At 32.6% G+C, this 144,179-nt stretch overlaps 5 protein-coding genes and 1 pseudogene across 12 annotated transcripts in view; all 6 read right to left on the reverse strand.

The window, feature by feature from the left end:
• Window positions 1–37,936: 37,936 nt before the first annotated feature.
• On the reverse strand, window positions 37,937–39,761 carry LOC114757173 (7-deoxyloganetin glucosyltransferase-like). The gene is made up of 2 exons (XM_028946179.1): window positions 39,194–39,761; window positions 37,937–39,072 (listed from the first exon to the last, which is right to left on the reverse strand). The coding sequence occupies exons 1-2, from the start codon at window positions 39,714–39,716 to the stop codon at window positions 38,123–38,125; spliced, it is 1,473 nt and encodes a 490-aa protein (XP_028802012.1). The 5' UTR covers window positions 39,717–39,761; the 3' UTR covers window positions 37,937–38,122.
• Window positions 39,762–53,721: 13,960 nt separating this feature from the next.
• Window positions 53,722–56,792, reverse strand: LOC114757169 (SKP1-like protein 1B). The gene is made up of 2 exons (XM_028946176.1): window positions 56,419–56,792; window positions 53,722–54,094 (listed from the first exon to the last, which is right to left on the reverse strand). Exons 1-2 carry the CDS (start codon window positions 56,701–56,703, stop codon window positions 53,921–53,923), a joined length of 459 nt encoding a protein of 152 aa, XP_028802009.1. The 5' UTR covers window positions 56,704–56,792; the 3' UTR covers window positions 53,722–53,920.
• A 7,213-nt stretch (window positions 56,793–64,005) lies between these two features.
• LOC114757171 (7-deoxyloganetin glucosyltransferase-like) lies at window positions 64,006–65,598 on the reverse strand (annotated as a pseudogene).
• A 19,325-nt stretch (window positions 65,599–84,923) lies between these two features.
• LOC114757168 (SKP1-like protein 1A) lies at window positions 84,924–95,360 on the reverse strand. 2 transcript variants are annotated; one of them, XM_028946175.1, is made up of 3 exons: window positions 95,357–95,360; window positions 87,680–87,988; window positions 84,924–85,345 (listed from the first exon to the last, which is right to left on the reverse strand). In XM_028946175.1, the coding sequence occupies exons 2-3, from the start codon at window positions 87,962–87,964 to the stop codon at window positions 85,172–85,174; spliced, it is 459 nt and encodes a 152-aa protein (XP_028802008.1). In that variant the 5' UTR covers window positions 87,965–87,988; window positions 95,357–95,360; the 3' UTR covers window positions 84,924–85,171. The 2 variants fall into 2 exon arrangements, with proteins under 2 accessions (XP_028802008.1, XP_028802007.1); XM_028946174.1 differs by lacking the exon at window positions 95,357–95,360 and having other exon boundaries at window positions 87,680–88,042.
• A 2,440-nt stretch (window positions 95,361–97,800) lies between these two features.
• LOC114757166 (protein MID1-COMPLEMENTING ACTIVITY 1) lies at window positions 97,801–102,989 on the reverse strand. Of its 5 annotated transcripts, none has more exons than XM_028946170.1 (9): window positions 102,757–102,987; window positions 102,294–102,429; window positions 101,713–102,160; window positions 100,809–101,224; window positions 100,543–100,619; window positions 100,115–100,192; window positions 99,277–99,383; window positions 98,568–98,661; window positions 97,801–98,077 (listed from the first exon to the last, which is right to left on the reverse strand). In XM_028946170.1, the coding sequence occupies exons 3-9, from the start codon at window positions 102,121–102,123 to the stop codon at window positions 98,034–98,036; spliced, it is 1,227 nt and encodes a 408-aa protein (XP_028802003.1). In that variant the 5' UTR covers window positions 102,124–102,160; window positions 102,294–102,429; window positions 102,757–102,987; the 3' UTR covers window positions 97,801–98,033. The 5 variants fall into 5 exon arrangements, with proteins under 5 accessions (XP_028802003.1, XP_028802005.1, XP_028802002.1 ...); XM_028946172.1 differs by having other exon boundaries at window positions 100,115–100,186; window positions 100,606–100,619; window positions 101,713–102,176; XM_028946169.1 differs by having other exon boundaries at window positions 101,713–102,176.
• Window positions 102,990–132,835: 29,846 nt separating this feature from the next.
• LOC114757175 (methionine--tRNA ligase, chloroplastic/mitochondrial) overlaps window positions 132,836–144,179 on the reverse strand; it is an 11,466-nt gene continuing 122 nt past the window's right edge. Inside the window, exons 1-13 of one of the 3 annotated variants that reach the window (XM_028946180.1) lie at window position 144,179; window positions 143,157–143,531; window positions 142,040–142,183; window positions 141,772–141,921; window positions 141,350–141,517; window positions 139,331–139,455; window positions 138,949–139,042; window positions 135,434–135,532; window positions 134,941–135,121; window positions 134,737–134,852; window positions 133,635–133,790; window positions 133,333–133,461; window positions 132,836–133,238 (exon numbers count right to left, since the gene is read on the reverse strand). The exon at window position 144,179 is cut by the window's right edge and continues 122 nt beyond it. In XM_028946180.1, the coding sequence (XP_028802013.1) occupies window positions 133,065–133,238; window positions 133,333–133,461; window positions 133,635–133,790; window positions 134,737–134,852; window positions 134,941–135,121; window positions 135,434–135,532; window positions 138,949–139,042; window positions 139,331–139,455; window positions 141,350–141,517; window positions 141,772–141,921; window positions 142,040–142,183; window positions 143,157–143,447 (1,827 nt within the window). In that variant the 5' untranslated portion in view covers window positions 143,448–143,531; window position 144,179 and the 3' untranslated portion in view covers window positions 132,836–133,064. Of the gene's footprint in view, window positions 133,239–133,332; window positions 133,462–133,634; window positions 133,791–134,736; window positions 134,853–134,940; window positions 135,122–135,433; window positions 135,533–138,948; window positions 139,043–139,330; window positions 139,456–141,349; window positions 141,518–141,771; window positions 141,922–142,039; window positions 142,184–143,156; window positions 143,532–143,766; window positions 143,947–144,178 lie in introns of those variants that run through there. The other 2 variants (XM_028946182.1, XM_028946181.1) reach the window with 2 other exon arrangements.

Raw genomic sequence — 144,179 nt, forward strand, 5'->3', positions numbered from 1 at the left:
GCTCTGATACCAAATGTTAGAAACAATCTCACCCAAGAGGGGGGTGAATTGGGTGAGTTTCAAAAAAAAATTTAAAATTAAAAGCGTGCAAGTATTGAACAAAAACAGAGAGTCAGAGTAAGGAGAATTTTAACCGCAGAGAGGAGACACAAGATTTATACTGGTTCGGTCTAAACCACGTGACCTACTTCCAGTCCCCAGAACACCTCTGAGTGTTTCACTATCTTCCAAGATCGACAGGGCTCTTGGTGCCTCGGTACAGTAATTGAATCGCTCAATCACTCCCCCTTACTCCCGTAAGGATACAACCCCTCTCAAGAGTCCACACTCTTGAGTGTCTCTCAAGTTTTAATAAAAGTAGTGAATGGCTCTCTTACAGAGTGAATTCAATGATAAACACTGATGCTCAGTAGTAACGTGAAAAACAGAGTATTGAATGCGTAACTAAATATTCGCAGGTGGTAGTTCAGGTATTCAATCTCTTCATTAATGCTTCTTCGCGCCTTTTATAGTTGATACCGTTAAGTAGCCGTTAGACGGAAGAGCTTCTAGCCGTTGTGACTTCGTTTGCGTGTTTCGCTGGTTTCAACGGCTCCGCCATTAATGCGTCTGAGTTTCTGACACTGTAGGTCGCAGTCTACGTAATCCCGTTGAAGAGCCGTTGCACTCGTTTTCATTAATCTGCATATTTTAAGCTTCGAACAAATGAAAGTTTTGAGGTGAGTGCTTTAATCTTGAATACAGAATGAAAGCTAATTTATCATTCAAGGATTTGTGACGAAATCATTTATCAGCAAGAAGAACAGAATGTCATTCTGGTTTAGTTTGATCGAAAAAATGATCGATTACTTGATGATAGATCAAGTTATCGATAAACAGAATGAAGACTTTTCGAAGTAGATCACCAAAATTATCGATCAAGTGTTGGATCATTGACTCTAAGACTTATCATAGAAAGAGGAAATCGTTCCATGATCGAACAAGTGATCGAACACATATTTGATCGAACAGATTATCGATAATTCAAATGTTATTGAAATGAAGCTTCAGTCATTGATGATCGAACATCTTATCGATAAATGTATGATGGATAATATTATCGATAAAACATGGTTATGTAAATAATCAATGAAAGACACAGGCTATCTGAAATGATCGAACAGTTGATCGATCATTGATTATTCGAACAAGTGATCGATAATAGTGAAGAAAGAAGTTTAATCCTGTAAGGCAAAGGAAATGATTATCGATCACGTTTTGTGAAAACATGAAATCCGAGGAATTGAATGATCGATCATATTATCGAAAAACCAGTGATCGATAACTTGATCGAAAAATAGTTCACCATAACTTAATGCGAATATGTCAATTCTTAGACTCTTTATCGATCACGTTATGTGAAAACTTATTTAAGCAAACAAGTTAAGCTTATCGATAATGTTATCGATAATTTAGTTGTAACAAAACTGAGTAAGAGTAGATAAGGACATTGATTATCGATCATGTGATCGATAATTTTATGATCAATAAGGTTATCGATCTATCAGTGAATTTGATCACCTGCATTCAGAGAGTTAGAGCATAACGTTCGAACACGTAATCGATAAAAAATGGTCGGAAATATGATCGATAAATTTGTGGCAGAACTAATGTGCAGAACAAGTAGATTGTGTTACCTTTTATCGAAGTCGTTATTGATGACTGATTTATCGATAACTTGATCGATAAATACACTTCAGATTTGGGTCTCTTATCAGTAACTCGATTGTTTACCTGATATTATCGATCAGCTTATCGATAATTTACCATACTCTTATGTGATTTTTACGTTAGTGATTATCGATCACTTTATTGATAAAATTACTCATCGAGTAGTTCTTCGATCAAAAAGCCTACTATAGACCTGATTTACACTTGATCATTTATCTGAAACCTTAGCGATAAACGATTGCTCGATCAGGTGATCGATCAAAATACTTAACCTTGATATTCTGACTTTGTTATCATCAAAACTATAATCCTAACAGATACCATAGTAGCTCATCATGCCCCTCTCTAATATTAAGTAAGTAGAAGGTTAGTGACCTACTGGTTGCAATCTAAATTGGCTAGACATGGACCCCACAATTAAGCTGAATCATGACTGCCAAAGTAGCTAAAGCATCAGCGAAGCGATTTTTGTCTCTACATATGATGGAAGATGATTGTCTCAAATTGTTTGATTAACTCCACCAAATACCCTTGATAAGGGATTAATTTTGGGTCTTTAGTTTTCCATTCTCTGGTCACTTGACAAATTATAAGAGCGGAGTCACCAAAAACTTCTAGGCTTTTAATGTTCATGTCAATGATAGCTTGAAGGCCAGTAATGCAAGCTTCGTATTCAGCCATGTTATTGGTGTCGTTGAATTCTAGCTTAATGGCAACAGGAAATTGTTTTTCACTCGGGGAGATAATTACTGGCCTTACACCATTCCCATGCATGTTGCTAGCGCCATCAAAGTACATTTCTCATCTTTTTAGCTTATTTGTCTCATCTTGATCCCCTCCCATGGCACATATGTCTTCATTTGGGAAGTAAAAATCTAGAGGCTAGTATTCATCTGTGGGGTTCTCTGCCAGGTGATCAGCTATTGTACCCCTTTTGATGGATTTTCAAGAAACGTACTTTATGTCATACTCAGACCATATTACTTGCCACTTAGAGACCCTACCTGCAAAGTGTGGACTTTTAAAGTGTACTTGAGTGGGTCCATTTTAGAGATTAGACAAGTGGTGTAATAGAGCATATATTGCCTCAGCCTCTTTGTAGCCCATACTAGGCCACAACAAGTTCGCTCAATCACTTGATAACAAGATTCACAATCATTAAACTTCTTACTCAAATAGTAGATCGCTTGCTCTTTATGCCTTAATTTGATATGCTACCCCAACATGTCACCCATGGAGTAAGGATGTATTGTTAAATAAAACATTATTGGCCGTCCCGATATGGGAGGAACTAGAATTGGTGGATTCAAAAGATAATCCTTGATCTTATCAAAGGCTTGCTGGCAGCTATTGTCCCACCTTTCTATAGAGTTCTTCTTCAACAATTTGAAGATTGGTTCACAAGTTGAGGTCAAATTGGCAATGAACCACGCAATGTAATTTAGCCATATCACACCTCTTTTATTACCCCATTACATAATAATTGGTACCATTCAAAACCATTATATAAGCCTTAAGAATGAGAAAATTTCAAATTTTCAACTAAGGTTCTGAGTTACTATTCACTATTCACTACATTTTTTGCCAACTTTAAAAATTCATAACTAATTGTAAAAAAATCAAAACGAAGTGGTTCTAAGTTCTATGGAAAGCTCTTGACATGCTCTTTAAATAAAAATACTCATTGGTATTCAGATCTCATACATCAATCCCAGATTTTGTTCAAATTGGTACTATTTATTTGGTCATTCTTCAATTTTCTAGAATTTATGCTCAACTTTGGAAGGGCATAACTTTTTGTACAAAACTTGAAATTTAGTGAATTACCACTTGTTTAAAGATAAAAATGAGATCTGTAAGCATGTCAAATTTCATTTCCAGATTCGTCCAATTGCTCAAGATCGTATTGGTCAAACTTTACTCCCATAAAGTCAACTTTTATCCCTTTATCATACCATTCTTGCTTTTTCTTTTTCTTTTCCTTTTATCTAACTTTTCCTATCATACAACACATACTCAACCATAATTCCTTGAGCAATTGGTCAAATATAAAGTATCCATATCATTGATACACATTTCAATATAATCCATACATATGCATAATATTATATAACAAATGTCATACATATACAAAGATAGTAAATCGCTTCCATATACTTTTGTAACATAATTCCTTCTGTCGATTATACCATCTCCGTGTTCCTAAACATATCCATGAGGTTCCTATTAATTATTTATACATTGAGGGGAATGAGATTTCATTGAAATCTCAGTAGCAATGAATTAGAATCATCATGTAAATCAAGCAAGTACAATAGGACATGTTATAAAACTTCAAAACATCCTCAAGTCACATAAACATATTTTGCATCATACCAAAAAAGGAACACCAACACTTCACATTGACATCTTTTTATGCATTTGGCCAAAGCACAATCAAATTTCATCAAATCAACAATTAACATCACATAAATTCCTCAATTCAAGCAATCAACATAATTACATTAAACAAGCAAGATAAACAATCAAATTATAATTCAATGCTACCTCTTAATCCTTGGTATAATTCAGCCTCCTTAAGGGAATTATGCTCCCTTTGAATTTGCTCCAGAAAACCTATCAATTCAAGTGTAAACACATTCCAATTCACCAATAATTCAAGCATAAACACTAATGCTTGACATTAAGTTTAGTTAAACCCCCATTTTTCCTTGATTTTTGACATAATTATTCCCTCTTCGTTTTCATCAATCTCTTGGTCTATTCCTATACAATTTTTTATGTAAAATCCAAATATCTAATCAAATTTATAAAAATCATACTCTTTCCTTTTCATTTAAGCTTGGCTGAATAGGGGTCCATATTTTCTAAAAATTTCATTTTTGATTCCAATGATTTCAAACACTTCCCTTTAGTGTATTCTTACACAATAACATCTTTTGAACTCATTGGAATCATCAAAACAAACTCCTACCCCAAGATAGCATAGTGGCGGAATTGATGTGTCTTGAAGCCTAGGTTGATTTTCTTTCAAAAATCAATCTATACACCACTTAAACAGGCTTATTCCACTTGATATTTAAGGTTTCTATCCCCCCTTAAAGGTCACACGTGCAAACTGAATTGGACAGCAATTTTTCTTAATTTTTCAAGCCAATAAGCGTAACTAAACTAACTTAAAACTTAGGGATGGGAAGACTTAAACATACCTTGATGCTTCCTTAGTAAAAACTAAATGATTCCTTGCTCAAATACTTCTCAAATTTTGATCTCCTTGGTTTGGACACAAAGTGGCAGCACCTCCCCCTCTTTTTCTAATTTTCTAACATTTTTCATGTATTTTAGGGAGGGGTATTTATAGACAAACCAACCTGCCATTTTCCCCTGATTTAGGATGCCTAAAATGCCAGAAAATAAGGTGAGTTGGTAGCAATCAAATGCAAGACAGCTTTAGATTTAACCAAGTGTCCAAATACTAGAATTTTTCAACATTTATCCACTAATTTTGGATTTTTCTTAAATTAATTTGAAGCCTCCAGAATTCTCATGAAATTGGGCTTCATTCCAGGTCCAATATGGGGACCACACATAGTTTAGGATATCCCAAAAAGATGGCTCACAAGTCAAATCAAAATCCCAAACCATTTCGAAACTTTATTAGTTACTATTCACTAGTAACATTTCATAATTTTTCTAGACCTTAAAATATTTATTTCTCTTCATGATAATTCACCTTTTAATATAAGAACATGATCTAAAAATTTTCATAGTCTTTTGCCACCTCTAGATATTTATTTTGAATTTTTCCCGTTTAGGCTTCTATCGATGTAACAGCGAAAAAATTAATTCCCTAAAATTAATTCCAGGCCTTCTAAGGCCTAAAACCAATTTTATAAATTCAAAAAAATATTTAGATAATTTTTTCATATTTTTTCCAAAATTATTGAGGGCTCTAGCTATTTAAAATAATTATTTTTCCTCAATTTTTCATTGTTTTCCTGAAAAACTTCCATATTCAGGAAATTCCATAAAAATTCTTTTTTCCATAATTTTTCACCTTAAGAGCCTCCATCGAGGCTCCAAAATCTCTAATTCACTAATTTTTTATTTTTAAGAAATTTTCTACAATTTTTCTCAAAATTTCCCGTTTTGCCCTTCCTAGGTCGATAATTACGAAAATACTAGCCTACACCTTATCAGGGTTTTCCATCTAAAGTTGTTTCATCTCCCCATCTAGTTTCCATATTGGACCTCAACTAAATTTTCATCCCTCCTGTTAATGTCAAATTCGGTGAGATGTGACATTTTCTCCTCCCTTAAATAAATTTTGTCCTCGAAATTTCCGAATCAAACCTCTGTTCTTATCTTTGATGAGAGATCGACTGGGGAGGGTCTCCTTACTTACACTTAAATTTCCCTTTTCAGCTTTCCACTATACCTTATTGGCAGGTTTCAATCCTGGTGTTTGCACTCACATAACTTCTTCTTTCTTACTTTTCTGTTATGTATACTAGTATAGCCTTTACTTTTACGTATTTTATCATTATTGCTCACATTCTTCTTGTAGTTTAGGCCCATTCTCTCATAATAATGCCAACACAATGTACTTGTTTTCATGGTATTTTACTATACCATAGCATTCCAAGTTGCTTTAACACTGCCTTTATTATATCTTTTTAGCATACTCTGCCTTTCTCTTCTTTACCTTAAGGGCCTACCTTCTTTTTTTACATTCTCATTTCACATATAGCTTGCCTGGATGCATAACCTTCATGACTTACAGTATATGGTTCCCTTAATTCTTACTGTTCACTTTCTTTTGTTGACTAGAACATAATTGAGCTCGGCCTATTCAACAATGATAATGTCTATGAAAAAGTCAAGGGTACTCTCTCTGTATGAAGCAACCAACCTGAAGAGGTTTTCTTATCTTAGACTCATCCATAGTCATCTCATTCTCCCGCTCCAAAAGAGATATTGCCCTCATGGCTCAATAACCTTCCCTTAGTCTTGTTCTATTGTGACCTTAAGAGCTACCCTGCTCTCCTAAAAGCCTCTTCAGGATCCACTGTGACCTTGGATTCTTTCCCATTCTGCCTGAGCCATATTCCACTCTTTAGGAGCCTTTAGACTAGTGGACTGAGTTAGAGAATAAGTCGCCTATCCTTAGTTGGTGACTTAACCGATCATTCCCCAAGACTGATCACAGATGCTAGTATTGCCTTCTTTGGCCTTACTCAAATCTTTCTATCAACTCTGGGGTCATTCATCTTTACGGTCTTTCCTTTCCTCTTCTCTCAACTTTTAGCCATCTCAGGCCATTTTTCCTTTCATTACACCTTGGTAATTTTCCACGCTGTTGGCTTATGTCCATAGCCTTTTGGGCTCGTAATCATATCCATGCCAGTCTGTTGTGTCTTATGATTTCCTTTCTCATCTTACAGGGAGAGGTCTTGTAAAATCATTTCTATCATCTTCTAAGGTATTTCATCCTTTCATTACTCTTGGCCAACTTCATTTTTATTAGGTAAGATTAACCCCATGAGCCTCTCCTTTTCTATAGAGAATAGCTCGCCCTCAGTAGAGCGGCATCAACTCTGCATCGGAGAACCACCTCTCAATTTGAGAAACATCTTATAGCCAAGACTTGCCAGTTACTTAATCTCCATCCGGCACATCCTTACATGTCAAATCCCTATCATTTGATCATCATATGAATTTGATCATCACGGTAGTGGCGTCCGTTCATATGAATCTCATCTCTTACATTTCTTACTAGCCTCAGTGTTATGGTTACACTTCTTATTGATGCCTTAAGGACATAAAGGTCTAACTAGTCCCAAATGTTATCGTACGTCTAAGCACTATGGGGAACTTACTCATTTCTCTCTATAAACTAGTTCCCAGTGCAACCATCGATTATCACATTCTCAACTCTCAATAACATCGAGACAGGGCTTCCACTATTACGTTCTCTTTACTCATTACCATACTACAGTGCCCTGTTAAGTTTAAGGAATTACACGTATTCTTCTTGTGATGCCTTTCCCATTACTCTTGACCAGTTCCACTTTCCTCAAGGTAAGACCTACTTCGCTCCCTACCTTAGCTGTGTCACACTATCATCATTGCCCAAAACTACCAATGGAGGATATATTACTATTAATGCCATTCAGCTATTCATTATAATTCCTGCCAAGAATGGCTTACTCTTGCGAGAGCAATATGATTTCTTTGATGAAGGATCATATTCACTTTCAGAGAGGTACTTCGTGGCCTGGACCTTTCTTGCACTCAATCTTTGCTAGGGTACACTCCTCAATTCCATATCTCTTACTATAAGGGAGCCTCTTCATTATATAGTTCCATAGACAGTGGCATTACTCATTGGGAACTTCGTCTCTTGGTTTTCACACTATTTTGGGTGCCATCGTTACATACTCATAATTGTTTAGGGACACTAAGGAACATCATATAGTCCCTAACATTATTGATGTCTGAGCACCCTCAGGCTTTAGGCACCATTAAAGCCGTATTCATTCTTCATTACCTATTAGTTCCCAATGCACCTATTAACCATTATATACTTATCTGTTCCCCTTTAACTTTATCTTCAAGAGGGATCTTGCCCGACTCTACTCTTCCTAACCTTCTTTACCTTTTGAGGTTCCTATTGATTATTTATACATTGAGGGGAATGAGATTTCATTGAAATCTCAGTAGCAATGAATTACAATCATCATGTAAATCAAGCAAGTATAATGGGACATGTTATAAAACTTCAAAACATCCTCAAGTCACATAAAACTATATTTTGCATCATACCAAAAAAGGAACACCAACACTTTCACATTGACATCTTTTTATGCATTTGGCCAAAGCACAATCAAATTTCATCAAATCAACAATTAACATCATAGAAATTCCTTAATTCAAGCAATCAACATAATTACATTAAACAAGCATGATAAACAATCAAATTATAATTCAATGCTACCTCTTAATCCTTGGTGAAATTCTACCTCCTTAAGGGAATTATGCTCTCTTTGAATTTCCTCCACAAAATCTATCAATTCAAGTGTAAACACATTCTAATTCATCAATAATTCAAGCATAAACACTAATATTTGACATTAAGCTTAATTAAACCCCCCTTTTTCCTTGATTTTTGATATAATTATTCCCTCTTTGTTTCCATCAATGTCTTGGTCCATTCCTACACAATTTTTTGTGTAGAATCTAAATATATAATCAAATTTATAAAAATCATACTCCTTCCCTTTCATTTAAGCTTAGCTGAATAAAGGTCCATATTTTCCAAAAATTCTATTTTTGATTCCAATGATTTCAAACACTTACTTTTAGTATATCCCTATACAAAAACATCTTTTGAACTCATTGGAATCATCAAAATATATCAAAACAAACTCCTACCCCAAGATAGCATATATAGTGGCCGAATTGATGTGTCTTGAAGCCTAGGTTGATTTTCTTCCAAAAATCAATCCACACACCACTTAAACAAGCTTATTTCACTTGATATTTAAGGTTTCTATCCTCCCTTAAAGGTCACACGTGCAAACTGAATTGGACAGCAATTTCCCTTAATTTTTTAAGCCAAAAAGTCTAACTAAACTAATTTAAAACTTAGGGATAGGAAGGCTTGAACATACCTTGATGCTTCCTTAGTAAAAACTAAATGATTCCTTGCCCAAATACTTCTCAAATTTTGGTCTCCTTGGTTTGGACACAATGGCATCATCTCCCCCTCTTTTTCTAATTTTCTAATATTTTTCTTGTATTTTAGGGAGGGGTATTTATAGACAAACCAACCTGCCATTTCCCCCTAATTTAGGATGCCTAAAATGCCAAAAAATAAGGTGAGTTGGCAGCCATCAAATGCAAGATAGCTTCAGATTTAACCAGGTGTCCATATACTAGAATTTTCCAACATTTATCCACTAATTTTGGATTTTTCTTTAATTAATTTGAAGCCTCCAAAATTCTCACAAAATTGGAATTCATTCCAGGCCCAATGTGGGGCCCACACATGGTTTAGAATGGCCTAGAAAATTGGCCTACAAACCAAATCAAAATCCCAAATCACTCTGAAATTTTATCAGTTATTATTCACTAGTAACATTTCATAATTTTTCTAGACCTTCAAAAATTTATCTCTCTCCATGATAATTCAAATTTTAATATAAGAATATGATCTAGAAATTTTCAAAATTTTTTGCTACCTATAGGTATTTATTTTGAATTTTTTTCCCGATTGGGCCTCTATCGGTGTAACGGTGAGAAAATAAATTCTCTAAAATTAATTCCAGGCCTTCGAAGGCCTGAAACCAATTTTATAAATTCAAAAAAATATTTAAATAATTTTTCCATATTTTTTCCAAAGTTATTGAGGCATCTAGTTATTTAAAATTATTTTCTTTCAATTTTTCATTGTTTTCCCGAAAAACTTTCGTGTTCGGAAAATTTCATAAAAATTCCTTTTTCCATAATTTTCACCTTTAGGGTTTCCATCGAGGTTCCAAAACCTCTAATTCACCAATATTTTATTTTTAGAGAATTTTCTAGAATTTTTCTCAAAATTTTCCGTTTTCCCCTTCCTAGGTCGATAATTATGAAAATATTAGCTTGGATCTTATCAGGGTTTCCCTTCAAAAGTTATTTCATCTTCCTGCCTAGTTTCTACATTGGTCCTCAACTAAATTTTTATCCCTCCTCTCAATGCCAAATTGGGCGGGATGTGACAAGTTGCCCTAAAAAGCTTTGAACTTCTTTCTTTGTTTGGGGTGACAATATTTCTTGAATTGCTTTTATCTTTTTAGGATCTATTGTAATCCCTTTATAACTCATAATGAATCCTAGCAGCTTCCCAGATAAAGCCCCAAAGACACATTTGTTAGGATTACATCGAAGCTTGTATTTGCGTAGCCTCTCAAACAACTTCCTAAGTGTTGTAACATGACTTTCACCTTTTGCAGACTTGGCTACCATGACATCCACATATACTTTGAGCTCTTTATGCATCATATCATGGAAAAGTGCTACCATAGCATGTTGGTAGGTTGCCCCTGCGTTCTTTAACCCAAAGGGCTTCACGTAATAGCAATAAGTCCCTCACTGCGTAATAAAGGTGGTTTTTTCTTTATCTTCTTCATCCATAGGGATTTGGTTATACCCTGAGTACCCATCCATAAATGAGTACCTATAACTGTGAGCTATATTGTCAAGTAGGACATCAATGTAGGGTAACGGGAAATCATCTATTAGGCTAGCTTTATTTAAGTCCTTGTAGTCAACACACATTCGAACCCTGCCATCTTTTGTTGGAACAAGAACAACATTGGCTATCCATTGTGGATACTTGGCCACTTCTATAAATCCTGCCTCCAACTGTTTCATCACTTCGTCTCAAACCCCTAATGACATGGTAGAAGCCAACCTTCTTGCTTTTTGGGCTTGATATCAGGGAACAAGGGGATCATATGAGAGGCGATATTCGGGTCAAGACCTGGCATATCCTGGTAAGAGTATGCAAACACATCCATGTATTTCTTAAAGAGCTCTATCATCTGTTTCCTCTCTGGGTTATCCACTAACTTCAATTCTTTCTTTTCATCATCGGTGCCCATATTTACTACTTCAATTAAATCTTCACGCGGGAATAATCGTCTTTCATTAGATTCAAGAAGTTTTGTGTATATTTGGATTAACTCTTCATCATCACTCTCAAAATTATGCATATCAATAGTGACAAGCAAACCATTGTTCAAGGACTCAGGAACCTCTGCATTGGACAGGATTTCCAAAGAAATCAATTTCTTGGAGGGTAAAAAGAGAGAACGAGAATGAATAGAGAGAAAGAAGACAAGAAGTAGATGAAGGAAAATATGAATTTTATTCGCATAGTATTTTTTTTTTCATACTTCATATAAGAGTTTTGCCTAAAGGCATTTAAAGGAAAAAAATGACAACTTTCATCTAAACAAGTTATTCTAAGGTTACTCTAAGGTAAGAAAGTCAGAGTTGTCCTCAAACTCCCAATTTTCTAGTGCTTTTCTAGAATCATCAGCTGAGATCCATGTGTCTCTGCCTTCATTAATTGAGGAAACCATTGCAATGATTGGCTTGTTTAGGACTTTCATAGGCTTTGGGAATGTCAGCTTTAATTGAGGAATCTCATAGGATGCCTTATCCTTTAAACTTGCTTGCTCTTTCAATTGCCTTTCTAAAGAGGGCTTATAGCCTAACCCTTGATGTTTGTGATTTTTGAGCAAAGTTGGGGATATGATGCCCTAAAAGTTACACCTAATCCTCCGCCAAGCTTAAACCCATTCTTTTCCTTCATCTTGGTAACTATTGAATTGACATTTTTGCTACCCTTGGACCTTTCAACTTTAAAGCTTGAGAACATCGTACCTTCATCATATTCAGCAGCTTCAATTAATGGAAGAGAAGTTTGCCCACTCAGCATGATTTCTTCTTCCCCCTTAACTATTATAACCTTTCCCTTGTCAACAAATTTTACCTTTTGATGTAAGGTTGAAGGCACAGCCCAAGCCAAGTATATCCATGGTCACCCCAACAACATCAAATATGATGTGTCAATGTCCATTAGCTGTAAGTTTGCTATGAACTCAGTCGGTCCAATTTGTAAAGGCAATCGGACTACTCCTAGAGCATCCCATCGAGTACCATCAAATCCTCTGACCACCATGTTACTCCCTTTGATATCTAAAGCTTCTATTGCGAGATGCTCAAATGTGCACAATGGCAATGCATTTAATGCTGACCCTCTATCTATTAGTACCTTGGTCCCAATAAACCCTCTACACTTTAAAGTAATGTGTAAAGCTTTGTACTGATCAGCAGCAAATCGAACAACTTCTTATTCCGTAAATAAGAGAGTAGATATTGCTTTTGCAATATTCATGATGCTTGCCACCTTTTTTAGGGTTGTATTGGATTGCACATATGATTATTCTAATGCTTTTTGTTGTGCCTGAAGGTGTGGTTCATAGCTCAAAATTAAGGAAAGCATCGAGATCTTTACTGGGGTTTTCTGCAACTAATCTATGATACTATAGTCACTTTGCTTAAAAATTCTTTATCACTTCTCTTCAGGTCAGCACCCAATAGGGTTTCAGCCTTAGCATGCTTCTTCTTCCCAGTATCAACTGGGAGGTAAGCTTTCCCCCTGTTGGACAAGTCACAATTCCTTATTGATCTCATTATCCATTACTTGTCCTGAAGGTTTTTCTATAGTGACATTATATCTCCATGAAACAACATGATTATTACAATATGGGAATGGAGCCAGCATATTGATGGTCACAGAAGGTTGGTACCATGGTGCCGTAATAGTGAAAGAGACAATATTAGAGTCCTCTTTTAGAATTGGTTCCTTAACAACAAACTCAACAGGCTTCCTATCCAACATGGCTACTTCTTCATCCTCGCGAGATATGTAGCTTGCTATTTTGAGGCGAGTACATGTGCTGTCAACGTTAGTCATGGGACTTTTGGGGCAATCAATCCTCTTAATAATGTTTACTTGCTTCTCATGGTTAGGAAAAGTATTGGCATTGATAGTGGAACTATCATTTTTCTTTAGTTGGATATGATTGGAGTCAACTAGGTCCAACACTTTCCTTTTTAATGTGGTGCAATCCTCTATTGACTGTCTCAGGGCACCCATGTGATATTCACAATGGGCATTCGGATCGTACTAAGATGGATAAGGGGGTTGTGGTTGCTTATAAGTATGTGGCCCCATTAATCAAGCTTCTAAAAGTTGATGATACAGTTTAACATTTGTCATGCCAAAGTTTGGCCATTGACGGTTATCCCTTTGCTGCCAATTACCTATTTGACATTGGGTTGTTTCTTGCTTGCCTAAACCCTTCTCCCCTATTTTAGGGTTGTCTAGTAGTTTGGATGAAACTCATGTCACCATCCTTTTTCTTCATGCTTTGCCCCCTTTCAGGTTGTTCTCTCCTTGCGGAGTGGTGATCCTACCATCACGCATGTTGGCATTGATTCTCTCCCCGATTTTAATTAAGTTGGAAAAGTCTGTGACATTGGTTCCTACCATATATTTGTAATATGGATCCTGTAGGTTGTGGATAAAGTAGGAGCAAAGTTCAGATGGTATAAGGGGATGCTGAACTTGCACAGCGACTAGTCTCTATCTTTGAGTGTAGTCTTTAAAGGTCTCAGTAGCTTTCTTGCTCATGCTTTTTAACTGCTCTCTGGTAGGAGCAGTATCAATATTAAACTTGTATTGCTTCATAAATGCATCAACCAAGTCTCTCCATTTCTTGATCTTAGACTGAACAAGTTGCATGTACCATTCTAATGCCGATCGCTTCAGGCTTTCATGGAAGAATAACAACAAAAAATTCTCATCTTGAGACCACACAAACATCTTGGTGCAATAAGCTTTGAGGTGATATATTGGGTTTCCAGTGCCATTGTACTTATCAAACTCTGGCACCTTAAATTTTTTGGGGATCATAACAGATGGTGTCGAGCATAGCTCTTTTAAGTCAAGTGAACTCCAAGTGGTTGAGCCTTAGAGGGCCTTTAGCTGGTCCTTCATTTCATCTAGCTCTTCCTTCCATTTATCTTTCTTTCCACTCTGGTGAGGAATATGGAAAGAGTAAGTCTCGTTATCACCTGGCTCCTCCTTAGTACTAGCTTCTGGTGGATTTGGGGTCTTATTTAGTTCTTCCTATTTTTCTTTTCCCACACCTCTAACTGCACTTGCTTCAACATCTTCCTTAGATGTTTCGGGCTCTTTTGATTCCTTTTAAGTCTGGAGGGCCACGGTTAAAGCAGCCACTATTTCTTTCAGGTAAGCTATTTGACATTCCATGTGTGACGTGTTCATTTAGAGCCTCATTCTCATTTGCATTACCTGCCTTTTGTCAACTACGAGAGCACGTATTATAAGGAAGCGTAAGGAATTTTTGGTTAGGACGCAGAGCAATGTTGAATCACCTGATAAGAAAAAAATACCAAATTTTATATTAGATTAACTAAGTTTATGCCTTATTGGGTTGCAGTGAGTCATCCAGCGTTACATTGGCATATGGATTTTCTAGTACCCCCAGACTCCTTCGAGAATATATTATTCCACAGGGATGTCTAGGGTTTATCGTTAGATGAGAAGGACCTTGAATCCTATCACACCTAAGACTTTAATCATTGTTTTTAGCCCCCCTTGAAGAGTGCATTACTTTAGAGTTGATCATTAAGAAAGGCCTTGAGTCCTATAATCTCACAGTAGACTACCAGTTCATAGAATACCTCTAATCTCCCCTGAGAATGTGTTACTCTACAGGGAGACTTAGAGTTGATCATTAGATAGAAAGGATCTTGAATCCTATTCAACCTAAGATCTTATTGATGATCATAAAAACAGGTATAGAAATGAATATCAAAGTGTATGCCAAAATATTCTTTTATTTAGTAATAAGTTCTTGACAATATCAAAATTTCACTACATTCTTTAATTCTCCCATGACTCGGTTACATAAATTAAAAAATTAAGATATTTCTTTAGGAAAATTTAGCAAGTTAATCATGCCTTCTGCGCGCTTGAATGCTCTGATGAGTTCTGGGATATTGGCAGTGGCAAAATTAATAAGCTCCCCATACCTCTTTATCATATTCATCTGCTCATGATAAAGGGTCTCCCACCTTATTGACACCTCTCTTTCTTCATTCAACTTACTCGAGAGATTTTGAATTGTTTCAGCTATGCTTCCCCATATGGCAATTAATTCATTCATCGTGCTCTCTAAGAGTTGAGTGAGGCTATCAACTTCTTCTTGTAACTCCTTAAATGAGCCATTATCTTGTAGTTCTCTTTTGAGTGACTCTTTTTCTTTAGCCATCCTTATTAGTCAGGCTCGATTATTCTTTATTTTTTTCTCATTTTCCCACATAGCCTTACTTAAGTTCTCATTTTCCTTCTCTAGCTACATAATTCTTGAGCTCTCATCTAAGTCTCTTCTCTTTCTCTTTTCTGCCAGTTTTCCTGAAGAGCGGTGTACTCATTCTCCAATTGGCTCAGATTTTGTTTGTTTCTTAAGTCCATCTCAGCAAGCTCTTCTAATTCTCACTCCCTTGTTTCTAAATGCTTTGTCAACTCTTTGTTCACTACTTGGGCATCATTTGCTAATAAGGGGTCTTAAGGGGCATAAATAGGATTAGCCCCTTCAATTCTTTCCTTCAACCAAAACTTTAGAGTCTTGTGTTACACCTATTTCTCGCTTCCAAGCTCAGCCTTTCCCTTATACATCACCTTAGCTCAAGCTACTTTGATTCTTTGGCACATCCCCTTTGTGTCATCTTTCTCATGGAGAAGGTATATGGTTTGCACTTCTTTCTCAGAAGGAACCCTTTATCGAAATGCTAGCTGTCTTAGTGCTATTGAGGGATTATAATTAATATACCCTCTGGGTCCTACGAGAGGCATATTTGGAAAGTCCCCATAACAATAGATGATGTCATTGCCTTCCCACCAATCTATCTTCCACAAAAGGAGTCTTTTGTCAACTGTGAAAAGGTCATCTTCCACTCACTCTGATTCATTTCATTGAGTCTTGGTAAGTTCCTGAATGAAGTGAGTGGATTGCTATGTTTGTCATCCCTCTTTCTAAAGAGCAATTGCTTGCCGTATAACTGGCTCAACATCTATATATCAAGCATTGCGAGGTAGCATCTCATCTGACCGCCTCTCTTCATATGACACTGTGATAACGACATATAAGTCTCTGCCAAGATCGCAGGTATCAAATTGGCTTGATGATACTCTACTAATTGGAAGACACTAATGGCCCCAAGGTCAATCAACCCCACTGAGGAAGGAAAAATGATGGTACCGTAAATGGCCAATGCAAAGATTCTGCAAAAACTTTCCCAATCTTGTTGTACCACAAGGTGTGTCAAGTGAGCTTCCACGTCAGTTTTGGCAATTCCAATGATTTGGCTAGGGCAAATGATTCGTATCTTGTGTGAACTCCTAATAACTTTGCTATCCCTCTTCGGGAAGGCAAATGTCCTTGGTATTGATAGACTTGATTGTTTTTCTAAATAGGCATCCTAAGGATCTCTCCATACTCGTCAATAGTCAGGGTTATTTAGAAATTGGAGAATGTGAAGCATCTTAACAAGGCATCCCAATACCGGCCCAATTCTACTAAAGCCTCCTTATGCACCGGTACTTGTAACAAATCGAGGATGTTGCCATATTTGTTCTTAAAGCCCAGCTTGATTGAACCCTTAATGAAGCGACTTAGGTGCACTAAACTCTCAAGCTGCTCAACTTCTGCAACTAGCCTAATACCCTTTCCTTTATATATCTTTCTCATGGGAGCTTGATTTGAACTCAATTCTTGTGCTGTCAGAGCCTATGCCAATTTTCACAATTACTGGACGACTTACCAACCCTCTTGGAAAAGGAAAGAAAGGAGAGAAAATAGAACGTCAAGATATGCTTTGAATGCGATTAATAATATGTATGTAGTATGAATGATGACATGTATTTCAACTCTTAATATGGTTTATGGACATTGGGAAAAAGAACTTCATCTCCTTCGAAGGCCTAATACCTCACAAGGAGACTGAAGTGCACATTAACCTGCGAATGGTCTAGACCAATAGACGGCTAAAGGTTTTTTTAAATAGTTATTATGTCCAAGTCACATATTAAATGACTATTCATGCTGTAATGATATGCCATGGACCTTAAAAGGTGAAAAATGATGAATGTGATGATCTCATGATCTGTTAGGGTTAGAGACCCTTAGACTAGGGTTAAATATCCAATGCATGCATCGTTATCGTGATGTATCCATATGCGGAGTGATGTGAGATACCTACTCAGATGAAGCAACAGTTAGCCGGTTAATCCTAGGACAATGTTAATTATGTATAGATGATGATGATGATGATGATGCATTAAAAAGAAAGCAAATATGCTCTCTATTGTCCTATTTTAGGAAGGATCTTAGGCTAGGGATTTATCCTAGGAAAGGAATGTACTAACCAATTGGGTAGGTCATTAAGTTTTCTCTAAAACGTGCACTGATTTTAGGGTTGTTCTAATCCTCACAAGCAAAGGTCTCCTAGCTGCCATCATCATAAAAATGAAGACCCTATTTAATGAGGTTGACCCTCTGAGAACTGAAAAGTTCCACAGGGATCAACTCCATTAAATAGGTAACAGTTAAGATGAAGTCTTCATAGTAACCTCCAAGGGTTCTAAAAACCTCACAAGGAAACTGTTAGAAACTTCCGCTCATTAAGTTACTCACAGACCTAAGTATAGGGCCCAATGCGTGTGTGAGGTAGATAGTATAGGTGCTCAGTGTGTCTGGAGAGCATACAAACCTATTGACCTAGATTCTACCTAACCCTCATCTGTTAATCAGATCATAGAATAAATAAACAAAGAAACAAGGAGACAAATAACCAAAAAGAAACACATTAATAGAAGACAAGTAATATATAAATCTAAGAAATAAATAAAGAATAAATAAAGAAATAAAGAAACGGTAATAAAAACACAATTCAGGCCATATCATTTTAAATAATCAACTTAAATAGGCTTGACTCTCAAATGTCCCTAGTGGAGTCGCCAAATTGTCACCCCCGAATCTTGGTCATCTCGTAAAAAGAAAGAAAGAGGAGTTGCCACCAAAATTTTTAAAGGTTAATTTTAGGAACCTAAAAAAATGTGATTTACGAAAATCAAATAGGGTTTAAAGTTAATTATCTATGGGGAAGGTGTTAGGTACCCCACAACACCCGTTTAAGAGAACGGTTACCCTAAGTCAACTACTCAAAATTAATATAGCCTTTTTAATTATACTTCAGTTACCCTAAAAAAAAGAAATAAGGAAAATATTTTATTTACAAAAACAAAAAAAAATAAATTATTTATAAAGTTGGACATGACATAAGATGAGAACCTAGACCCTACGTATCCTTTAAAGGGATCAAAGCCCACGTAGTTCAAGGATAAAAATGCGTGTCACTTAGTTGGTATTTTTTAGAAAATATTTATTCAATTAAATAAAGTGTTTTTGGTGGGTTTGTATTTTTTAAATATATGAAAACAAGTTTTTTTTAATTTTTATTTTAAAAGTATCTTTTGAATGAAATTTTGGATTATTCTCCTTGCAGAGGTTCTCATAACTTCACATGGGAGAATAATCATTCAAGCTTGCGGAGGTTCTAAAAAAACTCAGCTAAAAAAAAACACTTTTGAGGTTACATGTACATATTTTAAAAAGATTTTCTATTCTACTTGTATTATTTATTCATAAATATGATGCCAAAGTTATTTTCTCTCTTTTTATTTCAAAAGAGAAATTTACACAATCACATTGGTATTCCTGTAGAGACTCCTATAATCTCACATGGTTTACCAATGAATCTACATACCTGTAGAGGTTCTGAAAACCTCACATGGTAAAGATTTTAAAAAGAGAAGCACTTTTGAAAACAAAAAGAAAGAGCACTAAAAAATAAGTCAACATGAAACTCAAGTTAAACATAATAGATAGGAATGAAAATTCATACTTGATGCTCGACTTATCAATTGGCTAAAAGAAAAATACATTGTACAATAGGCCAAAAAATCAACACTATATACACATATTAGCAAAAAGACATAAATCAAAAATAGAATAAATGAAATAAAATCAAAATTAAAAAAGAAGAACATGTGGGGGATAAATAGATAAAGGCATGTTTTGAATAAATCAAAAAGAAAGAGGAGTAGTGAGAATTAACTAAAATTATGTAGGATTTAACCCTCTAGCCATCAGTGTTCTAACTTACAAATGTGATAACAATCACAAGAGTGTAGGCTTTCCTTGGGTAGAAGAAAGAAGAAGATGAACAAAGGATTTTTCTCTAGTTAGACCTCCTCTCTCTTTCCCTAACCCAACTTATTGCCATGAAACAAGATGATAGAAAAATTCTCTACCTTGCCTCCTTTCTTTACTGGGAAATCTAAGTGTCTTCCTCTAACACTTACTCTCTTATTTATAAGCTCCACCTAGGGTTTTCTAATTTTCCTCTAATTTTTTTTATTTTCTTTAATTATGACTCATAATGTAACTTCCTATTTGAGCACTAAATCATCATCAAATTGTGATTTTTTATTTTTATTTTTGTTTTTTATTTTTTCTACTATTATGACTCCAAAATATGTTTCTAAATTAAGGAGCCAATCAACTTAGGTGAGGAATTTTTATTTTTTTTGATTTTTCTCTTTAATGTGTTCACATCACATTTTCTAAATTAGAGACCAATCAACATCTAATTTTATCTTTTGTTTTATTACCATTTATTGTGAGAAAAATATTCTTATTTAATTTTTCTTTTTTAATTTTCCACATGATGGACTTCTCAAACTTAGCCTCCAAGAAAGAATCAAGAAGGATATTAATATTTTATTTTTCTTTTTTCTTTTTAATTTCATTTACATTTAATAATTTTGTGGGGTCCAAACAAAATTGGGTGTTCACAAGCCTAGATATAGGTGATAGTTGGAAAGAGTTAAGAATAAGCTAAACAATTTTTACACATAACTGAGACAGTCTTGGTAAAATGCTTTTTATGAGTTTGTAAACCATTAGATTGGGTTGAAATTTGGCCATCCAGTTTAGGACTTCAAACTCATCTATTTCAATGGTTGGATCGTCAATTTCATCTATGAGGTATGAGTTACTAAGTACGCTTTGAACTTATTTTTCTAGATTTTATAGATAGAACCTTGAATAGTAAATTGATGTTTATAAATTTGTTCACTATTGGGTTGAGCCAAAATTTGTAGAATACACTCATGACAGATAAGACATTAAATTCAATAGTCAGATCAATAATTAAACTTTTATAGTGAGAACAACCTAACTCATATTAAATTAGTTTGTCTAAATTCTTTGAAGATAGAACATAAGCCATAAATTGATATTTTTTATCTAGGTTATGAATTTGATGATTCTAATAATAGAATCTAATAATTAAAGTATAATTTAAGTTAAAGGAACTTAGAAATTGAATCTAAATCATCATATATAAGGTCTTACTCCAAACCTTACACAAAGCCTTGTGAACTATAGTTCTGAGTAACAGTTGAAGGTCTTCGAGAGGGAATTAGAGGTTAGAACTTTGTGAGTAGCTTACTCTAATACTGTAAAGATAACGTTTTAATTTTCTTTATAAATATAAACTCTATTGTGACATTTTTGAGTTCGAGTTTTCGTTGTATTTGATTGTTAGCTAGTAGACTAGATAACTAAATTTCTATATGTTACATGTTTTGGTTTGAGGTTGGTGAGTGATTTTATAACTAATATATATATATTATGTTTTGTATGAACCATCTTGTGGGATGCTATTTTGAAGAGGATTTAAATTGTATAATTTTGTTATTGAAAATTAATGATTATGATTAGGAGGTATTATTCTAGAATTTGTATGATTTTACATATGAATGAGTTATTGTGAACCTTTTGCATCTGGTTTAGTTTAGGGGAGGAGATTATTAGAATATACAGTTATACACATGCCATGTGGTATTGGCCTCCATACGGAGGTTTATGGTTGACCTTTATTATTGTCCGCTTAGTTCTTCAAGAGACTGTGACAGCCAGTAGTTCTTTAAGGGGGGTCTCTGTTAGGATTATAGTTTTGATGATAACAAAGTCAGAAAATTTGGGTTAAGTATTTTGATCGATCAACTGATCGATCAATCGTTTATCGCTAAGGTTTCAGATAATTGTTCAAATGTAAATCAGGTTTATAGTAGGTATTTGGATCGAAGAGCTATTCGATAAGTAATTAATCGATAAAGTGATCGATTATCGCTAACGTGAAAATCTCTCAAGAGTATGGTTAATTATCGATCAACTGATCGATAATATCAGATAAACAATCGAGTTACTGATAAGAGAACCAAATCTGAAGTGTATTTATCGATCAAGTGATCGATAAATCAGTCATCAATAACGACTTCGATAAAAGGTAACACAATCTACTTGTTCTGCACATTAATTCTGTTACCAATTTATCGATCATATTCTCGATCATTTGTTTATCGATCACATGTTCGAACATTATGTTCTAACTCTCTGAATGCAGGTAATCAACTTCACTGATGGATCGATAACCTTATTGATCATAAAATTATCGATCACATGATCGATAATCATTGCCTTTATCTACTCTTATTTAGTTTTCCTGCAACCAAATTATCGATAACATTATCGATAAATTTAACTTGTTTGCATAAATAACTCTTCACATAACATGATCGATAAAGAGTCTAAGGATTGCTATATTCGCATTAATTTATGTTGAACTATTTTTCGATCACCTAATCGATCACTGGTTTTTCGATAATATGATCGATCATTCAATTCCCTGAAACTCATGTTTTCACAAAACGTGATCGATAATCAGTTTCCTTGTCTTACAGGATTAAATTTCTCTTCTTACTTTATTCGATCATTTGTTCGAATATTCATTAATCGATCAACTGTTCGATCACTTCAGATAGTCTATGTCTTTCATTGAATATATACATACCCATGGTTTATCGATAACATTATTCATCATACATTTATCGATAAATTGTTCGATCATCAATGACTGAAGTTTCATTTCAATAACATTTGAATTATCGATAATCTGTTCGATCAAACAAGTGTTCGATCACTTGTTCGATCATGGAACGAATTCCTCTTTCTATGATAATTCTTAGAGTCAATGGTCCAACACTTGATCGATAATATTGGTGAACTAATTCGAAAATTCTTCATTCTGTTTATCGATAACCTGATCTATCATCGAGTAATCGATCATCTTTTCGATCAAACTAAACCAGAATGACTTTCTGTTCTTCTTACTGATAAATGATTTCGTCACAAAATCTTTGAATGATAAATTTGTTTTTTCTTCCTTGTTCAAGATTAAAGTATTCACCGCAAAACTCTCATTTGTTCAAAGCTTAAAATATGCAGATTAATGAAAACGAGTGCAACGGCTCTTCAACGGGATTACGTAGACTGCAACCTACAGTGTCAGAAGCTCAGACGCATTAATGGCGGAGCCGTTGAAACCAGCGAAACACGCAAACGGAGTCACAACGGCTAGAAGCTCTTCCGTCTAACGGCTACTTAACGATATCAACTATAAAAGGCGTGAAGAAGCATTAATGAAGAGATTGAATACTGGAACTACCACCTGCGATTATCTAGTCTAGCATTCAATACTCTGTTTTTCACGTTACTACCGAGCATCAGTGTTTATCATTAAATTCACTCTGTAAGAGAGTCAATTACTACTCTTATTAAAAACTTGAGTGTTACTCAAGAGTGTGGACTCTTGAGAGGGCTTGTATCCTTACGGGAGTAAGGGGGAGTGATTGAGCGATTCAATTACTGTACCGAGGCACCAAGAGCCCTGTCGATCTTGGAAGATAGTGAAATACTCAGAGGTGTTCTGGGGACTGGAAGTAGGTCACGTGGTTTAGACCGAACCAGTATAAATCTTGTGTCTTCTCTCTACGATTAAATTTTCTCCTTACTCTGACTCTCTATTTTTATTCAATACTGTCACGGTTTAGATTTAAAATTTTTGTAACTCACCCAATTCACCCCCCTCTTGGGTGAGATTGTTTCTAACAGTCTCATGGTTAACTGAGTGTTTTGTGGTCTTTGGTTAGTTCACATCACTCATGTGGTGAGTTTGTGAAAGTAGCTAGTCAAATGAAAAAAACTTAACCTATAGGTTCAATTGGCAAAAATAAGGAGGATATATGGGTAGATTTGGGTTTACTGATTGCATATGACATGAAATCATTATTGATATTTATATCTTATAAATAAATAAAAAGAATGTTATTCTTATGATATTATCAATTGTATGACATTGGCAGAAATATTTGACTTATATGGTCATTATGGGTTCAGTTGTTAAATAAATGTCTAACGACTGTTATTAGTTTTATGTATCCTACCTAAAAGCTTGCTAGCCCAGCTAGTATGTGTGATAGGTAAAGATTTAGTTACTGAGATGTTATCTCACCCTTGTTGTTTAATGTTTTCCAGGTGAAAACTTTAGAGGAGGAATGTTAGGGAAGGCTCTGGAGGAATAAAACTATGTTACCAACCTGTAGCGCCTCCTTGATCTCTGAATTATGTTATTCCCTATATATTGTCACCCTAGAACAATAAGTGTTTAGTTGATTCATGCATTATCATGTTTTTGTGTTCTTTTATTTGTTTTGCTATGGTATGCATGCTGGTAGTTAGCCAGAGACCTAGGATCACATGTGATATGTTTATTATGAATTTATTATAAAATATGAATAAGACTTAATTGTTACTATTTTGGTTTATGAGCTATATAATGCATTGTTTTATAATCACATTAGATGAGATTGATGATTTCTAGCATGGTTTGCATGTGAATAAGTTAAAGAAAGTTCTTTTATCTGTGATTGTGTGTATGATTGGGTCCTGCTTTTTTTTAATCACTGATAACATTATTATATAGTAAGTTAGTTTATATAATCATGATAGATTTGAGTTTGTTGTTCTAAAAAGTTATTTCTTGAAATTACTCTAAAAACATTAAGTTTATTGGTTTATTTAAGAATATTGTTTCATTTCAATGGCCAATCAGTAAGAAACATTAGGCATAAAGTAAAATTAACATAATCATATAATTAACCACAAATATAAAGGGAAAATGAATACTTAATCCATACAAGGATTCAAAATAATCCTAGAATAGAAGCTTAGCTACTCATGTTTGGAAAAAAACCATAACTACAAGCAAAAGCTACAACTATAGTAGAAAAATGAAGAGGAAAGAGAAAGGAGACAACAAAACCAAAGGAAATGAGCTTAAATCTCTTCAAGTCTTCTTTTCTTGGCTTTGATAGCTCTAAATCCCTCGTACCCTAGTAGAGAAACCTTCCAAAATGAGCCTCCAAAGGTGAAAATAGTGCATCCCTTTGAGTTTTATAGCATATAAAGCCATAGGATCAAACATATCATCAAAATGCATAGCTTTATTAAGTCTCTATTGGTTATAGCGAAGACTTTCCTTAGTCATGGCCAATTTCTCTCTATCATGATCTTGCGACAGCCAAGATTTTCCTTGACTACAGCTAATCACTCTCTAGAATGCTATTGGCTGAGGCCAAAGATGCTTTACTTTGCATCTCTTCTTTTCTTAGTTTTTTCATTGTGTTATGGCTTCCTAAGCATCTTTCCAATTTCATGGGGATCAATATTTGCTTCAAATGGCACCATTGACAAATTTCAACCACCTAACAAAGCAAGACAAATTATGAAAGCCAAAGTTCATGAACTAGGGGTAAAATGTTCACAATTAATCAAAATTCCACCACTTGAGCCCAAATATCAACTATGCACATTTTCCTTCTATGAGTATATCCAAATATGCTTTAGTTTACTAAAAAGTATGATAAATAAAGGAAAATGTGCTAAAATAATATGAATTTCACAATATTAACACTTACTTTAGGAAATTTAAAATCACAGTAATATTATCTTCTACCATTAATATCACTACATTCATGTATCATAGGTGATTAAGCAAGATTGAATATCAACCAAAAAAGAGAAAATTGACAATAACCTCAATGTTAGAAACATGGAATGCAACTATTCATTTGAAGCTTTTCTTAGATAGAGTAGAGCATTCAATCTATATATAGAGGAGAGCATTTAACGCCATGAAAAAAGGAGTGATTAAAATGAATTGAGTGCACCAATGCTCTACTAAATTTATTTCTCCAATAAGAACAAATCTCTATGTTGTGTTGTTTATTTAATATCGTTAAGAGAAAAATCGATTGTATAAATATCTTTTGTTGAGATAAAATTATTACCTTATGAGAAATCAAGGGAGTGTTTCTCAAGTATCATTAAACTTGAGTTTGTAATTTGTGGTTCTCAAGTACTGTGAAACTTGCGGAATTGTACCAAGACACCAAGAGCCCACCTAATCTTGGGGATATAATAAAACTCTTAGGGTATGCCTAAGGACTAGACATAGTTTACATTGGATCAAACTGATACAACTTGCTATGTGTTCATCTTGTTCATATCTCAATAACATTAAGTGATATCTCTCTAACTCTATCTTTGTGATTTAAATTTGATTTCTATTAAAAGTTAAGATTTCTATTATCTCCAAACTCAGCCCTTTTTGGGTGAGTTCTTGTCCAACAATGTGATACCTAGTAATTGTTAAGATGAAATTGCAACATGAGGTTGAGTGCTAATGGACTCAAATTAACATAGAATAATTCCAAGGATAAGCTTGTAACTCAAGGTGACAAAGTAACTTGACTTGAGTTACCAAGCTTATCTTTGAAAGTATTCTAAGTTAACTCTAGTTATATTGTGATCAACCCCAAGTTACTATTTCATTTTGACTATTGGGTACTACTTGATTTGAGTTTGTCATATGCCAACTTGAGTTCTAAGCTCTATTATGAAAATATCCTTAGTCAACTCAAGTTAGGTTTGTTCTAACCTAAGGTTACTATCTTCGAGTGTAACTCAAAGCTTGTCCAAATCAGGCACCTTGACTATGAAAATCTTCATAGACAACTTGAGTTAGTTTATCCTTACATGAAGTTGCTCAAAAGGTAATCTAAACTATGTACTTATGGCTATTACTCTCAAATATCTATTAGACTTTTTATTGATGTTGTTACTTGATTGTATCATTTGGAAAGCAAATATCAAGATTTAGTGTCATTGGTCTTGAAAGTGAGGGTTTATTAATTATAAATACTTATTTCAATGAGATATTGCATTATAAGTAGTAAGGGGAAGATTTGCAAACTCAAGGAGTCTTGTGTGTTGTAAAAATTTATAAGTGTTCAGAGTAAACTTATGTGTTATAAAGATTTTCAAAAACCATGTTAAACTTGAGTGAAATAGTGAATTGAAATCTCAAGAGTTACTTGGGAACTATATGTAGGTAAGTAGATGGACTAAGCGAGGCTTAGCTTTTTGTTTATTGTCTTTCTCTCGATACTGTTTGGATGGGCTTTCAAATTGGTGGTACTTGCCCTAATTCTACCTCTTTTGTTAAAATGTTAAATGTTAAGGTAATTAATTAAATTTCATATTATAATATTGATTTCTTTGTGTTGATGATAGGGCAATTCGAACAACCTCGGTGCTTATCAAAAGTGAAAAACAATAGAAGAATCAAGAAGAAGAGAAAATGAAAGATGACAATATTGGAAAAAGGCAAATGGGTTTTTCCCAAAGAAAGTTTCTTGAATTAAATATTTTCTGATTTAATTATCCTTTTAGTAATACTTTTTCTCATATTGATAACTTTTTGTGTATTGTTTAGTATTGTTATCAACCGGGGAGTATAGAGTGCAAATACTACGTAACCTGCTATGTGTATGAAATAATCATGATTGAGACGAGACAGGTAATAATTTTTACTAGATAATTATATATGCAATAAATGATTATCAATGTAATTGTAAATGTTGGTGACTAATGGTATGTTTTGATTCCATTTTAATTTCAGGTCCTTGAATAATTAATCACCTTACACAAATGAAGAGATAGATTCAATGAGAAATAACTTGTCCAACTTCTTACTTAAGCAAATTAATTGGTGAATTGGACTTGCATTTTAAGTCACTATTTTATAATTTTAGCTGTAATATTTTCCTTTAGAATTTTGCTTTTAAGATTTAGCATTTGACTTTGTTTTGTATAGAACTTGCTTTTAGAATTTAGCATCTGAATTGGTGAATTGGTTCTGGACTGCTGGATACATAATTATTGATACTCTGGTACATAATTGCTACCTGTAAAAATTTGCAATTGTAAGGAGGCTGGTAAACAAAATGAATGGTATATAAAATACACTTTTTGTACGTCAATTATAGACTAAATCATCATGGAAAACATTATCAACCACATTTAGCACCGATAAACGTCATTGTTAATATAGAAACCATGATGGTTATTTTATATAACCAACATAGAATGTCGCAATTTCTATGATAATTAGTTTATTAACCATTGTAGAATATCTTGTTCCACATCATTTGTTAACTATCATAGAAATTAATTGAAACTACTTCATTGCTATCCATCTCCCTCATTTAAGGAGGTATTTAGATAAAACTAAAATATGATTTGGAGAATAGTTTTTAGGAAAAAAGTTATTTTTGAGAATAGATTTTAGAAGAATAGATTTTGTAAACAAGTGATTCTAGTGAAGCAATAGTGTTTAGATAGTTGTTATCAAAAGTATTCTTTATATGTGTAAATTATTAAAAATGATATAAATTAATATGATAATTACATAAAAGATAAATTTTTATAATATATTTTTATTCAAAGTAATAAATTTGTTAATAATATATTTTTTTGCCAACATAATAAATAATATATAAAAAATATAATTAATTAATAATTAATATGTGTATATGTGTATAAATATTAGATTAAATATGTTTTTAGAAAAATGATTATTTTTTATCAACAAAAAAATATTATTTAACCTTAATGATTTTAGGGAAAAAGACAGAAAAATGACACATAAACTTCATAATGCCAAAAAAGTCTGCTGAATTTGAGAAATCCTAATTTAGTCTCAAGAGACTAATGTGGCATTTTTAAGTTTGCTGAAATGATCATAATGCCCTTCATTTTATTTATTGTTTTTAAAATACCAAAGCCTCCACTGGCCGGGCGGTCACCAGAGCTTCGATGGAGGCAATCACCGGAGCTCTAGTGATAGGCTACAAATTGGTCACCGAAGCTCTAGCAATCAGAAACAATTTTTTTAAAATTTTTTACAATTTCAATATAACGGTTAACAATTTTTTTAACGTTATTAACAACTTCAATATAGCAGTTAACAACAGGTTTTCTGGGAAATTCAACAAATTCCATTGGCCAAAAACAATTTTTTTGAAAATTTTTACAACTTCAGTATCACAGTTAACAACTTTTGTAACGCTATTAACAACTTCAGCATAACAGTTAACAACAGGTTTTTCGGGAAATTCAACAATTGGTCGTTGAAGCTCCGGCGGCCGAAAACAATTTTTTTGAAAATTTTTACAACTTCAATATAATGGTTAACAATTTTTGTAATGCTATTAACAACTTTAATATAGCAGTTAACAACAGGTTTTTGAGTTTGTTAACGATATTACTAAAGCTGTAAAAATGCTACTTCTTGAATTTCCTGAAAAATCTGTTGGTACCTGCTATATCAAAGCTGTTAATAGCGTTATAAAAGTTGTTAACCGTTATACTGAAGTTGTAAAAATTTTCAAAAAAAAGTAGTTGTCGAAGTTATAAAAATGCCATTTTTTTTATTTTTAAGAAAACTTATTGTTAAATGCTATATCGAAGTTGTTAATAGAGTTATGGAACTTGTTAACAAAATTACTGAAGTTGAAAAAATGCTACTTTTTGAATTTTTCAAAAAATTTCTCATTAACTACTATACTGAAGTTGTTAATAATAGTACAAAAGTTGTTAACCGTTATACTGAAGTTGTAAAAAAAAAATTTTAAAAAAAAAAGTAGTTGCTAAAGTTGTAAAAATGCCATTTTTTTGAATTTTTACTAAAACATGTTGTTAAATGCTATACCTAAGTTCTTAATAGAGTTACGGAACTTGTTAACGATATTATTGAAGTTGTAAAAATGCTACTTTTTGAATTTCTCAAAAAACCTGTTGTTAATAGCGTTACAAAAGTTGTTAACCGTTATACTGAAATTGTAAAAGTTTTCAAAAAAATTGTTTCCGGCAGTTGGAGCTTCGACGACCAATGACAATATTTTCATATCTAAAAGTGAAAAATTTGAGAATATGGTTTAGGAGGCCAAAACCATAGTTTTGGGCTAAACTAAGATTTTGTTAAAAATTAGGGCATTTGGATAATTTTTGGGCTAAATCATTGTTTGAGGCTCGAAAGCACTTTTTATCAGTTTGCCAAATACCCCCTGAACGTCATTAAAAGTCATATATAACTGATGTTAATAATGCTTTTTCCAATGGTAGAAATAAGAATATTTTGGTAATTTCACATCAAAAATATAATTTTATTATTAGTCTTAAATACTTTACTGAAATTTCGGAATCTTTTGACATATTAGAAATTGTGCATATATTATGTGCGGCTTTATTGAAAACTTCCCTTCAATTCTTTACTTTAACGATTTTTTGTCTGAAAATTTACTTAAACGATTTGATGCATGTATGAATAGGATGATGCCTACAAATGAAATATTAGCCGCCTTTAAATTGGAGCGTTCCGATTTGATGACTTCCATGTAATTCAACGCTCAAAAGCACGCCCTTTAAGCGGCTTGTTGGCTGATAGAAGACCTTGATTTATTATTAATGTATACTTCCATTTATCCCACTTTTTAAAATATTTCTGGTCCATATTAATTTATAGACATTTTATTCTATGTTATTGTACTATTTATAAATACAACTATTTTTTCATTGTTTATGCAAAATTAGAGTCAATTGTTTAAGTCTAAAAAACTAATTTTAAGACCAAACTGTGTGTGTATAAAAGAAATAGTTTAACGGGAAAAAATTTAATCTAAACAGCCGGTGAAAGGGAAAAAAAAATACTTTAATCCTAACAGCTTTCTTGTGTAGCTTAATTAATATCAGCATCACTCTTTTGTGTTCTTGTAAAGTTTAAATTTAAACAAGCGGATCCGTTATAGTGTCTTGGCCTATTAAAGTAAGCCATCTACAATTTGGAGGAAGCAGCATTTGGACAAATGCTACTTCCGTCCTAGCTTGACTCTCGATCAATAGGGTTAGATAAGCATAGAATGTTGGCCTCTTTGTAGTGAACTAATATTCAAAATCTCATGAGATACTTGTCCACATTTACTATTCGCCAATGTCTTGAATAGATTTATCTTTAATAAAAAGATATCCATGAGTAGCAAAAAATGAGTTCTAGTAATTTTTAATGGAAAACCACGTACTAAATAATCCAAAAATTGATGTACAGGAGTTGGATCTAAAAGAAAATGTTACTATCTCATAATATAGTGAACTAAGATTCAAAACCTCACTAGAAGATATGTTCATACCTAATAACAGATAATATCTTAGACAGGATTAATTTTAGTCAAAAGATAGCCATAGGTCACAAGAAAATGTGCTTCTAGTAATTTTCAGTGGAAAACCAGACAACCCAAAAATTGATGTATCGTCCAGCCGCCTAAAGCTTGAAAGAAAGTGAATTATCATTATCAGACAGCTATAATGTTTTTATCGATTATAATAATGAAAATCACTATATTAACTCTTGAAACCGTCATCATTCTTGACATTACTGTGATAACAGCATAATTGTTAATAGTAAAATATTAGTAGTTATTGTCCTACAGGACTACTCTAGATTCAGTTTTACACAGTGAACGTAACCATGTCTCATTCTATTTGCATCAAGGTATAAATATAAAATTAGTGTAGAAATATTAAAAAAAAATCCCGCATATATGTTCCAGAGTTACGTATGGGATGACCCCCCCATGCAAGATTAGCCGCCTCAAGCTTGAAAGGTTGTGAATTGATGATTTCTCTGGATATTTTTTACATTTTTTTTATATTTTTATATTAAAAATCCCACCAGTCATTGAGACAATGAGTCATAAATTAGTCAGTAAGATCGAAATCAATTCATAATCAGACGAGTGAGAATGAAAAAAAAAAAAAAAAGGTAATTTAAGTTGTTGCCACACTCTAGATTATTTAATTTGAACCAATATATACATATAAAAATTTATAAGCCAGACTAATTTCTAATTTTATATATATAAACGCATAAAGTCCATACTAATTATTTTTTAAATCAAATCTTAGCTGGGCGCAATTTAAAAAAAAAAATGCATGACTTTGTTTCAAAGGGAAAAATTTGACTCTTTTTCGTGAAAATATCAAAAAACAAAAACCAAATCAAACACTAAATCAATTGAGGTAGTAATTTAAGGGTTAGTGGATAATATTAGGTCAACTCAAAGTCAAACCAGTCATATTAAAATAATATAATTTGATTATAACAATAATAAAGTATAACAACATTGAGAATTTTAATCTTTACCATTTTTCAATAAGTAAAATTAACAATCATTTATACCAAAATTATCATTAAAATTTATTTAACTCTATAGTGACTAAGATATTAGAAGCTAAATGAAAAAAATAGAACAAATAGTAACATATAATCATCCAAACCGGTTTATCCCAGTTTGATGCCAGTTCAATTTTTGGTTAGCTTAGCGTTTAAACCAAACCTGACTACTAATTATTTCAGGTTAAATCAGCCGGTTTTTTTTTTTTTTGGGAAAATATTAATCTTGGACTTCACCTCTACCATTGTCATTATTATTCTTGAAAAATTGACCACCGAAGAACTGAAACCTTTGATAGCAACGAAAATTAACTCGATATCTTCGTTTTACAAAAAAAAAAAATTGAAATAATTGCATTCTTTCAAATAAAACTAATCCCAAAAAATTAAAATACAAATAAAACAAGAAAGAAAGAAAGAAGATACAAATACTCGGCCTCCGACCAAGGGAGATGGCTATGCACTGCCATATATTTTTGCATGTTATATATAAAATCTCAATTTGAGACGTACACTTAATTTCATTTCTATAATAAACTTAACAAGTTGCAACTTGAGGTTGGTCTGTGATTTGAAATAGTATGTGACATCAATTAATGATGTCAAATGCAGATGAATATGCTAAACGCACACACATATCATCATCAATTACTTTTAATTTCTTTCGAATTGTTTTAAAAGAGGAACTATATGGATCTTCTATTATAGGATTTCTATTTTCCTTTCTAAATATCATCCGTGAAGAGGTCTTAGATTTTAGGATGTTTAAATACGAAAAAAAAAAAAGGGAAGTCAAATTGTGGAAGAGATGTTTTATTACTTTAATTTTTCTAAAAATTGTATATTATTAAACAGTATTATTTGTTGTGATAAAGCTAATCTTTTTTTTTTTCCCGGCCAACGGTGATGAAATCAATCGATTAAATAATGAAGAATTTAAGTCAACGTGATCCGAAAGTGATATAGAAAAAAAGAAAAATTCTGTTTGATATGGTGGGTGCATCTGGCTTTTGTCCGGGTGTGTGCGAAGTCCAAAAAGTGATTGGTCAGCCCATCAGAAATGGCGGAGACAGCTCGCATTAAGTTCCTGAAACGCTATCAGCGGGGAAATTTTTGACCAGCTATCAGCGGGGGAATTGGCGGTGATGAAAATGACTGGTCTTTATAAATGAAGAACTAAAGTTTTAATTTTTATTAAAAAAAAATTCACACTTTATTATCATATTATTTCAAGTAGAATTGTTTTTAATAGAAAAATATTTATAATTAGTTGAAAAATAAAAAGAGAAAAGTTCCTGAACCTTCCACAGCATGATTCATGCTCAACTGAATTTGTAATGTGTAGATTCATATATCTTTACTCTTTTCATTCTAGTTAGTGTAAAAACTATATAATTAATTTTTAAATATTAAAAATTTTGTTAAACTAATTATTTGTAAAAAAATATGTGTTATTTTCTTAAAATATTATCTTTAATCAGTTGCATTGGAATTACCTATTGATATACCAAAATTCCTTTGATACCTTTAACCAATAGAGATGATTTAAAAAATTAAAAATTTAATAGAGAAAATGAATTGAGATTTTATATTTAGGATTGAAATAGATCATTTAGTTAGCTCCTACATCTAAAATTAAAAAAAAAACTTTAAAGTGCTACCAAAATATTACGCGTATTAAATAAAGGACAACCCTGTTTTGAGCTAGCAAAAATAAAATTGGAATTAGCAAACAAAAGTTGCCAGAAAAGAAAAATGCCCCTTTCATTTAATTTCCCCCCTAATTTCATCACAATAAAAAAAATCGTGATGTGATATTCGGTGACTCTATCGGATATGGTGACGGCATGGCGTGGGCCTCTTTTTGTTTTGCGTGCACCCGAATCCCTACAGGTCCATAACTCCTTGGCCAGCACATAAGAAGCAAGGTATCATACTATGATGTCAATTATAATAATAATAATGAAGATGGCTTCCCTTAAGCTTCTGAGCCAACAGCATGAGTGATGTTAGAGTGCCTTAGTAATCTCATCTATTTTAATTCAAATTTTATACTTTATAGTTCTCATCGAAAATTTTTATATAGATAGAGAGAATTTCACTCGATGCCTAAGAACCAAAAATGCCTAAGAACCAAAAAAAAAAAAATTATATGTGAGAAAAAGACATTTGTGCCTTTACCTTCCCCCCCCCCCCACACCCACCAAATTTCAACCATCACCAGCTGCTATATCTCTAGTCACGCTCTGAGTGTTGGCGACCAATCAAGGACTATGAAAAGATAAATTATCAAAAGCCTGTAGTACCTATTTGAAGCCGGTGAAATTATGCTAAGACCGGTCCTAAAAAAGCAGCCCAAACAATAAATGGGCATTTTCAGGCAGGATCACATTTCAGGTTGGGCTGGGCATCGGGCAAGGTATACTGCACTGTCTATTTAGCCTTGCCAAAGTTTATATATATAATATACATATGTTCATTATATATAATTATAATTATTGCCCAGAGTTTATATATATATATAACTATTTTTAATATATATAATATACATATATTCATTATATATAATTATATTTAATATATATACACACATGTAATATTCGTATATGACAGAATTATATATTTTAAGATTTAAATTGTTGATATATTTGATTATGGATATTGTTTGAAACCCTATCATGTTATGTTTGATTATATAATAATTATATGGAATGATAAATAGATATATGAATTTGTAATGTATTGTTTATATTTCTTCTCTTGAAATATTCTAAATTGTGAAACTACAAAACATATTTAAAAATAAAAATATTACTTATTAGATTTGGTGAAAATCTTCAAATAATATGAACAACACATCAATGCATCATCAGTTTAGGATGGGCAAGAAAGGCCACCCCTATCTAGCCTTGTCTTGCCCAGTCCTAAATAACTCAGGCTTTTACTGAGTAAGGCTGGATAGCGAGTTCCAAAATGCAATCTGTTGATCATTCAGGCTGGGCATCAGGCAAAGGTCATGCCTTGGCCAACCCTACCTATATACAGTCCTAACAATCACAATTAACAAATTTACAACAACACATAAAGAAATTTGTAACTTCTATTTCTTGTATTCTTATCCTAATTTACAAATATAATTAGCGAATTAACAGTAACATATAAGAAAATTTTTAACTTCCATTTCTCATATTCTCATCCTAATCTACAATTACAATTAACACATTTACAACAACATATAACAAAATTTTATGGGAAAATGGTTGAAAAAGACCACCAAAGTAAAAAAATTGCACACAAGGACCGATTTGTAAAAATTATTGTCAAAACTCATACTATTGTTGTCAAAACTCATACTAATATTGTTATGGGTCCTTATTTGCAATTTTTCCATTTTGACAATTTTTTTTGGCCAGTTTCTCAAAGTCTGTTGCATTATACGCTTAAATGGTTTAATGGCTTGGTGTTTATCAACTTTGGGAGGTGCCAAAGGACATAGATTCAGATATTCCTTATGTATTGTTGTAAGCCGTAGTTCTAAATTAAGATGAGAATATGAGAAATGAGAACTGTGGATGGCCACCAGGGTTATACTTGTTGATTGGAACTTTAGCGGGCAGCAATGGTTGAAGTTTTTAAATAAAAAAAAAAACAAGAGTATTGATGTCTTTTTGTCCTAAAAGTTTAATTTCATTTTCGTCTTTGAAGTTACAATAAAATTTCAGGACTTTTCAAGAGTAAATAGAAGTTTTTTTTTTTAAAAAAAATCACAACAAGTTAGGGTGTGTTTGGATTAACGGTGACAGAAGTAACATTTTTCAATCTGACTTTTAGAGAAGTCAGATTAGATAAAAATCAGATAGTGTAATGTGATTTATGTTTGGATTGGATTTTGTTAAATAGTCAGTTCGAGAAGTTGAAACTTGTTTGGATGATAAAGGGAAAAATAAATTTGAATGCAAAATGATTTAAAAGGACATGCATTTTATCAAGTAGTATATATCTAATATTATATATATAATGTAATTAAAAGAAGTAAGGAAAATAATATTATTAAAAATAAATAAATTTAATTTATTATTAGAAAGAAATTACACATATAATGTGACCATTTTAAAAGAAGCAAGAAAAATAAAATTACTAAAAATAAAGAAATTGAATTTATTATTAGAAAAAAATTATATATATAATGTGAACATTTTAAAAAAAAGTAAGGAAAATAAAATTACTAGGAAAACTCAAAATACTGTAACCTTCCTTCCCATTTCACCGCACCGATATTCTTCCCACCGTGAAAGCAAGATCCATCAGTTTCATCCCAAAAGTCTATGTGGAACCAAAAGCTAGATTGCAAAAATAGTATGCCAAACATCACTTTTAACCAAAAGAAAAATTTTGCTGGTGGAAATGCATGTTTGGGATCTCGTAGGGGTATTCAAGACCGGCCCGTCCTGGTCGGCCCGTTCCGGTCTCGGCCTTACCGTCCCATCCTGAAATTTTTCAAGATGGGACAAAAAAGGGACTAGGATGGGATGGAGTCATCCCGTCACGGTCCCGTCTTGGTTCCTTTTTTTTATAAATTTTTAATCCTATATATATAATATCATTCTTTTTATATTTCTTAAAGATTTGAGACTATTGTATGAAACTATAGATATATTTATTTAGAGCTTTTATATTTGTTGATGATTTGAGATTATTGATTATTAGAATTTTTAGCAAGTTTTTATTGTGTTAAAAGCTTTTGTTTAGAGTTTTTAATGACTATTATATTATATGTAATATTTTGAGCTTTCGTTTAAGAGTGCCTAAACAAATAAAAAAAGAAACTAAAAAGATGTTTTTGTAAGGCCTAAGCCCAAAAAATTATAATTAAAAAAATCAGATTTTATTAAAAAATTAAAAAAATTTAAAAAAATAAAAAGATATATCAGGACATCCCAGTCCCGTCCCGACTGGGATCAGGACAACACCGAAACGGATCGGGATACTGGACAAATTTTTTATCCCGTTACTATTTATCAGGACAGAACCAGAATGGGTCTGTCTCAATCCTGATCTGTCCTGTGAACTGGGATCACATTTCCTTCATCGGTTATAGTGGAAATGGAGCGAAATTTCACGTGCGTGCACAGAGAGACGAGGGACCAAAAAGCTGATCCCAGTCCGTTTCCAGAAAGAAAAAGAAGGTTAGCCCGGGGACCGCCAAATTTAAATAATTAGAATGGCCCCTCTCCATGTGTTGACATTAATTTGAAATAAATTATATTTATGATTAATTACTAGCATAACTTTTATAAATATATTAATTAGAACATGAAAAGTCTTGTGACAGTAACATAAAAATTCAAAATTAACGATGATATCAAACGCTTAAATTAATCTGTGGTATAGAATAAAACGAAATAAAAAAAATGACTTTTTTAAGAAAATAATAAAAATATCATATATACATATACACACATTATCTCCGGTTCTTAATATAAGAACGAGTTGACTAATTTATAAAAATTAAAGAAACCAAAAATAAAATTACTTTAAAGTATGTATATTTATCGTTTTTCTATAAATTAATTTGCCTGACTTATAAATTAATATATAAATATGATATAGGATAATGATGTACTAAGTACTACATCCCGTTGTTAATATATATAAAAACTAAATAACTAATTTAAGAATGTTAATAAAATTAGTTAAGTTGGTTATTTGTTATAAATACGTATTGGTTTTTCTAAACCATCCCCTCCAATCATATGTATCAGATGATTGTAATTATCTTCTGCTAGGAACTCTTTATAATCAATAGGGATATTTTAAAAATGAATGAAGGTCCTAGTTTTTATATTAAAAACTAGAGGTAGCATTTTAGAAAGATCAAGTAACATGTACCATAATTAATTAATTTCTTAAATTTATTAATATCCACCAATTAGTCAACTTAGTCTTAATATTAAGGATGGGAAGGCGTATATCATACCTCTGCTTAACACTAGAACTCGTTGCCATCATTAGACGAAATTATTTCTAATCAAAGTGATCACAAAGATGATTACTATGATAATGATATATATCCCCGACTGATGACAGATACAATACAAAGACAATCAAACTGGCATTAAATGCGAATGGAAATTATGGAAACCCAACCACTATGGTAAACTATATCTGGCTAGTTGGTAACAGTTTTTGGCAGAAGAACTTGTCGAACCATGATCTCAAAATTCTGAAACGAAGATCCATCTGGTCTGCAAGTGGCTTCCTCGGCCATTTTCTTCCATTCAAGTGCCTTCTTCTTCATCTCTGTGCCTTTTTCTCCCTCCATCAACTCTCTCACAAGCTTCTCAACTCCTTCCCTCTTCACATCACCCTCTATCTCCAACCCAATTCCCCATTCTTCACACGCAAATCTGCAATTCGTTTGCTGCTCTGCGAAGAACGGCCAACAGATCATAGCCACTCCGCCACATATACTTTCAATCGTTGAGTTCCACCCGCAGTGTGTTAAGAATCCCCCTACTGAACGATGAGCTAGAACTTGCTCTTGTGGACACCAACTTGATAACAGCCCTCTGTTTCTCGTCTCTTTAATAAATTCTGCAGGAAGAACTGCGTTTTCGCCATTAACAAGATCGGGTCGGATTACCCATAAGAAGGTTTTGTTACTGTTAGCCAGTCCCCAAGCAAACTCTATCATTTGCTCTTTCGTCATCACTGTGACGCTCCCGAAGTTTACGTAAATCACAGAGTTTGGCTCTTTTGTATCTAACCATTCCAAACATTCTGGGTCTTCCTTCCACAGGTTCGACCCGATTTGTTTGAGGTCCTTGTCGGTGATAATCTCATTTGTGAGCAGATTTATAGGACCGATGGGGTAAACAGGAGCAAAAATGGAGGATAGTCCTTCTAAAGCATCATGTTCTAGATCATCAAATGTGTTCAAAATGATGGCGCTAGCTTTCTTAGCTCTCTCACACTCGCCAAGTATGAAATCTAACATGAATTCATCTGGGTTTGTTGTTCTCCAGAAGCTTGGCATGTCCCTTAAACGCAGTTCCTTGATTCCTGGAATCCAATCTATCACAGAATTCTCCAAATACCCATTTGTTAAATCGCTCGGATCTGCATGCCAAACACTTCTGACTTAACATAATGTATCTAAGTGCATACCAAACAAGTTGTAATAAATGCATGAAGCTAGCTAGCACGTACCATGGAAGTTAGCCTATATATTTATATATACCTTTGATAGGTGTTAAGCCTTTCTCGATGAGTCGGTGAAAATGAACATAGCAGAGAAAGCCGCAGGCACTGGTAGTCCAGAAAAGGACATCTGGGATTCCGAGTTCTTTGGCAGCGTCGACGGTGAAGCTCATGACACCATCAGAAACCATGCAAGTGACGGGAGGGATATGTGGGGAATTATTGAGTTTGTTGAGGAGATTTCTGAAGGGAACCAGGCAGGTTCTACGTGTGGATTCGCAGAGGGAAGGGATGTCTTGTGTGGCGTCCACAACGTCGTCGGAGTTGGAGCCGGGAAGTCCGTCGGGGATGGTTTCGAAACGGAAGGAAGAGAGGCCGTTGAGGGAATCTGGACCTCGGGATTTGAGGAGGCGTTTATGGTTGAACTCTGTGTTAACGAAAGTGATGTGGAAGCCATGAAAGTGAAGAAGCTTTGCAAGTTTGAGCATGGGATTGACGTGGCCTTGTGCTGGGTAGGGGATACACACCGCGTGAGGCTTCTCTGAAGCAGCCAATGGACCCATTTTCCCACTCTGTTTTTTTCTCAGATTCTCAAGGAAGAAGAAGATGAATGCGAGCCTGGCTTTGCTTATGCTCGTATATTTATTGTGGCCAAACACGAGAGGCAGTGTTTGGTTTTCGGGAAAATTACTCTCATGTCCCAATTCAGAGATTTTATTATTCCAAGGTTCCTAAAAATATTCAAACTAATCTTAAATCCTAAGGAACCTGTGACTGAGATATTGTAACAGTGAATCAATTATCTTTCCCTCACCATCCTCTGTTGTTAATTCCAACCTTTTTATTTATCAATTGTGCCTATATAGATTGACACCCCGCTCTGTATCTTTATTTGTCAATTGGATCACAATGAAATATCATTCAGGGTACTCTAACTTGTCAATTAAGTTTCAATATGAACTGTCCATGCATATCTTTTCACTTGACAATTCTACAAGACAAAGTGATCATTTATATAGGTACAATTAACAAGTAAAGGAATTAGGATAATCAACAAAAGAGGATGATGAAAGTGACAATCTATCTATAATAATAAGGGTAGGATTTGAAGATTTTGAGGGATTTTATCGTAAGAAAATTTCTCACTTGGAACCTGAATGTAATTTTCTCTTTTTTCTCTTCTAGAAATGAATCCCATTCTGTATGGGGATCCCTTAGCTACTGCAGAAGGCCAGCAAAATAAGTTGGTGAGGTTGTCATATATGGTGGCCCGTCACCCATAACTATTTTAATGGAGGATTGCAAAATCAAACCCCGAGAACGTATAAGAATGGGTGTGTATCAGTGTATGTGGGTCACTCTTTTCTGTGTGGGTCACTTTTTTCTGTGTGGGAATTAAGGGTTAAAATATTGGGAGGGAAAAGTCGGTTTAGCAAAAACGCCACTTGGATAAGGGAAAATGATTTGTTGATGATCTTATTAGAGAAATTACACTTACTTTATAATATGATTATAATTAATCAATTTAAAATTTGTATTAAAAATTTAAAATTATGTTTTTGGCAAAATAAATAGTTAAATGATTGGTAAGTAATATTATTTACTAGGTACAGATATCTGTCTATTAGAAGCGATCTTGTTTGAGACATTGTCAAGTATTAAATGTAAGCTCCTCTCCGAATAAAAATTTAAACTTTGATTCAAATCAATATAATAAATTAGCTTTTTCTGCTAGACCTAACTCCTATTGGTAAATGGTAAGTAGTATTTATCTTAAAGAAGAATATTTTTGTCAAAACAAATAATCATATTGTGACTTAATTATCAATTAAGGACTATGCAAATGTAACTAAAATCTTGAAATTTGAAGGAAGAGGTTTGCAAAATATACGTATATATTTGCTAAATATAAAAATTTTTTATTGGAAATAATTCTATTTAAAATAGTGGGGTCAGAGATTCAAACCTCACTTCTCTTTCAGTTTTTTAAAATGAAAGAGAAGTTTTTATAATTTAGATTAAATAATGGGTATAATTTACTAAAGCAAAAGTCAGAATTTGATTCATTGATCAGAATAGGATCTCTTGGGCATTGAAGAAGGCCATCGATATTATTAATGTGAAATTAATTTGAACAGATAGTTGCTGTAATACTCCTCCGGTCCTTATTATAAGACCCAATTTGACTTTTTATTTGGTCCTAATTATAAGACCCAATCCATTTTGTCTCTTATATTTATGCATTTTTTTCCAAGATAATCCTTCTAATATTGATAGTTTTAGCCAATATACTTAATTAGCAAGGATATTTTAGGAATGATAACACTTATTTATTATAAATAACCAATTTAACTTACTTCCTTAATCTCCTCAAATAAGTCAATTGGGTCTTATAATTAGGACCGGAGGAGTACCATTTTTCATTTGACTTCTTTCTCTCCGTGCTAACACTCTCTTACTTATTATTAGTTACTTGTAGGAGTTTTTCGCATACTAAAAAAAGTATTAAATAAATGAAATCTGTTACTTTTGTTCTTATTAAAGAAGGTTAATACAAACTTTGACCCCTGAAGTTTGCCTTCATTTTGATTTTAATCCTTACAAGACAAATTATATTTTACATCAATATATCAAGTACAAAATGACTTTCCTAATTCTTTTTTACTAACAAAATTTCATACTATGCACAAAACCAACAAGTCCTGCTATAACTGGAGGGACTACTACTATAAGTTTACAGCTAAAACCTCATATCCATCAATTCTGTTTTGTAACCCTCTCAAGATTAACTCCACCACAACCACTGCTGCCGTTACCCAGTACTAAACAATCCATCTCTAATTTGATAAAACCTTCATCCACCTGGGATGAATCAGTACATGGAAGATGTTCTTGTCGATAAAAGGAGTAGTTCTATAATAATTCCATCTTGGTCTGAATGTTGTAAATTTATCCCTAAAGTTTTTGTTTGTAAGCAATGTTGCCAGGGGAGTTATTTTTTTGATTTATTATTGTTCTAGAAGTTTCAAAACCCATATATCAGAAAGGTTTCATTCATGTAAGTTTTTAAATATGTGTGTGGACAATACTTACATTAAATTTCTTATATTCATTATGTCAAGTTTTCTAATTACACATATCATGTGTCCTATTTTTTAAATATTAGCATTTAATAGTATTTAATTATAAATCCACATAAAATTAAAAAAAAAAAAAGATGGCCATGCTTTATTGAATAATTTGACATAATAGATATAAGGAATTTGACCTAGGTTTTTGCCAATATGTGTGTGTATAAAGAAGGATTTTTTTTTTTTTTGGGACCTGAAATAAAGGAGGAGAGATTTTGATTGCTTTTAGAGGCAAGAGGTCTGGAAAAAGCCATTAGCCCTTTTATTTATTTATTTTTTTTCAGTTGCTTAAAATTTATTAGCGCCTTTAAGATATGATATGAGTGACATCACATGGATTAGGTTTTTATTTTGGGCTGGGTTGGGTTGGGTTGGGTTGGGTGGGGGAGAAGAGGGCGGAGAATAATTCTAATCCTATTTTGATAAAACCAGCATTAAATGAGTGGATGGGATTTCACGTGAAACCTAACGCATATTAACAGGTTGGCCGAAAAAACGCTATGAACAAGTTTTGAGATGACTAACAAAGTTCGGGATTTTTTTTTCGTTGACCAAAAAAAGGGAAAAATCGGTCAGAAATACCGATTTGAAATTTAATTTAGAATTTGTTTACTTTCCATCGACAACCTATTTTTATGAGGTGCAATTCTTTTTCTTAACTACATCTAACTTATCTTTAATTATATTCAAAATAAAACACCTTTGTACGTAGTTGAAGATATGATAGACATGTGTGTGTGTGTGTGACAAAAAAGAGTGGTGCTATCTGAAAATGAATTGCAACGGCTTAATAATATGAGTCATTAGATATTTTGCACAATTAATTTTTTAATGAGAGATTTTTTTAATCAGTTTTTCCTAAATGTAATGGAGGGGTATGATCATCCCTAAATGTAATCGATTTGTGCTTTATTGTAAAACAAGAGTGATGTCAAAGAGCCTTAGGTCTAGTGGCATAAGATATGCTCTTTGTGATAACCAAGATTAGCCTTTGATCTCCACCTCAGGCTATGCTTACCATCAAAATTTAAATAAAAAAAAAAAAAAAGAACAAAGAAAGAAAACTTGAGCAAGTAGTAAATTAGTATTTGATTGTCTCCACTTTCTGAAAAAGAATCGTATTATCATGTATTTTTCTTGTCATCGATTTTTCAAGTAGAATGTAAATTACTTATCCCCCTCAAATTTTAGCATAGGAATATAATTTTATGAAAATAATTACCCGTTATCGTTATTAATTTCTCGTTATTTCTTTAAAATAATATATATTTGTGGAATAACATGCATAAATTTGTGACTAGCTTGAAGTTTATGAAAGTTATTGCATATAACTTAAATCAGGAGGGGTTTTTTGCATTAAAAAAATAAAATTTGAGAAGACATTTGGTTAATAATATGTTGTTCTTTGTTAATTAAAACAGAATAGTTGTAACAATAAATAAAACAATAAAAACCGAACAAGTAATTACATAGAAATTGTTAATAATACACTACTACGAGCAAGGAGAGGCCTTACGAATTCTACTACTTGCCTTTTTGAAGGTACCTAAGATGAGGATTCAATGCACATGATTAGGGATTGAACAACTAATGGAAGGCTGTGGTATCTTTCCACTTTTCGGAGACCTTCTCTTCCCCATAAAGAGCCGACTAGGTTAGGTGGAATCTAAACTGGATACAGGTTGGCAATATATTACTCCCTCCGTTCCTTATTATAAGAGACAAATAACCGAAGTACGTTGATCAAAAAAACAGTTAAAATTAGTTAATAACAATTAATGTGTAAAAAGTATAATTTTTTTCCAAAAATGCCCTCATTAATAAGGAGAGAGAGCATGAGAGAGAATAATTAAATTATTAAAAGAAAGAGAAGTGGGAGGGAGAGAGAGTGTGAGTTGGAAATAATAAATATGGGTAAAATAGTAAATTAACACAAAAAAGTATAGACAACTTGTAAGTGTCTCTTATATATAGGAACATGCCATAAGCATCAAATGTCTCTTATAATAAGGAACGGAGGGAGTACCTCCAGACTTAACCGGTTGATTACTTTGGGACTATTCAAAAAGTTAATAAATTACATTAAAACATTTATATTTATTTTTTTTCCAAACTAATTTAATTTACTTCACTTATAAATCAATATATAATCTAATTGTATACATAAATATTTTAGAGAGATTATGAAATATATGTTATAATTAAGTAATTTAATAATTTTCTTAATCTCTTCTAATTAGTCAATTGGGTTTTAAACAAAGGATCAGGGTAGTACTAAAAAGATTAATTAACTGGTCAACTCTTTTTGAATAGATAGATGATGTTGCAGGCTTCTTGACTTCATGAATGAATAAGTTAAATTGAACACACAATTAACACAAGATAGCTCGTTTAAAGCTGGTTTGGACAAGGATCTCGTGGAAAGATGAGTCTTCTATGCAAATAAATCTATATTGAGGCAGGCTCCTTCCCATGTTTAGGGAGACTAACATATTGATCTTGAAGGGGATGAATCCTTCTCATCAGGATGGAAGAAGCGAATGTGTCATTCGAGATAATTCACCTAATGGCTATTTCTCCAACTATTGTTGAGTACTTGTTGAGATCTTGAATGGCCTTAATCTATGTTGGATCAAAGGTTTTAGGAAAATTATGTTGCATTGTGATTGTAATAAAGCTATTAATTAATATTAACAGGCTATTGGTTGAGATGATAAGCGGTTTCACCCCGTAAGGACGAGAACATAAGTTCGAATCATGAGAAACATACTTGTTGGAAGGCCTTTAACCTTAACCTTTTTGCCTAACAGAGATTAATCTCAAACCCAAAATGATTTGAGAATACTCTGTGTTATACCTGAAAACGAGGCATTAATTAATTTAGTTTGGAGGAGATATGATATCATTCAACCATTTGAAGACATTATAAGTGATATTCAACTTTTGTTGCCTAGAGTTTGGCAAGTTGAACTCAATGACATTATTAGGGATGAAAATATATAGGTTGGCAGATCAGCTAGCCAAGCTCTCTCATAAAATAGAAAGAAATTGGTGTATTCTTGATTAGTTGCCATCTTTTAGACAGGAGGTGGAGCTTAGTGAAGGCAATTAGATATATGGTTGCATTTGCTTTGCTGTTTTTTTTTTTTTGGGTTCTTTGTGAATTAAAAAGCATGTAGGTAAAAAAAAAAAAGCATAATTGTTTTGTGTAATTTAATTAGCAAATAGATTATTCTTATTAAAATAAAAAAAACTATTGGTTAAGATGGTAAGTGATCCCATCCCGTAAGGAGGAGAACATAAGTTTAAATCCTAAGAAATGCTGACTTTTGGATACTCTAATTTATGTAAGGGGAAAAAAAAGAATATTCCAACTAAAAAAAAAATAACATAACTGTTGTTGCTTTATGATTCTATGCCACTCACTTTGCGATATTTTACTCCATGAAATTATCTCTTATAATATATATAGTATAATCATTTTTAAAATTTAGTTTTTCTCTTATGGATAAATTTTCAAATAACCTTATTGACGGGGTCTGATGACTAAAGGTGGAAATAGACTAAGCAGCCTGTCAGGGGTCTATTTAGCTTAATAGGTTAGGCTTAGGGTTTTTAGAAAACAAATTAAGCTTGTCAGCCCTAACCTGACCTATTTATTTTGTCTTAATTTTAATTTTAATTTTAATTTTGTATTTATATCTAGTTTTATTTCAAATTTTATGATAAAAAGTCTTATTTCAAATTTTAATATATAATTACAATTTTTTTTCAATAATACTAACCGTAATTAAGATTTAAAATATTACTTATGATATTAAATTTTAAATAAATAACAAAAAATAATTATTATGTAGTATGTATATTTTATATTTTTTATCACTCTATGTTTTTTTAACTATGCATTTTGAAAATTGTAAAATTACAAGCTTTTCTAATAGGCTCAAACTAGGCCAGGTCTTTATACAGGTTAGGCTCAGGCTGAAAAAAAAAAAAAAAAAGAAGCCTATAATGGGCCACAGGCTTGTTAAGGACAAAGTCTGGCCTAATTTGGCATGTTTATATCCCTATTGATGATCAATAATCTCTTATATTACCTCAAGACCTTAATATAAGAGTTAAATAACTAATTTATGAATAATAAAAAAAATTAATTAAATTAGTTATTTGTCATAAATGTGTGTTGGTCTCCTTAAACTAATTCTCTTTAATCATGTGCATTAAAACTACCTCTTGTTGAAACCTCTTACAATTAATATATTTTAGGAAAAAATGAAAAACAAAATGAATTGATGCCTTATAGCTATGACCAAATTCAATCTCTAAACTAATTTTTAGATTAAATATAGGAGGTGGTATAAAGGTTCTCTACATAATAATTGATTAATTGTATTTGTTTAAACTCATAGAGAACTTATAAAGTCAGCCCCAAAAAAAAAATCATAAAGAGATGTTTTTATTTGTGAGTAGTTGAATTGATTTGATGTAATAGATTGATTGAATTTTGATTTTGATTCTTGACTTCGTATAATTTTAAGTCATCCGTTCTTACAGTCATTTCTTTTCTGTTCAGAATGTTAGTGCTTATAATTCTATAAATATTAATATTAACGTCATTAAGTATAGAAATTAAAATTAGGTTAAAAGTACTAGAACTAAAAATATAAATAAGAATCTTTTACCAAAAAAAAAAATATATATATAAATAAGAAAACCCAGCTCAAATGCTAGTGTTATTTTTTGATGACGTGGCATACAATAAAAGATATACAAATTTTGTACCGGAAAAAAATATAAAAATTTTGATATGACAAATATGATTAACTTTAATGATAATCTTAATAGAAGAGAAGTTGATAGTCAAAATATAAAATATTAAAATCTTTAATTTAAACTTTTAAAAATTAGGAAAGTTATATGTAATTTCAGAAAAGAAAAAAGAAAAAAAAAGTGATACCTTTGTTTGTTTATTTTAGCCTATATATACATGTAAAAATTAATAAAAAAAATAGCTATCAAATTTATAGCCATAAAATATTATTAGAAATTGTGAAGAACGAAATTTATTTGTCAGACCTATATAGCTCATATCGAATTTCAGTGCCAACAAACACTTAAATCAAAATTTATTACTACCTCCAGTTTTATTTATAAGACCTCATTTGTAGATTATAAATAAGATTTTATAATTAGGACCAGAGGTAGTACTTTTTTATTTTTCAGTTCAACAGAATGCAATTTTAAACTCGACACTCTATAGATGAAACTCAAATACTGTAACCATAAAGCCAAAACTTTGGGTAGTTTATAATAAATTTAATATTATTATTTTGGTCAAATGACATGGAGGCTTTAATTTCCAGGAGAATTGAGGATAAATCCCTATTTGGAAGTTTATTTGCTGAATGGTACCTGAAATCTTGTAAGTTGTTAAAGTCCTGCAATGTAAATAAGTTTCATAATGAAAAGACAAAAATGCTCTTTAAAGTTTAATAAATGAGAAATAGGCAAGAACAGAGGGAAAATGGAAAATCAATTGCACATTTAGAGATTTTAGTTGCACATTCAGAAAATCAATTGCACATAATGGAAGTTCAATTGCACTCAGTTTTGAACAAAATGAAATATCAATTGCACATATAGGGATTTTAGCTGCAAACATGGAAAGTCAATTGTATGTGACGGAAGTTTGAGTGCACACACCATCTTTTGAACTAAATGGAAGATCAATTGTACATTTAGGGATTTGAGTTGCACATACAGAAGAATAATTGCATATGACAGAAGTTCGATTGCACACACCATGTTTTGAACGAAATGGAAGATCAATTTCATGTATAGGGATTTTAGTTGCACATATGAAAGGTCAATTGCACGTGGTAGAAATTTGATTGCACACACCATGTTTTGACTAAAATGGATGATTAATTGCACATGATGTGTAACTAAATATGTGATTGATCTTAAATGTGTAATTGACCTTCCATATGTGCAACTAAAATCTCTAACTATGCAATTGATCTTCTATTTTGGTCCAAACATGGTGTGTGTAATCAAACTTCTATCACATGTAATTGATCTTCCTTATATGCAACTAAAATCACTTTGTGTTGGGGTATGAAGAATTTATTGTTAAACATGAAAAGGTCGCAAATTATATCGACAAACATGGATGTTGGGATACTGTGACATTATTTTTTTGGTTCCCTCAATCCATGATTGATTGGATTACTAGTCTACACCCACCATGAGATAAGAAAAGAGAGGATAGGCACCTTTGGCACCCTTCCTCGGATGGTTGCTTTTCTATTAAATTTGCTTACCATTTTTGACTGCAGGCACACAAAAACTGATGGATAAGTTTTGGAGTAACCTATGGAGATGGCAGGTTCCGAAGAAGATCAAGACCTTCATGTGGTTGTTCTCCCACGGGCAAGTACACACTTCAGAGCTTAGAGCAAGATAGGGTATAATAGGTTCCAATGTTTGTCTGTTTGGCTATGCACGGGTAGAAGACTTAAATCATATGATTAGGGATTGTCGAAATGCAAAAAATTGATGGAAATCTATTGTCTGTTCAGAGATGTGGCCAAGTTTTACTATGCTTCAAGGAATGGAGTAGGTGAAATGGAACTTGAAGAATAATGCAGGAAAAAATATACCAAAAAAATTCAATGGGCAAGACTCTTTGGATCAATGATTTAAAATTCAAACCGAACCAGACGGTCAGACCAACCCAACCATTAGCCGGGCACTTTTTCAGCTCGCTTTGAAGCGTTCAATCGTCTAAGGAGCTTTGCATCTTTGACCCGCTTAGATGCGGTTTTGAGCTGGAAGCCAGATTTAAATTGAAAACTGAAGTGATTACAAAGAGACTGGATGATTGGAAAGGAAGAAGAACGTGGAGAGAAAAGAGAGGGATAAACAGCATGGAAGAAAACAGGAAAAATGGAAATCAAAGAACTATGAAGAAAAACATAAACTCATCATAAAAAATGCAGTTGTTTCTTTTGGCCACCTTAAGATGGACAAAGAAAACACCAGTACAAGGGAACATGTTCTGGAAACTGAGGTCCCAAAACATAGAGGGAGCTTAGGAGGCTACGATGAAAGAAAGCCAAAAAGATAAAGAGAAGATAAATCCATATACGAAAGAGACAGAGAAGATAAATTCAAACTATACCCCATGCTTGTGAAATTTTTTCGGTTTTATTTTTAATTAAAATAATTAATGAAGATTTGTTCATTGGCACGTCCCATCACTCATTAATCTAAATTATCAATTATCAATATTAATTTTATATATATTACTTTCACTACTTTAGTTTCTCTTATGCATAAAATATTGATTAAATAATTTACAAGCTAAGCTAATTTTCATAATAATGCATTATATTGGTATAAATAATAAATTAATTTAATTATGATAAGTTGAATTGCTTCTAAAATTATGAAATTAAATATTTAATTATTTTTTCAATTATCTGCCAATTTGATGTTCAATTTTTTTTAACATATATATTATCATATATGTGTAGAATATCATTTTTTATTTAATTATCATATTACTGCAATAGAACGGTTTAACCAATCCAACCATTTGAATCGTGACTCATTGATCTTTCCTGTTTGATGTCTGGTTCAGCTTTTAAAATATTGTTTTGAAAACATTTGTCAGGATATTTGGGTAGATTGATGCAAGAAGCTTTTTAACTCAACCACTATAGGAAGGAATATGAATGCTCACAATGGCCTCTTTAGAGCCAGGTGGGATTAGGATTTATTAGGACAATGTAAATTCTATATATGTAGGGAAATCCAGGATGGTGGAACAGCCTAAAAGAGTACAAGAGGACCATATAGTTCTAGAAGTTGATAGATTGGTGCTCAAAGATAGTAGAAGTGGGTGTGGTGGTGTAATAGATGCTACAAAATGATGGATTTGTGGCTTTAACTGCAAGCTAATAGCCGTTCCTCTAATGATTGCTAAACTACTGGGTATCCTAAACAGTAACAACCTTTGTTGGGTTAGGGGATACAAGAATATTGATTTTCACAGTGACTATATCAAAACTGTTAGTATTATTTTAAAGGGTTGTGATTATAATCACCCTTTTAGAGACATTATTGATGACATTATACTTTTGTTGTAGAGAGATTAGCAGGTTAATTTGTATCATGTGAGTAGAGAGGAAAATGATATGACTGATAGGATAGTAAGATTGGCCCATAAACTAGAAAACACTTGGTATATCCTTGATTAACCACCACCTCTAAACCAAGAGGTGGAGATTGATGAAGGAAGATAGGCTTTATTCTTCTTGTTTTTTTTTTTTTTGGGGGTAAGTGTTGACACCCAAGTTTATTCAAAATATATATATAATTAAATATTGACAAAATATCCACAAAAAATAAGGTGTTTTCATTTTTTTTAATTTATACAACTTAAAATATAATAATATTACATTAAAATAAAATAAAATGTAAGTATGCTTTGTCAACTTTTTCAAACAATTTTTCATATAGGCTACTTCATGTGTCCAGCGTCTCTTTATCATGAAAACTATAAATATAATTCTTGCTAAATTATTACTACCTCTTATATTTAATATAAGAACTAGTTGAAGATTCGATTTGGTTCCAGATATAAGACATCAATCCGCCTCATCTTTAATATTTATTTATTTTGCCCCCAAGTAATCTTATGGTAATTGCACATATTAAGGAGTTTTTATTAATGAGAAGTTTCAGTGCATGTTATTAACAAGAATATTTTAAGGAAGACAACATCTATTATTACAAACAATTAACTTAACTAATATTTTTAATATTTGTAAATTAGTTATCTAGCTCTTATATTAAGAAGTAGAAGTTGTATAAAAAGTCTCACTAATTTGTCATGGAAAAATGACATAACAAGAACTTTAAATATACAATATGACAAATTGGTGTTCCAAATTACCATAATCCCATTTAGCACCTAAATGTGAGATTGAAATTTAGTAACAAAGATATAAATGCCTCCAAATTTAAAAGGAAAAAAAGGGTCACAACTCACTTTGCTATTTACAACTTACGTTTAGTTATTCATTATATATCATTAGCTATTTACCATAATAGTTTAGCAATTAACAAGACCCTTTCTTTACATTATTTACAATTTTTTTTAGAAATTCACTACACCTCATTTGCTATTTACTTAATTAGTTTAGTAGTTAGCAGCTACTTTTTCACATTTTAAATTTGCTAAAATATATGAATGAGGCCCCTTCTTCATGTGATTTTCAGTTTTTTCTTTGTTAATCACTATCATAGCAAATAACTAACAGGGTGTCTTTAATTGCTGAATGAAAATTGCAAGAGAAAATATTGCAAAAGGTTCCTAAAAATATGATAATTGTTTTCGAGTTCCAAAAGGACTTGATGTCCCTAGCAATTTAGATAGAAAAAGAATTGAAAAGAGAGAGTTATCAATGCATGCCATGCCATGATAATTGTTAATATAAGCCATGATGTCCATTTAATGGGTGGGTTGGGCTGCCCATTTAAGATAGCCCATAGCTGCAAATGTCCCGTTTGAGCTTGTTGTTAAATAGGCTTATTTAAATGGGCGGGTTTTTGCAAGTTATGGAAACCCATTTAAGATAAGAAAATCTAAATCCTGTTTAAATTTGAAGTCTCATTTCTACTAAACCTTTTCAGATTAAAGGTTAGAAATAACTCAAGCAAACAGTAAATAAATAATTAATTAAACCTTAAATCCATCATAACATAATATGATAATAGCATCATAACCATTAAACAATCAAGTTTCAAACCAAGTCTTGAAATCAAAAGTTCAAACTTCAAACTTCAAACTTCAAATAATCAAACCATAAAATAGGATAACCATCATTAATTTGAATATGAAAAATGAAATGAAAGATTTGAAGCTTACAAGAGTGTAGACGAGACTAAGAGATGAGAGAGGGTTAAGAGGCGAGAGATGTCTTCGATGACGTTGTGACAAGGGAGAACTCAAACGTGAGATGCCGACGTTGCGATGAGGGAGGAGACCTGCCATGGGACGTTGGGATCAGGATTGAGCGAGCACTGTGAGAGACAGAGCGAGAAGGCAAGACGAGCAGAAAGTTACGAGCTAAGTGAGACAGTGTGACAATGTGTGTGTTGTAACTTTCTGCCCTAGGTCTCCCACTTTTTTTTTTTTTTTTACTTTTCTTAATGAAAAAAAATGCTAAACAGGAGTGTATGGGCAACTTATGCCTATGCCCGCAGTTCACCTGTTTAGCATTGAAACCGGTCCATTTAAGGCCTCTTGTTTATTTCTTTTTTTTGGCGGGCTCAAACAAGCCCAATCTCTGTGGGTTGCAGGTGGAGTAGCCTGGTTGCGGGTTGTTTGCTCGGCCTTAAATATTACTACTTCACTTATTAATGACAATTTTGTCATGTGGGTTTACATTAAAGATGGTGAACACATCCAAAAAGCATCTATTTTGGTTTTTTTTTTTCAATACAAGGGAGAAGTTTATAAATGATAGATAAGATGACATGTAATATGTTGAAGGTAGTGTAAGAACAACAAGTATAAAAAAAAACACAAGCTATAAGGAGTTAGGGAAATTATGTCATTAATAAGATTTTTAAGAACCTTTTTGCATTATTTTCTCTTCTATAGGATTTTGATGCAATTTTTCCAAATTGTAACTAACTTGAAAGAATGAGTTTAAAATGTGAAAAACATAGTTGTTAATTGCTAAACTAATACTACCTCTTATCCTAAATATAAAAGCTAGGTAAAAAATTAATTTGATCATATATATAAGATTTTAATTCACTTTGTCTCTCATATTTATTTATTTTTTTTAAAGTAGTCCCCATCATAATTATACATTTTAAAAGTTTTCATTAGAATGTATATGATTAACAAAGATATTTTAAAAATTTTGTATCATTCTCCCCGTTCATCATTCACATAAAGCAAATTTATAAATCAAGCTACGAGTACTTACCATCCCACTTAATGCAAATTTATAATAAAAAATATTTAAGTTTATTTACCTATCAAACAACACAAGTTTACAAGTGAAACAGTGAATAATACATACCCATTAGTAGTTTTTAAAACCAAAAAAAATTGTGAATTCAATCTTCATACATGATTTCCCCCCTCCGTGAAGGAAAAAAAAAATGATAATAATAAACCTCGCTTGAAATCAAGTTTTACCGATTTAAAATATCTGAGAATGGGTGTTGTATTCACATAGGACGTGCACCCCCACAATCACAAGCAATCCAGCGAAATTCACAAGATTTAAGACTTCTCTGCTGTTGCAACTCATCCAAGAGTTATTCGATCTATTTCACAAAAACAGGGAATGATAGAGCAAGATACCCCTTAATACTGCGAGATGATTTAGACTTAAGGCTAATGGCATTCAATAAACAATACGCCTCATAGCGAATGAACACGAGAACTAATATATTCAAATTCAGCTAATCATTTACAAATACGCATGTTTAACAAGAGATTCAAGTCTCACAAGTGAATAAAGGCAACAGAAATACAGACTCGGCGAGATAAACTATGAGCATATAGTAGCATGCATCCACATTGGTAAGTCCAGAAGACAAATAACTTATTCAAATGCCCATTGGTTTTCCCGACGGACTTCCTCCTCTTCCTCTGGGGTAAAATCATTCTTGATATTAAAGGTCTTCCGAATCTCCTCGGGTGTCTTCCCCTTGATCATGTCTGCCACAGTCTGGCATGTAAGGTCCAGCAAGCTCTTAATGTTCAAGTAGTTAGCTGCCTGAGAAACCAAAAGCCACATCACAAATTATTACTATCCTCATTGCATAAAGAAATATAATGGAGATACAGCTATAATAGAGGGCAAACAAGAAGTAATTTGATGGAAAAAAATATTGCCTCAACATTAATAAGAATGCTAATGATAGATACTGGTAGAAAGAGAATTAGGGAGAGGGCAGGGAAGAAGAGAGGAGAAATAGGGCAGAGAAGTCTTCTACAACCAGAATCTAAATTCTTGGAGAGGATCCTCAGAGTTAGACTGAATAGTAACTCATTCATGATAAGGCAAGGCAGGTACAGAACATAAATATATAGTCTTTTACAATTTCTGAAAATAACCCACATGAGAGGCGCTAGAGCTGTTTGGTAACTCACCTCAGCACCTTAGGCTCAACGGCACTCAACTTTGACAACATTGAACCCACCATAACGGAATACAACTTCCCCCAGATTGAAACTGAATAAAAATAATGCTTAAAAGATAACAACATAATATATAATTACTACTACATATAGAAACTACGCGTGCCCCTCTATCTTTGACTTACTTCTACTGAAGGGCTTCCATGCCTCTTCCTCGAGCAAACCAGGAGGCGACGTTGAACTCTCAGTTATATGAAGTACATACAATCGGCAGAACAACAAACCAAGATATATGGTCACACTGCAAAGCTAATTTCCTAAGGAAATACCATATCACTGAATTCAAAACGGAATGAACATGAACAAAAACAGACTGCAGATAACAAGTTTCAGATGTAAATGAAAAGTCAAGTAGCGCCTTCCAAGTATGACCATCCAAATTAATATTAAGAACGACCATAAGCTGTAACAGATAATCAATCATCAATGATAAAGGTATAAAAAAACCCAACGTCCATTGCAAATTTGGTTAGCCTAGAACTTATCTTAAAATTCAAGCCGTCTGCAATCCAGAGTAAATTAAGCATGTCACAGTCATGAGAGGACTATGTTTAGCAATTTAGTGGAGAATGGAATAAAGAATTGAGAAGTGGAACGGAATGCTATCCGCCAATCTATTTTTCGAGTTTAATGGGATAGAGAAAGTCATTTCATCATTGACCAGATGTTGTGAAAACTATTGATTTGGGAGCAGAGATAGGCGAATAAAAAATGAAAATACGCAAAACTTTCTTCTGTTATACCTAGGTTCAATTTTACAATCAAACAAGAGCTTGAGCCTCAAATTTTTGAGACAAAGGAGCAGAAACACTATTCTATTGTTCGTGAATTCACATTATTCAAGGATCAGAAGGAAAATTACAAGGGCAACATTTGTCACTTTTTCTTTCTTTAATATCATATAACTACGGCATTACACAAAGAGCAGTGACACCAATAACATTAAAAAAACTTTGACCAACAAGGCTGGCTTTAGTCTCTAATGAAGAAATGAAATGATTTGAGCACCCCAAAGAGACGTGAAGCAGTCTAGGGATCACCAAACTCTACCCATGAACAGCCCATTCCTCAAAGCATAAGCCAATGGAAACAAGAAATTGAAAAGCATAGATAATTAAAGAAGAAGCAACAATTTCGATGAAAAATCAATATTAAGTTGTTTGCAGAAGAAAACCAGCAATCATGGTGACCTTTTCTGAGGGAAACATATGAAGATAGCTCAAGAAACAATGAGAGAGAGAGAGAGAGAGAGAGAGTGAGCAGGAAAATGAGAACAACTAAACCTGAAAGACCATGTAGGTATAATTGTAGTGGCATTATAGTTTTGAATGAGAAATAGGAGCATTAAAAAGAGGAGCATTAAACCCCTCCTTCACACTTCCATTCTACCCAACATTCCAATAATCATCCTCTTCATGACATCCCTTACTAAACAAAACCCTTTGTTCATGTCTCAGCAAGGGGAATCCAGGGACCATATTCTTCTCTAGTGAGTTTTGGTCACGTCTCAAATGAATTCAAAGACATTCTGACCGTCGGCAACAAATGTTTGCGAATTTAGAACAGTAATAGCTGAAATTAATAAAATAGCAATTATAACCCAAGAAGTAATAAGCACTTGGGCCTGGACATGAAAAACCCCTATTCAGCAATATAAATGTTGACCTACTTCCACCCGGTTATACCATAACCATTCAAGATTCTCCCTTCTTTCACCCAAGATTACCACAAAGCGTATCGATTGAATGAGAATTTTATAAAAACTGGTCAATTTTGCAAGCTTATCCCTAACCGTCAATAACTTCATCGAAAAATAACTATGCCAACAACAGACAGGTCTGGAACCGATAAAACAATAAAAATACAAAATTTGAAAGAAGCAGAGAAATCATAACTCACCAAAATGAGATCAAACAGCACAGAATGGTCAACCCTTACGAATTCAGCATCCCAAGCTTTGAGATCTTCGGAGATCTTCTCGGAATTGGCTGCCTCGACGTGCTTCTTGCAGTACTCGATTACCTTGGACAAGATCTTACTTGTAACGATGGGCAGAGGGATGCCGCTGTCAGCACAATCGTCCTCAATCATGTGTTTGATCGTTTGCGACTCGAGCGCCACGGCCTCATCGACTTCAAAAGGTTCACCATCGGAGCTCTTCAAAACAATTTTCCTCGAAGACATGATCACACGAAACGATTTTCGCAACTCTTCGATGCGAAGACGAAAACTCAATCCCCGAACCCTAGCTTTTTCAGATTGAAATATATCCAATGGGCGAATGTAACGTCTATTTATAGAGCCATGAAGGGGATTTTCTTTCCTTTTCTTAATCTATTCCGCAATATAAATGTGGCGGCTTTTTATCGGTTTCGGAGGTTTAATCTCCAAATAAAATAATCTAATTTGAGAAATTATTTCTTGGCAAAACTTTTATTGGTTTGGGAGGTTTAATGTTTAGATCGTGCATTTAATTTTTCTGATTTTAGTCTAAATAAATTCATCTATCCCTTAATTTATTTTTTAGAATCTACTAGTACTAATCTATCTAGAGTAAACTCTTTCTATCGCATGTGTTACGGACGAAATAGTCTAGTTAAACCATCAGCTCTTAGAGCCTTTTTTGTGCCTATTGCTCAATGAACTCTCTATCGGAAAGCAGGCGCCTAAGAAAGGAGAAGAAAGTCTGACCTTCAAGGTCCTCTTCTCTTTCTAAACCCTCTTTTATGAAAATAAAGACTAAGGGTGTGTTTGGATGAAACCAAACCGTGTTTGGAAAAGTGATTCTAGAAAATAGATTATGGGAAGAATAGATTCTGAAAGAATAGATCTTATGAAAAAGTGATTTTGAGAAGTGAGAGTGTTTAGATAGTTGTTATCAAAGCACTTTTTATATATTACTAAAAAAAGAAATAAGTTAATATGATAATTATAGAAAAATAGATTTTATGATATAATTTAGAGGAATAAAATTGTTAATAATATATTTTTTTATTAACATAATTAATAATACATAAGATAATATAATTAATAATAATTAATATGTATATATATTTATAAAATATAAGATTAAATATGTTTATAAAAAAATATGTTTATAAAAAAAATAACAAGATACATATCCTATAGGCTCTCACACTCTCCCTTTTTTCTCCAAAAGCAAAAAATTTTTGCTTTTTCCAAAACTATGGTTTTGGAGCCAAAACCATGGTTTGGCCCAAAACCATGGTTTTGGTTTTTGAGGGGGGTGTTTGGATAGCATTTTGTGCAAACCATGGTTTGCAAGTGCATCCAAAGGGTACCTTAGTAGGAGTGGAGCGCTAGTCCTCATATTGACCTCCTATCAATATATCAATCTATGTGCAGAATTATTAATGCATTATCTCTTAATTGATCAATATATCGATCTATGGGGAGAATTATTTTCTTTTTGCCAGTGAAAAATATATAATCATTCAAACCGGTTTATCCTAGTTTGATGCCAGTTCAATTCTGGTTAGCTTAGCATTCAAACCAAACCTGAGTATGAGCTGGTTCACAGTTTTCAGGTTAAACCGGTTTGATTCATTTTTTTTTTTTTGGAAAATATTAATCTTGCACTTCACCTCTACCGTTATCATTATTATTCTTGAAAAATTGACCACCCGAGAACTGAAACCTTTGATAGCAACGAAAATTAACTTGATATATTTGTATTACAAAAAAACTGAAATAATTGCATTCTTTCAAATAAAACTAATCCCAAACTGATTGGTCAGCCCATCAGAAATGGCGGAGACAGCTCGAATTAAGTTCCTGAAACTTTATCAGCGGGGGAATTTTTGACCGGCTATCAGTGGGGCAATTGGCGGTGATGAAAATGACTGGTCTTTATAAAATAAAGAACTAAAGTTTTAATTGTTATTAAGAAAGAAGTTCACATTTTATTACAGCATTATTTCAACTGGAATTGTTTTGAATAGAAAAATACTTATAATTAGTTGAAAAAAGAAAAGAGAAAAGTTCCTGAATCTTCCACGGCATGATTCATGCTCAACTGAATTTGTAATATGTGTAGATTCATATATTTTTGCTCTTCTCATTCTAGTTAGTGTAAAAACTATATAATTAATTTTTAAATATTAAAAATTTTGTTAAATTAATTATTTGTAAGAAAATATTTGTTATTTTCTTGAAATATTTTCTTTAATCAGTTGCATTGGAATTACCTATTGATATACCAAAATTCCTTTGATACATTTAATCAATAGAGATGATTTAAAAAATTACAAATTTAATAGATAAGGTGAATTGAGATTTTATATTTAAGATTGAAATATATCACTCAATTAGCTCCTACATTTAAAATTAAAAAAAAAACCTTAAAGTGCTACCAAAATATTACGCGTATTAAGTAAAGGACAACCCTGTTTTGAGTTGGCAAAAATAAAATTGGAATTAGCAAACAAAAGTTGCTAGAAAAGAAAAATGCCTCTTTCATTTAATTTCCCCCCTAATTTCATACTCTCTCTTTTTTTTTTTTTAATTTTCTTTTATCCAAATTAATTAAAACAAAGAAGCCTACAAGAAAAAAAATCGTGACGTGATATTTGGTGACTCTATCGGATATGGTGACGGTATGGTGCGGGCCTCTTTTTGTGCCTTTACATTTTTTTTTTTTGTTTTTTCCAAATTTCAACCATCACCAGCTGCTATATCTCTAGTCACGCTCTGAGTGTTGGTGACCAATCGGAGCCCTGACTATCAAAAGATAATTTATGATCACTAAGAGTATTTATGAGATCTGAAAGCCTGTAATACCCATTCGGGCCCGGTGAAATTATGCTGAGACCTGCCCTAAAAAAGCAGCTGAAACAATAAATGAGCATTTTCAGGCAGGGCCAAATGTCGGGTTAGAATGGGCATCGGGCAAGGTGTGCGGCCCTGCCTATTTAGCCTTGCCCAAAGTTTATATATATAATATACATATATTCATTATATATAATTATAATTATTGCCTAGAGTTATATATATAACTATTTTCAATATATATAATATACATATATTTATATATATAATTATATTTAATATATATACACACATGTAATATTCATATATAACAGAATTATATATTTCAAGATTTAAATTGTTGATGTAACGTACTATTAAAATATATATATAAAAAAAATCAAAACCAAAATCAATTAATTAAATAATATTATATTATTATATTATAAAAAAAAATATAATAATACCCACCTTTCCACCGAATTCGGTGGAAAGGCTGGGCACCATTTAATGAAACAAGGAAAATAGGAGGGGGAGGTATTAATGGTCGAAGGAAAAGAATGGGGAAGGAGCAGATGGATGTAGAAAAATGGGCAGGGCGGTGGAAAAAATTTGAACATGGTGTTGTTAAATACCTTCACCCCATATCTTTTTCAAGTCGAGGGAGAGGAGACGGAGGAGGAAGAGAGATCAAAGGAAGAGAGAAGAGAGTGAGAAGCAAAGAGGAAAAGAGAGAGAAAGCTAAGTTACAGAGCACCTGGCAAGTTTTGGGGATCATTTAGGTACATAAATATGCTTCTTTTTATCATATTTTCTTTATGAGTATTTCCTATATATTTAGAAATTTATATTATTAGTATCATTATAATGTTTAGAGAAAATTTTACCGTTTGGGTATAGAATAAATATGGAGTTTTGACAATATATGACCGTAGAAATTTAAAAATCCATTATTAAGGAATTTTAATCGGTTTATTTTTGTTGAATGATTATTTTGAGAATTTTAAACTAAGATTTTAGTTGAAAAGTTTGTTATTTAGACTTGTAATATGTTTTTACCGATTAAATTTGAGTTAAATAATTTATATGAGTTATTTAATATATTATTGAGATTTTAATCGGTTTAAATATTGAATAGTTAAAGATATATTTTTAAAATAATTTTTGAAGGCTTGAAAAATTATAAATTGAGAATTTTGTAAAATTAAATAAAGCTACAGTCTGTTTATAATTAAAAATATATATATATATACTTTTGTTAGATTTAAATAGCCTTATATGTAAATTATTTTTCAAAATAATATCTATTATAAATGCCTAGATTTGGGAGAGTTAATATATTTATGTAATTTTGGTTTAGAGGGTAGTCTTAGAATTTTAGAGTAGCTTTGGAGTAGTTCTGAGTTTATATTAATAAATATTTATGTGCAATTTTGTAGACTTGAGAATTTTGGAGTAATCTTTGTGTGAATATTTGTAAGCTAAAGAGTACCAGGTAACTCTGAAAATTCTTTCTTGTACATGTGAATTGTGTATGATTATATTGTGGATTTACTGATTTTTATATCATACTGAAAAGTAGTATTATGATTTCAAATAAATGTTTTGATATGTTATTTGATTTTGTCAAGATTTATTGCTATTAATTATGATCAATGTTTAAATATATTGATGGCTAAGGAATTGTCATGAGTTGCTATTAAATGGTATATAAGTTTTATTGCTATCTTATCTTTGAAATATTCAAGGACGTATTTATGATGTAACATTTATTGGCATCTGACATGCATTGTTGGGCTAAGGATAGAAGGAGATTGCATGGATATGAAATTACCACGTGGTATGCCATCACTCGGTGCACAGTGGATGGCACTTGTCAGGGCCCCTTCTTCCATGTTTTCCTTTGGCCGGGAATTCATTGGAGTGTGGGACATGTGACACCTCCCTATTCACAAAGGAGGGGAGCCATAGTCCGAGCTTGAGCTCTATATCTTTGGCCGGATATATCTCTTGTATCGGTGAGCTTGGAATAATTCAGTAAAATGGATTAGTTCCTATCGGACTATGTGTTAGCCTATGGCTCCAGTCAGCGGTATAAGGGTGGACGGTGATATAAGGGAAGCATCATATTGCATTATTTTTGGATATATTAGAAAAATGATATTGGTATATTGTTGGAAAAAAAAATGAAATTGAATTGGGTGTCTCAAATCCGTGATTTTTAATATATTTATACACACATATAAACGGATTTTTGGTTTATCATATATGATTTGCTTGTATAGGTTAGAATTTCAGTAGTTACTGAGACGTTAGATCTCACCCCCTATATTAACAATTTTTTCAGGCGAAGGATCTAGTAGGAATCAAGGGAAGGCACCAATGGAGTGAGCCGTGAAGGCTTTTGTGCTCCTCAAGCACATGCTATGCTATATTTTTATTTGCCATGACTATAAGACTTTAATAGTTTATGTTGTTAAGTTATGTTAGAAATGTTTTGAAATTTTAACTTAATTGCAGTATTAAAAATATGTATGGACTTTTAAATTAAATATTTTATTGCGTATATTGATATAATTATGTGAGGTGTTACAGTTGATATATTTGATTATGGATATTGTTTGAAGACCTATCATGTTATGTTTGACTATATAATAATTATAAAGAGATATGGAATGATAAATAGATATATGAATTTGTAATGTATTGTTTATATTTCTTCTCTTGAAATATTCTAAATTGTGAAATTATGAAATATATTTAAAAATGAAAATATTACTTATTAGGTTTGGTGAAAATCTTCACATAATATGAACAACACATCAGTGCATCATCAGTTTAGGGTGGGCTTTCACTGAGCAGGACTGGGCAGCAAGTTCCAAAATGCAATCCGTTGATCATTCAGGTTGAGCATCAGGCAAAGGTCATGCCCTATCCAACCCTATCTATATACAGTCCTAACAATTACAATTAACAAATTTACAACGACACATAAAGAAATTTGCAACTTCTATTTCTTGTATTGTTATCCTAATTTACAAATGTAATTAGCGAATTAACAGTAACATATAAGAAAAATTTTAACTCCCATTTCTCATATTCTCATCCTAATCTACAATTACAATTAACAAATTTACAACATATAACAAAATTTTATGGGAAAATGGCAAAAAAAGGCCACCAAAATAAAAAATATTGCACACAGGAACCGGTTTGTAAAAATTATTGTAAAAACTCATACTAATGTTTTATAGGTCTTTATTTGTAATTTTTCTATTTCTACAGTTTTTTTTGGTAGTTTCTCAAATTTTATTGCATTATACGCTTAAATGGTTTAATGGCTTGGTGTCTATCAACTTTGTGGGGTGCCAAAGGACATAGGTTCAAATTTTCCTTATCTATTGTTGTAAGCAGTAGTTCTAGAATGAGAATATGGGAAATGAGAATTGTGGTTGGCTGTCAGGGTTATACCAAGCCGTCGTTGATTGGAACTTTAGCGGGCAGCAATGGCTGAAGTTTTTAAATGAAAAAACAAGAGTACTGATGTCTTTTTGCCCTAAAAGTTTAATTTCATTTTAGTCTTTGAAGTTACAATAAAATTTCAGAACTTTTCAAGAGTAAATAGAAGTTTTTTTAAAAAAAAAAAACCAAAACAAGTTAATTGGTTATAGTGGAAATGGAGCAAAATTTTGCACGCGCGCACAGGGAGACAAGGGACCAGAAAGCTGATCCCGGTCTGTTTCTGGAAAGAAAAAGGAGGTTAGCCTGGGGACCACCAAATTTAAATAATTAGAATGGCCCCTCTCCATGTGTTGACATTAATTTGAAATAAATTATATTTATGATTAAAGTCTTGTGACAGTAACATAAAAATTCAAAATTAACGATGATATCAAACGCTTAAATTAATATGGGGCATAGAATAAAACCAAATAAAAAATAATGACCTTTTTTAAGAAAATAATAAAAATATCATATATATACATGTACACACATTTTTTCCGGTTTTTAATATAGGACTCAGTTGACTAATTTATAAAAATTAAGAAAAAAATAAAATTACCTTAAAGTATGTATATTTATTGTTGTTCTCTAAAATAATTTGCCTAACTTATAAATTAGTATATAAATATGATATAGGATAATGATATACTAAGTACTACATCCCGTTCTTAATATAAAAACTAGATAATTAATTTTAAAATGTTAATAAAATTAGTTAAATTAGTTATTTATCATAAATACGTGTTGGTTTTTCTAAACCATCCCCTCCAATCATATGTATCAGGTGATTGTAATTATCTTGTGATAGGAACTCTTTATAATCAATAGGGATATTTTAAAAATGGATCAAAGTCCTATGTTTGAGACCAAATTCAACCTTCTAACTAATTTTTATATTAAAAACTAGAAGTAACATTCTAGAAAGATCAAGTAACATGTACCATAATTAATTAATTTTTTAAATTTATTAATATCCATCAATTAGTCAACTTAGTCTAAATATTAAGGATGGGAAGTGTATCATACCTCCGCTTAACACTAAAACTCGTTGCCATCATTAGACGAAATTATCTCTAATCAAAGTGATCACAAAGATGATTACTATGATGATATATATCCCCGACTGATGAGAGAAACAATACAAAGACAATCAAACTGGCATTAAATACTAATGGAAATTATGGAAACCCCACCACTATGGTGAACTAAATCTGGCTAGTTGGTAACAGTTTTTGGCCGAAGAACTTGTCGAACATTGATCTCAAAATTCTGAAACGAAGATCCATCTAGTCTGCAAGTGGCTTCCTCTGCCATTTTCTTCCTTTCAAGTGCCTCCTTCTTCATCTCTGTGCCTTTTTCTCCCTCCATCAACTCTCTCACAAACTTCTCAACTCCTTCCCTCTTCACATCACTCTCTATCTCCAACCCAATTCCCCATTCTTCACACGCAAATCTGCAATTCGTTTGCTGCTCTGCGAAGAACGGCCAACAGATCATAGCCACTCCGCCACAAATACTTTCAATCATTGAGTTCCACCCACAGTGTGTTAAGAATCCTCCTACTGAATGATGAGCCAGAACTTGCTCTTGTGGACACCAACTTGATAACAGCCCTCTGTTTCTCGTCTCTTTAAATAAATTATGCAGGAAGAACTGCGTCTTTGCCACTGACAAGATCGGGTCGGATTACCCATAAGAAGGTTTTGTTACTGTTAGCCAGTCCCCAAGCAAACTCTATCATTTGCTCTTTCGTCATCACTGTGACGCTCCCGAATTTTACGTTAGCCACAGAGTTTGGTTCTTTTGTATCTAACCATTCCAAATATTCTGGTTCTTCCTTCCACAGGTTCGGCCCGATTTGTTTGAGGTCCTTGTCAGTGATAATCTCATCTGTGAGTAGATTTATGGGACCAATGGGGTAAACAGGAGGAAAAATAGAGGATAGTCCTTCTAAAGCATCATGTTCTAGATCATCAAATGTGTTCAAAATGATTGCGCTAGCTTTCTTAGCTCTCTCACACTCGCCAAGTATGAAATCTAACATGAATTCATTTGGGTTTGCTGTTCTCCAGAAGCTTGGCATGTCTTTTAAACGCAGTTCCTTGATTCCTGGAATCCAATCTATCACAGTATTCTCCAAATACCCATTTGTTGAATCGCTCGGATCTGCATGCTAAACACTTCTGACTTAACATAATGCATCTAAGTGCATAACAAACAAGTTGTGATAAATGCATGAAGCTAGGTAGCATGTACCATGGAAGTTATCCTATATATTTATATATACCTTTAAGAGGTGTCAAGCCTTTCTCGATGAGTCGGTGAAAATGAACGTAGCACAGAAAGCCGCAGGCACTGGTAGTCCAGAAAAGGACATCTGGGATTCTGAGTTCTTTGGCGGCATCGACGGTGAAGCTCATGACACCATCAGAGACTATGCAAGTGACGGGAGGGATATGAGGGGAATTATTGAGTTTGTTGAGGACGCTTCTAAAGGGAACCGAGCAAGTTCTACGTGTGAATTCAGAGGGAAGGGATGTCTTGTGTGGCGTCGACGACGTCATCGGAGTCGGAGCCGGGAAGTCCGTCGGGGATGGTTTCGAAACGGAAGGAAGAGAGGCCTTTGAGGGAATCTGGACCTCGGGATTTGAGGAGGCGTTTATGGTTGAACTCGGTGTTAACAAAAGTGATGTGGAAGCCATGAAAGTGAAGAAGCTTTGCAAGTTTGAGCATGGGATTGACATGGCCTTGTGCTGGGTAGGGGATACACACAGAGTGACGCTTCTCTGAAGCAGCCAATGGACCCATTTTCCCATTCTGTTTTTTCTCAGATCCTCAAGGAAGAAGAAGATGAATGCAAGCCTGCCTTTGCCCATCCTACTGTATTTATAGCGGCTAAACCCGAGAGGCAGTGTTTGCTTTTCAGAGAAATTACACTCAAGTCCCGATTCAGAGATTTTATTATTCCAAGGTCCCTAAAAATATTCAAACTAATCTTAAATCCTAAGGAACTTGTGACTGAGATATTGTAACAGTGAATCGACCATCTTTCCTCACCATCCTCTGTTGTTAATTCCAATTTTTTTATTTATCAATTATGTCTATACAGATTGACACTCCGTGCTATAATTTTATTTTTTAATTGGATCATAATAAGACATCATTTAGGGTATTCTAATTTGTCAATTAAGTTTCAATATGAATTGTCCATACATATCTTTTCACTTGACAATTCTCCAAGACAAAGTGATCATTTATATAGGCACAGTTAACAAGTAAAGGAATTAGGATAATAAACAAGGAGGTTGATGAAAGTGACAATCTATCTATAATAATAAGGGTAAGATTTGAATATTTTGAGGAATTTTATAGTAAGAAAATTTCTCACTTGGAACCTGAAATCTTTTTTCTCTTCCAGAAATGAATCCCTTTCTGTATGGGGATCCCTCAGCTATTGAAGAAGGCCAACAAAATAAGTTATTGAGGCTGTCATATATGGTGGCCCGTCACCCATAACTATTTTAATGGAGGATTGCAAAATCAAACCCCGAGAACGTATAAGAATGGGTGTGTATCTGTGATATGGGTCACTCTTTTCTATGTGGGAAGGGTTAAAATATTGGGAGGGAAAAGTCGGTTTAGCAAAAACGCCACTCGGATAAGGGAAAATGATTTGTTGATGATCTTATTAGAGAAATTACACTTACTTTATAATATGATTATAATTAATCAATTTAAAATTTGTATTAGAAATTTAAAATTATGCTTTTGGCAAAATAAATAGTTAAATGATTAGTAAGTAATATTATTTACGAGGTATAGATATCTGTCTGTTGGAAACAATTTTGTTTGAGACATTACCGAGTACTAAACGTAAGCTCCTCTCCCAGTAAAAATTTAAACTTTGGTTCAAACCATTATAAGAAATTATCTTTTTCTGCTAGACCTAACTCCTATTGGTAAATGGTAAGAAATATTTATCTTAAAGAAGAATATTTTTATCAAAATAAATAATCATATTGTGACTTAATTATCAATTAAGGACTATGCAAATGTAACTAAAATCTTGAAATTTGAATGAAGAGGCTTGCAAATATACACGTATATTTGCTAAATATAAAATTTTTTTATTGGAAATAATTCTATTTAAAGTAGTAGGGTCAGATATTCAAACCTCACTTGTCTTTCAGTTTTTAAAATAAAAGAGAAGTTTTTATAATTTCGATTCAATAATGGGTATAATTTACTGAAGAAAAAGTCAGAATTTGATTCATTGATCAGAATGGGATCTCTTGGGCATTGACGAAGGCCATCGATGTTAGTAATGTGAAATTAATGTGAACAGATAGTAGCTGTAATACCGTTTTTCATTTGACTTCTTTCTCTCCATACTAACACTCTCTTACTTATTATTAGTTACTTGTAGGAAGTTTTCACATTCTTAAAAAAAGTATTAAATAAATGAAATCTGTTACTTTTGTTCTTATTAAAGAAGGTTAATATAAACTTTGGCCCCTGAAATTTGTTTTCATTTTGATTTTAATCCTTATAAGACAAATTATATTTTACATCAGTATATCAAGTACAAAATGACTTTCCTAATTCTTTTTTACTAACATAATTTCATACTATGCACAAAACCAACAAGTCCTGTTATAACTGGCGGGACTACTACTAGAAGTTTACAGCTAAAACCTCATATCCATCAATTCTCTTTTGTGACCCTCTCAAGATTAACTCCGCCACAACCACTGCTGCCGTTACCCAGTACTAAACAATCCATCTCTAATTTGATAAAACCTTCATCCATCTGGGATGATTCAGTACATGGAAGATGTTCTTGTCGACAAAAGGTGTAGTTCTATAATAATTCTATCTTGGTTTGAATGTTGTAAATTTATCCCTAAAGCTTTTGTTTGTAAGCAATGTTGCCAGGGAAGTTATTTTTTGATTTATTATTGTTCTGGAAGTTTCAAAACCCATATATCATAAAAGTTTCATTCATGTAAGTTTTTAAATATGTGTGTATAGACAATACTTACATCAAATTTCTTATATTCATTATGTCAAGTTTTCTAATTACACATATCATGTGTTCTGTTTTTTAAATATTAGCATTTAATAGTATTTAAGTATAAATCCACATGAAATGGAAAAAAGATAGATGGCCATGCTTTATTGAATAACTTGACATAATCGATATAAAGAATTTGATCTAGGTTTTTACCAATATATGTGTGTGTATATAGAACGAAGGAGATTTTTATTTTACCTGAAATAAAGAAGGAGAGATTTTGATTGCTTTTAGAGGTAAGAGGTCTGGGAAAAGCCATTAGCCCTTTTATTTTTTATTTTTATTTTTTTCCAGTTGCTTAAAATTTATTAGCGCCTTTAAGATATGATGTGAGTGACATCACATAGATTAGGTTTTTATTTTGGGTTGGGTTGGGTTGGGTTGGGTTGGGTGGGGGAGAAGAGGGCGGAGAGCCCATTTTGATAAAACCAGTATTAAATGAGTGGATAGGATTTCACGTGAAACCCAACGCATATTAACAGGTTGGCCGAAAAAAAGCTATGAACAAGTTTTAGATAACGAACAAAGTTCGGGATTTTTTTTTCCATTGACAAAAGAAAAAAAGAAAAATCGGTCGGAAATACTGATTTGAAATTTAATTTAGAATTTGTTTACTTTCCATCGACAACCTATTTTTATGAGGTGCAATTCTTTTTCTTAACTACATGTAACTTATCTTTAATTATATTCAAAATAAAACACCTTTGTACGTAGTTAAAGATATGATAGATATTGTTGTAATATTTTTTGGGTGTGTCAAAGAAAGGATCTTACATTAATTAGGAATATGGGAAGATAAAAACAAATTGAGTATTAATTGTGAACAGATTTTCTTATTATTATTAAGAATAGGAAAATCAATTGTTAAAAGGGTTTTCATGTCATAAAAGGATTTTCAACGCATTAAGGAATTTAAAATTGGTCCACTAAAATCTTAAACCGAAAAATCTTTTAATGCATTGAACCATTTAAATTGCTGACAGGAAATTCTCTATAGAACGGTTTGAAATCCTGGTGCTTTAACCATGTTTTAATGTATTAAATGATGGCCATGAATTTCAAAACGGAGCAACGCCTGAAATGTTTGAAGTGTTGGTGCGTTTTGATATATTAAACCATGATTATGAAATAAAAAACGGAAGCTTTATCTCTTTGCCTCCAACGTTTCAGATCATACAATTAAATCATTTAATGTGCAACGTTTAAAACTGAAATATGATTAGCTTTAAGAGGCAAGCAATATTCAGATCATGGAGGCCTATAAAAGGGTGCTTTAGTCTAAGGTTCAGAATACACAGCTCTAGAGTTTTTGAACTCTTCTCTTCCCCCTCTTGTGTGTTCTCTTACCAGCTGAGTTTACTACTATCTTCTGCTGTTCTGCTCACCCTGTTATACAAGAAGGATCCGTTTAATCCTGGGGAGTGCCGCATCTTTATCTACCGGTGGTTGTGGAATAACTCTTAAGGATAGCGTCCTTATGACGTGACTCGGATTAACTATTTATTTTGCAGGTGCTGCCTCCAACAGATATGTGTGTGTGTAACAAAAAAGAGTTGTGCTATCTGAAAATGAATTGCAACGGCTTAATAATATGAGTCATTGGATATTTTGCACAATTAATTTTTTAACGAGAGATTTTTTTAATCAGTTTTTCCTAAATGTAATGGAGGGGTATGATCATCCCTAAATGTAATCGATTTGTGCTTTATTGTAAAACAAGAGTGACGTCAAAGAGCCTTAGGTCTAGTGGCATAAGATGTGGTCTTTGTGATACCAAGTTTAGCCTTTGATCTCCACCTCAGGCTATGCTTACCATCAAAACTTAAAAAAAAAAAAAAAAGAACAAAGAAAGACAAACTTGAGCAAGTAGTGAATTAGTATTGATTGTCTCCACTTTTTGAAAAAGAATCGTATTATCATGTGTTTTTCTTGTCATCGATTTTTCAAGTAGAATGTAAATTACATATCCCCCTCAAATTTTAGCATAGGAATATAATTATATGAAAATAATTACCAGTTATCGTTATTAATTTCTCGTTATTTCTTTAAAATAATATATATTTGTGGAATAACATGCATAAATTTTTGACTAGCTTGAAGTGTATGAAAGTTATTGCATATAACTTAAATCAGGAGGGGTTTTTTGCATTAAAAAAATAAAATTTGAGAAGACATTTGGTTAATAATATGTTGTTCTTTGTTAATTAAAACAGAATAGTTGTAACAATAAATAAAACAATAAAAACCGAACAAGTAATTACATAGAAATTATTAATAATACACTACTACGAGCAAGGAGAGGCCTTACGGATTCTACTACTTGCCCTTTTGAAGGTACCTAAGATGAGGATTCAATGCACATGATTAGGGATTGAACAACTAATGGAAGTCTGTGGTATCTTTTGACTTTTGGGAGACCTTCTCTTCCCTATAAAGAGCCAACTAGGTTAGGTGGAATCTAAAACTGGACACAGGTTAGCCATATATCACCTCTGGTCTTAACCAGTTGATTAATTTGGAGCTATTAAAAAAGTTAATAAATTACATTAAAACATTTATATTTATCATTTTTCTCTAAACTAATTTAATTTGTCTCATTTATAAACCAATATATAATCTAATAATACACATAAGTATTTTAGAAACATCATATAATATATGTTATAATTAATTTAGTAACTTTCTTACTGTCTTTTAATTAGTCAGTTGGTCTTAAATTAAGGATCGGGGAAGTACTAAAAAGGTTAATTAACTTGTCAACTCTTTTTGAACAGATAGACCATGTTGCAGGCTCTTTAAGTTCATGAATGAATAAGTTAAATTGAACACACAATTAACACAAGATAGCTTGTTTAAAGTCGGTTTGGGCAAGGATCTCCTACAAACATGTGTCTTCTATGCAAATAAATCTATATTGAGGCAGGCTCCTTCCCATATTCAGGGAGACTAAAATATTGATCTTGAAGTGGATGAATCCTTCTCATCAGGATGGAAGAAGCGAATGTGTCATTCGAATAATTCACAATGATGATAAGCTAATGGCTATTTCTCCAACTATTGTTGAGTGCTTCTTGAGATCTTGAATGGTCTTAATCTATATTGGATCAAAGGTTTTAGGAAAATTATGTTGCATTTTGATTGTAATAAAGCTATTAATTAATATTAACAAGCTATTGGTTGAGATGGTAAGTGATCTCACCCCGTAAGAAGAAGAACATAAATTTGAATATTAAGAAACATACGTGTTGGAAGGCCTTTCACCTTAACCTTTTTACCTGGTAGAGATTAATCTCAAACCCAAAATGATTTAAGAATACTTTAAGTTATACATGAAAACGAGCTATTAATTAATTTAGTTTTGAGGAGATATGACATCACTCAACCATTTGAAGACATTATAGGTGATATTCAACTTTTGTTGCCTAGAGTTTGGCAAGTTGAACTCTATGACATTATTAGGGATAAAAATATATAGCTTGGCAGATCAGCTAGCTAATCTCTCTCATAAAATAGAAAGAAATTGGTGTATTCTTGATTAGTTGTCATCTTTTAGACAGTAGGTGGAGCTTGGTGAAGGCAATTAGATATATGGTTGCATTTGCTTTGCCTTTTTTTTTTTTTGGTTCTTTGTGAATTAATTGTATGCAGTTATTTACTCAAAAATATAGTTATTTGCATGTAGGTAAGAAAAAAAAAGCATAATTGTTTTGTGTAATTTAATTAGCAAATAGAATATTCTTATTAAAATAAAAAAATGTTAATTAAGATGGTAAATGGTCTCACCCTGTAAGGAGAAGAACACAAGTTTAAATCCAAAAAACGCTCACTTTTGGATTTTCTGATTTACATGGGGAAAAAAAAGAATATTCCTATTAAAAAAATAAATAACATAACTGTTGTTGCTTTATGATTCTATGCCACTCACTTTGCGATCTTTTACTCCATGAAATTATCTGTTATAATATATATAGTATAATCATTTTTAAATTTTAGTTTTTCTCTTACGAGTAAATTTTCAACTAACCATATCGACGAGGTTTGATGATTAAGGATGAAAACAGACTGAGTGATATGTCAGGGGTCTATTTAGCTTAATAGGCTAGACCAAGGTTTTTAGAAAGCTTATTAAGCTTGTTAGGCCTGACTTGGCCTATTTGTTTATTTTTATTTTTATTTTTATTTTATATTTATATCTAGTCTTATTTCAAATTTTATGGTAAAAAGTCTTATTTTAAATTTTAATATATTATTATAGCTTGTTTTTAATAATATTAACCGTAATTAAGATTTAAAATATTACTTATGACATTAAAATTTACATAAATAATAATAATAAATAATTATTATGTAGTATGTATATTTTACAATTTTTTATCACTCTATGTTTTTTTTACTATGCATTTTGAAAATTTTAAAATTACAAGCTTTTCTAATAGGCTCAGACCAGGCAGGCCTTTATACAGGTTAGGCTTAGGTTGGGAAAAAAAAGGTCTATAACAGGTCACAGGCTAGGTTCAGGCCAACTTGTTACTAATCAAGCCTAGCCTATTAAGGATAAAGTTTGGCATGACCTGGCATGTTTCCACCTCTATTGATGATCAATAATCCCTTATATTACCTCAAGACCTTAATATAAAGGTTAAATAACTAATTTAGGAATAATTAAAAAAATTAATTAAGTTAGTTATTTGTTATAAATGTGTGTTGGTCTCTTTAGACTAATTCCATTTAATCATATGTATTAGAACTACCTCTTGTTGAAACCTCTTACAATTAATATATTTTAGGAAAAAATAAAAAACAAAACGGATTGATGCCTTATAGCTATGACCAAATTCAATCTCTAAAATAAAGATAGGAGATGGTATAAAGGTTCTCTATATAATAATTGATTGATTGTATTTGTTTAAACTCATAGAGATCTTATAAAGTCAGCCCAAAAAAAAATTATAAAGAGATGTTTTTATTTGTGAGTAGTGGAATTGATTTGATGTAATAGATTGGTTGAATTTTGATTTTGATTCTTGACTTCGTATAATTTTAAGTCATCCATAATTACAGCGATTTCTTTTCTATTCAAAACGTTAGTCCTTGTAATTCTATAAATATTAATATTAACGTCATTAAGCATAGAAACCAAAACTAGGTTAAAAGTACTAGAACTAAAAATATAAATAAGAAAAACCAACTCAAATGCTAGTGTTATTTCTTGATGACGTGGCATACAATAAAAGATAGAAAAATTTTGTACCGGCAAAAAATATAAAAATTTTGATATGACAAATATGATTAACTTTAATGATAATTTTAATAGAAGAGAAGTGGATAGTCAAAATATAAAATATTAAAATCTTTAATTTAGACTTTTAAAAATTAGGAAAGTGATATGTAATTTCAGAAAGGAAAAAAAAAGTGATACCTTTGTTTGTTTATTTTAGCCTATATATACTTGTAAAAATTAATAAAAAAATAGCTATCAAATCTATAGCCATAAAATATTATTAGAAATTGTGATGAAGGAAATTTTTTTTGGTGAACAGAAGGAAATTTATTTGTCGGACATATGTAACTCTTATCAAATTTCAGTGCCAACAAACACTTAAATCAAAATTTATTACTGCTTCCAGTCTTATTTATAAAACCTTGTTTATAGATTATAAATCATATTTTATAATTAAGACCGGAGGTAGTATTTTTTATTTATTTTTCAGCTCAACATAATAAAATTTTAAACTCGACACTCTATATCAATGAAACTTAAATACTATAACCATAAAGCCAAAACTTCGAGTAGTTTATAATAAATTTAATATTATTATTTTGGTCAAATGACATAGAGGCTTTAATTTCCGGGAGAATTGAGGATAAATCCCTATTTGGAAGTTTATTTGCTCAATGGTGCCTGAAATCTTGGGAGTTGTTAAAGTCCTGCAATATAAATAAGTTTCATAATAAAAAGACAAAAATGCCCTTGAAGTTTAATAAATGAGAAATAGGCAAGAACAGAGGGAAAATGGAAAATCAATTGCACATTTAGGGACTTTAGTTGCACGTACAAAAGATCAATTGCACGTGATGGAAGTTCAATTGCATTCACTATGTTTTGAACAAAATGGAAGATCAATTGCACATATAGGGATTTTAACTACAAACACGGAAGGTCAATTGCATGTGATGGAAATTTGAGTGCACGCACTATCTTTTGAACTAAATGGAAGATCAATTGTATATTTAGGGATTTTAGTTGCACATACAGAATATTAATTGTATATGACAGAAGTTCGATTGCACATACCATGTTTTGAACGAACTAACTTCTATCACCTATAATTGATCTTCCTTATGTGCCACTAAAATCACTTTGTGCTGGGGTATAAAGAATTTATTTTTAAACATGAAAAGGTAGCAAATTATATCGACAAACAGGGATGTTGGGATACTATGAACTTATTTCTTTGGTTCCCTCAATCAATGATTGATTGGATTACTAGTTTGCACCCACCATGAGATTAGGGAAGAGAGGATAGGCACCTTTGGCAGCCTTCCTTGGATGGTTGCTTTTCTATTAAATTTGCTTACCATTTCCTCACTGCAAGCACACACAAACCCATGGATAAGTTTTGTAGTAACCTATGGAGATGGTAGGTCTTGAAGAATATCAAGATCTTCATGTGGTTGTTCTCCCATGGGCAAGTACACACTTTAGAGCTTAGAGCGAGACAGGGTATAACAGGCTCCAATGTTTGTCTATTTGGCTATGCATGGGCAGAAGACTCAAATCATATGATTAGGGACTGTCAAATGTAAAAAATTGATGGAAATCTGTTGTCTGTTCAGATATGTGGCTGAGTTTTACAATGCTTCCAGGAATGCAGTGGGTGAAATGGAACTTGAAGAATAATGCAGGAAAAAAATATACCAAAAAAATTCAATGGGCAAGACTCTTTGGATCAACAATTTAAAATTCAGACCGAACCAGACAGTTAGACCAATCCAATCATCACCCAATCACTTTTTTGGCTTGGTTTGGAGCGTATCTTTGAGCCGCTTAGACCAGGCTTTTGAGCTAGAAGCCAGATTTAAACCGAAAACTGAAGCGATTACAAAGAGACCAGATGATTGGAAAGGAAGAAGAACATGAAGAGGATAAGAGAGGGATAAACAACATGGAAGAAAACAGGAAAAATGGAAATAAAAAAACTAAGGAAAAAAAACAAAAACTTATCATAAAAAAAATGTAGTTTTTTCTTTTGGCCACCTTAAGATAGATGGAGAAACTGAGGTCGCAAAACATAGAAGGAGCTCAGGAGGCTATGATGAAAGAAAGCCAAAAAGATAAAGAGAAGATAAATTCACGTATGAAAGAGACAGAGAATGGAAAGTCAGACTTGATTTGATGTTTGCTTTCCACGACATACTCTATGCTTTGAAATTTTTTTGGTTTTATTTTTTAATTAAAATAATTAATGAAGATTTGTCTATTGGCACGTCCCATCACTCATTAATCTTAATTATCAATTATCAATATTAATTATATATATATTACTTTTACTACTTCAGTTTCTCTTATGCACAAAATATTGATTAAATAATTTAGAAGCTAAGCTAATTTTCATAATAATGTATTATATTGGTATAAATAATAAATTAATTTAATTATGATTAGTTGAATTGCTTCTAAAATTATGAAATCAAATATTTAATTATTTTTTCAATTATCTACCAATTTGATGTTCAATTTTTTTTTTTACATATATATCATCATATATGTGTAGAATATCATTTTTATTTAATTATTATATTACTGCAACTCAACAGTTTAACCAATCCAACCATTTGAATCGTGACTCATTGATCTCTTCTGTTTGATATCTGCTTCAACTTTTAAAATATTGTTTTGGAAACTTTTGTTGGGATATTTGGGTAGATCGATGCAATAAGATTTTTGACTCAACCACTATAGGAAGGACTATGAATGCTCACAATAGCCTCTTTAGAGCCATATGGGATTAGGATTTATCAGGACAATGTAAATTGAATATATGCAAGGAAATCCAGGATGGCTGAACGGCCTAAAAGAGTACAAGAGGACCATATAGTTCTAGAAGTTGATAGGTTGGTGCTAAAAAATAGTTCAAGTGGGTGTGGTGGTGTAATAGATGCAACAAAAATGATGGATTTGTGGCTTTAACTACAAGCTAATAGCCGTTCCTCTAATGATTGCTAAACTACTAGGTATCTTAAGCGGTCACAACCTTTGTTAGGTTAAGGGATACAAGTAGTACAGGGAAAACAGGCCAGTCTGTCACGGGTTCGGGCTTTTGGCCCTTTTAACTAAAATACAATTTTTTTAAGTTTTTTATCATATTTTATCAAAATAATAAAAATGAAACAATAAAATTACTAATAAAGGGTATAAATATAAATAAAATTGAGTCACAAACATAAATATCATTATGTCTAAACATATATCATAATGTAATAGAGTCTATTGAATAAACAAATTAAATAGAAGATAAACATAAACAGCTAAATAAATACTAAGTTCAATAAATAATTACAATGCGGATGATTTGATTTAATTATAAATAATTAACAAAAAATTCTAACTACCAAACATAATATACATAAAGAATAATCATTTTTCCTATCAACAAAAAAGAAAAGAGTCCATCATCTTTAGTTCTAAATTTGTTTTGAACTATAAAAATGATATAGATCTTTATTTTAATTCAAAAGATTCTTTGATTAATTCTACTTCAAGTATAACAAATATGAAAGAATGGCAAATAAAGCGTAACACCTTACATAATTATATCAATATACGCAATGAAATATTTAATTTAAAAGTCCATACATATTTTTAATACTGCAAACAAGTCAAAATTTCAAAAACATTTCTAACATAACTTAACAACATAAACTATTAAAGTCTTATAGTCATGACAAATAAAAATATAACATAACATGTGCTTGAGGAGCACAAAAGCTTTCATGGCTCACTCCATTGGTGCCTTACCTTGATTCCTACTAGATCATTTGCCTGGAAATTGTTAATATAGGGGGTGAGATCAAACATCTCAGTAACTACTGAAATTCTAACCTATACAAGCAAACCATATATGATAAAATAAAAATCTGTTTATATGTTTGTATATATGTATATATATTAAAAATCACAGATTTGGTACATTCAATTCAATTTTATTTTTTCAATATATCCAAAAATAATGTAATATGATGCCTTCCTTATATCACCGTCCACCCCTATACTGCTGACTGGAGCCATAGGCTAACATATAGTCCGATGGGAACTAATCCATTTTATTGAATTATTCCAAGCTCACCGATACTAGAGATATATCCGGCCAAAGATATAGAGCTCAAGCTCGGACTATGGCTCCCCTCCTTTGTGAATAGGAAGGTGTCACATGTCCCATAGCTCCAATGAATTCCCGGCCAAAGGAAAACATGAAAGAAGTGGCCCTGACAAGTGCCATCCACTGTATACCGAGTGATGGCATACCACGTGGTAATTTTATATCCATGCAATCTCCTTCTATCCTTAACCCAACAATGCATGTCACATGCAAATAATGTTACATCATAAATATGTCCTCAAATATTTTAAAAATAAGATAGCGATAAAACTTATATATTATTTAATAGCAACTCATGACAATTCCTTAGCCATCAATATATTTAAATACTGATCATAATTAATAGCAATAAATATTAACAAAATCAAATAACATATCAAAACATTTATTTGAAATCATAATACTACTTTTAAGTCTGATATAAAAATTAGTAAATCCACAATATAATCATACACAATTCACATGTATAAGAAAGAATTTTCAGAGTTACCTGGTACTCTTTAACTTACAAATATTCACACAAAGATTACTCCAAAATTCTCAAATCTACAAAATTACACATAAATATTTATTAATATAAACTCAGAACTACTCCAAAGCTACTCTAAAATTCTAAGACTACCTTCTAAACCAAAATTACATAAATATATTAACTCTCCCAAATCTAGGCATTTATAATAGATATTATTTTGAAAAATATAATTTACATATAAGGCTATTTAAATTTAACAAAAGTATATATATATATTTTTATTACCCAAAATCTAAATATTTTATATTAAAATTCTCAATTATTTATTACAATCTCATTTAAAATTTTTCCTCAAACCAAACAACTTCTTTTTAAATTATAAACAAACTGTAGCTTTATCTAATTTCACAAAATTCTCAATTTATAATTTTTCAAGCCTTCAAAAATTATTTCAAAAATATATCTTTAACTTATTCAATATTTAAACCGATTAAAACCTCAATAATATATTAAATAACTCAAATAAATTATTTAACTCAAATTTAATTAGTAAAAACATATTACAAGTCTAAATAACAAATTTTTCAACTAAAATCTTAGTTTAAAATTCTCAAAATAATCATTCAACAAAAATAAACTGATTAAAATTCTTTAATAATAGATCTTTAAATTTTTACAGTCATATATTGTCAAAACTCCATATTTACTCTATACCCAAACAGTAAAATTTTCTCTAAATATTATAATAATACTAATAATATTAAGCTCTAAATATTTAAGAAATACTCATAAAGAAAATTTGATAAAAGAAGTATATTTGTGTACCTAAATGATTCTCAAATCTTCTCCTATCTTTTAGACAGCATATACTTCCACACTCTTGATTTTCCTTTCTTCCTCTCGTTCTCTTTCTTTTCTCTTGCTCTCTCTTTTTCTCCCGCACTCTCTTGCTCTTGCTTGAAGGAAGTAACCGGGGGATGATGATATATATAATACCCCCATGTTTCATTTTTCCACGGCTCCTCTTCCAAATTTCCACTTCCATCGTACTTTCCTCCTCTTTTTCTTCCATCCAATTTCTTCTTTCATTTATTACCTTCTATTTTTTTTCCAACCCATTTAACACTCCCCCTCAACATTCCTCTTTCATTTAATACACCCCCCTCAAATTCTTCTTTTCCAGTTGTCTTTTTTTTTTTATAATAAAATATTATTATTTTATATATATATTTTATTTACAATTTTTTTTAGTATGTTACATAAAGACCGTGAAAATTACACATACAGTATTTTAACAGGTTTTGACAATTTATAAATAACAATACATTTTTGTGAATATACTTAGCTTTAAATTTTGCAAATTTCATGTTTTTTTAGTTATTTTCCCAACAATTATAGTGACACTTCTTTTTTTTTTTTGTAAATGCTATCTGTGTGAGTAGTTAGTATAAGTGAAACTAAGAATATGATATGTCTAAAATGTTAGAATTTTCGTTGTTAAGTTAAGAAAAAATATAGAAATAAAAAAAATTAGCGAGCTTAAACGAGCTGGCCATTTATTTTTCGGCCCTACAGGGCTGGCCCTTTTAAGCCCAGTTTTCCTTTCAAAACTCCAAAATACAATACAAGCCCTCGAATTAAATGAGCTTAAACAGACTGGCCTGACGGGCTCAGCGTGTTTTTCTTGACTTTAGATACAAGAATATTGATTTTCACAGTGACTATATTGAAGCTGTTAGTATTATTTTAAAGGGTCGTGATTATAATCATCCTTTTAGGAACATTATTGATGACATTATACTTTTCTTATAAAGAGATTAGCAAGTTAATTTGTATCATGTGAGTAAAGAGGAAAATGAGATGGCTGATAGGATAGTAAGATTAGCCCATAAATTAGAAAACACCTGGTATATCCTTGACCAATGACCACCTCTTAACCAAGAGGTGGAGATTGATGAGAGAAGATAGGCTTTATTCTTTATTCTTTTTTTTTTTGGTAAGTGTTGACATCCAGGTTTATTCAAAATATATATAATTAAATATTGACAAAATATCCACAAAAATAAAGTTATTTTCTTTTTTTTATTTGTACAACTTAAAATATAATAATATTACATTAAAAAAAATTAAAATCTAAATATGCTTTGTCAACTTTTTCAGACAATTTTTCATATAGGCTACTTCATTCATGAAAACTATAAATATAATTCTTGCTAAATTATTACTACCTTTTATATTTAATATAAGAGCTAGTTGAAGATTTGATTTGGTCCTAAATATAAGACATCAACCCGCTTTATCTTTAATATTTATTTATTTTGTTTCCAAGTAATTTTATGGTAATTGCACATATTAGGAGTTTTTATTAATGAGAAGTTTTATTGGCTGTTATTAACAAGAATATTTTGAGGAAGACAATATCTATATTACAAACAATTAACTTAACTAATATTTTTAATATCTATAAATTAGTTATCTAACTCTTATATTAAGGAGTAAATGTCGTATAAAAAGTCTCATGAATTTGTCATGGAAAAATGACATAACAAGAACTTTAAATAAACAATATGACAAATTGGTGTTACAAATTCCCATAATCCCATTTAGCACCTAAATGTGATATTGAAATTTAGTAACAAAGATATAAATGCCTCCAAATTTAAAAGGAAAAAAAAAAGGGGTCACAACTCACTTTGCTATTTACAACTTACGTTTAGTTATTCATCATATATCATTAGCTATTTACCATAATAGTTTAGCAATTAATAAGACCCTTTCTTTACGTTATTTACAATTTTTTTAAGAAATTCACTACACCTCATTTTCTATTTACTTAATTAGCAACTACTTTTTTCACATTTTAAATTTGCTAAAATATATGAATGAGGCCCCTGCTTCATGTGATTTTCAGTTTTTGCTTAGTTAATCACTATCATAGCTTGCTGAATGAAAATTGTAAGGGAAAATTACAGTTGAAGTTCCATGTAAGAGAACATATTGCAAAAGGTGCCTAAAAATCTAATAATTGTTTTCGAGTTCCAAAAAGGCTTGGTGCCTCTAGCAATTTAGATAGAAAAAGAGTTGAAGAGAGAGAGTTATCAATGTATGCCATGATAATTGTGAATATAAGCCGTGATACTTGTTAATATTGCTTAAGAAGAACAATGGGTGGGTTGGGATGTCCATTTAAGATAGCCCGTAGCTGTAAATGTCCTGTTTAAGCTTGTTGTTAAATAAGCTTGTTTAAATGGGCAAATTTTTGCAGGTTATGGAGACCCATTTAAGATAAGAAAATCTAAAACCTGTTTAAATTTGAAGTCTCTTTCCTACTAACCTTTTCATATTAAAGGGTAGAAATAACTCAAGCAAATAGTAAATAAATAATTAATTAAACCTTAAATCCATCATAACATAATATGATAATAGCATCATAACCATTAACCAATCAATTTTCAAACCAAGGTCTTACCTTCTTGAAATCAAAATTTCAAACTCCAAACTTCAAATAATCAAACCATAAAACAGGATAACCATCATTAATTTGAAGATGAAATGAAATGAAAGATTTGAAGCTTACAAGAGTGTAGAGTGTAACATCCTTATTTTTATCTGGTATTTAATTAAATTTATAAATAAATATATTTTAGTATTAAGTTAATAAAAAAAAAGGTTAGATATAGGCAAATTATTATTATTATTATTATTATTTTAATAATGTTTTTGTGTGTGATTGTGTGTGATTCTAGAAAATTATACCATGGTATAGAAGTCCCACATCGACTAATCTTTAGAGTGAAGGAGTTTGAGGAGCCTATATATAGGAGATAGTGAGTGGAGCTTGAAGTGAGTAAATAATATTTGCACATATCTGAGGTAGTCTCAGAAAAGTGCTAGTTTTAAGTTTATTAACCGTTGGATCGAACTGAAATTTGGTCAGCCCATTTGGGACATCTAAATCGTTAATTTCAACGGTTGGATCATCATTTTGATCTCCAAGTTACAAGTTATTAGGTACGTTTTTAACTTATATCTTTTGGATTTAGCAAATAGAGTCCTGAATAGTAAATTAGCATTTTAAAGTTCATTCAGCGTTAGATTGGGCTATAATTTAGAGGATAGTATCATGATAGATAGAAAATTAAATTCAACAGTTAAATGATCATATATATGTTCTTATCCCAAACCTTAGAAAACGCTTTTTGAGCTAGAATTTCGAGTAACAGCTGAATGTATTAGAGGGAGCGTTAAAGGTTAGAAATTTGTGAGTAATTTACTCTAATACTGTAGAAATAATATTTTAATTTCAATTGTAGATATAAACCTTATTGTGGCATTTTCAAGTACGGGCCTCGTTTGTACTTGATTGTTAGCTAGGAGACGAGGTAACTAAATTTCTATCTATTACATGCATTGGTATAAGGTTGGTGAGTAATTTTATAACCAAGTTTCGTATACATATATTATGTTTTGTATGAACTGTCTGGTGGGATACTGTTTTGAAAATGATTGAAATCGTTTGTATTGGTAGAAATTAATGATTATGACTATGAGGTCTTATTCTGGAATTCAATTGATTATATATATAAATGTGTTATTCTGAACCTTGTGCATCTAGTTTGGATGGGGGAAGGAGATAATTGGAGTTATTGAGATTTATATACTTACCACGTGGTATCGACCTCCATATGGAGCTCTATGGTTGGCCACTATTATTATCCCACTAGTTCTTCGAGAGACTGCGACACCCCACTAATTCTTCGAGGGGGGACCCATGGTCCACCGAGTGCTCTGTGATCTTTGACCGATCCATATCACTCGAGTGGTGAGCTTGTCATAGTAGCCAGTCAAATGGAAAGAATTTAACCCATGGGTCCAGTCGGCAGAAATAAAGAGGATATAAGGATGAATTTGGGTTCATGGGTTTCATATGACATGGTATCTTCATTGATGTTTATATCCTTTGAATAAATGAAAAGTATGTTATCTCTTTTGAAATCATCAGTTGCATGAGATTGACAGATATATTTGACCTATATGGTTATTGTGAATTCAATTGTTAGATAAGTGTCTATTGACTATTATTAACTTTGTGTATCCCACCTAACACCTCGCTAGCTCATGCTAGTGTGTGTGATAAGTAGGGATTTAGTTACCGAGACGTTGTCTCATCTCTATTGTTTAATATTTTTCAGGTGAAAGCTTTAAAAGAGGGATGTCAGGGAAGGCTCAGGAGAAGTAAAGCTACATTAGCAACTTGTAGCGTCTCCTCAATTTATGAGCTATGTTATATCCTGTATATTGCCACTTTAGGATAAATTGGTTTTAATTAATTCATGCATTATTATTTCTTATGTCCTTTGAGTGTACTATTGTGATATGTGTGCTGATAGGTGGCCAGAGGCCTAGGATCACATATTTGCATGTGATTTATTTATGAATTTATTATAAAGTATGAATTAAGATTTAATTTTTAATATTTTGATTTATGAGCTATATTATATGTTGTTTTATAACCATATTAGATAAGATTGATCCTTTTTTATATAGTTTGTATTTAAATCAATTAAGAAAAGTTCTTTTATCCGTAATAGGATGTATGATTGGGTGCTGCTCTTTTCTATCACGGATAACAATATTATATAATTAGTTAGTATCGATGATTATGATATAATTTGAGTTTGTATTTAGCATGGTTTGGTTATAAAAATTTATTTCTTAAAGTTACTATAAAAAAATAGGTTTATCTGTTTATTTAGGAAGATTGTTTCATAGAGTGTAGGCGAGACTGGGAGGTGAGAGAGGGTTAAGAGGCGAGAGAGATTGACAGGGAAGGGAGACGTTGTCGATGACGTTGTGATGAGGGAGAACTCAGACGTGAGATGCCGACATTGCGATGAGGGAGGAGACCCGTCGTGGGACGTTGGCATCAGGATTGAGCGAGCGACAAGCGTGAGGCTGCGAGAGACAGAGCGAGAAGGCGAGACACAAGAGAGCAGAAAGTCATGAGCTAAGTGAGACCGTGTGACAATGTGTGTGTTGTGACTTTCTGCCCTAGGTCTCCCCACTTTTTTTATTTTTCTTAATGACAAAAATGCTAAATAGGAGTGCATGGGCAGCTCGTGCCTATGCCCGTAGTTTGTCCATTTATTGAAACCCATCCGTTTATGGCCTCCTATTTATTTCTTTTTTCGGCAAGTTCAAACAGGCCCAATCTCTGTAAGTTGCGGGTTGTTTGCTCAGTTCTAAATATTACTGCTTCACTTGTTAATGACAATAATGTCATGTAGGTTTACATTAGAGATGGTGGGCACGTCCAAAAAACATCTATTTTGGTTTTTTTTCCCCATATAAAGGAGAAGTTTATAAATAATGGAGAAGATGATATGCACTATGTTGGAGGTAGTGTAAGAATAACAAGTATTTCAAAAAAAAACACAAGTTATAAGGAGTTGAGGGAAATTATATCATTAATAAGATTTTTAAAGACCTTTTTGCATTATTTTCTCTTCTCTGGGATCTTGATGCAATTTTCCAAATTGTAACTAACTTGAAAGAATGAGTTTAAAATGTGAAAAACATAATCATTAATCGCAAACTAATACTACCTCTTATCATAAATATAAAAGCAAGTTAAAAAATTAATTTGATCATATATATAAGATTACAATTCACTTTGTCTCTCATATTTTTTTTTTTCAAGTAATTCTCATGATAATTATACATGTGAAAAGTTTTTATTTGAATATATATGATTATCAAAGATATTCGAAGGAAAAAAACACATTTATTTTGTATCGTTTTTCCCGTTCATCATTCACATAAAGCAAATTTATAAATAATGCGAATTTACAATAAAAAATATTTAAGTCTACTTATCTATCAAACAACACAAATTTACAAGTGAAACAGTGAATATACATATCCATTAGTAGTTTTTAAAACCAAAAAGAAAATTGTGAATTCAATCTTCAAACATGATTTCCCCCCTCCGTGAAAATAATAATAATAAACCTCGCTTGAAATCAAACCTTGTGAGTTTTACCGATTTAAAATATCTTAGAATGGGTGTTGTATTCTCTCAGGACATGCACCCCCACAATTACAAGAAATCCAGCGAAATTCACAAGATTTAAGACTTCTCTGCGCTTGCAACTCCTCCAAGAGTCATTTGATCTATCTGACTAAAACAGGGAATGATAGAGCAAGATACCCCTTAATATTGCGAGATGATTTAGACTTAAGGCTAATGGCATTCAATAAACAATGCGCCTCATAGCGAATGAACACGAGAACTAATATATTCAAATTCAGCTAATCATTTACAAATACGCATGTTTAACAAGAGATTCAAGTCTCACAAATGAATAAAGGCAACAGAAATATAGACTCGGCGAGATAAACTATTGAGCATATAGTAGCATGCATCCACATTGGTAAATCCAAAAGACAAACAATTTATTCAAATGCCCATTGGTTTTCCCGACGGACTTCCTCCTCTTCCTCCGGGGTAAACTCATTCTGGATATTAAAGGTCTCCCGAATCTCCTCGGGTGTCTTCCCCTTGATCATGTCTGCCACAGTCTGGCATGTTAGGTCCAGCAAGCTCTTAATGTTCAAGTAGTTAGCTGCCTGAGAAACCAAAAGCCACATCACAAATTAGTAATATCCTTCATTGCATACAGAAATATAATGGAAGTACAGCTATAATAGAAGGCAAACAAGAAGTAATTTGATGAAAACAAATATTGCCTCCACATTAATAAGAATGCTAGTGACAGATACTGGTAGAAAGAGAATTAGGGAGAGGAGGACAAGGAAGAAGAGAGGAGACATAGGGCAGAGAAGTCTTCTACAACCAGAATCTAAATTCTTGAAGAGGATCCTCAGAGTTAGACTGAATAGTACCTCATTCATGATAAGGCAAGGCAGGTACAGAATATAAATATATAGTCTTTTACAATTACTGAAAATAACCCACATGAGAGGCACTAGAGCTGTTTGGTGACTCACCTCAGCACCTTAGGCGCAACGGCACTCACCTTTGACAACATTGAACCCACCATAACAGAATACAACTTCCCCAAGATTGAAACTGAATAAAAATAATGCCTAACAGATAACAACATAATATATAATTACTCCTACATATGGAAACTACACGTGCCCCTCTATCTTTGACTTCCTTCTACTGAAGGGCTTTCATGCCTCTTCCTCGAGCAAACCAGGAGGGGACGTCGAACTCTCAGTTATATGAAGTACATACCATAGGCAGAACAAAAAACCAAGATATATGGTCACACTGCAAAGCTAATTTCCTAAGGAAATACCATATCACTGAATTCAAAATGGAATGAACATGAACAATAGAACAGAGTGCAGATCACAAGTTTCAGATGTAAATGAAAAGTCGAGTTGTCCCTTCCAAGTATGACCATCCACATTCATATAAAGAACGACCATAAGCTGTAACAGATAATCAACCATCACTAATAAAGGTATAAAAAAACCCAATGTCTGTTACAAATTTGGTTAGCCTAAAGCTTATCTTAAAATTGAAACCGTTTGCAATCCAGAGTAAATTAAGCATGTCACAGTCATGAGAGGACTATGTTTAGCAGTTTAGTAGAGAATGGAATAAAGAATTGAGAAGTGGAACGGAATGCTATCAGCCAATCTATTTTTCGGGTTTAATGGGATAGAGAAAGTCATTTCATCATTGACCAGCTGTTGTAAAAAATATTGATTTGGGAGCAGAGATAGGTGAATAAAAAAATGAAAATATGCAAAACTTTCTTCTGTCATACTTAGGTTCAATTTTACAATCAAACAAGCGCTTGAGCCTCAAATTTTTGAGAAAAAGGAGCAGAAACACTAGTCTATTGTTCGTGAATTCACATTATTCAAGGATCAGAAGGGAAATTACAAAGACAACATTTGTCACTTTTTCTTTCTTTAATATCATATAACTACGCCATCACACAAAGAGCAGTTACGCCAATAACATTAAAAAAGCTTTGATCAACAAGGCTGGCTTTAGTCTCTAATGAAGAAATGAAATGATTGGAGCAACCCAAAGAGACGTGAAGCAGTCTAGGGATCACCAAACTCTACCCATAAACAGCCCATTCCTCAAAGCATAAGCCAATGGAAACAAGAAATTGAAAAGCATAGATAATTAAAGAAGAAGCAACAATTTCGATGAAAAATCCATATTAAGTTGTTTGCAGAAGAAAACCGGTAATCATGGTGACATTTTCTGAGGGAAACATATGAAGATTCCTTAAGAGAGAATGTGTGTGTGTGAGAGAGAGAGAGAGAGAGAGAGAGAGAGAGAGGAGGAAAATGAGAACAACCAAACTTGAAAGACCATGTAGGTATAATTGTAGTGGCATTATAGTTTTGAATGAGAAATAGGAGCATTAAAAATAGGAGCATTAAACCCCTCCTTCACACTTCCATTCTACCCAACATTCCAATAATCATCCTCTTCATGACATCCGTTGCTAAACAAAACCCTTTGTTCATGTCTCAGTAAGGGGAATCCAGGGACCATATTCTTCTTAGTGAGTTTTGGTCACGTCTCAAATGAATTCAGCTGTCGGCAACAAATGTTTGCGAATTTAGAACAGTAATAGCTGAGATTAATAAAATAGCAATTATAACCCAAGAAGTAACATGCACTTGGGCCTGGACATTGAAAAACCCCTATTCAGCAATATAAATGTTGACCTACTTCCAGCCGGCTATACCATAACTATTCAAGATTCTCCCTTCTTTCACCCAAGATTACCACAAAGCGTATCGATTGAATGAGGATTTTATAAAAACCGGTCAATTTTGTAAGCTTATTCCTAACCATCAATAACTTCATTGAAAAATAACTATGCTAACAACGGACAGGTCTGAAACCGACAAAACAATAAAAATACAAAGTTTGAAAGAAGCAGAGGAATCATAACTCACCAAAATGAGATCAAAGAGCACAGAACGGTCAACCCTTACGAATTCAGCATCCCAGGCTTCGAGATCTTCGGAGATCTCCTCGGAATTGGCCGCCTCGACGTGCTTCTTGCAGTACTCGATTACCTTGGGCAAGATATTACTTGCAACGTTGGGCAGAGGGAAGACGGTGTCAACACAAACGTCCTCAATCCCGAGTTTGATCACTTGCGACTCAAGCGCCACGGCCTCATCAACTTCAAAAAATTTATCATCGCAGCTCTTCAAAACAATTTTCCTCGAAGACATGATCACACAACACGATTTTCGCAACTCTTCGATGCGAAGACGAAAACTCAAACCCCGAACCCTTGCTTTTTCAGATTGAATATATCCAAGGAGCCGGCGAAGGTAACGTCTATTTATAGAGCCATGAAGGGGATTCATTTTCTTTCCTTTTCTTAATCCCCCGACCAAAAACAGTTTTTCTTTTCCAAAAAACCATTATTTTTATTTTTACTTTGCTTGGGTTTGTTTTTCTATTTCGCAATATAAATGTGGCGGCTTTTTATTGGTTTCGGAGGTTTAATCTCCAAATAAAATAATCTAATTTGAGAAATTATTTCTTGGCAAAACTTTTATTGGTTTGGGAGGTTTAATGTTTAGATCGTGCATTTAATTTTTCTGATTTTAGTCTAAATAAAGTCATCTATCTCTTAATTTATTTTTTTAGAATCTACTAGTACTAATCTATCTAGAGTGAACTCTTTCTATTGCATGTGTTACGAGGCGAAATAGTCTAGTTAAACCATCATCTCTTAGAGCCTTTCTTTGTGCCTCGTTGCTCAATGAACTCTCTATCGGAAAGCAAGCGCCTAAGAAAGGAGAGAGAAAGTCTGACCTTCAAGGTCCTCTTCTCTTCCTAAACCCTCTTTTATGAAGATAAAGACTAAATAGGAGTGGAGCGCTAGTCCTCATATTGACCTCTTATCAATATATTAATCTATAGGCAGAATTATTAATGCATTATCTCTTAATTTATCAATATATTGATCTATGGGGAGAATTACTTTCTTGTTGCCACTGAAGAATTATAAATACACTATCTATATCTATGGCAAGAAATTAAATTATGTTACTCGCAATTTTTTTTAACCAACAATGTTACTAGCAATTTTATGTTTTGAAAATTAGGCAAATAATATTTTAAAAAGAATTAAAATACAAATTTACTCATGAATGTCCATTTGATATCATGAAAGTTCTTAGGGATTGGCAAGTTGATTTCCACCACATTAGAAGGGAAGACAACTTTGTCGCTGACTAGTTAGCTAGGATAGCTCACATCTTGCAGGAAAACTTTTTTTATCATTAATCAACCACCACCTTTATACAATCAGCAGTCGCTGATGGGAGATTTTATGTAGGTTTTTTAGGCTTTTTCTTTTTGATCCCTGGTTGTAATCTTTATAATGTTTTTATCGCATCCAATTTCAATTCAAAAAAAAATATCATGAAAGTTTTTTAGACACAAAAGCACACGAAAAAGTAACAAAAAAGTAAGGATGTTCAATTTGTCCGTTCCAGTCCCAATGCGTTCAAGACAGGATAGGGCAAAACAAAAAAATCTCGGGACGGGACGGGATGGACAGGATGCGGGACGGGGTCATCCCGTCCCGTCCCGAGTTTTTTTTTTTAAAAATTATTTATTAATAATTATTATTCGATTATTCAATTTACTTATTAATAATAACTCTTATTTTTATGGTGATTTGTAGCTCTTAAGTTGTAATATTATCTCAATAAAATAATTCATAAAGTCATTATATAGTGTTTTTTTTACGGTATTTTTTTTACAGTATTGTTTTTACACCTTTTTTATGCTATATAATTAAGCTTTCTACATAATGTTTTTATCTTTAGAAGCCAATAAAAAATAAGTATTATCACATAAAAAAATTTTATATAAAAAATTATAGTATTGTTTTTAAAAAAAAGGGAAGCGGGACGTCTCGGCCCTGATGGGACCGGGACGGGACACGGGACAAAATCCCTGTCTAGTCCTTGTTCACTGGGACGGGACTGTCCCGGTCTCGTCCCATCCCGTAAACACCTCTACAAAAAAGGTACGACAATTAATGTAATAACCCGAACTTATGATTATAGGGAAAAGAAAACAATAATGAGAAATAATAGAGAGAGACATTTTTATAAGTGATGAACATAGAGATCAATTATTAATTATTAAATATTAATAAATCCAATCATGTCAGAAATTATCATATAGAATAATTTAGAGGACCTAGTTTAATTATATTATCTTTTCTTAATATCAATATCAATGATCATAATAACCATAAGATCTTTATATTTAAATTTTGAAATATAAGATCTTGGATTTAAATTTCACATAATCATCCTTTTTTCCCTTGCTTTCATGAGGACAAGTCTTTCTTTCTTTCTTTGTTTTTTTTTTTGACCAGCATAAGGGATAAATCTTTGTCCTCCTACATCATAGGCAAATTGTATATAGATATATGTTACCACCCAATCTTCCATTTTTTTCTTTTTTGTTGGGGATACAACCACCCAATCCTCCTTATATAGTCATCAAGAAAGTGTTACCTCATCTGTGCTATGAAAGCTCTATTATTTCTTCAATCATATAGCCCTTTGCCTCATTCGAATGATTTAAAACCAAAAAAATAAATAATAATATGTGCTTTTAATTCTGCCTATGAATTCATTTCAATTCAAAGATCTGAATTGAGCAACATAAAATGATTCCTACTCTTGGTTGTTATATTTGAATTAAATTATTGACTTATAATTGTATAAGTTTAAGAAGAGAAATCAGTATTTAAATATTTCATGATATATTTATACCTTAACCCTTTTTAAAAAAATTAAATAAATACTCCCCATTCCTTTTTATAGAAAAACTTTTTTTGACATGACTTGTTCCTATTTATAAGAAACACTTAGATTTTGTCTCCATTTTCTTTGGATTTTCAATTGTGCCTCCATGTAATTAACCATATTAATAGCATTGCATTTATTATCAAGGCAAATTGTATAAATGGTAAATTCTCATTCATTTACCACATGGTAAGGCTGCCATCACTACAAAAAAAAAGTTAACTTTCAGTAGCAACACTAGAAAGTCCCCACTAAAAATATGACTTTCGATGGCAACAAAAGTATTGCCACTAAAAGTCGATCTTCAGTGATGACTTTTTTTTTGTCACCGTTGAAAGTCATTATTAAAAGTATCTCTTAGTGGCGACACAAAATGTCGCCACTAAATGTGAGTCCTTTAGTGATGACATTTTCTGACATTGTTGAATGTTTTTAGATGGCATACATTTAGCAGTGACATCCTAGATTCGACGCGGAAGCACTCGCTTTCAATAGCAATATTTTTTGATGCTGCCGTAAAGCATACTCTCAGCATCAACTTTCTAGGGTTGCCACTGAAAGTCTCTGGGGTCTTCATTCAACCTCAAACTTTTAGCGATGACTTTCTAACGTTGCAACTGAAAGTATAATATATATATATATTTTATAATAATAATCAACAAATTAAATCCAAACTTAACAGTAAGAAGATTGGACATGAAAGGAGATGGTCACAAGTTTGAACCTTGAAGAAAACACATTTAAGCTGAAAATATTTGGACAGTGATGAGACATGAGAGTGGTGATGTGACAATGACGTGGCAGCCACCCTGCTGATGACGTGGCACCGTTCAGCAAGGACGTGGCGCTAATTAGGCCATTTTTCTCTGGCATCACTTTTAGTATCAACAAAAGGGTTGTTGCTTAAAGTCACTTTTGACAGTGACAATTTGTCGCCACTAAAAGTAACTTTAGCAGTGACTTTTTTTGTATTCATTAAAAGTTGTCACTAAAAGTATCTTTCAATGGTGATACAAAAAGTCATCACTGAATGTGAGACCTTTAGTAATGACATTTTCTGTCATCATTGAATGTCTTTAGAGGGCATACATTTAACAGCAACATCCTATATTTGCTGCTAAAAGACTCACTTTTAGGAGCGATATTTTTTGACGTCACTGAAAGTTGATCTTCATTCAACCTTAGACTTTAGCGGTGACTTTCTAACATCTCCACTGAAAGTATAATATGATCATATATATTTTATTTTACTATAATAACCAGCAAATTCAATCCAACTCAATGGCAAAAAGATTAGACACAAAAGGAGGTGGTCATGAGTTTGAACCTTAAAGAAGACACATTTAAGCTAAAAATATTTAGACAAAGACAAGGCATGAGTGGTGAAATAGTGAGGATGTGGCAGCCAGCAGTGATGACGTGGAGCTGGTGAAGCAAATTTTCTCTAACATCACTTTTAGTAGCAACAAAAAAGTCATTGTTGAGAGTCACTTTAGGTGGTGAGAATTTTTTGCTACTAAAAGTACTTTTGGCCTAAAACTTATACTTTCAACAGTGATTTTTTTTGTCACCACTAATACTTTTTAGCTGCAGCCACTATAACAACTACTTTTCAGCAGCAAAATCTTTCAGCGGTGACTTTTTGTCGCCACCAAAGTCATTTTTTTTTTTGTAGTGATGCATATGTAGCTTGTTGGATAGTCCATTCATATGTACACTAGCATTAGCTTGTTACGAACAAAAGTATGGCATAAAAGCCACATTAAAAGAGAGTGCATGAAAGTAGATGAAGTGAAGTGCTAAAGATTCAAATGAGCAGCATCAAAACATAGAAACTAAATGAAAGCAAAACACACAAATGAAAGAAAACAAAACAAGTGAGTAGCCTTAAAGTAGAAGATAATACAGCATTTATCCATTCTGCAATATCCATTCATGTGTCACAGCATTCCATTAAGCAAGCCTTTTTGGCCAAAGGCTTATAGGAACCCAACAAGAGAATGGTATCCTCATTAGATGCAATCTTACCATTTTCCTCAACAGCATGACCCACAACACGACAACGTTCATGAAAAGGAAAAACAGACCATATTTTGTAATGAGCCTCAACATCTTCTCCTATTATAGTAGTAACCCTCATATACAATGAGCTATGGCGACTATGTTTTATCAGTGATCAGTAGGGCTCTGGAGGGTATGACATGCAAAAATCAGGATAAGTTACTTGTAGATGATTTGGGAAGGTATAAATAGGAAGGATGACTGGATAAACTGCTCAGTAAATAGACTACCACCTATGTTCATATAGCCCATAAATTGTAAACAAGCCAAAACCCAAGGAAATTAGGCAAACTTGCCATTATACTAGTGAGGCAAAGTTGGTCATATGCTAGAACAATCCACCACCATAGGAAAGCTTCAATGCACTACTGGAAAAAGGTTCATTAATGTCAGTTATAGATAGCTTTTAATGACAGTTAAAAGGGGAATGTGGACATGGGTGACATAGTTTCAACAACATTCTACGATGATTTGTTGGCGTCGTAGAATGTACATTTTCTACAAGGTTGGGTTAGTAACTATCACCGAAAGTATGATAATTCTACTACGGTTATAATCCCTAAGTATTGTAGATTATTCATAAAACAACGACATTTAGCCATGGTAAATGTTGTTGATTAATTTATCTACGACAATTACTAAAATAACCGATGTAAAAAAGGTGTCCTTTTTTTATGTGCAATTCATTTTGTTTACAAAGCTTCCTATAATATTAAACCTTATAGGCAGAAGTTATATACCAGACTAGTCTAGAACCAATTTTCTATATAAAGCTAATTCAACTGCTATATCTTAAAAGCAAGTCCTATACAAAACCAATTTAAATGCTAATTCCTAAATGCCTAATATTGAAGACAGGTCCTAAATAAGCTAAAGTTATAAAAGAATCGCATAAAGTGTAAAAGCAATTCACCAACTACTTTGTTCAAGTAAGAAGATGGACAAAATGTTTCTTATGAAATCAATCTCCTCACTTGAGTAAGGTGATTATTTTCAAATGCCTGAAAATGGAAATGGAATGAAAATACATCATTAGTCACTAAAATTTACAAGCTTATTAATAAAATCATAAATTGCATATATATTTACCTTGTGAAAATTATTAATTTTTCTGATGCTAATTATTTCATACATATAGTGGATTACATAGTGTCCACACTCTACATAATATGTGTGCTGTTTCGACCCTGAAATCATTAAGAACAATATAATATGCTTCCGTTCTATACACAACTAAGGAGGTAAGTTGTAAATCACTAGGAGCATCAATCATGAGCTATGTGTGCTGTTAAGATTACTATAAGGATTGATTCCATCTATATAGAGTCCAAGCTGAAGGTTTCTTGATTCACCAACAAATTCAGGAAGCATTTCATCCACATTCTTCCATTGAGGAGAATTAGCCTGATTTTGAAGCTTACCATCACTTATTTTCTTATCAGCATTCCATCCTAAGTTCTTTGCTTCTATGGAATTAGATAACATACGGTTAACCTGTGGTAGTATGAGAAGATACCACAAAACCTTCAAAGGAGACCTGTTAGTTATCTCATCATCACATTCACCATCAATGTCATTCTTCACTTTATATCATGAAGTACCACATTTTGGATATTTATTTATCACCGCATACTCATTTCTATACAATACGCAATCATCAGGGCAAGCATGTATTTTTTTTAATATCCTAAACCCATCCGACCTACTGTTTTTTTGGCTTCGTAAGCTTGTTTTGGAAGTAAATTACCTTTTGAAAGCTTATCACTCAATAATTCAAGTAACTCTATAAAACTAGCATTAGTCCACTCGTGTCTTGCTTTTAAGTTCATCAATTTTAACATGCCCATCAATCATGTAGAGCTAAAGCACCCCAAGTACAAAGGCTTTTTTGCATCACTATGCAAGCTCTCATGTTCATGAAGTTACATAAAGGACTTTGTGTGAAAATCTTAAATCATATCATCCATTCTGTCACATGAGACATTATTCACAGCTTCTTTCTTCTTAAATATACAACTAGTTTTATTCCCACTATACGAAATCCAACTTGTATATTTCAAATTTATTCCATCACAAAGAAGATATTCCCTTATCATAGGAATGCTCAGTCGGGTGATGTTTAAGCAATCCACATAGGAACAACAATATAAACCACTTTGACTATGTGCATGTCTTTCAGTGAATTGGAGAAAACTTTCCATTCTATTCTCATATTCCACACTCGTTCGGTTAGCTTTTGTCCAATTATGATCCATTATAATATTACTAAGTTTCTGAAATTTTGATAGGATTTTTCCTAAAACATAAGCCATCCCCGTTAGTATTTACACATGCTAGATAAAATGAACAATTAACTAAACCAAAATGAATCTCTATTTGAATCACTTATTGCTCTATTTAATTCAAATTATTGAGTAGTATTAGTCATTAAATTGACTAACACATAAGCAAAAATTTAAACGTAATAAGGGGTTGCCTTACTTTAAAATTTTTTTGGCAGAGTTCCCCTTTAATATAAGGTATCCTATTATTCAATACTAAACAACAAAATCAATATCGATGTTTTAAATCATCAAAATTCAACCATCATAACCAATATCAATATTAGAAGTAATAAAATCAACTCAAACATAGAAACCCAATTGTTCAAACAACTCAATTTAAACATAAAAACCCAATTGCTAAAACAAATCAATTGCTCATGTTTGAGCACTACCAAACCAAATAGTTAAATATCTACTCCAAAATCAACAATCAACATCAATCTTAATACGATTAGATTCAAAAATTTGATAAAATTTATATATCAACATTAGACTATACAAAACTAAACTACATTGCCAAATTCATATCTCAAGAGCAAAAAAAAAAAGAATACATAAGAGTTTGCAAGGATCAAACATCCATCAAGCTTTTAAAGAATCCGCATACCCATTACATACAACAACACAACAATACAAAACCAACATGAATTGCAAAATTCAAGCACCTAGAGCAAAAAAAAAAACATAATACACAATAGTTTAAAACAATCAAAGTGTGACTAATATGCAAATAGAACCATTAAAGAGGAAGACAAAAAGAGAAGAGAGAAGCGCAAACTGGAAGACAACTCGACAACAGAGAGGAGATCACATAGGAAGCAGAGGGATGACGATGGAAGCCAAGAAACGCCATGAAAATGCCAGGGATTGACCCAAAAACACCTTGGGGAACAAGTTTGAAGGAGAGGATAAAGTATCACTTCACAATAAAGTGAAATTTTGAAGTAGAAAGTAAAACTCTAAAATCATCACGGGTCCGACTAGGGCATTTAAGTAAATTAATATGATGGTTACTATTATAAACCGTCATTAAAAGTAACAATATGACTCTTCAATTCCATTTTTTACCATGTTGTCAGAGTTTCCACGACGATTATTGGACTAACCGTAGTTTCTCTTATTTACAAAAATACCACCACCTCTTTTTTACTATGGTTCTTTTTAAAACCGTCATTAAATTTTGATGTAAAAACCTTTCTCTGTTGTAGTGATGAGTGCTAGCATCATACTCCAAGAAGAAGATGATATCTCCAGTTGTTATTAGAAGGATGTGTCTCCCTTCACCATACCAACAATGAAGGAAAACACATAACAAGGTTTCATTAAAGTGATATTGTGGTTTACACTTATTATAAATGTCTCACTTGGAGCCTCAACAGCACATATTATTGTCCATGCTAGTAAGATTGTTGGTTACCAATGCGTTTATTCCCCTTCGTTATTTGTCATTTTTTCAGGTCAAAGTTCTAGAAGTGGACAATCAGGAAGGCTTCAAAGGCTTAGTTGGTTTGTCATTTAATATTGCACTAGTCTCCTTTCTTTTTTTAATGCTTCGGATTATTGTATGTTGCCATTTCTAGGGCTTATCGCATACTCTATTATTTGGAAAATTTATCTTAATTATACTTTTGATTACTTGTTATTTAGATGGGTGCTTATAAATGGCATGTGGCCTCTAGGTTATGCATGTGATATTTTTGTGTGGATTCGCATACATTTGAATATTATGGCTAGAGGATAGGATATATGAATGAAATGTTATTCAAAATTTACCTTGGTTTGAGTCCCAAAAAAACAAAAATTTACCTTGGTTAAAATAATGATGATTAATGGTTTGTGTTTATGAGTTTGTCTGTGAGAACTTGTGTTGTGGGTTTTAAAATGCCCCAAAGCCCATTTGTTGTGATATTTAATGTTGTTTATAAAGGGTTTAATCCTTTAAAATCATGACAGAAATGTTTGCTTCTTTAGTGTGATGATAATTGCTAACTTAAACTCATTTTAACTGATAGCATTTCTAATCAAAATTTGCTTATTTTCTATTTTGGTTTGGATTGTCAATGTCTAGTTAAAAATTTTTGCCCTTCTATAAATGATTGCCTTTAAACACTAACTTTCCCTTTTTTTCAATCATAGATAAACTTCAATGTTCTAGTTTAAATCATTTTAATCATGATCATTATTTCTAAAGCTATGATTAATGCTTTCTATCATAGTTAAACCTAGAAAGCTATTAGTACATTCTTATAACCATGGTAAAGGTTTAAATGTTTGGTCAAACCTTTTTTTTTTTTTTTACACCATAGTTAGGTTTTCAAATATTAAATCAAATGTTTTTTTTCTACTATGGCAGATCTTTAATTTTCTTTCTTTTCTACTACAGTACATCATCTCGTTTGAAATAATTATTTGTAAGATGATTGTTATACATAGAGCGTATGCAAGTTACATTATTCAAAACTTTGTGAATGCAACATTGCCACTTAGTAAATATTATCTCCGGTTCTTAATATGATAGTTAGAAATTTTATTTAGTCTTAAATATAAAAACCAATCCACTTTGTCTCCAACATTTATCTATTTTACCTCCATAATATGCAATAGTAATTGCATTTGTTAAAGAATTTTTATCAATGAGTAGGTTGAATACACAAGATTAACAAGGATATTTCAGAGAAGACAGCATCTATTTATTATAAATAAATAATTTCACTAATTTTCTTAATATTTTCAAATTAGTTATCTGGCTCTTATATTAAAGATTAAAAGTAGTATTTTACATAAATACAAACACATTTATCGATATTGTCGAAGGAGATTGAGACGAGTAGAACTATAACGAACCAGGGGAAAGAGCAATGATTCACAAGAGAAGATAGAGACAAAAATTGCAAACAAATTAGCTATACAGCAATGCTACTTATTAAGGTAGAGGAAAAAGGTTAGAGTGAATGATAAAGCATCGGTTAAATAGGGAAAACAAAGAAAGCAACAAAATACATAATTAAAAGCTTAAAATGGTCTTCAAGTAACCTGAAACCCCTAACTAATCAAAAGCCAACCACGCATCGTTGTTAAGATTCCATGTATTGTACCGGCGGAGGGCTTGTCTTGGGACCTGCAACATGGTTTAACATCAGACATTTTGCTACCTTTGATGCACTGATTAGCAAGCATCCTTTTGGATATCATAAATTAAGCTACATTATACTAACTTGTAAATGGAAAGAAAATCCATATAATTTTAGTAAAATTCAAGGGAGAATTTTATTGGTTAAAAAAAATATGAAGTATGTGTAATTTCAACTAAACTCAGAAAACATCTTTGTAATTTACTTTATATATTGCAACTAGTTTTAGGCCTTGCCATCTGAGTGAGTGATAAAGACACACTGTTCACACTTCATGAAATAGTAAGACTTTGTATGGATTTTACATTTAATAGTAATTCACAATTCATAACAAGAAGCCAAGTCCAAATAATTTATAAACAAGTTTTGCAGGGAGAAAGATAAACATGTTATTGCAGGCCATGAGAATATGAAAAGGAGAAATTTGTAACAATACTAATGAAGCATTAAGCTAAAAGAAGGATGAGAACGGCATACCATAAACCCCACGGATCTCCACTTCTCTCCATTCTTGGACAAGGGCGCAGCAGCAGCACATCAAATGGGAAAGAAAATCATCAATGTATCCGCCCTACCATAGAAGGCAACTGTAAGTTATGAAACATCTACAGAAGCCCAAAAAAAAGATGCTAACAAGTCAGAATACAATCATAATCTAACATTTTTCCAAGCCTTAACAGTTGTATAATCTGTAATTATATATTCTAAAACTCAATTTGAGAATTATATAATCAAGAAACAGTTAGAAAAGTAACGAAAACATGTATACATGTATATCACATGCAAAACAATGGCAAAGAGAAATGGGTGTAGAGTACTACTCCCAGAAGAATATGAACACATTTTACACAGTGAAATGAAGCTCTGCCTATATATTAGGTCTTTGGGTACCAACGTAATAGTTTGTGGAATCTTTATGACTGGAAGCACAAGAATGTTATACAATCCATGTAATTTATTGAATATGGTCTGTTGCCGTTGTTGTTTTACATTGTCAAATGAGCACGCTGGTATAACTTCATCTTTACATTCACAGTATATCAACCACACAACATAATATCTAAGCATTATGATCTTATGGCTATTAAGAAAAATCCAGAATATAACACCGTTAAGATAATGGGCAGCCCTACAATGAGTGGTGAACCAATAAGAGAAGATCATATCTATGAGATGGAAGCAGTACCGTGATGTTGAACATCTTCCGAAGCCTCCTCCTTATGCAACAAGTATAGCAACAACAAGACAAAATTAATGAATATGCCATCAATTCATTACATGCTTCCGCGGAAGCTGAAAAAGCAGAAAGCAGGGTTTAGTAATGGAACTTCAATGATGTTCTAAGGCTGGTAAATGAACCAGAGCTGCATTGCAACTTGCAAGAAAAAACGACTTTAGCAGTAATCTAGAGACTTCAAGAAAATTCTTCGTTTTCCAATAGAACTCCAACATCATAGTCATCTGTCTCCTTTACATGGAAGTCACCATATATGACAGAGTAATGGCCTCATTGATGATATTGTTCTTTCTTAAGGTGGTGTTTGGAAAATCAAAGAATAGCTCTTTTGTGCTTTATGAGACAAGACTCCTTTCACATATTTAGCTCATATAGCAAAAAATCACAAAATCACAAGAAGAAGAACTTGCTTCATCATTAGTCAACTCCTCTTCATTGTTCACGAGATGTGAAAGTGTAAATATAGTCTGTCTTTAAATCTCACTTCAACAAGGCCAAAGCACATATAGTCACTTAACCACTACTTGGAGTCCTGATAAACATAGTAACGTAGGAGAATTTTCTGAAGTACCTATATCGTTGCTGCACCCCACCGCCCAACCCCCAAAAAACCCCCGGGGGGTGGGGGTGAGAAAAGGAACTTATGTTCGACATCACCAACTTGGCCTACCCTCTACCCAAACGTCATCCCATTCCTAAAACTAATAAAAGCAAGACACTTTCAGTCATTATCCATCTGCGTAAAAACAGCTTGTCAAATGCTAACAGACTCTATGCCGTAACTTACATATGGGTCTGTTCTTTGCAACAGTAGCAATCTTTGAAAATGTCCCGCAGGGATAGAAGAACGTCTTCATACCTGCAACGTAAGTTATCAACTCATATTGAGAAGGACGACATTTAACAACCCATGCAATAGGGGTTCGTATATGATCAATGTGATTACTATGCCAGACTTGACCAATCAATCACCACTGGTGGACATCAACAATAACACGTAAATTTGAGGTAGGGGCAAAATGAAGTAATAAAATGGTGTGGAACATGCTGCCGACTATTTAGAAAGTCAATTGACAAGACATCTGAGAGATACATCATCAATAACATCACAGCCACCGTGAACCTCACAATATAGATAATAAACCCTCAGGAGCGTCAAAGCACCGCTTTCAACTATAATCTGAACAAAATAATGAACAGTAGGAAAGAACATACAAAGAAAAGGTTCATTGCAACAAGCAAGTAAATCTGTATGCCATTCTTCCTCCTGATATGAACCTCCAGATGAATATCTGTTTGTGCCAAGAGATGATTAGTTATCAAAATGGAAAAATTAGATAACTCATCTAAGACAACTATTATTGGCCGCACAAGAAAGCAAAGAGATGGAAGGAGCATGAACTATTTTAATTTTCAGACAGATGAGTTATCCGGTGAACAAATAATACTTGTTAAACTCAAGGGATAAGGGGGCAAATCACCTTGACGTTGAAACAGCATCAGTTCCCTCATAAGACTTGTCATCATATGCGTGTTCTTTGTCATGATTAGCATCAATGTAAGTGTTCTCTACAATTTTATGATTTTTTTCAGGAGAAAATTTTTCTGGAAGAGAATATGCCGCAACTTCAGTGACATCTAATAAACGTTGAATGAATTCACATTGACTCGCATCCCAATTTGCTTGTGACCTCTGTAGCTCCACTCTAAGCTTTTCATTTTCTTTCTTCAGTGCTTCCTTGAAAGGCGTGTTGGGATAAGAACAAGAGAGAGTTTTCTTCAGCACTGCAGTATCTTCTTTGTCTGGATCAGGTTTCATAATAACAGTCTGCACCTTTTCATCGTCATCATCCAATGTGTATTCACATTGATCTCTTTCAATAATGTCAAGTCTCTCCTGAAATTTTCATAGAAGCAACAGATTATTGAAAACATTGAGGCCACATTTGCAACTGCAGATGCTATGATTATAGTAATAGCATTAAACAGATCGTACATCTTATATATGACAAGAAACTTCCAAATTCTGATCAGTTCAGATACAAAATATAAGGAGATATCTTCGTACTATACGTGTGTTTAATTAAGACATATTAAGAGATGTAACTTCAAGAAAGTCCTCAACAAATATGGAAAACTATTATCCTACATAACTAGCTACATGACGTGGCTGGTTGACAGCACACATTCAGGCATACACCCTGCCAGCATAGGTCCCTAATTTTCAAAGGCCAAAAAATATTATATTAATAAAATAATAGCAGTGAAGCAACTGCCATATATTAAAAACATAGAACTGAAGGAGAATAAAACTCTAGCACAATTGATCAAGTGCAGATAGTTTATAGGAAGAGATAGAACACAGCACTACTAACAGATAGATACCCTGACTCGAGCATTGTCTACAAGTGTAATGAGAGGAACAAGGCGCAGGTATCTATCAATTTCACTCTGAGCCCTCCGGAATTGATAAACGATGTTCCAGCCCATGGCCAACAAATAAAGATAGCTCCGATCTTGACAACTATTGACCAATATATAAGCCCTTCTAAGGGATTCTTCAAGCTGCTCCAGAGGCTCTCGAGTTTCGGGATACTTTTTGAGCTCTGAGATCTTGAGCTGCTCCAACAAGTTCCCAATCAACTTCAGATGCTGTGCAAACTGCCTGCAATTCTTTTTGTGCATTCGTGCTGTAGTTGCAGCTTTTACAATCATCCCAATCAACCGCACAGCATCCAGGCCTGTCAACTGGGCTACATTTGCAATATCCCCAAAATGGTCCCACCCAGATGCCATGCCTTCAGGAAAATCAACCTGAAATATAGCCCTCCACCTATATCAATTCGCAGCTGCAAATTCCGAAAACCATAGAAATTTCATGATTTCCATCGTAACATTGGATACAGCAATTCAATACGGAAGACTAAAAACCACCGTAAAATTTCAACGTTTTCAGTTCATTTTACCAATGACTAAGCGAATGAAATTGGCATCTGAGCTATTTGATACTCGCAACAGGTTGCTAATATAAACAATACAAGCTTTGATGTTCTCAGAGCTAGCATTGTCCTCCAAGATCTTGGATGTTCAGAGACGGAGGCACTGCCAATTGAACCAAATGCAATTAAAGAAGGAAATGAACGAAATGAAAAAGAAACAAACCAACAAATTTTCAAAGACCATCCATCACTCTTGTTGACTCACTTTTCAACGTACAATATGAAGTAAAATGCAAAAAAAAAAAAAAAGTTGGGCCAAAAATTGTGAAATGTGTTACAAGCTAAACCTCTTCATTCGTCAACCAACAGATCGCTTCTACCAAATCCGGTTCAGATTTATTTGAAGAAGAAGGTATGACGCTCACGAATCACGATGTACAAAAGAAGAATTTAAACATGACAAAAGCAAAAACTCATAAGAATGTATCACCTTCTCCAGACAATGCAGTGAGCATCTGCATGAAAACAACGAAAGAGAATGTCAAGATCAGATAAATTAGCATAGAATTTCGGTGATGACAGGCATTGCTTTGCCAGAAGCAGCTACTACTTCTTCTTCTTCTTCTGAATAGAGTTTCTCAATTTTTTTGGGCAGAGAAAACCACAATGATCCACCACTGAGAATGCCTTTGTTGTTTGTATATGGTTTGCTCTTATCGCTCACAGTTTCGGTGCTCTTTGTCTCTGCGTTTTGCTGTTTTTTTTTTTTTTTTTTTTTTTTTTGCGCCTCACCTTAGAGAGGCGTTAAATTACAATCAAGCCCTTCCAATAATCTTGTTATTACAATAATACCCCTATTAGAGACGGTAATTACTAACTAATTAATAATTGCGTTTTTTTTAATAGCTCACGGACTGGAATTACTGCAACGGCGTTATGCGACCATGTTGACTCTTCTGGCATGGAAATTCCAGAAGCTTTGGCTGAGACGACACCGTTTTTTTAAACACTAGCAACTGGTCACTAGGGAGACCCAATCTGGCTTGTTTCTTGTTCTGTTTCTATGTTGTTAATATTTTTTTAAATAAAATAAACACATTGTATAACGCCGTACATTTACAGATGAATGGCTAAATTCTTAAAGTATATTCCTTCCTATTTTAATTATAGGTTAAATTTTAAAACCCAATTTGATTTTAAATATAAAATAAAGATGTGGTATGTTAGGAACCAAAGTGAAGATGTGGTAATTCGTTGGCAAAAAAAAAAAAGGTAATTTATACTTTTAAAATATTATGCTCCTTAAGCGTACTAAATTGTTGTCATTTTTTTAATTTTAAATACAACTTATTGTAGTAATCATTATTAATAAACGAAAAAATTGAAAAGTGGTATTATTTTCCCAAATTAAGAATATAGTATTTTAAGAATTGTAGTTGCCAAAAAAGACTTTTGAGAATTGTGAAAATATTTACTCCTTTTCTAAAGATTTATTTAATCAAGTTACGTTGTTTAAAAAAGTTGTTAGTATTAATTAAAAACAATAAATATATTAGGAAAGAACTTCTTTTTTAAAATACCACCCTTATTTATCAGAAGATACGTGAGAGAGAAATTATGAGGAAAAACGAAAAAAAATGTATGAAAAAAATAATGCTAAATAAGAGTAAGATTGGTTAAAAATTAAAAATTGCATTTAATATGGATCGGAGGGATACAAATTAAATTAAAAAATTATGTCAGAGAGTGCCGTTTTATAATAAGGGAGCCTCGTACTTTCTTGTAAGACGGTCAAGCATCCTTTCTCGTGAGCCAAAACAGAAAAAACATTCAAGTCAGTTGAGCCGTTAATCGCGACGAGTAGCTTTCTCGGGTTGCGAACAATTGCCAAGTCCACATGCCTTCACGTTTCAACCTTAACAACCTAACCTGTACTTTTCAATTTTTAATTTTCATTTAAACCAAATAAATGTTCGATAACTCTTTCTCTTCTTTTTTTTTTTTTTTTTTTTTTTTAAGCAACAGTACATATCCAAGCCAACATATATGCCAAATTAATCTCTTGCCCTTATAATTTTAACTCGTTTATAATTTAATCCTATAGTTTTGGCTATTTAAAATTTTAATCTTTAAGTTTCATAAAATATAGTATATTTTATTTTTTTAATAAAAATATAGGGATTAAAGTTTTAAATGACTAAAATTATCATGAGTGAAGTGCACTGAGTTACCAGGGGTTTCAGTTGTAATCAAGTTAAAATTACAGAAATTAAGTTAGATCGAGATAAAATTTAGAAATTGAGTTATAATTGTGTAAAAAATAAATGGACAAAAAAATTAATTTTCCTAGCTGCTTGCCTGTATATATGCACACATATATGGACCTGTATCAATATATATATAACTCATTTATCAAAAAGTTAAGAACACAAAGTTATTAGCATTCAATGCATTCCATCTGATGTGTTTCAATTTTAAATTCCGATGTGAAAATTTTAAATTTAAATTAAATTTAAAATATTGATGAAAGTTCATATAGTTGCCTTACTAATGTGTGATTAGATGCACTTTAATTTGGAGAAAATGATACTAGTGATCCTAGGACAAAGTAATTTTAAAGCCATTTAATTTCACAAGACGTAAGGAATATGAAAATTATTATTTATTTTTAACTAGCCACCACTCAGCTTCTTCATTCTACGCATTGATATATTATAAATTAATACTATTTTTTATTTCCAACAGTAAATTAATACTCCATACTAGTTGGTTACAAACTATTTTATCTTTTTTTATTTTTTATGATTAATTAATGCCCAAGACTCAACATTATTGTAACACTAAAACCAAAAATCAACTTCGATGAATATAAAATATAAATTAATTTTTTAGGCCAGCCATAAAATATAAACTTTGAAATCTATAACTAATCACAAAATTTATCACTTATAAACGACTCATATTTGTATGCTACATATGACACAATAATACATGTAATTTAATTAAGATATATTTAAAGGGATAATTAATCTCCAGGTCTTTATAATTTCATTTGATTTTTAATTGGGTCTTTATAAGTTTTTTTCTTTTTATCAGGTCCTTTTACTTTCGTGTGTTTTTAATTAGGTCCTTCTATTTTTTTTCCTTTTTATCAGGTCTTTATAGTTTCATTTATTTTTTAATTAGGTCCTTTGTAGTTTTAAAAAAATTATTTATTAACTTTATTTTTAAAAATTAATTTCATTTTTAAATTAATAATTACATAATTAGACAAAATAATTAATATAATCATTTAGTAATTAATAAATAATCAAAATAATAATTGTACTTAAATATAAATTATTTATAATTATATTTAATTTTATAAAAATTTATTATTGTAATTTGAGTCTTATAATTATAAAAATTAAAATTGAAAATAAATAATATATTTGTTTGACTAAAAATTTAAAAGAATATTAACATAAGATTGTTACAATAATTTATTTTTAAAATTTTATTATTTATAAAATAAAGAATAAAAACTACAAGGACCTAATTAAAAACAAAGTAAAACAATAAGGACCTAATAAAAAGAAAAAATATTATAAGGACCTGATTAAAAATATGTGAAAATATAAGGACTTGATAAAAAGAAAAAAAATTATAGGGACCTGATTAAAAATCAGTTGAAACTATAAGGACTTGCATATTAATTATTCCAATAAAAAAGTAAGTGGTAATTAATTTAAAATTTAACGTAACTTATTTTACATGAATTCAATTAATAGTTCATTCGGTTTTATTTATAAAATCTCAAAATTTGAATTGGTTTGATCTTTTAATCATAAGCTCTCATTAAAGATTGTCTGGACATTAAATATGGCTTTATCAATTTTGCCCATTATTAATTTTTCTATTCTCTTTAATCCTTTATCTTATAAATGGTACTTTTTTAATCCTATTTATAAGTCATTTTCAACATGTTTTACGCAAGTCAAGAAAAACTTTAAACTTCATTAACTCTCATTTAAAATTTAAAAACTTTCTATCTTTATCACTGTTTTTTTTTTACCAGTCTTTATCACTGTTTAATATATACTATACCTTATGTAAACAAAGTTAACACAATAATAAATAAAAAGTAAAATTGCACATTCAAATAAAAAAATTTCTCTCAATACCTTATAAATAGGATCAAAAAATATCTTCTTTCTAGCCTATAAATAGAACCAGAGGAGTATTTCCCATTATTTTTTGCTCTTTCATTAAATAAATACATACTTAAAGAAATTAATTTTTTACATATTTATTACTTTTAATTTATTTTAACTATTTTTTAAACTACATGATTTAGTTAATAAGATATTTAGGAATGCCATTTTTCTTTCATTTTCAGAGACTGATGAGAAACAGGGACCGGAAAGAGAAAGATTGGTGAGAAAGACAAGACATGCCGACCAACCATGACAGAGAGGCGCATGAGAGGTAAGAAAGGAGAAATAGCGTCAATTTAGGCGGATTGTATATAGCTATTTTAAATCTTTAATAATAATAATAATAATAATCCACAACAACAAAGCCAGCAACAACAAGGAAATGATGGCGGAATTGATATTCTAATAATTATAAATTATAAATATCCACTCTCTATGAGAAATTGCACCATGATAAAGAGGACCCTTGTTATGTTATTATAACCACATTGCCTTTACTTTTGGTTGGTGGGGTTTCATGGTCTTAATATTATAAAATTCTTTAGGGGCAACTTTTACTTTTTGTTTTGTTGCATTCTTATCGTATATTCCTTGCAATTCTAAGAATTATTTGAGGATTTATTATAATTTTAAATATAAGAATTTAATTTATTTTCTTTTCTAAATGGTTAAAGGTACAACCTCTACTTCCTGATCTAATTTGTTTAATAGTGTAATATTACTTATGATCTTTTTTTGTTTGTGCACATTGAAATGCTGACTACATCAAAAAATATATATGTACATAAAATTGTACTATTAAAAAAATTTGGGTATTTGATGCATTTAAGAAATAAGTTTAGGATTTGAAATGCACTTTTTACTCTCTTTAAATTATTTATCTACTTTTTACGTTTTGAATAGGAGAACATGATTGCATGATTGAACTGAACTTTTTACCGATCATTCCGTGCCATCAAAAAGGTGGCGGAACAAAAGGATCTCCTTTCATAAGAGACTACTTTTTGAGGGGGGGGGGGGCGGGGGAAAACAAAGAAAAGAAACTAATAACTAATTATATTTATCGCCTCAGCTAGCTGATTTTTACAATTATTTTAACATCAAACTTTATGCAACTCTTTCGAAAAATAATATCCAAAATTGGAAGAAAAAAATCCACGCAAATATGAATTCAAGAGTTAACACTAAGAATTTAAAAGAATTAATAGACCTCAATCTTAGTTTCCTTTGATGAGGGGTCGCTTTTCTCTCAGTAATATTCCAACGCCACCGATCCATACAACTACCAACTGCAAACTCAAAACTCCAAAATTTGTATAGTCAACTCATTCAAAATATTATACACATACTCAAACATGATTGTCTTTATTAGATAGTACTAGGAAATTGAACCAGCCTTCACAGGCCACTAGCTTAAACTGGCCAGCCTGTTTAGACCCACATGTCAAAAAGTAGTCGTTTTGTGAAACTCGACCCTTAGTGATGGCGGGGCCAGCTAACCGACTTTCAAGCATGATTAATTTTTTAAAAAAAATATTTTGATATGGACAGAAGTAAAACAATAAATATCATAAAATTCATATATCAAGCCATTAATAGTAATAAAAAAAATGTTAAATAGTTATTCAAATTTTCAAAACTAAACCAAATCAAGTTGTAGTCTCAAACACTGATAAACTATTGTCTAAAATTGAATAAAACGTACAAAGCACAAACTAAACACTAAACATTAACAATATCATCAATATGATTTCCATCACTATCTTCAATATCCACAATATTTGATTGTAGCTCAGTACGAGTAAGTTCTTTTTTAGTGGAAAAAATATCAAAGTTTTCTTCTTCAAATGAATTTTATTTTCAAGTTTCGCAGTCTGGTTATTATTTACTTTAGTTTTAGACACATTACTATTAGAACTCATAAATTTTCAATTCAAATAGTAAAATCACAAGTTATATAAGAATAAAAATACTCTCTTATCAAATATATATAGTTTAAAAATATTAATAAATATAATATAAATCAAATTATTATCCGCCATATTATTAACAATGTAAAAGAAATAAATAACACTAGCATCAAATAAATAAATTAAAAAAATATTAAAAAGATTAAAAGGGCTTAAACAGGCTAGCCCTCAGTGTTGCAGCGTAACATCCTCGTTTTTAATCAAGGATCTAGGGTAACTAATCTTGATTGTAATCAAATCTTAAGGTGTGTTAATGACCATTTGAGGTTGATAGAGTAAAAGAGGTTCAATTAGAGGTTGTTTGAGGCAGTTTTGTGGGGCTCTTTGTGTATTTCACCACGGTGATAGGAACAATTATGTACGGCAAGCAACACAAAAGGGGGGGAAATGGTGTTTTATTGATTGGGTTTTGTTTATTGAGGATAGATAAGATTTTTAATTATTTTAGATTATTGATATTGATCATTTTTAAATATTGGGTACCTTGAAGGTAAAAATTTTAAATATGTGACCTGAGGATTGATTGAATGGTTATTGTCGAGGTTGATTAAAGAGGCTAATGATTTAATTGGGTGGAGGAATTAATGACTACAATTTTGGATTGAGAATTTTGGTTATGGGTTGGAAAGTTTGACTGTAGCAGTTATGGTGGGATGTCACACTTGAGGTTTTTGAGTTTTGTGTTTAATTTTTACTTGTGTTTGACCATAATCTACATGGTAATGTAGATTAGTGTGTGTCTTGGCTTGTGAAGTGGTGCCTTATGTTCAAGCCAAGTGCAAATCTTGGAGTTGAGGTAATCATGATTACTTTACTTTATATGCTTACCGTGGATTGTAAGATTTTCTAAATCTTTTGAAACTCTTTTGAATCACCAATATTGTGTTTATGAGGGAAAAGTATGTACTTTGCTTGTGTATCAAACTTTGGTGGAGTAAGAAGTATTTTAATACTTGTATTAGTGATTGTTCCTTGTAGTGTTTGTATCAATGAATGTTTTGGAGTATGCCCTTGTTACATTATCAATTGCACTCTTAAGTCTGTTATATTGTATCAATGCATCGAGTTCATATGTCGAGATTGGGTCTGTATATGGAGGATAAATGTTCTTTGTAACATCCTGAGTTTATCGGGTTTTAATAGCCTCTTTTGGATTGATTTGAGGATAGATTAGTGATTTAATCTTGATCTGGGTGTTTGGGTTGAATTTGAGGTTTGTTGGAGGAATAGGTGAAGTACCCCTCTCAGGGTATGTTCGCCGCGGCGAAGTCACCGGGGAGTCTTAGAGGGGGGGGGGTCTTCTCTGGAAGGTTTGGCCGTGGCGAAGTCATAGGGACGCCGCGGCGAAGTTGTTTAGGTGGAGCGAGGCTTCCTTTCGGGAAGGTTTTGCCGCGGCGATAGTTCTTCTGGGTGAGTGAGAGTTTCCTCTTGGGAAGCTTTCGCCACGGCGAAGTCAGGTTTTCAAGCGAGTAATCCCTCTCGGGATTAGTTCGCCGCGGCGAAAGGTCCCGAATCTATATAGTCGCGGGAGGGTTCAGCGTGCGAAAATAAGAAAAATCTGAAGGAGGAGAGAGGAGCTCTGCTAGGGTTTCGAACTTTTGGCCTGGAGGAGACATTTCTAAGGATCCATTACCTCAAGTAAGTGATTTTAACCTCTAATCTATCTTCTTGATTGGAATTATAAGGATTTATGTGAAACCCTAGGATTTCTAGGTTGTATTGGAATTGAGGTTTTTGACCGATTGTTTTGGGTTTAATTGATTGCATTGGGTTAGTTTAAGTATTTAATCGGTGTAGTTTCCTTGGATTTAAAGAATCTTGAATTTTTAGAGCTAGGGTTATGGAAATGGGAGGTTTGTGATTGAGGATGATAATGTAGAAGTTGATTTTGAGTTTTGTGAATGGGTTATGTAAGGAGGGTTAAATTGGAGGTTAATCGGTTTACAATTGTTGTTGGAACCTTAATTGCTCAAATGGGATGTTTGGGTGTAGAACTCCATAGTGGGTCCTTGAGGTTGTGAATCTTAATTGATGTTTGGAAAGGAATTAAGGTGTTAATGGATTGGTATGACTTTGGAATGTTGTCTTGATAGATATACCCTTTGAGTTGGGTAGAGTTTGATGGGAGATAGGAATTTTGTGTCCCCAAGTATTGTTTGGCCACATTATTAGTTTGAAAGCTAATATATGATGGTTGTGTTTGTGTGCTTGTGTAGACCGGTTGTGAGTCTTGGTGGTGCACGGGGCCACATCGTTGGTTTGTTGTTCCTTGCTCAGGCGAGAGGTAACCACTTTCCAATCCTTAGTACTTGCTTCTGTGGTTTTGTGAGTAGATTTATGTTTTGTGCTCTGAGTAGTGATTATGTTTAAACTGTATGTTGTGTATAAAACGGAAAACCGTCTTGTGGGGTTTTGACTAATGATGAATGAATTTTGGAATTGTGAAAGATATGCCACTGAATGAGGTTAATTGTGAAATGATTGTTACTCTTTGCTTATGATTTGAGCATGATGCATTAATTGGGAATTGGTGAGAGTCTTGTCTGTTACTACCACGTGGTAAGGCCTTCATTAATGCATGATGGTTGGCTTAGTACGTCCCCCATAGTGAGGGATAGGCCTTTTGGCTCCTTACATCCCCCAGAGTGAGGGATAGGCCTTTTATGGCTCCTTACGTCTCCCATAGTGAGGGATAGGCCGGCTTCGGCTCCTGAAAATCCCCCCAAAGTGAGGGATTTGGTTGATGGGATTGCATCATTGCACTTGCATAAATTGTTGTGGCTATCATTATGTATTATTTGTGAACTGCCCCACTTGACACCTCACGAGCACCTATTTAGTAGTATCTAGTATTGGAAAGGCTAGTTACTGGGACTTTGTCTCACCCCGTGGTTTACAATGTTTTCAGGTGAAGGTTCTAGGCGTGCGCCTTCGGGAAGAGACGCAGAGGCTTGAGCTTGGTTAGCTCTAGGCCTCTAGCCTTTATTTGTATGTATGATCTATATTGCCACAGTTAGGGTCTTTTGTGATATTTTGATTGTTGATCTATTGTAAATTGGAGGATGCGTTATCTCCTTATTTTAGTTGGCCGGAGGCCATTGCTATTGTTTTATGGAACTTTGTTATATGGTTGAAAACGATTTGGATGGGCTGATTTTGATGTGTGTGTTACCCGGGCCGGAGGCTCGGAGGCCCAGTGGATATGAATGGATTATTTTAGTTGCATGCAACTTCTTACGGGTTGACCCAAGTTTGAAAGTCAATTTCTAAAAATATGAAATTTTCCTTCTACTATGGTAGCTCGTTTTAACAACTTTCCTTTTCTACCATAGTAGAGGTTTTATGATGGGTTAAAATGTCTTGAGGTAGAGGTTTTTTACATTCTTAAAGCCTGTACGACATGCCAACACTACGATCAGGTGTTTGGTTTCTTATCAGGCCGTTGTAGTTTTACTATTTTCCGACTCAAAATCAGGATAGAATGCTCAGATAGACACCCTTTGCATCATAGTATATTCTTGGGCGGTGTAGGCGTAGGAGAGGGCTCATTGACCTGAAGTAAGTTTAGTGACTTATGGCTAGGTTAGTCCACACAGAAGGTCCAAGTTTAGGTCCACATCAAGGGGATATAAGGAGGAGTGCGGTGGATGAGAGGGCATGCACTTTTGTGATGACTATTGCATCTAAGGTTGTATGTTTATAAATTACGTTATTGTTGTGTAAGTCATTACTTCACCTACTTACCATCCTATTTGTATATGTTGTATAGTGATCTTTGGTTATTAAGATTTTATGTCTCACCCCGTTAATCTTGTTTTTTTTTTGGAGAACCTTTCAATTTGGGTTGTTGTGAAGGAAAGCAGCTAGAGACTTAGACGTGTTTAGTGTAGTAGGCCTCTTATGGCTTGGGTTTGTAGTGATTGTGCACTGTGCTATGCTAGTGGCCATGTTTTGTAATTGCATACCTAACTACCTTTTTCCAACTTTTGGATTACTATAATGGATGGATATTTACTTAAGGGCTGAAAGCCATCTGATTTCTTATGCATGAACCTTGTGGATCCACATTTATCATCATTTTGTAAAGAACTTCTATCTTATGGATGGTTGTTATGATCTTGAGACTGTTTGAGTTTAAGCAGGTGTAAGGCTTGTGAGCTAGGCTTAACTCCTCTTGTTTTGTGCCTTTAGTCTTGTGATTACAGGTGTTGGTAATAAGTTGGTGGTCGATACTTACCCTGAGCCTTGTATATTATCATGTGAATTTGTGGAGCTTTTGAATAAGTCAAAGTCTTTATAATTATAGTAGTATTTGATAAAAGAAAATATTTTATTCTAATTAACCGAATTCAATAATCAATTCCACAAACATAAGGTGAAACACCAATTCATCACTGTGAATACTCTACTTTTGTTCGAGCTCACAAATAAATAAAATTCTTCTTAAGTCTTTTTTCGAGGATAAGTTTGGAAAATTCTCTTACTGGATAAAAAAAAACAAAGAAAATGTTAAACAAAAATCTGCTCCCCACAATAAATGATAATAAATGTTGATTGATTTCCAAATTAGGAAATCTGGCCTTGAGTCATTGAGGAAGAAAATAAGAAAAATAAAAAATCAAAATGAAACTATTTTATTTAAGATGATTTGGGCCAAATCAGGAAATGATACCAAGTCATTATTGTGGAAAACATGAAAAAAAAATTAAAATAAAAAAATCACAAATTGATCATGATTTGGTACTAGAAGAGGAAATATCATCATGGGTCCTCACTATTAAGGAGTAAATAAAAAAAATAGAAGAAAACATTTATGAGGCAAAATCCTAAGAGCCAGTTTGGTTCAAGGAAAACCGAGCAAAGGAAATGGAAAAACAGAATTTTCAATGGCGATGGTCATTTGGTAGAAAGAAGAGGCTGAAAAGGAATTGAAACAAGACCGTGATTTTCCTTTAAAGAGCTGAAAATGGGTTCTCACCAAAAGTGGTGGGAACCAATTTTCAGTTGTCCATGTGAAACAACCAATGACCCGTTTGTCCTCGACAAGACTGAAGCTCGTCGAATTTGAAGATAAAGTGGTGTAAGGACGAAGACTCTTATGCAAATGTGGGCTTTTGGAACAACAAGCACCATTCCTAAATTTATCATCATCATGCTTGTATTATAGCATTTAAAAACTCATGAAGTTAGAATTAATTTGAGTTTGATATTTGAATTGATTTGTAAATTCAAGACGAATGTTCGTAAAAAACTTGTTGATGATGGAGTAAGAGTTTAAAATTTTGTGTTTTGAAATTATGATAGCTTGTTTAGCCATCGTTGCGGCCAAGCTCTAATGACTTGGGGGAGCAACATTACGACTATCCAATATCCATGTATTGTAAGATGCTATTACATGTGGTATAGTATGCAAGGCGAGGTACTGTATTTTTACATTTATATATGAAAAGTTGATTTGCGTTATCATGGGAGAGTAGTCAGGAGCGTAACAAGAGTATGGATGGATAAAATCAACAACATATTTATATTCCATAATATGAATTACTAGCACTGATTATTAATTTACTTTGGTTATTAATTGCTAGAATCAGAACTAAAAAAGAGGGGGTCCTTATGCTTAAGTAACCTGAAACTTACTCCGCTTTGTGCATAAAAAAGGGGGTATAACAAAGTGTATGGCTTAGATAAATTGGATTTTTGTACGAAAGTTGAAATATGCTAAAGCACACTACTAGGAAAAAAAAATCCTTTTTACACAGCATAATCTACACTGTTTATTAGGATAATGGTAATGTGACTGGTGGTATTTTTGTAAATATTGATGGATTTTTAAACTGACTCCGCATACAATTGGTGTAAAATATGCTTTTTACATTGGTTATTTGTGCAATTGGCATAAAAAATATTAAAAATATATTTTTAAAAAATAATATTTACAACATTTTAGACTGGTTTCTCATACAATCGATCTAAAATATACTTTCGATACTGATTTAATTGCAGCTTCTTCTCAAATTTTATTAGATCTCATAAAATTCTTTTTCATTTTTTCATTTTTTTGTTTTATTTTTTACACCGAATGGAATAACACCCTTTGTTAAAAGTAACATTTTCTCCACTCGTTTTGTAACCTGTGTAGAAAGATGAGACTTTTAACGCCACACATTTCTATGCCAGTCATCTTTTATATGTCAAATACCCATTCTAACCAATGTAAAAAACATTTTCTCTAGTAGTGGCAACCTGAAATATGCTTGAGCAAATTCAAATGTGATGCAAGAAAATTCAAATTGTCTTGAGAAAATTCAAATTTGATGTAAGAAAATTTAAACTTGCTGCATCAAATTTGAGTTTGCTTACCCATTTTCTTATCATATTAAAACTTAAATTTCATCAGACATAACTTTAAAAATAAAAAGATTTTTTGAATGGGTATTGTTGCATGAGAAATGAGGCTCAGTGAGCTTATAGATGATATTTCATTTGCCTAATTTGTATTTAAATTAAGAAAGATATGTACTCTCCTTTTCATGTTACGTCCTACAATTCAAAGACAAAATATGATCAGCTTAAAATACATTACATAAATTTTGTCTACAACAAAAATGCTCAATTGATAAAAACAAAAACAAGGAATTGAAAAAAATTACAATTCCCACATACTAAACTCATAATGTATAATCTTTATATAATCTCTATATTTTCTTCCTATTCAAATTGCGTATTTTATTTTCTTTAATATATTTTATTTACACTTTATTATTTAATTTTTTTTATTTATTTATTTTTAATCGTTTAATACTTGTAGTGATTTTTGTATTTATATTGAATATTCATGCTATTAATTTCAATTATAATTTATTGATTTTTTAGTAATATTATTATTGTTTAAGGTTTAAAAGTTTTTTTAAAAAATTTATATCCTCTTGTCTTCTATCAAAAAAGGCACTTTTATTTAATAATATTATATTCTTGCATTTAGGGTAGATGGTAAAATAACTCAAATTTTCAGCCTCTTTTTTATCTAACCAAATATAAATTTTTTATTGAACCCATTTTCAATTCCAATGTAAACTTAACACTCACTGAGCTCGGCCAGAAATCTTCCATTCTTCCTTTCAATTCTTTTTCATTCATTTCCATTGCAACCAATTCTTTAAACCAAACAGGGCCTAAATGATACCTATATAAATAAGGGTATACACAAGAAAAACGGAAAAGAAAAGACGATAAACTGTAAGAAAGTGAGAGGCATGTGAGGAGAGGATCGGAAGAAGCAAACGAAGGTAGAGGGCCGTAATTTATTTGCCTCGTCATGGCATCTTAGAAGGCTCTCCTTGCGCCAATAAATATCTCGATCTGCATATAAGCAAGATCCTTCTTTTCTCTATGTTCTTATCATACTACTTTCGATTTTTAATATAAGAACTAGTTTACTAATTTAAGTAAATTGAAAAAGTTTGTTAAGTTAGTTATTTGTAATAAATAGGTACTATCCTCCCTAGAATACCCTTGCTAATTATGTGTATTAACTAGAACTACCATTTAATAAAATCTTTAATATGTAAAACTACTGCAAGAACTACTTTGAAAAAATAAATACTTATAAGAGACAAAACAGATTACGATCTCACATTTAGAACCAACTTGAGAGGCAAACTAGCTCTTATATTAAGGACTGAAAGTAGTATATTTTATTTATGTTCCTATGGGAGAAGCTTGTAGGTTGCTCAGCATCATCTTTGCTTATTCAGTCCTTAATATAGCATTAGATTTGTATATATTACCTTCGATGCTTAGTATAAGAGCTAGCTAACTAATTTGAGTGGATTAAAAAGTTTTGTTGAGTTAGTTATTTATAATAATTAGGTGTTGTCTTCTCTAAAATACCTTTGCTAATCATGTATTAGTTAAAACTATTATTTGATTGAACCTTTAACATGTGCAGCTAGTACATGGATTATTTTGAAAAAAAATAGATAAATATGATAGATAAAGTAGATTGGGATTTCATATCTAGAACCAAATTAAAAATCAAACTAGCTCAAAAGACAGTATCCTTCATCATATATGATCTCTATATGCTTTCTCTTCGTTTTCAACATTGATCAATGGGTAATGTGAATAGATTCTAATAAACGTTGAATTTGTGCTCTATATTCCCTTCCTAATGCGCGGCTTTGCATGTGTAGATACATAAAGAGCATGAGGTTGGCTTTCGTTTTCCTTTTATTCTTGTATTATTTTATGTATTTTCAAGATGATCAGTGGTAATTTTGTCTTCAGAGCCTTGCTGTGTGAGACTTTCTTAGAATCCCTGCGCGTATCTAAGCTCATTGGAGAGCCAAGTGAGATTTTGGAGTCTATGTAAATGGGTTTATTCAAAATTCCTTTTTTTAAAAAAAAAAGGAATCCTAACCTAATTTTTTTATAAATTAAAAAAAATCCTCCTTTTATAAAATTTTAAAAAAAAGATTTTATAATGATTTTAAAAGCACCAATCAATTGACATGCAGTCTTACCCCCAAGTACGTGGACTTAAATTCCATCTAAAAGGTCCAACTTTTTAAAAATTAATTTTTATTTTATTTTTTATTATATTTTTCTTTTTAAGGGTGATGAGAAATTTTTTTACAGGGCATATTAATTTTGTATAGTTAATTTAGGGTAATCATTCTTACGAATGGGGGGTATGGAATGCCTCACAGCTTCTTCACACACACTCAACTTTCAAACCCTACTGTATTTTCATAGCTCATCTTTTTATAAAAAGTTTCCAAAATTATTCTCATGAAATTTTGGTAGTGACTCCTTATTTTTCTCCCTTCGTAGGAGATTCAGATTTCAAGTGCCATAGTTTGGTGACTCCGCACGCGAGGCAGATTCAAAGAGTCAAGTCTATTTAAGTTGATTATTAAAAATTATATGGTCTTAATTATATTTTATTTACCCTCTTTTTGTTCATTTCTTTATATTTGTATTTTAGTTTTATTTATAAGTTGCTTGGTTTTTTATTTGCTTATTTATCCTATCATCTCATTAGCAGATAAGGGTCAAGTAGAAGCTAGGTCCACACACACTAAGCACTTATGCAATCTACTTTACACACATATTGAGCCTAATACCTGAGTCTATGAGTATCTTAAGTGAGCGAAAGTTTCAAATGGATTCCTTGTTGGTTTTTAGAACCCGCGAAGGTTACTGTAAATGCTTTCTCCATGTAATGGAGTTGATCTATGTGGAACTTGTGAGTTCTCAAAAGGTCAACTTCATTATATGATGAAGGCAGTTATGAGACTTTTTTTCTACAAGAATTAGAACAACCCTATGATTATCACACATATGAGAGTAATTCTAGTAACCTACCTAATTGATTAGTGCCTAGTTTTCTTAGGGCAAAAACCCTAGCCTAAAGTCATTCCTAAAGTAGGACACTGGATGGCATATTTTTCCTTTTTTAATACATTATTTTCACCAATGCATAATCAATGAAGACCATAGGATTAAGTAATTAGCATCGCTTCACCTAAGTATGTATCTTGCATCACTTTAGATATAGATATACCACGAGGAGGGTATGTCGTGTGTGTATTAGATAATAACCAATCCTAATCTAAGGGTCTCCAACCCTAATAGACCATAAACTCATCACATTCATCATATTAAAAGTATCACAAAGAGAGGTAACTTTTAAGGGCTCATGATGCGTCATTGTAGCATTCACGGTGATTTAACTTTCTTTTATATGGGTTTCGGACATAATGACCATTTACAAAACCTTAGTCATGTATTGGGTTAGGCCGTTCGCTAGCTAATACATACTTCATTCTCCCTATGAGTCAATAGGTCTATGGAGGAAAAGGATTTTTTTTTTTCCTCAAGTCCATAACTCATACCAAAACTTCAAGCACATGTGAGCTAAACAAATTCAAAATATGTTCTAACATTTTTTTTTTTTTTGCTTTTCTCTGTGCTTTCATTTTCCATAAAGGGCTAGAGTTATCCAATAATTGTGAAATTTTGACATAAAGTTTGATGGCACAAGAATTGAATTTGGATCAAGCCATATGGTAAAGGTGTATAAAGAAATGGGCATTAAGCTAGGTGAAGAAGTTGAGTCGCTCAAGAATTTGGTGCAACTAAGCCATTTCATTAAAGGTTTGATCAAATTGGGTTTCAAGAATAAATACAACAATATCCTTTATTTGTTACAAGTACTAGTGCACCATGATGTTGTAATAGAATTGGGCCAATATTAGGATGCTTAATCAAGATGTTTCACTTTCTTCAGTTATCAAATGACCCCAATTATTAAGGACTATGGGGAGATTCTCGGAATGCTTATTAAGAAGAACATCTAGGTTAATCATTACCATTGACATTCACCTTCTTGATGGTGGAAGCTCATTTGACATGGTTAACAAAACAAGAAGATTGGAAAGGTTTCTGTAGAGTTTTTGCCTTGACTATTTATGGCATAATCATTTTTCCATCATCAGTGGTGTAACATCCTTATTTTTATATCTAGAATTTAATTAAATTTATAAATAAATATATTTTAGTATTAAGTTAATAAAAAGTTAAATATAGACAAATTATTATTAATTTTTTCTAATCATGTTTGTGTGTGTGTGTGTGATATTATAGAAATAGAAAATTATAGCATGGTATAAAAGTCCCATATCGACTAATTACTAGAGTGAAGGAGCTTGAAGAGCCTATATATAGGAGGTGGTGGATAGAGTTTGGAGTAAGTAAACAATTTTGGCATATATTTGAGATAGTCTCAAAAAAGTTCTAGTTTTGAGTTTGTTAACCGTTGGATCAGACAAAAATTTCTTCAGCCCATTTGGAATATCCAAATTGTCAATTTCAACAGTTGGATTGTCAGTTCAATCTCTGAGTTACAAGTTATTAGATATATTTTCAACTTATTTTTTTAGATTTGGTAGATAAAGTCCTAAATAGTAAATTAGCCTTTTTAAGTTCGTTCACTATTAGATTGAGCCATAATTTGGAGAATAGTATCATGATAGATAAGAAATTAAATTCAATAGCCAGATCAATGGTTTAACTTCTATAGTGATAATAATCTAGCTTGTACTAAATCTATTTATCCAAGTCCTTCAAAGATAGAACATAAGTTATAAATTGGGATTTTTCTATCTACGTTATGAATTTGATAATTCCAATGATATAACTTAATAATTAAAGGATATTTAAGCAAGAAAAAGTTTAGGAATTGAGTCTAGATCATATATATATGTTCTCATTCTAAACCTTAGAAAAAGGCCTTTTAAGCTAGAATTCTGAGTAAAAGTTGAAACTTTTAGAGGAGGAGTTAAAGGCTAGGATTTTGTGAGTAGCCTACTCTAATACTATGAAGATAATATTTTAATTTCATTTGTAGATATAAACCCTATTGTGGCATTTTTAATGTTAGACTTTGGTTGTGTTTAACTATTAGCTAGAAGACTAGATAACTAAATTTCTGTCTGTTGTATGCTTTGATATGAAGCTGGTGAGTGGTTTTATAACTAATTTTTATATAAGTATATTATGTTTTATATGAACTGTCATGTGGGATGCTATTTTGAAAGGGATTGAAATTGTTTGTATTGTTAGAAATTGATGATTATGACTATGAGGTATTATTTTGGAATTCGATTGATTATACATATAAATATGTTATTGTGAACCCTGTGCTTCTAGTTTGGGTGGGGCAAGGAGATTATTGGAATTACTGAGATTTACATACTTGCCACCTGGTATTAACCTCCATACGAAGCTCTATAGTTGGCCACTATTATTGTCCTACTAGTTCTTCGAGAGACTGCAACAACCCACTAATTCTTCAAGGGGGACCCATAGTCTACCGAGTGCTCTGTGGTCTTTGGCCAGTCCATATCACTCACGTGGTGAGCTTGTTAGAGTAGCAAGTCGAATGAAAAGAACCTAGCTCATGGGTCCAGTCAGCGGAAATAAGGAGAATATAATGATGGATTTGGGTTCATGAATTGCATGTGAAATGAGATCTTCATTGATATTTATATCTTTTAAATAAATCAAAAGTATGTTATCTCTTTTGAAATTATCAGCTACATGAGATTGGTAGAAATATTTGACCTATATGGTTATTGTGAGTTTAAATGTTAAATAAATATTTATTAACTGTTATTAACTCTACGTATCCCATCTGACACCTTGTTAGCCTATGCGAGGATATGTGATAGGTAGGGATTTAGTTACTAAGACATTCTCTCATTCCCGCTGTTTTACCATTTTTGGGAAACAATACATCAGTAGGACCTTCAGTGAAGACTCCTGAGGCTCAATAGCTACAGCTGACAGTGCAGAGCTTATGAGCATTACTTTATGCAATCTTTTAGTATATTGCCATGCATTAAAACTATATCCATTTGGATCTTATTTTACCTTTTCATATTTTTATGTTGTTTGTCTTGATGAACATATTACATCTTCTATCTTTAGTTTATTTTGTCGGGACACTGGTTTGAAGTGCTGGTAGTGGGCCTGAGAACCTTAAGTTGCATGTGGTTGAATTATTTGTGGATCCATGATGTGATAATGACAATTTCTGCAAGTTTAGTCATTGTTAGTATTGATTGAAATAGTCAAATCTAAATTACTATTATAATTTATCAATCACGGGCGTGTTGTTTTATAACCATGTTAGCTATGACTAATCTCTCCTAATATGGTTTGCATGTAAATGTGCTATATGATAGTGTATGTTGATTACAGATATAAGTTTTTTTTTTTTCTAACTATGATAGCTTTAATTGAGGTTGAATGCCTTCCTATCATGATTAGCTCCTTATTGATGTGATTGCTTCTAAATAACCATAATAGGGTATGTTTACTGGTTTTATTCCTTTCTATCATAGTTAGTTCTAGTTAGGTAAGTGACGACGTTACAAGTGGGACTAATTGACTATAGATGGGGCTCTCGACATCTTCCAATTAGTGGAATATCATCAAGCCAATCCAGTACTTACAATTTTAATATAAACCTTCATGTTGTTATCTTGGTGTCACATAAAGAAGGGTAGTCAGATAAAATGCTACCTCACATTACTTAACATATGGATGTTAAGTCACTTGTAGGGTAAAGAGCTGCACCTTAGGAAAAGACATGACAAATAAAGTAATATGCCTACTTCATCTAAACATCCATAGAAAATAAGCATTGCCTATATGTGGTTTCTATTGCCTTAGTTATCTTGAGTGTCTACCTTGGTTTTTAAATATCCTTCATCTTCTGTTTAAATGAAGTGACTGAAGCTCCTTCCCTTTTTGGCTGGTTATGGGTGAGGAGTGCTCTAATCCTCTGAGCTACAGGGTCTCCACTGGATCTATTCCCCGGATCCAATTGAATTTAATTCAAATTACTAATAACATATTAATAATAAAAATAATAACTAATAAATACTAAGAATATAGATATATAATTAATAAAGTTCTTAATACTTAATATTAGTTAATTCAATTTTATTATGATATCTTTTCCTGAAGTGCAATTCTTTGCCGTACAAGTGACTTAACATCCATCAAGTCAACATGACCACTCTTCTTTATGCGACATTGCCATAGCAACATATGGGTCTATGTGAAAATTACTAGCACCAGGATGTTTGATGGTAATCCACTGATTGGAAGAAGGTGATAACCCCTAAGTTGATTAGACCTACTAATGGTGGAAAAATGACCATGCTAGAAATAGCCAAGATGAAGACTCTACAGAAACCTTCCCAATCCTGTTGCCTTACTAAGTTTGTCAAATGAGTGTCCACATTAGTTCTTGAAAATCCCATGACATTCCTGAGGCAAATGGTTCATATCTCTTTTGGGTAAATACCCAATAGTCTTGCTATTCCTTATCAAGAAGGTGAATGTCTTAGTAAGGTCAAACCTAATATTTTTCTTAATTAGCATTTTGAGAATCTCCCCGTTCTTCTCAATGGTTGGGGTTATTCAAAAACTGGAGAAAGTGAAAATATCTTAATGAGCCATCCCAATATTGGCCAAATTATGCCAGAGTATCACTGTGTACTCATACTTGTAGCAGGTAAAGGATATTGCTATATTGTTTCTTGAAGCCCAATTTGATCGAACCTATAATGAAATGGCTTACTTGCACCAAACTCTCGAGTGGCTTAATTTCTATAGCCCGCTTATTACTTGTTCATTTATATATCTTTATTGAGGGGTTTGATCCAAACTCAACTCTTGTACCATCTAATTCTATGCCAATTTTTTCCAATCATTGGATAACTCATTTGTCCTTTTTGAAAAGGAAAAAAGGAAAAAAAATGTTAGAACATATTTTAAATTTGTTTAGCATGCATGTAATATGGATACTGACATATGCTTCAAGTTTTGATATGAGTTATGGACATTAAAAAAAAAAGAACTCTACTTCCTCTAAATGCCTATTGACTCAAAGGGAGAACGAAGTGTCTATTAGCCTACAAATGGCCCAAGCCAATACACGGCTAGAGTTTTGCAAATGGTCATTATGTTCAAAACCCATATAAAATGAAGTTAAATGACTGTGAATACTATGATGATGCATCATGAGCCATAAAATATTACCTGTCTTAGAGATATTTCTAATATGATAAATATGATAAGCACATGATGGTTTATTAGGGTTTAGGGTTCATATTCACCAAAGATGTGGCATTCTAGGCTAGAGCTAAGAAGGACGTAATTTGTCGGACTTCCTGGATAATTGCCAAGGGAGAATCATAATGTCCATGACATAATGCCTTATTTCTTTTCCTTTAGATAATATTAAGTAGGAAAATCATTTCATGAACAGTGGACGAAAAACCTTTAAAGCTGTAATAAGGTATGTTTCAACCAGTCCTTGAACTCATGGAAGTTCAAAGGTGGAACCTAATGACTAAGCATCCAAACCAAAGGAACCTAGCTAGAGGGCAAGACAAAAACAAATGATCAAGAGTTTCCTTAACATCACAACCAAATAAGCATGAGCCCGAAGTGGTGCTTTTTCAAAATATCATAATAAGGTAAAGCATCATTCAAGAATTTCTAAATAAAAAGACGTCTAAAAGGTAATTGATTTCTCCATAAGCACTTCCAGAATATATCAATAGCCTTATTCTGATTCATGATAAGATGAGACACTTCATCTTTGACATTACAAGTCCCTGAAGTATTGCCAGTCCAACATAATTTATCTAGGGAGTTTAAAATGGAGAGAGGGATCCCAAGAACGACATTTGCCACATCTAAAGGGTATGAGGTGTGGATTAATTGAGAATTCCAAATGATTGAATTCCCAGAATAAGGGACATGCGATAATAGATGAGCAACTAGATGCATGTTCATTGAGGAAGGTTAATCCTGTTGCATGGGCCACCAAAGGTGATGATTAATAGGTATAGAGGCACCATTTCACACATACCATTTTAACTTCTCAATAATTATATTGGCATTTTCAGCAATGCCCTTCCATATCCAAGATGAATTATAAGTTTTTTTTTTTTTAAATAATTGAGGGGGTATAAGATCTATGTATTTAACCTTTAAAGTAAATGCCGACAAAAAAGGAGCTTCAGATCAAAAATTTCCCAAACTTACTTTACTAATAGAGCTTTTTATTGACTATCTTTGTTGGTCTTAATCCCAAACCCCCTCTATCAATAAGCTGAAAAAGATTATCTCTTTTTAGAAGATGTATTTTTCTTTCTGTACTTGTAGAATCCCAGAAAAAATTGGCACAACAAGCATCTATTCAATTACAAATGTATTGTGGCAATTTGATGCAAGGTAAAATATAAATATCAACCAAAACAAGGACATATTTGATGATAGTAAGTCTAGAAGCTTGAACGAGAAGCTTCAATTGCCAAGCACCTATACGTCTTTCCACTGAATCAATTACATGATGGTAAATAGGCGACTTGCTTCTCCTTGAGTTAACTCATGTCCCAAGATACTTCCCCTATCTAGAAGAGAAGTGAAATCCCAAAAATTTTGACAAATTAACTTTATTTGAATGGGAAACATTAGGGCCAAAGATAATAAAGGATTTAGAGCTATTACTTTCCTTACCAGACCACAAACCATGCGTACTGAGTTCCAATTTGACCCAAAAATAATTGAGCCATGCTCTCAAAGAAGAAAAATGAATCATTTGCATATAAAAGATGAGTAATGGGTTGGGCTCGCCGACATATCTTGACACCTTTCCAATAGTTAAATCATCATAACATTGAAATCATACATGACAAAACAACTACTGATTGTTGTCCCAAGAAAAAAGAAGAAGAAGAATATCAACCATTTTATATAGGTCCTACATTTTCTCTCTTTGTATGATGGCATCATTTTATTACTTAAAGAAAATTTCACCAAAAAAAACCCCTAAAATTGATAAAAGACAAATTAGAGTGTTGGATATTTATAATACCATGAGGGTAGGGAACCAGTTTGAAAAATTAAAATATCGGTAAAAGATGCTACTACCCCTAAAACTTGTTCTAGTTGCTTTTGGAAAAAAAGGAGAAAAGAGGACACAAGCTATTAAAGTCAAGAAAGAAACAAAAATTTGTCGTGAAGAGGAGACTCGTACCATTGACCCGACATCAACGACGAGAAGAGATCTAACACTATCGTTGCCGTTTGAGCTATTTGTTAGAGATATTTTTGTCAGCTTCGCACATCATTTGCGTCTCAGTGGTCACCCTTGTCCTTGCCCTAGCGTCATGTTGTTGGTTGCCATTTAGTCATCAGGTAAGTTTGTTTGATTACTTTACTATTTGGTTTGTATTTTAGTTGTTATATTGCTGGTGACTTGAATTTGGTTGAATATCCTAGAACAAAAAAATGTGTGATATGTAAATGGTTATGCAAAGTATATAACATTAGTTATTTTGTAAGATAAAAAGGAAATAAAGAATGGTGTTGATATGAAGAAATCCCCAACCATGATTATTGTCATTTTTTTTTAAAATTCAGGTAACAGAACCCCACTTTTTACATTAACAATTTCAAATTAGGTATGAACCATTGCACCTTTGCTATTATGAACTCTTTCCCCATCCTCCTGTCCTTACTACCCATTAAAAACCACCACGCAAACAGGATGCCGCATCTCTCTTGAATAGTGCAAAACCAACAAAAAAATTATGCATGTCCTCCCATTAGTTTAATGTCGCTTGTTTACCTCTCTTACCCTAAAACCCACTTACCTACAAATCAAAACCTTCGAAATGATCCAATAAAATGCATGAAAAAGCAACATGAAGATCGCTGGATTAAGGGAAGAAAATTAATGCTAAAAATTCACTTGCCTTGCATTTGCCGCCTTCTCCACCAGCAGCTCTCCTGACATGTTCTTCCCCTTATGAATCCGGGCCAAAATTCTTTCTTCACACTGTGTCTCTTTTTCTATATGGCTCAGGGGCAATAGCATCTTTTACTAACATTTTAATATTCCAAATTACTCCCCCATCCTAAAATGATATAATCACTATTCAGGATTCTGATTTGTCTTTTTTGAAAGTCTTTTTGTGAGATTTTCGCTATTACTTATTCCTTTTTCTATTTTATGAAGTGTTATTCACCCTCCTTTATATAATAATATATTAAATACTCATGGTGTAACATGTGATGCATAATGGAAATTCTTTTTTTATCAAAAAACAAAATTCATGTAGGTCACTAAATAAAGTAGGTAAAACATAAAAGGAAAAAAGACAAAGAAAAAAAATAATAAATTAAAATACCCTGAAAATTGCTAAAGAGTAAATTAGTATGGGTAAATTTCACGAGTCCAATTCAAACCCTTTGTACTATTGTAGAATTTTTAAATCTTGCCAAATTACAAAAATATCCTTTACTATTTTTTCTTTTTTTAAAAAAAATTGTCACCTCAACACCTTTAGCCTAGTTCTGGCTGTCAAAACTCTAACATTGAGACCCTACTAGTACCCAGTTGCCAAAACTCCGATGACATGTTACTGAAACTTCAGTTATTAGTCGTTGGAGTTCCAATAACTACTCTTTTTTGTGTATTGACTATTCTTTTTTAGTTATTGACTATATTTGTTTTTAAAATTTCGATGACTATTCTTGTTTATCTACTAACTACTCTAATTTTGCGATTGACTATTTTCATTTTTAAAAATTTGGTGACTACCCTTGTTTAGCTATTAATCACTCTAGTTTCGCTATTGATTACTTTTGTTTCAAAGATTCAAAAAATCATGAAGTGTTGTTAGAAATCTAGTAACTACTTTTTGTTTAGTTATTTACTACTATTGTGTAGTCAATAGTTATACAAAAGTAGTCACCATAACTTTGAAAACAAAACTAGTTAACTGATAAACTGGAGTAGTTAATAACTATATGAAAGTTAGCTAATAGGAGTAAAGGCAATGTTGTTATTTTACAGTATTTGAAAATTTCAAAATAGTAAAAAGGGTCTAATTTGTCCCATAATATTTTTAAGGGTTAAGGTGCGGCCAGCACCTCAAACTATTTTTCCAGGTGCGCCCAGTGTCCTAAAGTAATATTCGGTGCATCTAGTGTCCCAAACTAATTAAAACAATGCATCTATATCCCAAGCTAACAGAAAAGTTAAGTTTGGCCGTTACGTTGCTGACTCAACCGAAGAGTGACCGAAAAACGCTACATGACGGACACACAGGCGTCCGATGTGTATTATTTTGATAGGTTAAGGTGCGCCCAGTGTCCTAAAGTAATTTTTGATGCATCCAGTGTCCCAAACTAATTAAAACGGTGCGTCCATATCCTAGGCTAATAAAAAACTTAAGTTTGACTGTTACCTTGCTGACTTAACTGAAGATTGACCAAAAAATCCTATATGGCAACATGTAGGTGTTTGATGTGTATTATTTCGACTGAAGCTCTCGAAACAAGCCCGGTGGCGGCGAGTGTTTTCTCAGGAGGCGACGACGACGTCGACTAAGTGACCAAGGGGAAGTTTACTGTGTTCTACAAGGAGGAAAGCAAATGCGAGTCAAATGAAGATTTGATAGAGACGAAGATAGAAGTGTGCTGTGATGGCAATTGTGGTTTTGAATCAAAATAGTGGAAGAAATGAGATAAAATGTTAAAAACGAGAATGTGAGTGAATAGGTGGTACATGTACTAGGATTTAAAAGAGTGGATCAATAGTCTTTCTTTTTTTTTAAAGTTTAAAAACTAGCAGAAGATAAACATTAGAAGAGGAGGAAATAAATTGAATTTTCAGTCAAAATAATACATATCAGATGCCTGTGTGTCTGCCATGTAGGATTTTTCGATTAACCTTTAGCTAAATCAGCAAGATAACATTCAAACTTAACTTTTCTATTAACCTGAGATATAGATGCATCATTTTAATTAGTTTGGGACACTGGATGCACCAAAAATTATTTTAGGACACTGGGCGCACCTGGAAAAATAGTTTGGGATGCTGGACGCACTTAACCCGTCAAAATAATACATATCAGACGCCTGCATGTCCGCTATGTAGGATTTTTCGGTCATCCTTCGGCTGAGTCAACAAGATAACAGTCAAACTTAACTTTTCTGTTAGCATGGGATATGGACGCACCGTTTTAATTAGTTTGAGACACTGGATGCAAAGAAAATTACTTTAGGACACTGAGCGTACCTGGAAAAATAGTTCGGGATGCTGGGCACACCTTAACCCTATTTTTAAGGGTATTTTAGTTTTTTTCTTCCAAACATAAGTTATATAATTATGATTCCCGGTCACTGAATGCTATACACGTGATATGACCATAATGTTAAATGGAATCTAGCCAGGTGCATATGTTTCATTATATGTACTAGGGGTGTTTTTTAAAAGCCTCATTTAGCTGTTCAATACAAAAGTGTGAAGAAACAATTTGAAAATAAATATTACTACATTTCTTTGTTTAATATTTAACAGCTTTTATTGTTATTATATATTATCTTTTGAAGTTATTTTATTGTCTGGAATCCTCCATCATCATCATCGTTCACTAAAGACAAATTAGTAACACTCATCCCTTAAATATATGCATGTGTGCATGCTAGTGTGGGCATTATCATAAGTATTATATCATTTTTTTCCAATAAAGCTTCCACGTCACTTTTTTACTTTTTTTTTTTTTACCAGAATACATTGATTAACGGCAAACCCGAACATTATAATTATTACACCTTTGGTCCTTTTTTTTTTAGTGAAAACAACTTTGGTCCTTTGTGGACTTGTTAAATTATTTTTATCTTAAATTATAATTGCTAGGATTTTTGCAAATATTAATAGATTTTTAAACTAATTCCGCATACAACTGGTGTAAAATATACTATTTACACTAATTGCTTGTACAACTGGTGTAAAAGTATTAAAAATGTATTTTAAGAAAATAATATTTACAAGTTTTTAGACTGGTTTCTCAGTCTATCTAAAATATACTTTCTATACCAGATTTATTTTACAACCGGTGTAAAAAGTTTTAAAAATAATTTTTTAAAAAAATAAATATTTACAAGCTTTTTGAAGGTGGTTTAAAATCTAAATATTTAACTTATTTCATTTTGCGGCTGCTTCTTCTAAACCAAACTTCATTCTCTCATAATCTCTCTAAGTTTTCTCGCAATCTCCTTTCTATACTTAATTCACCAATAACCTCAATGCTAGTCCTCTTCTTCATGCTCTTTTTCTTTCTATTGTGATGTCTTCTTCATGCTTGTCTCCTTTATGGTGCGTCATCTTCTCTGTACTTGTCATCTTCTTCATGTTCATCGACTTCTCCACAATCATTAGGTAGAGATTCATGCTCACACCATCCAGATCTGTGCCTATCCATCCAGATCTGTGCTTATAGTGTCAAGATTTGTGCTCATCGCATCCACACCTTTGCTATCTAGTCTCATTACATTATCATCCAGATGCTTATATTTGCCTAGATCTATACTCATCTTCATCGTCACTATATTTGTTTTAAGTTTATACTATTTCTCTATTTTTCTGTTTAATGAATAATTTTGAACTTTATTTAACAAATATATTTTTATTGTATGAATCAATATCATTTTTGAAAAATTTGACTAGTTTTTTTTTTTTGCAATCTTATTAGATTTGATTGTTTCTACTCTTATGCTATTTCTTATTTGTTGGATTGTTTGTTGCAATGTTATGACATCTGATAAAATTCTAAAAGAAGCTATGATTTAATCACAACTTCTGAGATTTTATCAAATATCATAAAATTGTAGTTCTTTTTTTTATTTTTTGTTTTATTTTTTACACCAGTTGGAATAACAATCGGTGTTGACGACTGGTTTTGCAACTGGTGTACAAAGATCGGACTTTTACCACCACTCGTTTCTACACTAGTCATCTTTTCAATGTCAAATGCTCATTCTAACTGGTGTAAAAAAACCTTTTTTCTAGTATTGTTTTCCACTTCACAGTTAAATACATTTCAATTTTTATTTAAAAACTTTCTATTTCTATAACACACTTGTAATAAATTTTTCAATAAAATTTTATCACAATACAACCTTAAAAATTAACATATTTAATTTTGTAATTAATACATTTCAATTCTAAATTAATAACTTACTATCAGTATGAAATGATCAAGATTAAAGGAGGAGTATTTAATAGAAAAACTAACTCACCATTGCTCTCTTAATCAATTTTTTGATAGACAAAAAGTTTTCTTCATTTAGAACTCTTACACAACACGAGCATTATAGAAAATTCTCATCACTCTAGGTTTCTAATGAAAAAGATATTAGAGTTATTTCATAAAATTTTAATATTCCTGTGTAGGTCATGTGACCTGATTAGGACTTCCATAAATTTAGTGACCTGGATAAAGATTTGGGCTATTTAAGTATCTTTTTAAGAGATTTTTTCTATAATTAAATTAATATATCGGCATCAAGATATTATTCCCCTATACCATATATATCTAAAACAATTTATACTACTTATAAATCATGAATAGTATGACTAATAACTTATTCTATAGCACATTTGTATTTAGTTCAAGTATTAGTTATTTTTTAAAATACTATTTCATCGATTAGTTAAATTAAATTTTATGAAAAATATTATTACAATTTAAAAATGATGTATTATTATAAAATAAAATCAATATGGTCATTAGAGCTGTTATCAAGGGTCGACCTGGCCTTAAAAAGCTATCTCTTAACAGGCCAGGACCTAAAAAAGTTAGCCCTTTAAAACCCACATATCATAAAACCATCCTATTATTGAAGCCCGACCCTAAAATATATGGGCTCATTTGTAAACAATTGAGAGGTGTCACTCACACTTACAGTGAATAATAATTAACGAACGTACCAAAAAAACAATAATTAATGAAAAATAATGGTAAGTTATTTTAATAACTTCTTAAATTTTGGTAATAATAATAAGAATAAACAGGCTTAAAAAAGATAGCCCTCCACACTAATTAGTTGACTCTTTTATTTCTAAGTCTTATAAAAGTAAGCCCTAAAACACTGTCTATTAAGCAAGAGGCAAGGATCGAATGGAAGTCTCTTTGATTGGTTGATCTTATTCGTTACGCTGCCTGACCCCCCACCCAAATGGGTTTAAAAGGGTTGACCCAAGAGGTTCAACTCGTTTTTATAGCTCTAATGGTCATATTAGAATTAAGATAATTATCTAAATACAAAATTTAAATATTAAAATAAAAATATTATTAGATATCCAAATCATCTTCTCAATTCTTAACTAATTAAGACTAATATTTAATTCTGTTTAACTCATTATAAATCTTATTCTACAAATTGTTAAAGAATAAAAAATGTATAGTAATATACATAGGTGTGTGTGTGTGTATGATGTTTTATGAGATTAGTTATAATTTTCAAGCCAACAAAGGTTACATAATGTAATTTAATACTCTCTCCTATCATATTTATAAGTTTTAAATTTAGGAAGAGGCATGGTCCATTTCATAAACATTAATTTTATTTTATTTTAATATTTGATGTGCTTTTTCAATTTTGTTCTTGATTATTTATTCTCTTTTCTTTGTTATACTCTCTCTCATCACATTTTCTTACATAATTTATTTTGTATTTTTTTCCAAATTTAGCATAAGGGAATATTTAGAAACAAAAATATATTTCTAATTTATTTATTACTTTTAACTAATTTTAACTTATTTTTTGTTATCCACAAATAAGTTATTTAAACTTTATACTCCCCTTGATCCATAATATAAGATGTTGTTGGAAGAAAATTATGATCCAAAATATAAGACATTATCAGAATAATTAATGTAATTTTTTTCACTTTTGCCCCTATTAAATATAAGGGGGGGAGAGATCTTTATTTTTTTAGGGATAAAATAAAAAAAAAATCTATCATTTTAAAACAAAAATGACTAAACTTTTATTTCTTAGTGAGAAAATTAATCAAAAACAGATGGAGTAATAAAAATAGTTGGAAGTACTGAATAACGTTTGTTTTCAGCTGGCTAATTAATATTAGTAGTTGGCATTGACTAGGAACAAATGATGTATTGCTTAACGTGCCTCTCCTTTGAGGATAATGGTGAGTGGACATTGCTTTAGGTCTCCTCGTCAATTTTGTTTTAGGCTTTTTAGCCCAATCAAAGAGTCTTTCTTTGTTACTGGGGCGACTATCCTTCTTCCTCAGCATTGTTGTTGGTGCCACGCGAAGAGGCAGATTACATTGCCGTTCGCTTTTGGCCCCTTTTGTATATACTTCAGATCTAAATAAATAACCGAATCCACAATATAAATCACTTTAATTAATTTATTAATATCAAAAAATAATAGTTAACTCATTAAATTCATTCTAAACTAAAATAAAAAATTTTAACTTGATTTATATGAAATGAGATTGCAAAAAAGCGTGTAAAGAAAAAAAAAGTATATATTTGAATATTAATTGCAGAAATAAAATTAATAAATAAATATTAATTTCTTTTAGTGATGAGTAAATATATTAAAGGGATAAAAACGAGCAAAAGTCGCTGAAGACCCAAGTTTAACTTTTACAAAATGGTATAATTGACGCAAAACAGGAAAAAAGAGCACAGTCCAACATTACCCATTTTAAACGAGGTTGTAAAAGAAAGAGAAAAAAATATTACATTTCCTTCAGTGAATTAAATACATTGAAGGGATAAAAATGAGCATAAGTCACTGAAGATCCAAGTTCAACTTGAGATGCTTTACAAAATGGTATAATTCATCCATTGGTTTCCGATTGACCCTAAATTATATTCAAAATTCATGCGCATAAATACATGGAAACAGCATAAGAAACTGTGTTACTCTTCCTATTTAAGAAAGTTAAATAAATTACTTAATTCTAACAAATGCAGCATACAATCCCTTCAAAATAGTTCTATGTGACATAATATATCATTTTATAAGATAGATAAATTAGTTTGATAAGAAATAGTAAATACGATGTATAAAATTAATTAAGGTTTTACATTTAAAATTAAAATTAACTTCTTAATTGGCTTTTATATCTAAGACGAGGAATACTTTACCAAGAAACATTGGCAAGAGATAATGGCGTCAATAAAACAAATGGAAAAATGACAATTCTGACTAGTCTAAGCTTCTGCAACACCTTGAGGCTGCGTCATCTTCCGTTTAGTCTTCTTCACCGTCTTCTCAGCTGTTGTCCCCTTATCCTCCATCTCAGTTTGACTTTCAATCCTAGCAAACACTGGCTTAGGTTGAGCCATGACCTGGCCACCCTTTAGCCCACCCCACTTAGTGTCTCCCTGCAAAACAAAACCCAACTTCAATCAAACATTAAAACCTGTGGGGGAGGGGGGGAGGGAGTTGGGGGGGGGGGGGAGGGGGGAAGAGACAGACCCAGGTTGCCGCATCGAATTGATGCCTGGAATAGCCAAGCTGAGCATATATTCTCCAACTCAAGCTTGGAGCCACGGGTGATAGCGCAACCGCAACGATCCTCACAGCTTCCAGTATAATCACAAGGTCCTACGCAACACCGTTAAGAATCCAGCTTAGTCATAGCCATCTTAACAGCGGCAAAACTGGTTAGCGCATGTTTGGGGCAGCATTCACACACCGTTAGATGTTGAATTTACACTCTACCCAGACAAGGGAAAAAACGGTGATATGGTCGTCAAGTAATAGTTTGAGAAAATAACCTTGGCAGCTTCTTCTGAAGCGGCAGCCCCTTGCTTAAAAAGAGACCATGGTGCACGCTCATCCATGTAGGAATTACCAACATTCCCAATCTCAAGCACAGCCTCACAAGCTGATGACAATGAGAGTTTCTCATAGTGAATCCCAGCTTTCTCAACCTGTTAATGTACACATATTAGTTAACGGCCAGGTCAAAGGAATCTCCCTGCACACCACTAAAAAGTGAAATTTAGCTTTAAAATATGCAGAGATGTTATCTAGCATTGAAGAACCAGAAGACAGAGTATAGAAAAGTGCATGTCTGTCCGCTTCTGTTTGAAAAAGCAGGAAAATGCAAGAAAGAATTCACGATGTGGTAAACAAAGACTGATGCTAATTCTGGTTTGTGCACAACAAAATAGAAAAGAATTAATATGACTTTTGTTTTTTTGGCAGGTTTGTCAGAATTTTATCAAGAATCCAAACGTGTTCGACTGCACCATTTTCCCTCATTTCTACAACTGGATCTTTTATTCTATTGTGAAGGAAATATTTTATCATGTCCAAATACCTGAAGTACAGGAAGCAAAAAAAAGAAAAAGAAAAAGGAAAAAGGAAAATAATATGACGTCCGCTTTCAAATCAACTGGGGGAAAGAATTACTGATTATCAATAAACGAGGAAAATGATATCTTGACAATGTCAATTGAATGACCCTAAAACTTTTTGACAGTGAATATACTCATTTGTCATCACACATATCTGTAACTCATAGAACAGCTTTCGAAAGGCACGAGCAATACCAAACCGAGCCTTAGCATAAATCAGTATGATTTTTGGCACTAGAATATTCCTTCATGATCATTGGCACAAATGGTGCGATTTATGTACCTACATAAAACTTTAGTTTCAAACCACATGAATGAGACATTTGCACCTAAACCCAACTTCAGCTCTCATAAGTAAAAGCCATATATTCCTGTCTCATCACTGAAAAACATGGAAAAAGGGTTTTTCTCTCTCTGTTTTTTTTCCCCGAAGCCACAGTTAACATTGGCACAAGCACTACTAAAATGACATACAACATAATATTTTAAGAATACTAAAATTTCCTAGGGACTTTACCAGCTTCTCTATATTGTCTCTGAATGCATTTCCTTCTGCCGCAGTAGTGGAATCAACAATTAAAGTAGAATCACAGTTCTTTTTTAGAAGTCCTAGGGTCCGATTAAGAAGATTTCCTGCGAAAATATTTTAACAATAAAGTTAGATGAAAAATCATGATAAAAGCAATGGTCCAGTTCATTCTTTGGCAAGCCTCATAAGTACCAATTGTATTGGCAAGATGTGCATTAACAATATTGATGAAGCGTTCCTCTGAATAGTCCCCATCATTTCCAAATTCCACCTCTCTAAGGAAGAAGTATCTAACAGCATCTGTCCCAAATTTGTTAACCAAATCATTCGGCTCAAGCGTATTCCCCAATGACTTGCCCATCTTCATCCCATCCTAACATTGTCAAGATAAAAAGCATTGCTGCATGAAATAAACTCAGCCATAGGAAAGAGATCTGTTATCTCTTGCTCATTCACAAAGCTAGATTTAGTCAGAATATGGGTGCCGTGCGGTGGTGGTGGTGGGGGGGGGATGTGAATATGCTAATGATGGACCTAACCCATTCATCCATGGTCCATTTAGGAGAAAATAGAAAGAGCAAAGCCAAAGGGTGAACTCTGAAAGTAGGTTCAGTACAGAAAGATGCTAGCACTAAAATTATTTCAAGAAAAATGTATGATAATGTACAGGTTCAGCTCTTGATACCTTTGTCAAAAATCCATGACCAAACACCATCTTGGGAAGGCTCATTCCTGCAGACATTAGCATAGCTGGCCAATAAACTGCATGGAAGCGCAGAATATCCTATACAAAGTGGAAACAATAATTACAAAAAATAAATTATGCAGACCGAACATTATGCCACTTTTCAATACCTTTTGCCATTTTTTGCTTTGTCAAAAGAATAGAACGACACAGTTTGCAAGACTACCACAAACGGAAGGCTGCAATGTGTATATCCATAGGAAATTAACATAAAACAAGGAAGAACAATTGCGAGTTGAAAGCCAAAGCAACATTTTTGTTACCCTTTAGACTCTGAAATAACAGACATAAACAGAACAGAGATCAAGTTAAGAACAGGTAAGATATAATTATCGGAGTATCTTAATCAACTATCAGGTTACTGCCTCTTGATTTAGCCAAATGATCAGATTTGATCCTGTGGCCTAACATCTAGTTTCTTTTCTAACCTGATTGTTTCGAATATCTCATTAACCATGGGATTTCTTTTCCTCTTGATTAAGAACAATGGTCTGATCTGAATCAGATCTCATCCTAACTAGCATTCTATTTAGTTTCCTTGATTTATGTTATTTGGTTGAGTCAATTATGCTGAATTGTTATGTTTATTTCATGTTTTTCCTTTTTCAGCCGAGTCATGGGTCTTTGGTGACCATATAAAGTTATTTTATCTCTGTTTTCTTACGGGGACTTCACCATGCAGTTCAGCCAATTTCAGGCGTTGGCCACAAGGGAACCTCCTTCAACGACATCGCACAGGGAGTTGCTATTGGCAGCATCAATAGCCTAGCCGAGTTCACTGTAGGACATCATCCCAAAGGCAGTAACTACCAGAGTTGGTGCTACACCTTATTAATGCACATTTATGGCAGAAGAAAAGAAAAAGATAGCTAAAGAACCTAACTGTAGTGACACCATATACAAGCATAATATTGTGATCGGCAGAAAATAATCTTATTATGCCATGGCTCATTCACTCCACAACCGACAGGGTGAGGACCGCATCCTTTATCACACATTGGGAGGTTGCTAAGGAGTCTTACTCCTCACATGAGAGCTTAATAGCATGTTGTCAACCATTATTTAACACAACAATGCACTATCGGGAACAAGAAGACATCTACAAACGAAGTGGGCAACAAGTCTTGCCCAACTGATGCTGCCAACTACAAGAAAATCATTGAAAGGAAAAGGATACTTGAGCATATGTCGGGACTAAAACAAAACCTATGAAAAGGTAAAAGGATGAATTCTAGGACCCAAGCCACAACGATATCTCAGAGAAATTTCATTTGAGGTGAAACAAGAGAAAAGGTGGGAAAAGACTTGCTCAAGAAGCTTAACCAAATGCTCTATCACACGGCTAGGTGGCTTGTGGAACCCCAAATGCCAACAAGGATCTTAAACCAAAACCACAATAAATCTTGGTGTGACCACTACCAAAAGGCCAGTCATACAAGAGATATCTGCCAGAAAATAAATGGAAAACTAAAGAAGTGGAAGCCTAAACAAAGGGAAGGAAACGGGTATGAGGAGACCAGTGAGGAAAAGCCTCATCGTGATTCATCCCTCTTAAGCGAGGAACAAATGGAGTTATAATGTGAGTTATTTGGGCAGAGTATAACCCATACTGAAGCCACTACTAGTACAGCTCAAACAGGCAGACTTCATCCCGCTTTAAGTTCTCAAATGCAGTGTTGATTTAAAGACCTTTCTTGCTTCAAAACATTTTCATTGATTGATTTGTAACGTACAAGGCATGGGAACTCATAAAACAAAGGCCAATAAATACCATAAATGTCAAGATACCCAATAAGCAGCACCACTCAATCTTATCAAAGAAAAACAAATGACATAATGCTACAAAAAATGTCATAGAAGCTGATTTTTCCACATGCAGCCTAACATCCCTTGGATCGTTGATTCCAGGGCAACTTATGATATGTCGATTTATGCTTTTCCAATTAATTCTTTGGCATGTAAAAGCATCATGATGCAAAGGGTCACATGGGTCATTGTCCAAGTTAAAGGGGGGGAAAAAGTATCATGATTTCCAAACACTTGATGTAAAACGGCTTCTATATATGCACAATTTACATTGTAACTTGCTCCATTAGCAGGCTCTCGAGGGATTATAATGGTGTGACTAAGATTCTTCCTAATGGCTTGGTCTTTTATTTCCCCTTGGATTTTCCCCTACATTCTCTTCCATTGTTTCAATATTGAGTGATAAATCGAATGCTTCCAATCATTTAAGAAATAATTTGTATTCTTCAAACAATATAGAGATATTATTTTTTCTTTTCAAACTCGTGTTCTGTTAGAAACAAGATGGCATTCCAGTGTCACAGGAACATACAAAATGTTGGTCAGAAAGGTCATTTACCTATCTCATGCAAGAGCTAATATAAGTTTCTCTGTCTATATGGCTGGTGAACACATGAATAAACCGACAAATGAACACTAGAATTTTTAGGAAATTTTTTTTGGTACTTGAAGATGATTATGACCAAAGGAATCTTTTCCAAGAAAATAAGAGTAGAAACTTTGAGGTCTCTAATAACGCAGATTGGGTGGAGTCCAATACAGCAGATCAAAGTTTGGCCTCAAGATATTGGCATTTTTCTGTGGGGCATTGTCATAAAAAAATGAAGCAGAAAACAAGTTGTTTCTCTGGACACATGGAAGCAGAGTTTCAAGCTCTTGCCTACGGAATAAGTGGAGTATTGTGGCTCAAAAGCTTGGTGAATGAAATGAGGATATTCATTAGTAGTCCAATGAAAGTTTTCTATGATAATTTAGCATCCAACACTATTTGATAAAAATCCAATGCACCTCAACAAAACCAAGGGTGAGGAGATGAACAGACACTTCATTAAAGAGAAACTTTACACTTGAATCCTAGATTTGGTGTATATTTCTCCCCAAGAGCAAGCTGCTAAACTCCTAACAAAGAAACTACCTAGAGTGAAATTTCAAGGTCTTGCTAAGATGCTAGATATGTTGGGCATTTATTTCCCAACTTGAGGGGGAGTGTTGCATATTTAAACCATATTCCCTAGGCATGTATTGGAGTCATCCAACTTTACCCAAAAAAATTTCAGGGAAAAAAAAATGATAAACTCATACTTGGCACATTATTCCGTAACCATGCATGACCCTTGCCATCCCAAGCCAAACACATGCTCATAACAAATAAACCATACATTTAGGGTGCTCATGATTTTATTATTAACTTCCCTTTAGCACCCTATGTAGTTCTAGATTAAAAGAAAACGTCAAGATTGAAAACAATTAGCAGCTTATAGATAACAATTCATGTACAAATGAAATGTTCGGCCTCACACATAAGGAGGCAAAGATAGAAAGCTTAGGAATGTAATTGGAGTGTAAAAGAAACATTGAGACTTAAAAGAGCAATCGTACAGATTGTCAAATTGTCACAAAAGACTGGAAATGCAATTAGAATAACATACCTTCCCAATCAAATGTAGTTGAGCAGGCCATGCAGAAGAAACCGAATTTAGTAAATCGGGCTGCTCCATGGGATCAGATAGCGCTGATATGTAACTGCATAAAAAATGTATACACAAATAAAAACTAATGTGCTTAATATGCAATTCAATCTACTAAAAATATTAAACACTACCAGATTTCTAATTTTCTATTTTATATCTATACAAACAGCTGCCAACAAGCTGTACAAAAATCAGCAGCATGTTTACAGTTTTTAAAAAAAAAAGAAAAAGAAACTAATCCACACTACTATAGGCAATGATTTGCAACTAATCAAATCAAGCCAAGGAAACATGGAGACATAGTGTTTACAAATTATAAAATAAAATAAAATAAATTTACCCTAGCAAAGCATCAAACCAAACGTATATAGTCTGAGTCTTATCATTTGGAACAGGGATACCCCAATCAACTGATGCTCGGGAAATGGAGAAGTCCCTCAGGCCATTTTTGATCCAGCTTTGGACCTTGAAAAGGTTTAAAGAAACTAGTTGTCAAAGCAAAAGATATCATAATTAAAATCCTTTGAATATAAGTTTCCAAAAAATATATTACACAGTTTTTTAGAAAGTTCAACAGTCTAATAGCTAAACAAGACATGCAACATTGTTTTTCTAGTAATTTTGAGGATGGGATAGGAGAAAGGTACAGTTGCATCTTGCTTGAAAACAAACCTGATCTAACAACTTCAAGGTCGAGTTTTTTTTCAGTTTATCTTTTCTTTAAATTCAAATAAGAGATAGCTAAACAAATTAAAAGGTAAGTTCAAGTTCAGATCTAATGAACATCAAATATTGTGGTCTGACCAGGCTGGATCCAGATCAATCAGGGTCCAAAGCACTCTAAATAGCAGGTATACATGCAAAAAAAATTTAAAAAAGGTGGCAAGATCGTTCCCCTTTGTCTTTTTCTTTTGGAGGGCCCCCCTTGGTTCATGTTACTCTAATAATGTTACAAATATTTGTTCTCAATTAATCTCTTGAGAGTAGTGGCAGTGAATGCAATTACAACAATTGTGAAGCCTATATTTGCTAGACTCACCACGAGTAACCATGAGTACAGTAAGTTTAAAATTACTAGAAACTTATGCCAGTAATAGTGCCTTGTATTCTGTTTCACCATTACTCTTACCAATGTTTAAAAACCGGATAAGATCAGCCAGTTCAACTTGGACCAAGAACTGGCTCCTAGTCTGGTCCAAGACAACCCCAAAAACTGTCTGAGGCAATGGTCAGACAACAGCCAAGCAGGTAAAAAAAACGATTCAATAGGTCAAAACTGGACCGATTCTTATCATGAAAACTGGAACAAAATTTAAAAAAATTAATGCATGCCAGAATTTTGAAAACTTTGGGCCTTGAGCTACGATTCAGTATAAATCAAAGCTTAGCCACATGATACTCTGAACACGTGTCCCACTCTTCCACTTATCCAAAACCAACATCACCTCCTTTAAAAATATGCGATGAGAGACTCTTTCCTGACACTATGCACACATGACAAAAGACACAGGTCTTTACACTCTTTTCTCTAACTTTTCTTATTCTTCTTTGATCTTTGTTGATTTTGGCTGCGTATGTCTTTAAGGTTTTCTTAAAATGTAAGCATGTCTTTTTTTCCCCTATTTAAAAGGGCAAACACTAATTACTTAAAATTATGAGCAAGATTGAATCTATGACTTTCTACTTCTAGGGGAGTTTCCATGCCACTACTATTAAGGCCTTTCACTAAGCATATCATTTTAAACTTTGTACTTCCCATTATTTACCTACTTCTCTTGTTTAGATTTGATCTTTTTAATTTACTTTGATATAACTCCAAAAAAAGTGAAGTGCTTTTGATATTTTTGAATTAGAAGGGCAAGCACTAACAGCCTAAAGTTACAAGCAACGCCGAACCCACAACCTCCAATTTACAAGAGAGCTCTCATGACACTGGGCTACACAACCACTAGCAAAGTGCCTAGTAGTTTATCTCTAAAAGACATCATTCATAAGTAATATTAATCACATATTCATCAGCAATAGATCATATTATCAAATATTTATAATATTTCATAAAAAATAACATATTTTACATTTTTCCTTAGTGGTTTATAATATATAAATTAGAAATATAATAATTTAATATCAACTGGTTCGACAATCCAACCAATATATGGCTTGATTAAATGACCAATCCTGTTTTTTAGTACCCAATGATGAATCTTTTATCAATAACGGGGGTTGCCCAATCAGCATCATAATCTTTAGGCACCTTAGAATTCTATAAACTATTTCCATGTGTTCTTTAGTGGGTTCATTCATGCAATGACTGACAAATAGTTGCTAGAAAGTAAATGTTCAGCATGAGACGTCTTACCTCGTTAGAACGGAATGATGGTTGCACAAATTTTGGGTTTTGGTTCAAAAGCTCTTCTAATGATCTTTGATATTTTGACAGTGCAAAGAAATAATTAGCCTCTTTCCTTGAAACACAAGGCTTAAGATGCACAGGACAACAATGATTATCAAGCAATTCACTCTCATCCTGCATTATTTTGACAACTAATACCATTAGATTTTTGAAGTAAAAGAGAGAAACCAGTATTATAAACAAAAAAGCCAGAGGCAATAACCAACCTCAATCAAAATATTGATATCAATGAGAATATATCATGTTTTCATATGAAAGAATAGTAATAGACAACATAAAAGAGTATTTATTATATAGGACAAAATCACATAGCTATTACAATAATGCTTTCAACTCCTAATGTTGTAACTTAACATTTGAATTATGACCTTATATTCCTCACAGTTGACACAATAAAGTCCCTCATAGTCAGCTTGGTAAATGTCGCCATTGGCAAGCACCCTTGAGTAAAATTCCCTCACCACTGCTTCATGTTTGTTATCAGTTGTTCTTATAAATTTGTCATAAGCAACATCTAACTGCAATAAGCATGTAACAACAGGAAAATATCAATAAAAATTAGCATATGTCTGGAAACATCCGTTTATGAATATAAATAGAATAAACCATGGCTAAACTATCAAAATGTTAAATTACATCTTTCCATAGTCTTCTGTAAGACTCTGATATGATATCGCAATGCTCACGAGGGGAGGAACCCTGGGCCATGGCAGCAGCAGCAATTTTTTCCCCATGTTCATCTGTGCCGGTGATGAATATAACTTTCTTACCTAATAGTCGCTGCAACAAGATGGATTCAAAAGGGATAAACATCACACTCTAATATTGAATCTACTATTTTGTTCAAAGTAACCACAAATTGCAGAGACACTGCAGATAGCCAGACGTATATGGATTTTGCAGAGAAGCTAGATTCCTAATAGCCAGAAAACTGCGGGAAGACACTTAAAATCCAGAGTTAGCAGAGCCAATCAAATTTTAAGCTTTATACTTAAACTAAAACTCATTGTATAATATGCAGGTTCTGAAAAGAGTTCAGGGCATATGAACTCTAATATACAACTGTATAAATGAATTGATATCAGATAATACCTCAATCTTTTTTCCTAGTCCTTTTTTCTCAACTAGTAAAAAATAAATAAATAAATAAATTCTCCCTCAAGAAACCATGGAAAAATAGACAAATGAAAAATTATTAAACATAAGCTCTGAAGTTAAAAAGCATTAGCAAAAGTTTATTACCACATAAACCAATTAACAAATGCTGCAAAACATAGACCATTTGCTTAAAATTTCACACTCATTACCCTACCCAAAATCTTGATAATGAATACAAGGAGAATATTAAAATGTATCCCAGCAAATCCACTACTCCGTCAAGGTAAGGAAAGCTTACCACCTCAAACTCCAGAATACAATACAAAGGTCAAGGGATGTCACTTTATATGGATAGCACAACCGAAAAAAACAAAGACCCTACAAAAGAATTTTTATTCATCCAAATAAACAATACAGTATAAACAAAAACTTAAAGATCAGTCTTTCCATTACAAAATGAGTAGAGCTAACTTTTAGGTTAAGAGCCGTAAAAGGAACATAACTTCTACCCTACAAAGCAGCATTGAAATCTAGAAGTAGAAGCAAAGAAGTACAGTCTAAATCTTCCTCAGCAGGATTCCTACAGAATTATTGTTGAAGGGTAAATGAACAAGAAAGTAAACCAACTTGCAGCGGTGATGGTAATAGAATCTACCTGAAACCGAGCAATAGCATCAGCAGCAATGGTGGTGTAAGCACTACCCATGTGGGGAGGCGCATTGACATAGTAAAGAGGGGTTGTAATGACAAATGGTTCTGGAGACTCATCTTTTGGGAGGGCATTGTTTTTGGCCGTGCAAGTGCAAAACAATGCTCCGAGAGTCAAGTTCTGACGAAGACGGAAGCGAGCATTGAAGTGAGTAGCAGATGCTCTGGAACTACAGGAAAGAAATGAAGGCTTTAGGATGCATAACACGTTATTGAAGTGAGTAGTTCCTGCTGCCATTTCTGGTGAGATATCAGCTACTTCAGGAAATGGTGACAGTCCAGCATCCTTTGCCAATTGCTTTAGATATCAACCCTTAATGGCCTAATTAATATACCCATACAACCAAAAAAATACATGATTATTAGTTTGCCCAAACAAAAAAGCAGGGAAAGAAGAAAGAAGGGAAATTTAACAATTTACTCCATACAGTTGCACAACTTGTACAATTTAATCCTTATATTTTAATTCGGTACAGTTTACTTCCTATATTCTTTCTATCATCAAGATTCATCACTAATGTTCAGAAAAATTCTTCATCCCGTAAAACTCATCATACGTCGCAGCTTGCGGGTTAAACTTTGCTCGGGTGGCTTCTTTTCCTTACTACCAACCTTATTGGCATGTCCACCTCTGTCATTCCCTTGTTTCACTGAACCTCCCTCCAGTTCCACCAACACACCACTTATACTTGATACCTCCCTTCATGTTAATTAGCTTAGAAACTTTCACAGGCCCTTGCCCAAAAACTTGTAGAGCGAAGCAACAGTGAAAAAAAAACCGCTGAAAATCCCGGGGGGGGGGGGGGAACCGAAGAACAGAAGCAATGAACTCGAGTGAAGCAATAAAAAATCGAAGAACAGCCACCCAAGATGCAACGAAAAACTCAAAGAAAAACTCCAGCCCTCTCTATGAGTTGTTTCTGATGACTCATACCCCTAGTGATTCACAAAAAACTCGAAGTCATGTACC

The sequence above is a fragment of the Neltuma alba genome, unplaced genomic scaffold (assembly GCF_004799145.2).
Source record: "Neltuma alba isolate B1F8T4 unplaced genomic scaffold, ASM479914v2 tig00010575_pilon, whole genome shotgun sequence".
In the NCBI taxonomy this organism is placed as follows: domain Eukaryota; kingdom Viridiplantae; phylum Streptophyta; class Magnoliopsida; order Fabales; family Fabaceae; genus Neltuma; species Neltuma alba.

Coding starts and splice junctions, on each gene's coding strand:
- LOC114757173 (XM_028946179.1), bottom strand. CDS start 39,716: ATGGGTCCATTGGCTGCTTCAGAGAAGCCTCACGCGGTGTGTATCCCC. Junction 39,073..39,193: donor AGGCTTAACACCTATCAAAG/GTATATATAAAT, acceptor TTTGGCATGCAG/ATCCGAGCGATTTAACAAAT.
- LOC114757169 (XM_028946176.1), bottom strand. CDS start 56,703: ATGTCTTCGAGGAAAATTGTTTTGAAGAGCTCCGATGGTGAACCTTTT. Junction 54,095..56,418: donor TGCTGTTTGATCTCATTTTG/GTGAGTTATGAT, acceptor TTGGTTTCTCAG/GCAGCTAACTACTTGAACAT.
- LOC114757168 (XM_028946175.1), bottom strand. CDS start 87,964: ATGTCTTCGAGGAAAATTGTTTTGAAGAGCTGCGATGATAAATTTTTT. Junction 85,346..87,679: donor TGCTCTTTGATCTCATTTTG/GTGAGTTATGAT, acceptor TTGGTTTCTCAG/GCAGCTAACTACTTGAACAT.
- LOC114757166 (XM_028946170.1), bottom strand. CDS start 102,123: ATGGCATCTGGGTGGGACCATTTTGGGGATATTGCAAATGTAGCCCAG. Junction 101,225..101,712: donor TAGACAATGCTCGAGTCAGG/GTATCTATCTGT, acceptor TGAAAATTTCAG/GAGAGACTTGACATTATTGA. Junction 98,078..98,567: donor GGAGATCCGTGGGGTTTATG/GTATGCCGTTCT, acceptor ACCATGTTGCAG/GTCCCAAGACAAGCCCTCCG.